At 37.2% G+C, this 118,800-nt stretch overlaps 2 protein-coding genes, 2 long non-coding RNA genes and 4 pseudogenes across 6 annotated transcripts; 1 reads left to right on the plus strand and 7 right to left on the minus strand.

Annotated features, from left to right (window-relative positions):
• Positions 1-22,278: 22,278 nt before the first annotated feature.
• On the minus strand, positions 22,279-29,934 carry LOC122148538 (annotated as a pseudogene).
• Positions 29,935-31,111: 1,177 nt separating this feature from the next.
• Positions 31,112-44,716, minus strand: LOC109109941 (RING finger and SPRY domain-containing protein 1-like). Its single transcript, XM_042774732.1, has 15 exons — positions 44,391-44,716; positions 42,691-43,193; positions 40,560-40,612; positions 37,883-37,995; positions 36,697-36,823; positions 36,125-36,183; positions 35,746-35,812; positions 35,528-35,659; positions 35,151-35,266; positions 34,565-34,708; positions 34,007-34,118; positions 33,772-33,874; positions 33,467-33,619; positions 33,203-33,307; positions 31,112-32,181 (listed from the first exon to the last, which is right to left on the minus strand). Exons 2-15 carry the CDS (start codon positions 43,041-43,043, stop codon positions 32,085-32,087), a joined length of 1,734 nt encoding a protein of 577 aa, XP_042630666.1. The 5' UTR covers positions 43,044-43,193; positions 44,391-44,716; the 3' UTR covers positions 31,112-32,084.
• A 1,026-nt stretch (positions 44,717-45,742) lies between these two features.
• On the plus strand, positions 45,743-54,965 carry psme3ip1 (proteasome activator subunit 3 interacting protein 1). 3 transcript variants are annotated; one of them, XM_042774734.1, is made up of 10 exons: positions 45,744-45,855; positions 48,785-48,850; positions 48,938-49,060; positions 49,182-49,280; positions 49,826-49,947; positions 52,574-52,710; positions 52,840-52,913; positions 54,126-54,278; positions 54,390-54,449; positions 54,610-54,965. In XM_042774734.1, exons 3-9 carry the CDS (start codon positions 48,946-48,948, stop codon positions 54,431-54,433), a joined length of 744 nt encoding a protein of 247 aa, XP_042630668.1. In that variant the 5' UTR covers positions 45,744-45,855; positions 48,785-48,850; positions 48,938-48,945; the 3' UTR covers positions 54,434-54,449; positions 54,610-54,965. The 3 variants fall into 3 exon arrangements, with proteins under 3 accessions (XP_042630667.1, XP_042630668.1, XP_042630669.1); XM_042774735.1 differs by lacking the exon at positions 54,390-54,449 and having other exon boundaries at positions 45,748-45,855; XM_042774733.1 differs by lacking the exons at positions 54,390-54,449; positions 54,610-54,965 and having other exon boundaries at positions 45,743-45,855; positions 54,126-54,382.
• A 666-nt stretch (positions 54,966-55,631) lies between these two features.
• Positions 55,632-77,659, minus strand: LOC109109944 (annotated as a pseudogene).
• A 647-nt stretch (positions 77,660-78,306) lies between these two features.
• On the minus strand, positions 78,307-96,102 carry LOC122148517 (annotated as a pseudogene).
• On the minus strand, positions 83,750-84,784 carry LOC122148539. The gene is made up of 3 exons (XR_006162435.1): positions 84,699-84,784; positions 84,472-84,555; positions 83,750-83,844 (listed from the first exon to the last, which is right to left on the minus strand). It is a non-coding gene; the product is annotated as an uncharacterized LOC122148539 (long non-coding RNA).
• A 3,805-nt stretch (positions 96,103-99,907) lies between the features above and the next one.
• Positions 99,908-105,763, minus strand: LOC109109946 (annotated as a pseudogene).
• Positions 105,764-107,217: 1,454 nt separating this feature from the next.
• Positions 107,218-108,122, minus strand: LOC122148656. The gene is made up of 3 exons (XR_006162530.1): positions 107,921-108,122; positions 107,760-107,827; positions 107,218-107,639 (listed from the first exon to the last, which is right to left on the minus strand). It is a non-coding gene; the product is annotated as an uncharacterized LOC122148656 (long non-coding RNA).
• Positions 108,123-118,800: the final 10,678 nt, after the last annotated feature.

Raw genomic sequence — 118,800 nt, forward strand, 5'->3', positions numbered from 1 at the left:
TGATGACAGACAAAACGAAATTCCGCACTGAGAGAGCCCAAATACATGTGTATAGCGTAATCTGACATATCTTTTGTCAGCAAAAGCTTGAAACAGAGAAAGAAAAAACATCATGGTCATTTTTTGATGTATAAAATACTGTTATGCCCGATGCATAGTTTAATGAACATACAAATGACTATATGGGGGTTAATAACCACTTTCACAAAGAAAAAATATCGTCGGTCTGTGAATATACTCTGACACAGGCAACATTAGCCTTAATGTATGGCCGGGTGAGGTAGGCTCATGACTTTTATGTTGCTTGGTCGCAAAGCAGTGAAGTCGAAGTCGAAATGACTGGGAGAAGGGCCAGTCCATAAACTTGAAAAAGGGCGTAACTATCTCTGAGTTGTCACAAAATTAAAACAGGAATATAATAAAATAATTATATAATAATATTCACACTTCAAAAACAAGCATGCCTACATACATCCATAACATAAATGCAAGGCCACATGACAAACGGCAGGAATGGCAAATGAGAGTGTTTTGGAAACTGTTTGAAACTAATAATTACATTTGCGATTCTGTTTGTTCATCACTAGTGTCCCAGAAGAATAAACACCGTATGGGATGCCCAGTTCATAAATTATAGCATTTTCCAGGCATGAAGACAAAAACGTTCACAAAACGATACAAAGTGCACACATGTAGACACATTCTTTGTCTCTCCACACTCCTCCCTCCTCGCCGCAACGGCAATTCTGGCCGCTCTTTTTTGTTCTTTCAGGGCTTAGTGTTTCTTCTTCACCTCTTTCTTTTTAGTTTTTTCTCTGGGTTTGCAGTGTCTTCTTCCTTCTTCTTCTGCATTCCTGCATCTTTTTTTTTTTCTCACACACACCAGGTGAAACGTGCGTCAGTGTCTTATCGTTTACCACAATTCTCCTTTCAAAACACAGTGCAGAACACTGAAGTTTATATATTTATCTGACACTCTTGACTCTAAACACCACTCACTCTAATAAAACAACTCAGAGCCACAAATATGATTAGCAACGCACCCAGGCAATTCTCTAACTCAAAGATTCAAGAAAAAGCGCAAACCACAACCGCATCCCCACACACACGTAAGACCCACAGCGGAGCTATGGTGTTTCACTAGACGAAAAATAGTCAAAGATAAAGGGTCCCGCGTCAGTCATAGATTGAAAGTTGTTTTTATCGTCTCGCTCTTGTCAAAGACCAAGAGGAAAAATGTTTACAATGATATACATGCGCAGAGGACAGAAAAGAGAAAGAAGGATCGAGGAAGGGATGAGAGGAAGCTGAGTCGAGTGATATTAAAGGGGGAGGGAGGAAGGAAAGGAACAAGACGAGAACTGGAGAGAGAGAGCCAGACATGATTTTAAATTACCGTGGTGTGTGGGTGGCTGTCAGCGACTGTGGGACACCAGGTTCAGATCGCTCCTTCACTAGGGAGGCATGCACCATAATCACGTTCTTCATGCCATTGATGCCATCAAACAGGGATGGGACGGGTGCGGTGGCTGGCTGTATGATGGTTGACGTGGCCATTGGCAAAGCGCCGAAACCACCACACATCGTAAATAGGGCATTATGAAACTCAAAAGTGACCGACAAGCAAACAATCATGGCAGAGGCACGATATACGTAGAATCCCCAGGGGTAGACGTGGATGTTCAAGATTCAAACACATTTGTACTAAACCATTAGAAAGGTCCAGCACTTGACTACATGTAAACAGGGTCATAAGGGAGTCAAATTTTCAGTTTTGACTTGGTTATTGCATTATTTTCATGCGTGTTTCATCAGACAGCAATTTGTGTCAATGCTGCAGCCCCATTGGCTGTTCAACTAGCAGACCTCGGGCCAAATAGCTACAGTCTATCATTTTTATATGGACCCTCCTATTGAGTAAGTAATGACAAAATTGATCTTGTGCACAAACAGCACATAAATTGGCCAGTTGTAGGCAAACAGTATTTGGGTATCGTCTAGTCCAATCAGATCCATTTATGCAAATAACTTCAGCTATGGGGGACTAATTACGGTTTAAAAAAAAAATAACAACAACAACAGTTGCAGTGCTTCATGTGCACAATAATATGTCGTCTTTTTTTCTTAAAAATAAATAAAAATTAAAAAAACTGAAAAAATTAAATCAAATCAACAGAGTCAGCTTTCTCATTGCCTGAACCACTAATTTAAATACAGTTTTTGTTTGGGTTGATTCTATCAAATATTTGGGCTTTAGCAGCTCTTAATTTTCCTCAGTTTCTTTTAAAGCTTATAAGCAGTTGACCTTAAACATCTCAAAATATCGCACAATAAACGCTAGAATAAACAACTTTTTTAAGGGTCTGTTTAGCATTCTTTTGCCCGCCAAAAAATAAAAAGTTGTTGAACCCCAAATATGAAAAATTCTGCTCTTTTACTAACCTCATATGCGTGAAACACAAAAGAAGACTTTTTGGAGGAGAGAGAACAACACCAGGACCCCATTGACTGTTTGGGACAACAAAAACCGAATTCAAAATTTTTCCTTTTATCAACAAGAAAGTAAGTCATACCGTTTTTGAAATGATGGGGAACAATTTATGTTTCTGGGGTAAATAAAGTGCAAATTATCAAAGCATGAAAAATTATTCACTGCATAGATCTTTGGCGCTTGCCTCAATTGCGAAAAAATTTGGCATTTTAAGAAAATCAGCTGTATCACCTTGGCTGGCATGGAACAAACCATGTCAAGTAGATTAGGATGTGTTCCCTCATAACACCTTCTGCAGATATCTCAGAAGGCATAGAGCCGCAATTAAATGGAACAGATATTTGCGAGGGGTCTTGTGATGCCATTTTTACTAAAAAAAAAAAAATGTGTTAGTTTTATGTTAAAGAAAGCCACGTTTTAACTTGACATGCTTTGCTGATTTAAAAAAACAAAAACAGCCATAACATTGTGCTAAACGTACATCCTTCAGAACACATTTGCTCATTTAGACCAACAATGCAAAGAACAGCGTTCGAGATCCCAAGCTACTCCATTCGAGTTATCTGTTAGAGTACTCTCAAGGAGACAAAAACCGACCAAAAATGCCCTGCTGTTACACCACTCTGGCTAGGTGGAGGGCACCCGTGCCGAACTGCCCCCGACCCTAGCGAGCGATGGACGCGCCTCTACTGGATCAGAACAGCGCCTTCGGGACCCTCCAGCAATAAGCCTTGGTCCCATTGCACCACACAACAATACACATCAAAACTGAAAGGAGGCAAGACAATTAGAAAGAGGAACAGGGCTGTTACACACAAAGACATAAGAGTACAGCCTGAACTGCTCAGGGAGACAGCGTTAAGACCCCACGAAGAAAGAGAGAAAGAGAGAGAGATATGAGAGAGTCTTAATTGCCTTATCCTGTAGTACAGGCTGGGGAGTGCTTTTTGACTTCGGCTTCCAATTTCACGCTACAGCATTTTTAGTTTGATTACAGACTTGCTGATTAGGCGAGTACAATGTGTCCCTCTCTGAAGGAGCTTTGCGGTCCGGCTCTGACATCACTAGAGGACAGATTAACTCTGCAAATCACGCGCTCTTTGACGACCCTGCCTACTGTTTGTTTAGCGCGCCACCATGAGGACCGTTGGCGCAAGCACATGTTTGTTTGTGTATGGGGATTTTGTGGGGAGGGGTTCTTATTAAATGAAAACTCTACCAACAATTACAGCGACCTTATTATAGGAGCTCATGACCACTAAGCGATATAGAAAGGAAAGTGCGCGGTTGGGGGGGTAACGCCTCAGTCCTTGACACGCAAGCGCGTCTTCCTTTACCATTATGAGAATTTGTAGAACAACTCAGTCTCTAAAAACATAGATAAATACACACAAGCGGTTGCTGGTGAAAGATACACTGTTTAAAAATAAAGTTACAGTTACATTACTTTTCTACAGGAGTTTGCTTTTATGATCACCAAATAAATAGATTAATTTGATTTGCATTCTAAAACATTATGATATAATAAAATCATTTATTTAAGATTATATAAATAGAAGTTATACATGTTAAACATATGTAATTAATACGCATTAATGAAGTAAGAGATGTAATCATACTTGTTTACCTACAAAAAGTTAGTTTTAGATTATTGATTATGCTACATAAGTTACTTTTAATAAAAATAACTGACCTACATTGAGGAAGGGAGAGGTTTTTTTTCCATTTAGTTAGTTAATAAACTAATTGTTAGTTATTTTTTTTTTCATGTGTTGAACACAAAAGACGATATTTTGAAAAATGTTGAAGGGTAACAACGAAACAGTTTGACACTATCAGCCAACCTGACTTCCATACAGCTATGTGTCGGTCAAAAAAAATTATAATATGGTCGAGTCGCCAACCCTTTTTTAACCCCTCTGTTACCCAGCTTAAATGTGCATTACGAAAGCAACGCACGCACGGTTTACTGTAATACATAGAAAGACAACGCCTCTAAATATAAACACTTAATAAGTTGCAACATACTTGGACTACAGTGTTCCAAACCAATTATGCGATGATTTAATCCACAGAACTAATGTTGTAAAGTATTGCGTTTTACATGGCTGCCAAGTGAGGGATAGTGTGGTTGCAAAACCTCTGATATTCAGATTTTATCAGACCAGGCTTAATGATCGGAGCTGCGAGGTCCCAATAGAAAAAAAAGAGAATTAGGAACAGCCTGGTCCCCGGTCCCTCACTACAGAAACTGGTCAAAACTTTACATTTTTTAACATCTGTCCATTCCACCCATGTCCATCTATTCTATCCATCCTCAACCACTAAGGCCCCACAGTACACAAACCTCCACACTCCGCAGATCTCCAATTTCTCTTCTTTAGCTCCCTCTCTGCCCTCTCCTGGAGCAAGTCAGGCCTGTTTGATGGTGACATGAAGCATTTATTAGGCAGAGAGCTTTTTTTTTTATTTTTTTTTCCAGAGACCAGAAGAGAGAATAGAGAAGAATTAGGGTGGGCGAGCTGAGCCTGCCTTCGTGCGAGGAGTTAAATAATTTTCTGCCCGTACTCATCTCCATGGCTCCATGCGATCAAATATTGTTTTTCTGTTTGCTTGCGGTAGGCCTGAAAGAGACTCTCTGTCTCCCCATCATGATTCAAACCATGCAAAACACACCCAGATACACAACCTATCAGAACAGCCCACAGCTAGTGCAGAGCTGCGCATGTGCGTGACAGCGGCCAGCAGAGTGGATGAGAGGATTAACATACACGCTGTGAGAGGCTCGTGTAGGCATGGAGGAGCTGTTTACCTGGGGAAGTAAGCCGACGAGATAAACATAAGGTAAGCTGAGGGTAGGTTGGGTGAATGATGGCCGAGCGTTTGACACAGTTTGGAGTGAATTCCTCTCTCTGGCAGTGACTTCTAACAGAAACATACACAAGCAGCCGCCACGAGATTGCAGAGTCCTGGTTTGGGTGTGTAGGGCTGGCCAGAGGTTTGGCTGTGAATTGCTTCTCCACTAGCGACAAATGCGGCGTTTCCGAGTCGCTTCTTCTTGACCATAACACTCCCAGATAAGCGGAAGAAAACAGCTCCATACTCTAATCAAACACATCTAAAACACCGATTTATGGCGGGGAGGAAATTTGACTACGTTTATAAGAAGAGCCTGTGACATGGCTGCAGTGGGTGATGCACATGCGGGACAACAAACCGCCAATTCGTTCACACAGGGACGCCAGGTCTAAGTCTAATTCATGCATTTTCTCCTGCTTTCATCTCAAGTCTTTTTGACATGATAGTGCCATTTAAATTTATACTGGTAAGTGCCGTGTACCATGAGCCCCAAGCCCCATTGTTATAAGTATTACTCCATATGCAAGGAGTAATAGGCCTAGTTTTAAGTGACGACTCGCTATCGATATATATCTCAGATGGTAATACAAGTGTTAGTTTAAAAAAGAACGAGCACAAACATTCAACTTTTCCCTGCATGGCCGCAAACCCACTGGACCATCTTCAATTTTGACGTAAATACTTGAGACTCACGAACACTAATGTTTGTAATACGCACCATGATTTTCCTACCGACTCTATTATCGATAAGAAGTGTCTTTTAAAATGATTCGCAGCAGGGAGATGTTTGGCGAAATATAACAGTGTTTATTCTAGATATGCCCATAAAATTATGTATATGCCAGCACCCCCCCCCTGTTTTTTTAAAGGGATTATTCTTTATATACAAATACCACATGCAATATCAGTTCATATTATCATCAATTTTCTAAGCTTGCGCTTGTGCCGTAGGTCCGAGAAGTGAGGTGAGTTGCCAGGTGAGAATTTGATAGATCGTCGGAGAGGACTGCGTTACATAATCACTCTTTCGCCTCAGGCTCAGTTCTATGGGAACTTCTTGACACAGGAGCAGCCACTCCAAAATAGGCCTACAGTTTAAGTGAAACTGCAACCAATGGAAAACCCCACTTATTAATCTGATATGCAATTCCCGTAGAACACATCGTAGGGAAGAAAAACTGTTTGTACTGACAGTATTCTGCTTTTTTTCTTGTCATGCGAAAGCAACCCAATGGACCATCATTTACTGCATGGAGAGATCCCTGCAGACATCTCCGTTTGGGTTAATACGTAGATTTTTAAGAGTAACACATGATAGATATCCTAACCATATATGCATAGATTCGTATAGGTGAACTTGCACATGGAATGTTTTGAACATAATATAACATGTTTTATGATAATAGTAACAGTGAAATGAATATACTCTATACTACTTCTTTTTTTTTAACGTTATATTTTAATAAAAATAACTAATGCAATATCAGTTATTTTAATATCAATTTTTTAATCGTGAGTGTGCAGGTAGGGCGAGAGTGCGTGATGGAGTAAGAGGCTGCCACGCCCACGCGGCGCCGTCCGGGCGCCTCCGAGCCCGAGCATGGCGGTAGGAATAATCACTTTTGCATCATTTCAGTTCAGATCTGGAATCAGACTTCACATGTGCTACAGGAGCACAGCCCTCCAAAAACTGCACACGATGCTAACTGTGAACTGCACACATATGGGAAAAACCTGACTATTAACGAACAATTTATGAACATCGTAGAAAGAACAAAGTTTTGTAAATGAACATGAGTCTGCTTTTTTTCTTGTCCTCCCTCCCCTTTATTCTCCCTTTGTGAGTGTATGTGTGCTAAACGCTCTCGAACGAAGAGCGACTTTATTGTTTAATTGTTTTATGTTTCTTCAGTATAGCCCCGCTGTTTTACACGGGTTATTATCCCCCCCGACTTTGCAGGAGGGGGGGGGCTTGCTGTTTGACGGGGAATTAAATGAAGAAAAATAAGGAAAAACACGTCTGACTCCAGGATCAAGGGCCTCGTCTTTGCTCTGGAGTCAGTTGCGGGAGCTAGCAGAACCAAGGGTCTTTTTTTACAAGTGAGAGGGGCTAATTCTGTCTAAGCCAAAAGGGCTTCTAGCTAGGCTCCAGACTAGCCTCAGGATAAAGCAAAGAAGGTTTCACGCCTTTAAACTCAATTTATCAAGGCATTACAACCCAACACAGAGAACTGTGGTTCACAAACATAATCTCTGTCCATGATGAAAAACAGCAGCAGTCTGGCAAGCCCCGCTTTTCTATCATTATTAAAATTTTGTGTCTGTATTTTAAAAACTAGTTGCTTTAATTGATAAGGTGAAGGGGTCCAGTTGGTCTTTTATCTTTCTGCCAAATCAATTACGCCTATTTATTCGCCAACATAATTGTCTAGAAGATCTGAAGCAAGGTACAGCCGAGACATTCTGCCTATGGATGAACTACTGCAAATACTCAAAAGTTTTTCATTCCTGCAGAGTCAAAACTCCATCTGTGTTTGAAAGGGCAAGGCTGCCTCCAACCTCTGTAAGCGTATGCTTTGTTTTAGGCGGTTTTGTTCTTTCCCTGCTAGAAAAACTTTTCTAGGCCTTGTGAAATCGATAGGTTCAGCTCTGGAGAGAGCCACAAGAGTTTCAAGAGATTTCTCAGTGCGTGGGGCACATTGCATGCACACACACACACACCATAGAAACATTTTCACCTCCAGCCTATTACCAGTCCTTTCACTGGTCTAGGACGGCCTCCCTAAGCGCTCTGCCATGGGAGGCAGATGATGTCGGGTGAGGGGTCAGAGGCGACTCTGGGGGGCACAGCAGGGGTCAAACCAGCACCAGCACTCCTCATGTTAATGACCTCTGCAGGCTCTTCAACTCTCCACCCCAAAAAAGCTTCAGACCTTTTTGGGGCCTGAAGCCCTGTCCAGCAGGGAGACAGGACAATAATATATGCATCAGCCAGGTGTAGAGAGTGGCCTAATTGCCCCCTTTTTTCCTTATGTTTAATGTACAGCCCAGCGAGACGGGCAGGGTCGTAGAGCAGCCACCCAGAGAGGAGTAGAGAAAAAGAGCGTTAATGCATCTTTGAATACTAGGAAAAGTCAATTACACACATACAACACTTCTAACTTTTAACGTAAACTACTGTTCATATGTATGGGGTCGGTTTTTTAAAGTATCTTTTGCTCAACCTAGCCACATTTCATAATCAAAAATACATGGAAAAAAAACAGAAATATTCTGAAATATTTTCACAAAAAAAAAAAAATATTTTAATATGTTTGAAAATGTAATTATTTCCTGTGATGGCAGAGCTGAATTTTCAGCAGCCATTATTCCAGTCTTCAGTGTCACTGATTTATAATTATAAATTCTAATATGCTGCTCAAGAAACATTCGTAGTATTATCAATGTTAAAAACAGTTGTGCTGCTCAATATTTCTGTGGAAAACATTTTTTTCAAGATTGTTGAATGATAGAAAGTATAAAAAGAAACAACATTTACTTAAAATAGAATCTTTTATAACATTACAAATGTCTTTTATTGCCAATGAATTGCGTCCCTTACTGAATAAAAGTATTAATTAATAAAAAATCTTACTGATCCAAAATTTTTGACCCGGTAGTAAACCCACTCCTACCTCATAACATCGACAGTTTGGACAGGATCTAAAATTTATAAAACGAGAGCCTTACAATATGAAACGTCACTCAAATCCTATTCTAGGTCACCAAACTTAATTTTCGTAAATGTAAAAGAATACTTTCAAGATGTACTGCGACGTGCTTTCTAGACAAAAGTCTCAGACGTTCTCTGCGGACTAGGTGAAATGGGCTGCCATGTTTAACTCTACATGGGTACGAGCAGCTTTGAGAGACTCTTTCTATGTGCGTTGTTCCAGCACGTTTTAATCTGCCCTCTGCAGCAGCCCAATCCGGGTTCCAGAGCGCCGGCATCTTAGAAACGGCCGCGATCCTCCGGGAAGGCCTGACAGGGGAGCCTTGGCTGGCAGGCTTGGTGGGGGAAAGAAGGAGGGGGGGGCAGGGAAAATTTCCATGCCAGACCACACAAACAGAATTAATAACAGCGGGCGTCAGAGCGACGCCTTCTCTTTAGAAGTGAAGCGTGGCATGGAACGGGTCCGCAGCGAGCACCGGTTCCTCGGCCACTGAGCCAGGCCTTCTGATAAAGCATGTGGCTAAGCCGGTACAATGGCAGAGCCTACGAATGAGCTCTTACATTAAGACAGATTCTTCCCCACAAAACTAGCAGGCAGGCTGCTGATAAGGAGTTGTCATTGGCAGACACACTGCCCACCAGGGAGAAACCCACATCCAAACCCACAAGCCTTTTCCTCCCATCACAAACCAGATGAATTACGCCATGATCTCCACTCCAATAGGGGTCACTGCTTTGAGATACGGCTAGGTATAACTATTTGACTTGAAAAAAAAAAAATGTTAAAGAGCAGAAGAAAGTGCCTCTTAATATCATGATACCAGTCGCATCAACACACCCAAAGAAAGCCAGTTATTAAAAAAAAAAGACCTCAGCTGCTGTCAAACTGTGCGCAATTACATTTTTTTTCCTGGTTCTGATGAAATACTTTTAGAGTTGTTTAACTAATGTTCATGCTTGTGAAGTCAATGAAAACAAAAAAAAAAGCAAGAGAGCATAAAAAATCAATTTTGTGGTTCATCTCCCATTACATCAAAATCACACCCTCGAACAGTCAACACACACACACACACACACACACACACACAAATACTACACTCTCTATCTTCACATAAACAGTCTAGAACTAAAACAAATGCTTTCTCAATTTCAGATTATTATTTTCATTTGTTCATAAAAAGCTAAAATAAAAAAAAAATTAAGAAAATATTTAACAAAAAAAATGTTTCAGGGATTACAACAGAAAAGTGAATGGAAATATTGACTAAAAATAAATGTAATCAATCATTCTCAACGAACCATCATTTGAAAATGTGCAACAGATGCAATAGAGTGATTAGGTGCACAAAAATATTGGAAACAGCACACCAATCAAAGCACTAAATGAAAAAACACAATGCGGATGCATAAGAACGCTGGGGATTCTCATTCCCTGATCTCTTCATTTGTGGCTCTGCAGCACTATGTATGTAACTCACTTCAACATTTTTTTTACAACAGCCCACTGACCAATGAAACTTCTGCGCTGTTGCCAAAAGTCGAGGTAGGTGACAATAAAAAAGCCATTAATTTTTTAAAACCAGATGGTGACAGAAATGAGAGCTGTACCGCTACATAACCACACACCAAAAAAAAAAAAACACAACAGCACATTACAAGCTTCATTGCTCTCTTTTCTTATCTCTACATGCAGTACAGCTCCACCAGAAAAAAAAAAGTGTAAGGATGAGTGTTTCAACTAATATCACTGAAATCACTCAATAGAAAATCTCTGCAGTGTTCTTTAAAGATGGGAAAATCCACAGCTTCTTATCTCACATAAGAACTACAAAATTACATTACAATATTTTTAAATGCTTATTTGCAATCTAAGAGACAGTCCTGCAAAAACAACTCGATGTTGTGTATCTGTGTAATGAAAATCCCTTCCTTCCCTCAGTCCCTCAGTGTGTTGAAATGCACTTCTGAAAATTTACATTCAAAACCAGCGAGTAATTACCCAATTCCCTATCGAAACCCTCACTAAAGGATACGTATTCTGCAGGAAGAGCCCTGAATGAATGCATTTCTGAAAGACATTTCACCATGTGAACCAGGAACAAAACTTTCATCCACATAACCACATACCCAAAAAGACTTTGGTGTCAGTGGGCAGAGGGGGAATAATGCCATTATATTTTCATTCTCAGTGAGCTTCAGACAAGCATTACTCAAATGTCTTCTTCCCTCCTAGAATAAAAGGTCCAATTTGATTTGACTGACTGTAAACAACAATAAAAAAAAAAAAAATGGAAATAAGTGCCCACTCACTGTCTCCCTTCCTGTCATGTGCATTCAATCCCCCCTCTTAATGTCCTGCAAATGAAGGGGATTTATTAATGTAATTAAGTAATAATCATCGCTACATAATGCATGAAACACTCAAATGGGAACGGTGGAGATATGAAACAGGAATGCCACAGCCAAGCACTCAGTGCATAGACACACATTAAAAAGGGATTTAATTGAGAGAAATAATATTTTGATAACGCAGCTCCCTCTCCCCCTCTGACGAACGCTCGCTGTCTTTTTCCTCTCAAAATTATCTCTCTCTCACTTTGCGGCTACGTGCGCGTGCGAGTAACATGGCAATCAGTTTCTAATGTAATGTGATGTGAGAGAGCATGACTTCCTTTACTCCCCCGTCTAACGTGGACATGGGCAATTTTTTTTTGTGAAGAACCACCCCCCCCCCCATGTGCCTGCATATGTTTTCTACAGCCATAACACCTGCAGATTTGAAGATATCAAAGCAGAAATTAATGACAAACACGCTTATCCTATGGAAGAGCGAGCCAATACACTAGACAACGGGACAGAAAAAAAAACATGAATGATTTTGTGCATACCACACTCAGACATATTGTTGGTGCCCTTTCTAATCTCCGAGCATAGCAATCAAAGCTAAAGGTGCTGGGCTGAGATAGGGACAGAGCTAGCCTTGGTTACATATTTAATTGGCCTCTGATTGACGTGCATCGCTGAGTCAATACAAATCACTGTTTTACCCCCCAAAACCTCTGTGCTGCAGTAGGCCAATGCAAATACAATACAATACAAATGAAAATACCTTGATGAAAACAGAATGATAAAAAACATTATTAGTTAATGATTGGGGGGGGGTGATGCATGTTTAAATATAATAATATTTCGCAATCAGTTTGTGCATACGAAAAATAAAAGCTGGTCAAAATAAAAAAATATTACAATATTGATTACAGGGTCGAAATATTGCGCTCTCTCTCTCTCTCTCTCTCTCTCCTAAACAACTCAACAACATTGTTTAAGATTGATCTGCACTCAGCAGGCTCGGTCATGTTAAATATCCCTGACAATAACTGATTCTTAACACATTGTATTTTTCAGTTTCAACCACCACCTTGAATATTATCCATTTACACTCTATGTAAACTTACAACAACTTTTTTCCACTCTTGACGAACCTCTGCGGATTGTGGCCGTTAATTAAAACAAAAAACTGGTTATTATTTGGGGGAGGGGGTACTAATATGGGCCACATGGCCACCCAAAAGCCCATCTGGTTTCTATTGGGGTGAGGGTGCCAAGTGATATCTCGACCGGCAGCACAATATCTGCCGCACATTGCTGATGGACAAGACAAAATAGCAGCAGGCCTTATTGCTCCTAAATTCACCTGCCTGAGAGTGTTGAGTCTTGTAGGAGGAGCGTGAATGAGAAGAGACTGTGTGTGACCGATTTCGCCATGTCAAAGTCACAACCAGGAATAAATTTGAGACAATAAAAAGCAAAGCGAAAAAACAAAAAAAAAAAAAAAACACTGAGATCTATAGAGAATCAAATTCCATTCACAATACTAACACAGACTGAGAGAGGGGTTTCTAAATTGAGTTTCAAAAACATTTAAGATTATTTAGGATTTCCACAAAGAGGAGAAAATAGGAATATACTTATTTAAAGTTCTATTGTATGACTAGTAAACAGTACTGTTAATAATAAATAAATAAATATATATATATATATATATAATGTTTACATTAAAAAAATTCAACATACTTGAATAATTTAATAAAATATTACAAAATGATTATTATGACTATAAAGTGATGCTTAATTATAAAAATAAATATAATTAAATAAAATCATGTTTTAAATTACCATTTAATATACTACTGATAATAATATTAATAAATAACTAAAATAAACTCGAGCACTATTTCTAATTGTTCAAGCACAGCACTTTGGAGAGAACTTGTACAGCTAACCACAAGACCTTGGGGCACCTGGCATCAAAATAAAAGCGTTTCATTTCTTAATTAACTTTTAATGTCAAAAATCTTCCTTAAAGTCTCTGCACATAATGTCACTATTGAGAGCAAACACATTAAATCGACGAATTTCACAATCCCCGCCAGTTAAAGCCACGAAATCTCATTGGTCATGTGAGTTGTTCCCTCTCGTATACCAACATAAAACGCTTACCTTTAACGGAGCGCGGTTTGGCCTGCTTGCGTCTAGACATCTCCGTGTCAACAACAATATTTTACTTTCTTTAACGGGTATCTTGTCCTCTCCGAGAAATATTGACAGGTCACGCGCTGATACTTGGAAGATTTCTTCACTTTGCCTGTTGCAATGCGGCAACTTGAGTCTCGCTAGTCCAGAAGCGTTCAAAGGAAGAGAGAGTAAGGCAATGGAAACTGATATTCCAATGATTTAACTTCTCCAACCTGTAGATTTAACGAATAACTTGCGCTTTTTCACGTGCTCGAGAAGCAAACGCTCTTTTGTTCCTCCGTAATAGCAGACGCTGACGGCGGAGCGGGCACGCGCGCTCAGAGTTTCAAGAAGCGGAGCGTGCCCAAATTACACCTGATCAGTAGCGAGAGGGTGCCAATACTTGCCGATAATGTGGTAAACCCACTTCGACGATGTTTCGGGATTGATTCCCAATGTTTTTTCCTCCTTTTTGCAGTTGTCGCAACTGTCTCTTTTCGTTGTGATCCCGCCGAACCGCCCTCCTTCGCTGTTATTTTTCCGAAGGTGCCACTCTCGATGGCATTTTACGCAGCATTTTCACCTTAGGGGATTTTTTTCTTCTTGTTGTTGTTTATCGTCCTAAAAAGCCGTAAATATTTCTAGTCGCTAGCCTCTCTCTCCCTTTTTCTTTGTCCTGACTCTGGTCTTCCCTCCGCCTCCCGATCCGACTGCTGGCGGGGCTGCAGCGGCAGACACACATAATAAAGCCAGGCTTGGCTGGAAATGTAGCCGTGTCCCAGCAGGAGGATGTGAGAGTAGGGTCCCGCGGGGGAGCGCTCTGATCCCGCAGGGAGCTCCGCACCGCCTGGGTTGAGCAGACAGAGAGAGAGCCAACAGCACCAAACCATGGTCAGCCATGGAAACTACAGCTTAACTTGGAGCACGGATCGGGGCCAAAACACGGAGCTACGAGGAAACTCTGCAGCGTGCAAGAAAAAAGACGGACTGCGCTAGCCTTTTTTGCGCTCCTTGTATTGGTGCCATCGTCTCGGGTTCACTCAAGCGTTTAAACTGTCGATTGGATAAGATGACATTTTGACTATTTGGGGGGGTTTGTTCTGAAAATTTTACATTTTCTGCGTCGTCTTTGCATTACGTTTATCTGCGTTTAAACGGATAATATTTAGGATTTAAAGGGATAGTTCAGCTCAGGCAAAAAATAAAAACAGTGTCATCATTTACTTGCCCTCACGTTGTTCCAAACCCGTTTGACTTTCTTTCTTCTGCCCAGCACAAAAGTGTTAGGCTGTATGTTAAAGTCTGACAGCCTCAGTACTCACTTTCGTTGCATTTTATTTTTTCCCATACAATGAAAATGAATGGTGACTGAGAAAAAGAAAGTCTTACATGTTTGAAACAACAACGGGGTGAGTAAACATCGTATTTGTATTTTCTTTTTGTCAGTTTAAAAAAAAAAGAGTTTATCCTTTGCAACATTAAATGCATGCATTATATTTTTGAGAAAGATCTGCATTGACAAATAATGTTTGATATTATCAGATGTGTTGTTTTATTTTCATTGGTATTATTGGGATATATTTTAATTAACCTTTAACCCCTTTTTCTAGGATTCATTGTTGTGTTCTTTTTGGCAGGATTAGGCCTTTTCGACAGTGTTTTCAGTCCCCATAGCGTCTGTCTGGCTGTCTGCTTGTGCTGCCGAAAAGCAGTTGCAGAAAGAGGATAATTTGTGCAAAAATCAGCCTAAGAAATGGTCAAAATCACACGCGGCGCTGCTCGGCCGTTGTCATGGATAACATGGTGGGCACCCTGTCTTGGTCAGCGGGATGTCCTGCAGATTGAGCGGGTACCCCCGCAGAGCCACGGAGCGGCCTTTAAAATTGACCCCCTGTGGAGGACCAGGGCCCCTCTTGTCTCGTCTGAGCGCACGCCTGGAGACCGCTTTTAAATGTGCTTTTGGTGTCCCAGAGAGAGAGGCCGCTGCCACGAAGGGGCGAATGCTCACCACAGTGGTCCCTTTTTCTCGGATAAATTCAAAGGAGGAAAATAGCCCACATATACAAGCTTCTTAAGGGTCAAGGACAGCAAGACATGAATGGTTTGAAAGAGTGGCATTGTGAAATCACATAGCACACGGTTACACCCCTCTGTCATGTTTTTTACGGATTTACATTTTTCTTGTGCCACAATGAACAGTTCAGAATAAGACTTACAAGACATGTGGATGAAATTAATTAAGACACTGGAGAAAAAGAGGTGTGAACTGCAAATGTGGTGGTCCTGTTTGGAATAGATGCCGATGCTATTTTAGGATGATTTTAATGAGTGGCAAATAATTTTTTGAGCTTGGATGACTGCATGCGATTTGAAAAATATTGAACGTTTAGAAGAGGAAGAAAATCTCTCATTGGATATTATAAGGATGATGGCATTTGCAACACTTCATTTCACTGCTAACTGAATTCAAATGGTCTCAGTATTGGCTAGTATTTTCCTTCATGCAGCAGGGACGGTGATAGATTGATGCCTTTACATTATTCATACAACGATTATTCAAAATTTAGCAATAACTCAACAGCGTTTTGTCCTTTCTCTCATCTGTCTCCTCTCGCGCTGTACCTAGGTATGCTGCTATTCTTATGCAACTATCATCCATTGGCCAGTGCGGCCCCAAAAAGCAACCTTAAACACTCCCCCATTGTACTGTCACAAGCCTGGAGAGTTCATGTTATATTTATGTTGCCTACAGCGTATTCTCTCTGTTCTGTTCTGTTCAGCTGAACTCACGCCAGCTCCTCCAGGTCCCCCCTCCACAGACAATGTTACATCTCATTGGCTTTGCCCTAGATAGGCTATTTTTGTATGAAATAATTAGACATAACTGATTTAAATACTGCAAAGCCAACACTCTTTTTGTCTCGTTAACAAAGTACAGGAGAGGCACATGCTTGCGATGTCATTTCTGTAAATCCATACAAGGAGGTTTAAAATACAAATGCATTTCAAGCTAATGGATCTGAAGCAGGGCCAAAAAAAATGAGCAATTTTATTAGCTTCCTTCGATTCGGGTTTTACTTTTGGGACTGAGCTACAGTGACCTGACCTGATAAAATCTATTATGAAAGCAAAAAAATGTCAGGAAAGCATTGCCGGAAGCTTTTAATTGTCTCAACGTGTACATCAGCAAAATATAGTATTGCTAAAATATGCCGCCGTACAGCACTAATCGTCCATATAAGGACAGCGCGGCGCTTAAAAACAGCACATTTTGTTTGTTACAGTGACCCCAGACCCAGACAGCCGTGCTGATGCCGAGTGCACACTAGGGAGAGGTGTAAGAGCAGGAACCCAGATTGGGGCACCTGACCGCTCGGCTGCACTTTAATGTACCCTCTACTTTCATCAGTCCTGATTAGCCACCATAAAAATCCAGATTGAACATTACATTTTTACTGCTGATTGTCTTCCAAACACTCTCAGGTGTTGGCGTGTTAAATGCCAGGGTGTGCATCTGTCCTCGCATCCCTTCAGCTTGCTGCAGTGAGACGTCTGACTTGAAAAATGGGGACCCTCTTCAGAAATGAAAGCAATGCAGAACAAATTTCAGGCTTTTAGGCTTACCGCGTCTTGTGCCCAAAACCTCAATAACAAGCCCCCCCTCCAGCCCCCGTTTCCCCCTGGCTCTTGCCCCAGACTTACACAAAGAAACACCCAGCTTTATGGACTTAGGGCATTAAGCATAAAAAACAGCGGACGGAGAACAGGTTTGGAACACATGGCGCCAAACGTGGGGCACGATCGCGTCAGATCACACAGGCTATACACTTTAACGCTCCAATTCTTAGGTACACGGCCGTGTTTATAAAAGGGCACATGAAAGGGCTTAGCGAGAGAGAGATGAGCAACACTGGCGAGGAGGCCGGCGCTCCAGCAAAAACGCTTTTCTGATAAGCTGCAACAATGCACTCACTCCCACGACATCAGCTCTCTGTTGGGAGTCTCCTCCTAATTTCCTCCATCCATAATAAAAAGAGCTACATTAAACAGTGCCATTAGTGCCAGCAATTTGTTTTATTCTCCACAGAAAGAGAAATGTTATCTGTGGCGGACAAACTTAACCCAATTAAAGCTCATTGTGTATGGGGGCCTTGCTGGTCTTCAGCTGATGCCTAAGAACGAGGGCAGAGGAAGCCAGCTTTGGGGAGGGAGAGGGGGAAAAAGAGAACGGCTGGAACACGTCTGGAGAATTAGGGAAAGTAGGAGAGAGACAAATGTGCTATCAGGAAAAAAATAACGGGAAGAGAAATTATGTTTTCATATTTTTCCCCCCACATCAATTCCCTCCCAAGATGTTTGATAGAGGAATACTGAGCAAAATTTACACTCAAAACAAAAACGCACAGCTAATTTGGCTCTTAAATAAATAGCCGAAGGATTAGAGTGAATGTAAAACCTTTCCATCAAATAAAAAAGGGGAGGAACTGCATACAAAGTCACACGTTCTGAGATACTCGCTCACATTTTTGCTGTTAATTGTTGTGATAACACCTCTCGATTACAGGGGTTTAATTATCAACATGTTTGGCTGTTAGACCGAGTACCTGGCACAGATCCTGGTGAAGGGCTCAAGGTTTTCTAATGAAGATCTCACTCACAGCAGCATACAGGAGCTCAGTGTGGTGCTGTCCTAACAAAGAAGCACATCGCGTTTAGAGACGACCTGGGTGTCTGTGAATTCTAACACAATAATGCCAAGAATATTCATAGTGATACATTTTGATTGATATCCAGTTGTGCGGGAATGGCAAGTGTGTGTCTCTGTGGGGGAAAAAAGTGATTCTGTGATTGCGGAATTGTAACAGTAACTGAATCGCATATCGTGGGACACAAATGAGGCATGTCTTCACTTCCGTAACGGCGAAAGCTGGTTTCACTCTGTTTGACCGGTAATCCTTCCGTCTCCTATTGCATTTATCAGCTTTAGTGGAGTCGTTTTTTGCTCACTTACCCAAAAAAGGCCCAATCAACACCTCCCAGCTGGGGAAATGAAGCAGAACCGGCCTCCATTACTTTGAGACTTGATGGATACTTCACAGCTGCGGTCGAGTGTCTGTGATCAGAGAGTGGGGAGACAAACAGCTGTAAAACATGCCCTACTAAAGACATACACATTTGCTGACAGTGTGTACCATTAGGATTAACATGCAGTGTATATACTGTATACACACGTGACTGTGCAGATTCATCCAGAACTACTTTTGTTCTCACACAAGGCCTAAGAGACATTTGCTAAATCTTATCAAGTATTTGAAGGAGACTTCTGAGGACAAGAATCAGTCCATATATTTTGTGAGAGTTGCTTTGAAAAGTGACGATAAAACGTGTGATATTAAAATAATTCATTCTTTTGAAATAAAAATATCTTTTGAATAGCATTTAACTGTTTCTTTATGTCTTTAAAAATCTAATCTTGTTTCTATATTTGGTTTGTAAGTTACGTTCATCTGTATTGGTCCTCAAACATTATGTGGTCTGAAAGCAATATTGTCTCGCTCAATTTGAAGGATGTGCGCAAACGAACGCTTCACAAATACAGATTCCTATTATTATGAAATTGCACACGGAGAAGTAGCTACGTTCTGCAAGCCTTCGATTTATCTCCCAATGGTTTATTTTGTATGAGAAAATTATATTTAGTATTATTGAGGGAAAATACATTCACCCTAGTAATGTGTTCCAGAGAACGAAAACAATTTGTTAGTATTGTGAAAACAATAAAAGCATTTTGTATTTGAATCGTATTAAATGCTGCATTTCAGTGTTTCTCTTTTTCAAATGAAATATTAATATAAAATATAACCAAATCTCATCTGAGAAGAAAATGTATGTAATAGAAAAAGCAATAGATTTTGTGAGGTTTGATTAACACAACGACCATAAATGAAACATTGAACTGTTACGTTAAGCGTATGTTCCGTAGGTCTACAGCGCCATCTAGTGTTAAAATGAGCTTACACTCAGAAAGCGTCGTTTCGTGGATTGTTACTGCTTTTTTGTTTTTTGTTTGTTTTTTGTTTTTTGCCTCTGTGGTGATTAAACAGTCATACATATTGCAAAAACACACAATGTTAAACATTATATTTAACTGTAATATTATCAAAAATCTCCCCTTATTTAAAAGGACAGCTCACCTAGAAATCTAACTCGTCGTCATTTACTCACGCTCATGTTTCAAGCCTGTCTGTCTTGCTTTCTTAGGCGAAAACAAGGAAAAGTAAAAAAAAAAATAAAAAATTTTTTTTTCCATTTAGTATGGTCAATGGTAACAGACTCTCTGACTAACATTAAAGTTCAATTTCTGTCGTTTCTGGAATTTACTTTTTCTTTAAGAAACTAGAGACTTGAAAGAGCAAATAAGAAATGTACAAAAATAAGATGATCTGCAATAACAAAGGAGCTTAGCAGTGCACTGCTTCCAAAAAACGTTATATTTTCAGAAAAAGAACGTATTTTTCCTCTGACGATTTATGTTGACTATGTAAGCCGATTTCCGCTACATTTAAAAATAAATAAAATAAACAATCATGCTTTATTAAATTAGAATAATGAGACTGAAAGTCGAAATTATAAGAACTTATTTGAGACATAAACAGTCGAGATTCCATGTCAAATTCTTCTTTTTTAATCTCATAATTATGATTTACCATTTAAAATATTTTCTAATGTGGCAGAAATAAACTTCCATAGTTTTACCTACATTTCTGGCCCTGTGTAGGTTTATAAAGTGGCCCTATATACATATTATTTCAAAACAAAATTGTTCCATTGTCATCTCATGGTCTCTCATTTACGCATAGTGGAAATAGCCAAAATTCACTGTGTGTGTCTGGGGGGATGCGTAATAATAATGTTATTATTAATGAGCCCTTGAGTTTAATAAAAAGGGAGAAACGCCATTAAAAAAAAAAAAAAGCAACTTCTGATCAATGACAAAAAATACTATGAGGTGATATCATAAAAAAAAAAAAAAGCAACTTCTGATCAATGACAAAAAATACTATGAGGTGATATTTGACTCAAAGTGATTTGCAGGGGCATCTTTGCAATGGATTTTTTTTTTCTATTAAATGTGTCATCTTTTCTTTATACATTTATATTTATAAAAAAAAAAAATATGAAAGCAATTAATTGAACAATGAATTAAGAGGCTCAAAAATGGCATGAATGCATTTAAACAGCAGTGTTAGAGATTAATGTTTTACATATAAAGTTTGAAAAAAAAATGAATCAGAATATAAGAAATATCAAATGATTTTTTATGAACTGAAGTTATGCTTTAAAATGTAAATAAAAGGCCCAGTAGGTGGCGGCAAGTCTTGTCACTGACTCATTCATTCAATCAATTCGTTCAAATGGCTGATTCGTTCAAGAACGACTTGTGAATGGGTGATTGAATCAAGACTTACAAAAATACAGATTCATTCATAAACGAAACACCGCTGTGATGCACAGCGGCTCAGATTTTACTGTTTGAAACAATTTTCATTGATGAAATCAGACATTGTAAGTTACTTAATATGAATTTCTTGTTTATTGAACTGCTGTATAAAATCAGCACCACATTTGCGAACTGTCTTTATAATCATTAAAAGCTCACTTATCTCAGGTCATGCAAGGTCTCTTCGGCTAGACATTATTTTTAGACGAAGTTTACATAAAAACCTGGATCATTTCAGGTACGTTATACACAACTTTACCTAAATCTATTTTTCGCATCTGTTAAAGATGTTCAGATTTTTCATCAAAAATCACGGTCCATCCTGATAATTTACCCGAGGCAGTCCGCTTTCACAAGGAAATTTTCAGGTTGTTTTAATGCTGTACTTAAATCACACCTGTTTCTGTGTCTGGTTTGTAATATCAAAGAAATAATTCACCCAGTGGCTATTACTTATTTCCTCTCACTTTCTTCAGTGGACACAAAAGGATTTTAATATATCTTGTCTATTCAAGCTCTGCAATCAAAATGCCTGTATGCCATGCAGGGGTACTAGCCAACCTCATCATCTAGGTAACCTCTTCCCTGATTTCAAGTATGGTGGTGGCAGCATCTTGCTCTGGTGTTTCTTTTCCCACGAAGAGAAAGAAAAAAGCTTGTTGCCATCAAGGGTAACACAGATGGAGCCAAAATCCAAGAGGGGTGCCAGTATCAGCCAGCCAAAGACTGTTCAGAGCAGCAACCCCTTTGTTCCAGTACAACAATGTTCCAAAGAATAAATGACTTCAATCCAATCAAAATTTTGTGGCATGAGCTGAAAATTGTAGTCAGATGGCACAATCCAATTTTAGAGTAAATCTGCATTAAGAAACACGGAATTGTACACAGAATTTCTTTTTCCAGTCAAAATGTACAAAAAAAATAAAAAAAATTCCATTGATGGAATTCCATTGATGGATAGGACTATCTGGGAAAGTTATAAATTACTGAGGGTAATTTATGCATGCATTCAGTGTAACAGGGATTTTAGAATATAATTAATTTTTTATAATTATCTGGCTCCTGGAGGTCAATAATCTTCTATAATCTGCCTAAATTCTGAATAGTCTCATGTTATTGCCTCAGACCAAAAATTGTATTTGCAATATATTCAATCATTGTACAGAGAACAGTGATATAGGTATCTCTTACACATTCATGTCACTGAAATTTTTCATATTTATTCAAAAAATTAGCTTACACCTGTGGAAATAAAGAGAACACCACTGTGGTTTTTTTTCCATATCAGTACATCTTTAAACATTTCATGGGATCCTGAAAGAAAATCACAGAAGGAAAATTCCTAAAAAATATAAAACATAAAACAGCCTGTTCAAAATGTAACAACTGTCCCATGTGGCAATATTGGCCTATGAATTAATCAGGTGTCCTGGGAGAATCAAGGGAGCAGGCGTCGTGGAGGCCGTGGACCTGAACATGGACAAAAAAAAAAAAAAAAAAGTTCAACAAGTGGAACCAAAAGAAAAATTAGTGACAGATCCTTCCATAGCAATAGTGCTTTAAATAGCAATTATAACAAGAACTTCATGAGAGGATGCTGACCTGTTAGCGGTCCCATATGAAGGCTCCTGAGTGAAGGTGGTGGTGCTCTAGGACCCCGGGGTCCATTCTGCAGAGGGGGTCCAAAAAGCAATGGTGAATGAGACCCTGGATGCTGCAATAGTCCTCTGGAGGACGGGAAACCAAGAGGCGTGTCAAGTAGAGGGGCACGGTCAAGAAGAGGGGCACGGGTGGACGTTGGCCCATGTGTAAGTGCTGGGCCAAGCAGAGGTTGGGGCTCGTCAAGATTATGAGGGGCTGCTGGCCCTCTAGATGGGGGTCTAAATGAAGATCCGTGTGAAACTAAAGAAGCCCGAGAGGGTAAAAGACTATGGGTGCCAGTTGATCTGTGGGAAGGTGGCTTAAGATTTTGCACTGAAAGCAAAGGAGGTGGTTTCGTCTTAGGATACGAGCCTGGAAACACAGGGAATACTGCATTTAATCAGCATCATTAACAGGTTAAACAAATTAATCTAGTGAATAATTTTACCTCAAAGTAAAAACGATAACAAGCTATGCAATATCGCATTCATAATCGAAGATTCATCTGTGATTATAAAAACAATATACTGCGTAGCTTCTCAGCGAACTACGGATCTGTGTATTAAATGCTGCTCTATCTGAAAGCACGTAATGTAGATTTACTACTGATCACAGAACCGGCTTTACTGACGAATATATATTTATTTATTTATTTTATTTTTTCTTCATGCTATACCCCAAAAACAAACCTTGCATTCCCATGTGATGTCCTGGGGGTTCACCTCCTGACCCTGATGGTGGGTTTGCCTGCTCTCTTGGTGGTGGTCCAGATCCAGCAGGCAGAAGTGGTGGGGGCTTTCCTAACCCTGGAGGCAGGCTGTTTATTACAGGAGCAACATCACTGCCCACCTCTGTGGAAGATACTGGAGAAGAAAAGAACAGAGTGGTAGTAAAGAGATAATGATTTAATGTTTATAAACATATTACAATTTCTGCATAATTTAAAATATAACATATTATAATATTTATAATATATTTTAAATGTTAAATTATATATATTATATATATTTTAAATTGAAATATTGTGCTAATGACAGGCCTATATATCAGCCTGTTTGGTAGCCCTTCTCACAATTCTGGGGATCTCACAAGCAAAAGTTGTCATAGTTAAGTAAACCTCTATGATGGTGAACGGGAGACTATATAAGCTCCCCATGTTAGCTTCAAAAATATACAGGGTAAATTTACTATTTACACAATATGAATGTAACTAGGCCAGGACATGGAAGCATGTTCACCTTGCAGATGGTCTTGGCGGTTTTGAAGATACTCCGCCAGTGTGTTGAGCTCCTCTGGGTACAGGTGCAAACCTTCGGCCAGGAGAAAGAGCAGGTGGCGGGTGGCAGAGGGAACAGTGTGGCGCTCCAGCTTGCTGCGCTCCAGGTAGTCCTCCGTCAGCTCAGCCGCCCGTGCCGCAGCCTCTGTGGGGTCCAGCACCCGCCGTGAACCGCTCAAGCGCCTGAACTCCACCAACACAAACTCCATGGCCTGTTCTTTGGGCATATTTCGATGAACTGTGGAGAGGCAGAGGAAGGGTCAGCCAGAGGAGGGAAGGGGGTTACATATGGTGCTCAGTGTGAGCCACTGCAGCCTAAGCAGTGTGCAGAAGAGTTCTACCTCATCAGCAACACACTGCAGTCTTGCAACCACTGCTTAAACCAATTTACCACATTAAAATTCAGTATGCACTCTCACATTCATGAGCACGCTTGAAAGTTGGGAGAAGGAACATTTAACAGAGTAGAAGTTTTATATAAGATTGCTTTTAAAGTTGTTTTTTACACATTTTAATATGAGGAAGGAATTGTGCATGAGATAATTGTTTTATACTTCCATATGCATTCACTTTAGACTATGACATTGCGCAATAGCAAATTCGTACATTCCGAAAACGTAACTCTTAATTTAACATGTTTTAAAAGGACTTATGTTTTTGCATAAGTTTGTTTTGTTTGTTTGTTTTTTAGACTTGAAAGTCTAGTAGTGTGTGATCCTCAGTGATTTAGTGTGTGTTCAGTTTTTTCTGTGTATCCATTAGGGCTGTGCGAGTAATCGAAAACGTCAAAATCACAATTTAAGCGTGCGTGATTTCTAAATCGCCTTATAGCACGATTTTCCACGGCCCTGACCTCTAAATGGAGCGTGAGAACAGAACAGACCGGACATAGGTCTACGTAACGCCAGGTTCACACACTCCGTCTGTGGTGCATATTTTTTCCAAGCCCATGGTTAACGGATCAAAGCGTTCACACTGCATGCTGTAAAAGATGCGGAAGACGTGAACAGAAAAGGTTATAAATAGAAAGGTGCAAAAAGAATTAATATCAAGCGCATGAGCATAGAGAGATTTGTGAGTGCACAGTACACAGTTTGAGCGACAGGAGAAACACGTTTTAAGTGCACGTACTCTCTCCGAGTGAGAGCAGTGTGTATCTGAACGCGCACATCTGGATTTGTGCGAAAGCGAAGGAAATTTGCCTGCGAGCGGAGAGCCTGTCACTCGCGCACTAAATTAATGTGCTTTCGCACTACAATAATGCGGAAATAATTTCCACACGGAGTCTTTTTCTGCTGTGCTGCAGTGCATACGCTGAATTAAAGTGACAGCGAATGTTTCACGTTAAGAATTAACATGGGTTGACACACAAATGTAGTAATTACACAATAAATGCATATATTTAATGTCTACTGTTTCAGTCAACACATGGCTTTTTGACTAGATTTAAAACAAGGAAAAGTGACATGTGAAACTGGTGACATGTGACGTGAAACTGGCGCAACAAATCTATTTCAACCGCTACAATGAGCTCTATGACCAATGCACGGCAAAAAAAAAATAATAATAATAAAATCCCTGGACATGGGATTTATTTATTTATTTATTTTGCCATATGTCTAGACATTGTCACACTATTATTTTATTTTGATTATTTTGATTTGATTTGGATTATTTTGACTTATGTCTGTTCTAGAGACATGTTACAATTTTTTTGATAAAGCTCTAATTGTTTTTTTTGGGAAATATGTTTCTAACTCGCACCGAATGCATTTATGACTGTAAAGCATGTGTGTGTCTGTGTCAAAATCGTGATTAAAATCGAAAATCGCAAAACTGATCAAAGAAATCGCGATAGGCTTTTTTTGTCCATATCGCACAGCCCTAGTATCAATTAACAAAATCAGAACGTGTATGATGCCTAGTGTTTTAAAAAGTGTATTCCAGCTTTAAGAGAACTTACCAGCAAGGTAAACCGCACCGCATATAGGAATAAAAGCTTTAGTAAATATATTAAACATCTGATCTATTTTAATATTTACGTTTTTTAAATTAAGTGGTGGGCATTCATTAAAATAATGGATTTTAAGAAAAAATATCTGTTGTTGAGGGCATTTCATCTATTTTAATGTGATGCTGAGGGTCAAATCCACCATCTTTTGGATGTTGTTTTGTGTGTGTGTGTGTGTGTGCGTGCGTGTGTGTGTGTGTGTGTGTGTGTTGCACTACATTGATTCATTTTTGCTTGGCTTTTATTTATTTATTTATTTTTTTTTGTAAATAAAGTATAGCTAATTTATTCCGAACACTCCAAACTGTTGATGTTTACGAAAAAAGTGTAAAACAATCAAACAAAAGGGTTGCAAAATGACAAGCTATTATACGGTTTAATTTGGAGGTATGTGAACTTTGATAATTGTGTCCACAACGCAGTAAAATAAATAAAAAAAAAAAAAAAAAAACTTAGAGAGTGAGAATTTTTTGTTTTCCTTTTTGTAAACATAAGTAAATAGATCCCAGAAACCATGTTTCTATGCAAAGATAAAGGTTACATGTTTGCAGCCCTACACTGAGATTACATTGATGTTTTTTGCAGTTAATATAAATGAATTCTCTTTTTAGACTGTTCTGCAATTTTTGCATGTTTTTTGAAGTATATTTTCAGAAAAGATAAATGCATGTGTTTTGGTGCAATCACAGAATACTAGTTAAGGTGTTGTTCATTATATGACAAAGAGTTTAAAAATGCCCACCACCAAGTTAAGGTTGTTTAAATTTATTTAACTATTGTTTAAATTAGTAAATTTACACTTTTTTTGGGAGATAAATTGTGGGAGTCGGGACTTACTTTTGAGGGACTCTGAAAATATGATTACTGTGCACGAGGACAGAGTTACATTAGTCTGCTCGACGAGAATACATAAGGGGGAACCGTCGGAGCGGACATCTTGGAGGGCCCGTGTCAGGCTAGATTCCACCTGCAGGTAAAGCATTTCCACCGAGAGGCCACGTTCCTGCAAACACTGGCCTATCGATTTGGGGTAATCCCTTTGAAAGAAGAAGAAGAGATCTGGTTATTGAGCACCATGTTTCAGGGCATGAGGTGAGGGTGCTGGGTGTGGCTTCGTTTGTGTATGCAGTACTGAAAGGGTTAAGTTTTAATACACCAAACAAATGAATAAACCAACACAAATAGCACTTTCAAAGTGTATTAAATATTAGAAAATGGTTGAAAATTAAGTTGTTTCATTTTTTAGCCAAATAAAAGCTTTAGCGTGAAGCATCAGTCTTCTCAAAGGACATAAAAAGTAATAAATATTAAGCTTAAATATATAAGCTGCAAATAAAAGTTACAGTTTAATATTAATAATATAACTTTACACAAATTTAATAGCGTTTTGATATTATAAAAAACATATATAAATGTTCTACCAAATACTTTGTAAATTAAAACATTGTAAAATGGATCTTAATCCAATCCAATCAACACATTTATGACAAGAACTTTTAATTGGATGACAAAAATGGGACTGTGTTTTGTTTGTGTCATATTCATTGTGTATTAATAAAAACAGAAGTGTACGTTTCCAGTCAATCTATATTAAAAACTTTCAATTTCTAAGTTGCATTCACTATTTTGATAATAGCATTTTTTGTGTTTTTCATATTTTATAGATTGTGTTTTTGTTTAATTTTGTTTTATTTTGAAATATGGCTTTGATTACTGAACATTTTGAATATCCGCGATTCTTAAAGAAGCTCTTGTAGTTGGCTAAATAAGCAAGGTATGTGATTACAATCTCAGTTTTTTTTTTTAATATTAAGATTTCTGGACATATTTATTCATTCAATTAAAGTTTTTGTAGGAGGATGAAAATATACAGAATACCAATAAATCAATCATGTGTGGGGGAAAAGAAAAACAAATTCAACTTGTAACTTAAAAAAAAACAACAACACTCTTTTATGCTTGAGACCTAACTAATTTTGAAAACGTGTATTCAACATTTCTGGAACCATTTGAAATGGCTTTTTATTATTTCTCTTTTTTAGATATGTGGAATAGAAACATTTGATTATAAAAATTTAATGAAAATGTTTACATTTAAACTTAAAAATCATTAGAGGCCTGTCCTAAAAAGCATACTCTTTACTATGCTTTTTAGAACAGGCCTCTAAGACCCCCATGTTGAATGTAACATATGACACAGTAATAAAATGATGCAATATTAGAATAAATATTTTTCTTTAAGCGAGGCCACAGGTCATAAACATCTGCGGTTGATTTTCTAGATAAATATAATTAACACAACATACATATTGACTTTTGCACTTTTTTTATTTTTATTAAATTAACTTATTTTTTGGAGACAACATCTACAGTCATCGATGGATGCATCATGTTCAGTGTTTTTGGATTAGCAGTGTGAAATAGCAATATCACTGAATTTTTATCATATAAGGTTATAAAGAGTCTGATTGCCAAATGTAAAGAATAAGAGTATTCCGGTGACTTTTGTTAAATAGTGGACACATTTTTGCAAATTATGAACATTTAGAACACTGGATATTTATTGTTGTTATTTTCCCTTGAAGACATATTTAATTCCTTTTAAAGTTTTTGGTTGATTTATAATAATAAAACATCCATCAGATTTTTTTTTTTTAACCATCAAGGATGATTTTGGATACATACAGATTCTGGATCTTAAACCTGATGAAACCCATCAGTCTAACTTTTAGCAATAATGAAGCACATTCACACAACAGAGAATTTTTAGAAATAAGCATCGCACAAAATGTAGGTAATCGAGTGCCATTTTTCACTACGTGCAAACTCAGGAAAAAAAGTCTGCTAACTGCATTTCTATTTAAAACAGAAAGCAAGTTTCACCTAAAAAAACATTTAATGCAACAGAATTCTACTGCCACCAGCAGTATATACTCACACATTCTGGTTGTTCACCGACAGGACGACACAGTCTGCAGGCTGTCTAGCACCATCTCCATGCAGCTGCTGGAAGAACCTCTCGTATATGGCATTGCGTTGAACTGATGCCTCATATTCTTCAGGTGAAACAGCTGTTACAAAAACACATTCACATGAAAAATGTGGCTCCAAAAAGATCTCATAATGGCCACAACAGCAGCAGTGAGAAACCTAGGTGTTTACTACACAAAAAAACTCTTACCAGTTGATTGATGTGGTGAATGCTCGTAGTCTGCAGGGCCAGAGTAGTCAATCCCTTCATCTAAGCATTCAAAGCTGAAAAATGAAGGAAGATTGGTGGGGGAAAGGGGTTTTGATTTCAGATTAATAATAATTAATTCACTACCAAAGAAGAAGAAGAGAATAACAGATATGTGAAAAACAGAGATTTAAAGCTAGAAAAAGATCTGTGGTATTGCACTTCGTTGACTATAAAAATGAACACTCTTCTCTTTTGTCATATTCGAGGTACCTCTCAGATTGTGGATGATCATCTTTTCTGACACCTCCCTCATAGGATATGGTGTTCTTCGAAAAGATCTGGGAGGATTTGAGACACTGCTTGGAGCAAATCAACATGATTATGATAGACATAACATCAGAAATGTAAAACGTAGGCTGCGTTAAACCCTAGCAAGACAGGATTGAAAGCGTCATATTAATACTTCAAATGTTCCACACATATTTAAGCAGCGACTATATACAGATGTGTCACATACCTTCCTGCACTATGTGTCGGTGGTGGTCGTCTGCCCCCAGCTTTCTTCGACCACGACGACATTTGATTTCTTCTAAATGAGCGGCATAACAAAACAGTATCTTAATATCGCAGGGTACAAGACAATTGAGTTTTGGTTGCCTAGCAAATCCTGCACGTACGTAACCATTATTTCAAAAACGAGTTAAAACAATGATTAATATCTGCGACATTTGTCAATTGTTATGAAAACACTAAACCTGATGTGAAGCCCATCATACCTGCGTAACTTAGATATTCAGTGGCTCTGTGAATCGCGATAAACTGATGAATTTGCTCATACGTTATTTCATCTCTGACGAGATCAGAACATAGTAAGATAAAAATGGATAACCGAGATTAATAAGAGTTTCTGCTTACGGAAAAAGACCTCCTACACACTCGACGACGATCTGACTTCCTCAATAAGAGTAACGTTATTTGAGGAAGCGTGTGGCGCCTCCTAACGGACGGGCAGACAAACGACAACACCAGTGACGTCACTACCCAGCCTCCTCAGCCTCCTCAGTCTCTCAGTCTGAGATCTTACAAGATTTTCAATGAATCCCAAATCTGCTATTTTTGGATTTTTTTTTTAAGCGGATCCCAATGGCTGTTTTGGAATAAACATATAACTATATTCACAAATGCACATTTTCGGATTGTACACCTATTTTTGTAGTATTTTTTACAAGAGATACAAAATATTTTACTTACAATTTTAGTTTAGCTGAAGAAGAAAGCACTCAGAAACTGTACAATTCGCACAGCCTACAAATTTGTATAATTTTATCATACTGTATAATGCCCTCTTCTTTCTCTTTACTTTATTATTATGTTTCTATTTTGAGCTATGGTATTGGTTGTTCATGTTTTCTCTTTATTGCTGTTCTAATTTCGTTGTACCATAGTGTAATCTGAATGTTCAAATAAAGCATAAAAAGGCTCCTGAGGAATATTTGAGTCACCAATATATATTGTTGTATATATTGTTCCCCATTCATATCTGTCTCAGAGTGGGAAAAAAAACCTTTATTCCTTTTGTGAAGCTGAAAGTCACAATTGTGAGATATTAAGCTTTCGATTACAAGATCTATACCACACAATTGTCATTTTATATTCTGTAACCGCAACTTTATAATCATAATTGTGGCTTTTAAATCTTAATTAGGATGTACAAAAAAAAAGTTGGCATTACCTTTTTATTTTTTGCACTCTTGAGATTATGTGAAGAGGTTAGTCTCAAGTCCTTATGTGAGCATGCTATGGACTATGAGGCATTTTTGTTTAGTCAAAAATGCAAATCTCAACAGATCACTATATCTTGGACTTTTAGAATTCATGCAAATCACTGTTGAAAGGAGTAAATAATGTCAGATAAAGTCTGTGCAACACATAAAACAGACATTTATTATTACAAACAACACAATTCAGAAAATGAAAGATTCTTAATTCAATCATACTCTCTTATCTTTGGGAGCGTTGGAGATTTCCGTCTCTGAAACTGCTTCAGAAAATTCACATTAAGCGACAGCAGCATTAGGACAGTGATATGTGCATTAACCATGGCGGGAAACACATGAAATTTTCCCCAAACCTCATTTAAAGGATGCCCTGCAGTCTGATTGAATCAATTCTCACTCAATTCTGTCATTTTACCTAATGTAATTTGGCTTCATTTATTTCTAAATGGACTTTGCATCATACATCAATATAAAATACTATTTAAAAATCACAGTGTCTTGATTCATCAAGACGTTTTGAAATCATATTCAGAATGTGGGGCAATCAACCCAGAACAGATTCAAGTACAGTCAAGTCTGAGGGAGCAGAATAATGGGTTTTCTGAGGCAGGCATAAACATTAAGAGGAAACAAAGTGGTTAAGACACTGCTGACATTTCCTGCAGATACTTTAACTTGGAATAAAAAGAAAAAAAGAAAAAAAAAAAAGGAGAAGTCACATATACATTTAACACATCTGAACAGAGACACAGCAGACAAGAGCTTGAGGGGAGAGACTCAAAGACAGAGCAGTATGTAATAGATGCATTTTTTTTTCAATTTTGATCTGTTCCTGGAAATGCAGATTAAAAATTCCCAGAAGCCTTTAAACCTCCTGGTTTCCTCAATAGCCCTCGGATTGGGGCCTCCTTGGAGTGCAACAGTGTAGTTTTCTTTCTCTCTCTTCTTCCCTCCAGTTTTAAGGAGGGTCTACTCCATACATCAAAGGTCCACGCTGCCGCGTCCAATCCTGAGACAGCATCATGATTTGATTGGTCAGGTTGATCTCTCAGACAGAGGGGACTGGACAGGATGGAAGCTTGAAGGGGACAGTCCACATCTAAGGTTGGTGGGCTGATGTCAGGAGACGTGGGAAATGAGTCTGACTCTTGTCTTGATGTCTTGGCGACACAGTGGGCACGTTTCCAGCTGTAAGGCACACTCCATACAAATCCCACTGAAGACAAGACAGAGACACAGAAGTTGACTTAATCGTTCAGCACCAAGAGGTAACCTAACTGTAAACAGCAATAGTTTAAATGCCCCATGAAATCACTTGATGAGCACAGTTTTCTCCCCTGTGATGATGTATTTTCATGTTTGGGACATTAATATTAATTATTTCATTGCACATTCTTATTTCTTTTATTTAGATCACATTTGCCATCATCTAATGCATCATCATTTAAGGCAATCGTTAAAAACACAATTTAATAACTGATTAATATAATCTTTAGCAAGGCTCAAAATGAATATGCATTTTTCATAATGTATGTTATAATGCTGTGATTCCTAAAATCACAATCACAGATTTTTAGTTTTTCGTGTTTTATTTTTTACTTTAGACAAAACGTATGTCAGCAGCACAAAAATATGATAGAATTTTAATATTGGAAACATTACAAACTGATCTCAAAAAAAAAAAAAAAAAAAAAAAAATTTTATTTTGATCAGACAAAAAGAAAAAGGTTCAAGACCATGTAAAGATGCTGGCTTCAAACTAAACCTTGTAGCTCACAGTAGGTCGGTCTTTAATGGTTTTTAAGTTATCATTAAGTTATCACTGTTGCACTCTAGGCTTCTTATGTCACAGTTAATGAACAATGATTGGCTACTTGCAAAAGTGAAAGCCAATATAACAATGAAAAAAATGAAAGTGAAAGTGACGTAACATACAGCCAAGTACGGTGACCCATACTCAGAATTCGTGCTCTGCATTTAACCCATCCAAAGTGCAGACACACAGCAGTGTACACACACATACACCATGAACACACCCGGAAGAGTGGGCAGCCATTTATGCTGCGGCGCCCGTGGAGAAATATTTTTCAAATGTCCTAATTCTCTTAGCAACCGTCGTTCTTATGTACTCCAATTCAGCCAAGCACAACAATCTTGCTTTCTTGAGCCTCCAATCACATCCTTTAACCCATAAACCCAGTGGTGTAAACACTGACTCTATATGTTGAACTTTGTACCTGTGCAAACAAGGTCTCAGTTCAGTGTCTGCCATCTGGTCACAGCAGAGGGTGCAGCAGTTATCTCTGATGCTAACTTGCTTGAGCAAAGCCAGGCGCCTGTGTCTGAAATAACAGACAGAGAAAGAACATTTTTATGTGCTCTCTTTCTGGCATGAATGGTATGAGTCACCTGCTTTGGGTGATAACTAATGCATTATTCACATCCACATATCAGTCATTAATACTTGGCCCTGTGTACAGAAATCTAATGAATGTGCAAACCTGGGCAAAATGATTTTCTCATCTGATGCGAGTGAAGCAAACTCATTAAATGTGTTGAATTTGATGGAGGGGGGATGGCGGAAGGGCTTGGCTCCGAAGTTGAACTCACACTGTTGGTAGGACATGAAACTGGCTGCGGCAAAGAAGCCAGATCTAAGAAAAGGTAAAGCAAGTTTTAAAAACCTCCATAAACACACACACACACATACATATTATATATACATATTATATATATATATATATATATATATATATATATATATATTTGCATTTGTTTTGTGGTAGAGGAAGTGAGCTTTGCTTACGTGGCAGAGGAGAACACCTGCTTCTCAGGAGGCAGCTGGATTCCATTTAGATAGAAAATCATCTGCTTCTTACTGAGGTCCAGCAGGAATCCTATGGCATCACCTAGAAAGCCCAGAGAACACTTAGTACAAAACTTTGCAAAAGTTTTTTTCCAAAATGATGAAATGCATTAAATGTAGGAAAGCATTACATAATTAAAGAACTTGAGTGTTGAACAGGATGCTCTGCACAAACCTTCTTTCCAGCAGGGGTGGGAGTGAGGTTTACTCCGAGCGTTGTACCAGATCAGCTGCCTGCAGCCATCATACGCACATGAGTACTCATCATCTCCAATCCCATAACCCTCCTGTACAAAGAAACATGTTCTCACTACTGAAATTCAAGTTGATTTTTTCATTTATGTGAGAGAACAATGTGTTTGTTTTAAAATATAACGAAAAAAAAATGTATAGCATATGACCCCAAATTTCTTAACGGTAATGCATATCTAATTAAATGTCATTACAATATCAGGATAATATATGTATATCGCTTGTAAAATAACATGGGTGTTCACATAAACACTGTACTCTTCATGTAAATATAGGAACATACTATAATAAGAAAAGAACAACTATATATATATATATATATATATATATATATATATATATATATATATATATATATATATATATATATATATATATATATATATATATATATATATATATATATATATATATATATATATATATATATATATATATATATAAAGAAAGCACAAATATCTAAACATAAGCAGAAACACACATGGTTAAGAAACTTGCTGTCCTTGGTTGCCCAGCCAATCTGCATGACACCAGAGGTGATGGCAGTGACTTCATAGTACCAAACTCCTGAATCCACACAGAATGTACAGCGGACACTCTCAAATGATGATGCATCACACCGTGCCTAATAAGAAAAATACAGATCACATTAGACATCAATTTTTTGCACTAATCACAATATTTAGTTTGTTTGTTATGGTTACAACTAGCTATTCTTCCACAAAAGGTAAAAAGGTTAAGGCATGCTTAGAACTTTATGAGTTGTATGTAACCCATTCCAAAAAGTATGTAAAGATGTTTTGTTTATAGAGTGGCCTAACTGGAAGTGAAACAGCAGAACTGCACAGAATTCTGAATCATCATCTTTCATATCTCGACAACATTGCTCATGCCTTGTGTGTACATTTATTTGGTTTTCACATTTCTTTATTCGCCTTTTGAAAGAACTTTAAATGTCTTCTATCTACCAATAAGAGTGTAGTTCAATTCTGTTGATCACATCTTACATTATCTAAATCCATTTTGCAGAATTTTACCCACAGTGATGATAATGGTTTGTCTCTCACCTCCAGTCCAGTAGGAGAGATCTTGAGATATTCGCTGACATCATTACTGTTCAGCATGGCGTTGATGTTGTTTAAGTTGACCTTCTCATAGGTGAACTGGCGCCCCTCTTTAATGACTACAGGCCAAAGGGTGACCAAAGATAAAATTATCAGTGGACACAATGTGGATATTTGTCGATTTAAGTCAAACATCTTAATATTTGACTTAAATTGACAGTCATCACAAATTACAAACAGTTCTTCCATATTCCACAGAAAGTGAAATCAATGAAAACCAAAAAAACGATTGAAAGGATTTCACATTCTATGGGAAAAATTTATTTCCTTGGTCATTCTTCATTTAAAAAGACTCAGTAACAGTAGTGGAAGATACTCACATAGGTTATCAAGGCTCCACTGGGCACAAAAGCCCACTTGACGCTTCAGGTAGTCTGGATGATCTGCCCAGCACTCCAGAACAGACAAACGCTTACTGATGCACGATTCCGACACTGTTAACTTGTTTTCACCTGAGATAAAGACAGACTGTCATTTAAAGTACCTTTCTGAGACTCTTCTGATTGAACATTTTGAGCTGAGACCAGTTAAGACTTACTGGTTTGAGAGAACTTCTCTAAAGCGATGAGAGCAAACAGCATGACAGTGGGATGGGCCTCAGAACTCTATAAGAACAACAAGACCACTTTAATGGCTATAACAACAACTTTAATGCAACTGATTGTGCAAAACCAAAGCATTAGTATAAAAAGAGTGAAAATGATAACCAAACTGGGATATTTCGCATCTTAGTTTGCATTAATATTCTAAGAATACTGGGGAGGAAGATTTGCATTGTGAATGTTAAGAGTATATCTATGCAGCAGTTTGAACTATCACTTCAAAAGACGAAGGAAAATCCTGTTTTCCATGACGTGACCCCTTTAAGAAATGCCCCGTTAGTCAGTATGTTTAATAACACCACTCAACATTCATACCAAACTCTCAAGTAAGTACTCCAGAGTTCCAGGGCTGAGGAGCGCAATGCTCGCTGGACCTGTAGACAGAAGAGTAAAAAGATGAAGTACTCCAATATTAACCAAATGATTTCTTTAGGCAATGTGTCTGACCTTAACAACAGAAGCACATATCTACAAACTGAAAGAACTGGACAGTGTGCGTGTTTATGTGCTGCAGCCTCAGCAGAGCTGTCAAATCACAGGCCTCTGAAGGAGCCTGCAGCATGCTCAGTCATGACAGGTCTTCACAGACTGCAAACTCAGCTCTTTAGCTTTAGAGGAACAGGCTTATGCAAATATGACGTAAAATGAGATGCATATATATATATATATATATATATATAATATATATATATATACACATATACACAATATATAGACACACAAATCCTAAAATTATATGTATTGCTTGTAAATAAATGGACATCATTATCACATCTGTGATAGCGTCAGAATGGGTGAAAGGCTTGCAGCATTGCTTCAGTCAATGCAGTGTGTGTGTGTGTGTGTGTGTGTGTGTGTGTGTGTGCGCGTGCATGCATGTCCCTTACCAGCCAGTTTCTCAGCCAGACAGCCCAGGACCGCTGTGGTGTTGCGGTGTTTGGCTGGGATGAGTGCATCCTGACGCGCCACAGCAGCACTCAGATTTAACATGTCTGACAACTTCTGCAGAGCATCTTACAAAACAAACTCTTCATCAATGACTGAATTTGTAATGTGTCAGAAAATAATGCACTGAACCCAGAAACTACTACACACAGAACAACTGCTCCTTCACCTTAATATTAACTGCACTTTCTTCCTCAAAACTTAAAGGTGCTGTATGTAAGATTTTGACTCTACTAAAGCATAAAAATATCATAATATGTTTGCAGGTATTAAAGAAACATGCTAAGTTAACATACATTATCTGAAAAACAATGCTACAGTCAGTTATTCTCCTTTGAAAATGTGTGTTTTGGGCCAGAATGTAGGTGTTTGTTTTGGTTTGTGAAACCCGCCCACTGCCAGGTTACCCAATTGTATTTCGGCAAAATACAAGTTGGGCGGAAAAACACAGCGTACTTCATTTCGTTCATCGTCAAGTGCGCTCGTTCCTGTTTGTGTCGTCAATCTGGCAACCTTCATGTGCGTCAAGTCTGAGAAGGAGGGGCCGGGTGAAAAAAACCCTCTCCAATATTTTGAATTTAGCCTGCAATACCTAGTTCAACCACTCGGTGTCAATCCTACATACAGCACCTTTAAACGAAGTAGATTATTTGAAGATAATAATATGTTTATACACAAAGATTCTTCATGTAATTTAAATTTTTGCTATATTTGGAATTTGATGGACCGAAACTAAGAAAGGACATAAATGAACAATAAATTTCACATCAGTACAAAAACATTTGCATAACATCATAATACCTTAATCTTGAATCTTAATGCTCACTTAAGCATGATTCTGTCCGCAATTTTAAACTATAACAGAATTTTATCTTGGTATCAACATAAAATAGACAAAAAAGAACCATTTCAGTGCAAAAAAAAAAGCATCTGTTGAAATCAATTAAATAAAGCAAGAGGGATATCACTCAAAAGCAGCATAAATTCAAGTACCAGGGAAATGTTGTGGGTCCTATTTTCAAAGTGCTAGCAAAAATAGAGCTGCATTACTGTCCATTAGCAAAAACAGAGGTGGAAAAATAATTTAGTAGTCAATGTTGTTGTGTGGTAATGTACATGTGAACTCACTTTGGTAGGCAAAGGGCATTCATCCAATAAGAGGGTTATTACTGCTGGTCCTAGTGGGTCATCTAGAGGAATTACCCTAATTAAAGACTGCACCACTTCCAACCAGCCATCATCTACAGCATGAAAAAGAGGGACAGAGACAAAAGAGGATGGGGGAAGAACAAACAGAAGTTCAGTCTATGGGACATGTCTGTTATAGGGCCATTATTATGACAATGCATTCAAGTCAATTCATCTTTATTTATATAGCGCTTTTAACAACACAGATTGTGTCAAAGCAACTTTACATGATTAAACAGGAAAATTCAGTAATGTTATCATTCAAACAACATTGAAAATTATTGGTTAAACAATATGGGTCTCTCGAGAGCAGATGATCTATAAAAGTCAATATTATATATATATGATGATGAGCAAATTAGATAACTAAACTGCTAAAATTACACATTTATTTTACAGAAAACATACTCAGAAATGCACATATATTGACACAAAAACAATGTACTAAACACATGCTCTTCAGGGGGTTTTGATGTCAATCTTGAAGCCCAGAGTCACGTTTCCAACCCATTTACTCCTGCATGAAGCTCTTAGAAGCCACCTGACGCCACAAAGTCTCAAACCACAACAATGGCTCAGCTCGGAGCAACAGATGCATGTATAAATAAAATCAACAGTCACAGAGGCTTTGGCAATGGCACAACAAGAGAGGCAGGCTGGCGACCTGCATATGACCTTGCTAAATTTTGACCCCTGATTAGAGTCTGGTCCATACACAGACCCAAATACCCCTCAACATTACAACGGTACACTTGGATTCACTGAAGGTAACATCCATAACTAATTAAAAAGATAAAAGGTAAATTTTTATGCAAAAAGGGCATGTAATCAAACAGCAGCAGTAGCTTATACACACTTTCAAACACGGAGTATGTTCCTGCAGTCTTGAGGCTCTGAGGGGACTTTAAAGCTGCAGTTAGTCTGCAACCCACTCATTTCAGTCACTGCAATAGAACTGAGTGACGGCATGACAATGGCAGCGCGCAGGGCACGGGCCAAACTTCAAAAGCAGCCACCACTAATACCCACAGAGCTTCCACTGTTCGATTAAAATCCTAATAACTTAATCAGTAACCAGGGGGTCACAACAAGCTGCACTTGAAAAACAAGCCTGAAACCAGATTCAATGTTCGGCTGGTTTGCTTTGGCTAATAACTACATTGTTTTCTGACATACAAAAAAGTATCTACTCATTCAGACTAAATGAAACTCAACAATGAATATTTTGAGCTTTATATTTGAGTAAATGAAGTAGACACCAATGAATGTCACAGCTCATGAACATGCCTGGAGCAAGGAGAAAGTATTAAAGCTGAAGAGCTTGTGACTGCACACATTCTTGTTGTGCCATCAGTGTTCTCATCCTCCTGTGGCTCCAGATCATTTGGGTCATATTTACAATTCAGGTGATCCATTCAAAACCAATCAGAGTTAATATGAAGCAAAAATGGCACCATCCAAGTCGGTAAGTTTCAAGCATCTGAGATTTCAAACATTGAGATGAACGGGAATGGGAACAGATAATTCTCTCCAGGCATTTTAGGGGGTTTTTAGACTTCATACACTGGATCATGAAAAGACCAAGCATAAAGATGCTTCTGAGATGAATAGCAATCCAATCACCTCAGTAGGTGGTAGAGCTGTATGATTTGAGAGAAAAAAAAAATTATCTAACTGCCATTTTTATGATTAAAAAAAGTATGATTGCAATTTAAAATGTAATTTAAAAAAGAAAGGAAACAAAAAAAAAACCTTCAGATTTGCTGTTCTTATTTGTAGGGATGGACAACTTTGCCAAAAATGTTGAGATTACATCTCAGTATCACTATAAAAATTAAAAAATCTTATTATCATTATTATTATTATTATTATTATATTATCACTAAATACAAATACTAAACTAAGAAAACTGTTGTAATATTTCACTTAAAAAAATAATGAGAAATTTAAGGAAAAAAAAACAATAATAATTTAATTTTAAAGTACAGCTGTAAAATTGTAATATTAATATTTATTGCTGTCTTCATGGCTGACTATGGCTGTCTAAGTTCTTAATTTTCAAAATTGAAAACCCATCAAGCTTTTATTTTAGCAGAAAACCACAGGGAGCACTTAAGCTTCTCTTTTTGTTGACAACAGCCGGTTTTTTAAGTGCTTCTCATAACAGGTTTGGGGAAGATGGTTGTTACATATTGCATTCTCAAATTCATGATGCATACGAGTTTGAGTGGTGCAGAATTTACAGCAAACCAAGCTGCAACTTACATGTAAAAGAACACAATGGCACATTTCACTCTGAAACACGCAGTGCAAAAATGTATTAAATAAAATTAGAGCCTTTGGGTTTTGGTAATCCCATTATCCATATTGATAATCGCATTTAAGCCATACAAGACGTGACATGGGTAAGTGTTTTGCATCTGCTTTGTGCATAAACTTTACTCCTCCCAATCAGAATGCCAGCATTTGAAAGTTTGTAAATCCCACCATCCACATGTGAACAATCTTGGATGAGACACATGGATGACAAGAGCATTAGAACTTGCCATATAGCGCAATAGCAGATTTGAACCCTTTTATGGAAAATGCTGCAGCATTTTGCGAGTCGTTCACTCACCCGTCTCTGCCATCTCATGCAGTGTGATCATGGAGTATGGTGGCTCTTGGTCACTGAAACACAAAAAGAACAAATACAATAATTAATGTCAAAAAAGTAGAGCAACCTAATAGAGAAAATGTTTGCCTGTGTGCCTCATACCCAGGGTGTAAGCATCTTATTTAGTCCTTGGCTGCTCTAGACATTAGTTATGAAAGCCTAATAGTATAATAGGTGTTTGTGTGACACATGACTGATTGCTATTGGAGGGCAGACTCCCGCTGCCGCTGAGGCTGTTTTGGCTTTAGGGTGTATGCATCCATTTTGCAAGCTAGGTCTGCAACAGTAAATCTAAGCAATGATAGCAAAATCCCTTGAGGTGCTCCTAGAGGGAGCCGGGCCCCGATCAAAAACACCACCAGAGACACTTAAGCAGGGAAAATAAATGTCCTCTATTCTGCAGTGTGACACCGTTGTGGTTCATTTGTCAGTCATAAATCAGTGGTTGGTGGGTACTAGGGGTGATGTTTTCAAGCAGCAGATGAGGCCAAGGAAAAGATGGTTATGAGGTTGGTCGAAAAAGAGAAAGAGCGAGTGTGTAAGAAAGGTCTAATGCCCCCAGCCATGGGTGTCTGACTGCTGTGTGATTGTTGTGTAATGGTCACACAGGGATATGTTCTAGTTAGTAACACTGATTTTCTGCTTTGTACAGAACAGAGTCAGACCCCCCAATTCAAGGTTCTCAACCTTTTTGACTCAAAAACTGGCTAAAATATTTGCTCTAGGACGGTAATTATGACAATACACTCTTAAAAATAAAGGTGCTTCAAAAGATTCTTCAAGCGATGCCATAGAAGAACCATTTTTGGTTCCACAAAGAACCATTCAGTTAAAGGTTCTTTAAAGAACCATCTCTTTCTTACCTTTTTTAAATCTGAAGAACCTTCTTTTGCCACAAATAAACCTTTTGTGAAACAGAAAGGTTCTTCAGATGTTAAAGGTTCTTTATGGAAACATTTTTACAAAAAGGTTCTTCTATGGCATCGTGAAGCACCTTTATTTTTAAGAGTGTATTGCTCGTCTTTAAACTTTATTAACGGAAACTGAGTGTTAGTAAATTATAGACTATTCATGTTGGGATTCTATGAGATTGAATCTTTCAATAAAATGAGTTATGGATATATATGCTCATTACAGACATATTTAAAAAATGTTTCCTCTGGTTGACAAAGTATATATATATACACACACGCAAATGTCATGCAAATTTTGATTTTTTTTCTTAACTAGGGTTTCAGGTTTAAGAATAAAAGTGGCTGTCAAAGGATGTGGTTGATCCACCATAATATATTCCAGCTGTAAGAAAAGAAAAGAAAAGAAAAGAAAAGAAAAGAAAAGAAAAGAAAAGAAAAGAAAAGAAAAGAGGACACTCCCCCTTGCACCCTTTAGGTATTTTCCTTTGGAATCAAAACAAAAACATTTCCTTTTCTTGTGAAGCTGCTGCTGCCTATTTTTTTCTTTAATCTGTGATTCTCTTCAAAATGTGACCATAAACTATTAAAATATCCATGCAATACTGCAGGCCTTGCCACCAAATCTGATATACACATAGAACAACTTCTCGTCTAAAGTGAACATCCATCATTAGACAGCAGTAGGCCGGCTGTGTGGGAAGGTGTAAGAACATGTGACAAAGAGGAAGAGTGACTGGGGACTCTGATATCCAGCCAAAATGTTAAAAGAAACATGAAACGCTCTCCGTTACCTCAAGCTGCTGTCTTGGGCAATACATTAAGATTAGCCTGAATGTGGTGCTGTGCGAAGGAATGAATAAATAAATAATGGCACGCTCATTACAGAGCTGTGCCGGGCTTCTCCATAAGTTCTGCACATTTAAAGCTGCTTTATTTTAAAAGTGAAAGCTCTTGCAGACTGCGTGGCCTCGCTGTGGTAGACAATAATACTGGAAAACAACCCACAATGCAAATAGATGTTCAACAGCAAGCAATGCTTTTAGCCAAAGATGGAGAGATGTTACTGCTGACGCGCAAGTAAACAGGGAAATGAAATTGATATGATGTGCATGATTCATTCCTACACAGATTTAATGACAAATCTCTGCACATCCTCTTGTCATTAAATGTTCACTCACTTGTCAACAAGAGTCCTGATGACAGCCAGTGTGTCCAGTACCAAACTGTCCACGTTTTGTTTTTTCCGACGTGGCTCGTGCGGTCCTCGACCTCGCCGGGGTGGGCGAACCGGGTCCCTGGGCCGGCTGCCTCTGGCCTCTGGGGGATCAGACACAGAGTTATCCACTCGCCTGAGCTGCCTGCGAGGGGCTGATCCCTCCTCCACGTCACTGTCCTCTCTGCACACGCAGCTGTTCCCCATGGCTCTGCCGGACGAAAGGCTGGGCCAAAACTGCAGCTGTTCTACGGTGAGTCGCAGAACCCGCACGAGGCTCCTGCTGGCACAGAATGCAATCCAGGTGACTACTATCATATCATTGGAAGGACTTTAAAAGGTGTTTCAGTACGGGTCGAGGAGACGTGTCGGTCATTGTGCTACTGCAGACCATCAGGAGCCAGATGCAGACCCACAATGCTAATAGTGCAGTCAACACACATCCTACAGCCCGAGAGGTTTTCACTCCTGAAAAACAATACGCATCAAATTATTATCAGTGTGGACAGAAAACATGACAATGCGAACATGCAAATCGTAAATAAAATGCTCAAAGGACCCACTAATATATTCTTTCATGTAGCTTGTTCAAGTAAAACACTTAAACAGTGATATTATTCACTGATCTCGTTTAACAACATATGTAATATTAATGTTATTTATTAATATGATATTATATTTTATTAATTTAAATGTTTATTGATGATATTATTAGTTACAATAATATCCAGTGCTTGTCTCCAAACAATGTTTTGCTTTAAGGCATAAAGTTTGTAAGTAGCCAGTATAGTACAATTAGTTAATATAAAAAAAACTAACCTGACTAATTTGATATTAACTTAAATATAAATTCAGTTAATGATGATGTACAATAAATACATAAAACAACAGGTAGTTCGTATTTAAGTACATAAACTAAACAAATATTCTTGCTATGATATGCTATTACAGCCGTTGTCAGTGTTAGCAGTGGCTAACTAACAACTTAGCATACCAAACAACTTTACAAAAAGCCCATTTAAAACACAACAAGCCACTCACACATGAATGAACAATGGCCAGTGTACGCTTAACACAATCACTGACATTTACAAAGCCGCTGAAAGTTGTTTCAGTAAATTAGCCTCAATAGACTTGAGTCTCTGTGGCTGCGTCTCAAATCATAGTGAGCTGCCTACGAAGGCAGCATTTAAAGGGCTAGTTCATCTGCAACTGAAAAGATTTAAAACTTTATAACTATTTTTTTCCCATGAAACACAAAAAGGAGATGCTATGTAGATGGTTAGAGACTGACAACGTCAGCCACCATATACTTTCAATTCGTGAATGCTCATAATGAAAGTGAATAGTGACTCGGGCTGTCATTTTGTCTGTCTCCTTATCCAATTTTTTGATACTTACAAACGCCGAACGAGCCTATGCCCACAAATGCTGTTGACGTGAATATAATTCCGCTAATGTTGTCTAGATAGGTAGCTTACTAGGTCTTTTAACACAGCCTTTTTTATAACGTCAGAAATTAACGTTAGCAACCATATAACTAGCCACACCTCCAAAGAGATTAACAAAACGTTAGTTTAAAGCCTTCCTTTAAATTGGCACATACACTAGCAGGTCTTTTATCGTTAAATAATGTGGATATACAAGAGACAAGTATTTACTCACCCGGTAAAGCGGAGGATTTTCGGTAAATGCAACAGCACTGATCCGTAGGCCGAACACAAAAGACTAACGTTACACGGGAAGTGTGTGTGCTTTACTTCTCAGTGATATGATTCGTACTCTCACACACAATAACCACTTCAACAATCAACATTTTGCCGATCCACACAGAAAGGCTGATCCAGCCGGTGTTTGACAACGAAAGTAAACGGTTGACTGAGAAGTGAAACCATAAAAAATGCCTGGAATCGGCGTGAGATAGCTGAAGCTCAATGAGAGCTATGTGTGCTGTTAGTGATGGGAAGTCCGAATCCTTTCCGAGAAACGGTTCTTTTGAACAACTCGTTTCAAAGAACCGATTCAACAAATGATTCAGGTGTTCCTTTACGTCAGAACGTAATTCCGTCATCACGCGGTCCGTCTCGTTAGTACAGTACATACGCTGAAATTTAAAAACGTTCAAAGAAAGCCAGTTGTATGCACATATTGCTGTTTAGCACGATTAATAACTGTGTAGGCGAATTTGTTGCCTCCAAGTACAGATTATTTTTAGTTTTTAGAAACTAAATATAAACTGTAAAAAAATAAACAATACTATAATTCATTCGCATCACTTCCCTGAAAGTGTTTTTCCAATTTTTGATAAAATGCTACGTATTAATATCATGTTGGTATGTTGATAAACAATTATGCTATTAAATTAGCTTACTAATTTATCGCTTTTCGGTTCTCTCGGCTCGCTCGTGCCCGAAACATCCGACTCAGTCCTATTCATGATCAATCATTCAATCTGTTTTGTGAACCGGTTCAGTCGGTTCATTAAAAAAAGATGTGATTCAAAAGAACGATTCGTTGTCGCATATTTCTGTCTAGCACATGATGCTGGACCCAACCCCTCCCAGCAACCAGTAAAACAAACCAAATTCTGCTGAAGACAGGGCTGTGTAAACAAATTACAAACATGCAAGTGATAAAAACTATATTTGTCAGACTTTTTGCTTTTGTATGCGTGTGTGTGCGTTGTCTGAGTAGCCCGCGTTTATTTTAGAGATAAAAATCAAAGCTTGAGGAATTTCAGATATGTTGCAACTCTAATAACTTGTTCATACAAGCGGGTTCAACACAAAGAAATGCATAGAAAAATCTACAAGCACAAATCCCTTTGCTTTTCGTAAATATTACTTAATTTTAAAGACAAAACAAGATTAAATAACTAACTGGTTTATGTAACTGACAGAACATTGAAATGACATAAAATTAACAGCTAATTTGAACGTGCATTTGATTATTATTGTCCGCTCATTGAAAAGTTTACCCGTAAAGAAACGAATTGCACATTTGAAGAAGAAAAAAAAACTTGCCCAAGAAAACTACATTTCCCATGAGTCAGTGGTTCGTGCGTAGGAACTACGTCTTTAGCAGCTTGTTGCTGAGGGGATCCTTTTACAGGGACACAAACCCGGATTAGGTAAATATCTGAGCGCATTTCCTTCTTGAAATACTTGTTTATTCCTTGTCTCTTTTTTCCACTTCGGTCATTATTTGTCTGACATATAAGACAAAACGACTTTAAGATTATATAATGTGTATTAAAGCAGTTGTTGTGTTAATACCGCTGGTTTCTGATCCAGTGAGTGCGGTCAGAGCCTTGCACGCTCTGCTTGAGATCAATATCAGGCACTGAAGCTGTCTGTTGCAGAGTAGGATCGCAGGGTTTCTTGCATATATTCAAAATAAAATAACCGTATCGAGTCTCTAGCCTTTCTCATCCTTATTGCATTATATGTGTCTTTATTTTATTTTTTTCACCACAATACTATTTGATGATATATGTTTTTTTTTTTTATCATCCACATTCACAGTGATAATGCTGATAAACTATGGTTTGAGCTAGATTGTCCTTTTTATTAATATATTTTGCCATCTAGGTGTTCCTAGCACCATTTATATGGAGTAGATGCTTTATGTTTGCTAAACACTTGTGTGTTTGCTTTCAGTAAGTCTGCAGTTTAACACTTGTGCGCTCCTCATTTAAGAGTCACACTAATGGTCTTCATGGTAAAAAGTGACCGGACACCTGAAATTATTATTTTTTTTTTTTTATCTTCAGTAAAATCAATCTAATATATTTTTGTTCAATAATATTTTTTTTTTTTGTATTTTGAGAGAATTTCATGGTACTAATTAATATTTATGCAATAATTATGATAAATTTTTTCCCATTGAAAATAGTACAAAAAATTTTTTTTCTTTAATTATTTTAAATTATTTTTCATTTAATGCAGTATTTCAGATTAAAATAGAGACTAGGCCTTTAAAATACAAATTTTGAAGGCAGAATAGCACATCCTGGTGAGAGAAAAACAAGAAAAACCTGTAATTTGTTACATTTTTGTAGAATTTTGGTGGGAAGTCGTGGCCTAGTGTTAAGAGTGTTTGACTCCTAACCCTAAGGTTGTGGGTTTGAGTCTCGGGCCAGCAATACCACGACTGAGGTGCCCTTGAGCAAGGCACCAAACCCCCAACTGCTCCCCGGGCGCCACAGCATAAATGGCTGCCCACTGCTCCGGGTGTGTGTTCATGGTGTGTGTGTGTTCACTGCTGTGTGTGTGCACTATGGATGGGTTAAATGCAGAGCACAAATTCTGAGTATGGGTCACTATACTTGGCTGTATGTCACGTCACCTCACCCTTTTTTTTTTTTTTCTCGCTTGTTTTTTATTTCATGGTGTAACCAGATTCCTGTATAGGACTCTATAGAGAGGCTTGTGAATTCAATATATGACTTTTATACATAAATAATTGTTTACTTTTATTAGGTTGTGGATTTAAATGTATATTAGGGCATTCTCAAAGACTAATTTTTGTCAAGGTTTATATTTTTTGTAAATGTTGATTTGAAGTGTAGTTTTTTTGCATTATTAAACCTGAACACAAAGCACTTTGTTACACAAAACATTAAAATTCTATAAAAATTTAACAAAAATTAATAGGATAGCTTAATCCTTCTGTGTCTGATCTGATTTTAATCTCTTATTTCAGTCTGACTCGTTTCGGCTACCAATTCATTTGAGTGTGTATAATTGTGTGTGTAAGTGAGTGTATGTCTGATTTGCACTCCTGATGTTTTAGAGTGTAACACCTTCCTTGCTGTCCACTTTTTTTTTTACTGCATTTTAGTTGAATAATTGATTTTATTTTACATAGTTGCAGTGTTACAGTCACACCAGTTCATAGGTGTGTATGAGTTTGTACAAGGGTGTGTCCACGCTTGTGTGAGTGGGTGTGTTGAATTTGCACTCTAGATGTTTGAGAGTTTCACCCCTTCATTGCTGTGCAATTTTTTTTTCTGCATTGTGTGGGATTTGTAGATTGTACACATAAAAATGTTCTGTATTTTCGATTTTTTTCCCATTCATTTACTATGGTCGGTCATTTTTGACTGAAGACCATGAGTGTGACTATTTTTTTTACGACCACTTAGCTTTTTCGAATCATGCCCTCAATTTTTTTTGTGTGTTCACATACGTACCATTCTGGTGAAACTACGATTTTTAAAAATTCTAAATGTTAAATAGCTATAAGCAAGGAAATAAGTGAGTTTGTATCCGGGATCTATTGCGCTCACCGTTTAAATCCAGCACGAGGGGGCAGTGTTTACCTTGTCTTACCAAATCTGTCAACATTGCTTAGACAAAAATGACCTATCTGCTGGGTCTATTATATATCTCTGGACTTGGATTTTAAACTATATTGTGCTTCACGTTCAAAATGAATAGTTAGATGCTTGTGTATTTCTCTTTGAAAAAGCATTGTTCACTATTTGATCTTAAAGTTCTTTATGGGCCTGTTTACACCTGGTCATTTCATGGATTTTCGCTGATCGGATATCTATCTGATTTGTGAAAACGTTTCCATTTTCACTTGGCCACATAAATGTGTCGTCGCAAAACTGATATAAATCCGATCTTCAATTCCCGCGCTATATTTAAATTCAACTGGAGTTCACGTCAACGAAATCAAAAGATAAACGCTGCTTTTTATTAATTTATCAGCTCATTTCAAGATCAAAGACCGCAGTAGGAGTGCGCGCGGCATCAGCACTGGATAAGTTCGTCTTACTATTTATTTTATTGAAGATGATTGTGTGTTGGCCGTCTGCGTCTTACTTTCAGTTTCACTCGCGGCTTGCTGAAGAGATGCTCAGCTGCTCGTCCGCAGCAGTGCGTGTTGCATAAGCATGCATGGAGCGGTTTACACCTGGTACACCAAGGGGCTATTATTAGCCCCGTAGTCTAGTGTACCAGTCAGCGTTCATATAATGTAATTAGTTCTGCACAAATGCTAGTTGAAATGTTTTTTAATTATCACGTCTTTTATTCTCGATCTCTGAACAGAATCTACTGCAGATGACTTCATGAACTACCTAAAGTGTTTATCCTGATTAAATAAACAGCATCTAAGTAAGTTTTGATGGGTTAAATATATTATATATATATATGTGGTGATCACCACTTAATAATATGAAAAAATATGCATGTGTTGTGTAGGTTCTGCCATGGCAGATGGTGTGGACCTCAGCCGAAAGTTTGTGTCAGAGTCTGAATTAGACGAGAGAAGGAAAAAAAGGCAGGAGGAATGGGAGAAGGTCCGCAATCCAGAAGACCCGGAGGGTGAGACTTTCACTTTGTCTGCACCAATCACACAAATTAACAGTAGGCTTAATGACAGACATTAGTTCTCCCCCGATGCATTTGCCAAATTTTGGTTGTGTTCATTCTCACTCAATCACAGAGGCCCCCGAGGAGGAGTACGACCCCCGATCCCTGTATGAGAGGCTACAAGAGCAGAAAGACAAGAAACAGGAAGAATATGAGGAGCAGTTCAAATTCAGTAAGCCCTCATGCTGCTTTCCTACCATATTCATTCCTTTATTTTTATCAAAAACAGATCTTTCAGATGACACACATCACACGGTCTCACGGGGCTTGCCTCTCCCATCAGTGTGACCTCATTTTGGGGTTTATCTGTCACCGTTTGCGCAAAAACATGCGTGTGTTTGAGCTTGTCGGTGGGTGTCTATGAGTGTGAACAGATGGGAGTGGTGGAGATCAAGAGCAGGTCTGTTCTTGCGGCTGCTGATGGGAGACTGGCATGATCTTAGCATCTCGGCTTCGTCTCTGTATCCCTGGTGACAAACCCACTCTCGGTCTCCCTAGCGACCATTGCTGCTCCTGTTGCCGTTGATTCCTAGGGCCACATCTCTTGATCCGCAAGCATGGTGGTCATATTCAGACATTAGTGGTTGAAGAACCAGTTCTGATTGAGAAGGAAAATATTATTTTTCATGATGCATGGTTCTGTTAGCGGTTCTTGATTGTCCTCAAGAAGAACCACTAATGGAGACTTTATAATGCTGTTGTTGTGTTCCTTCACAGAGAACATGGTTAAAGGCCTGGATGAAGATGAGACCAGCTTTCTTGACGAGGTTTCACGGAAGCAGTCTCTAATAGAGAAACACAGACGGGACGAGGAAGCTCAGGAGTTAAAAGAATATAGGATATCCTTTTGCACCTTAAAAAAAAAAGAGCACGCAAAATATTACTGTCATGGCTTTTAAAAATTGAAAGAGTTTTGCTTTCCGCCTGAGTTTGTCTCCACTTTCACCTTCGTTAAGCTGGTGGTGGAAGCTTCAGCTGTCAAGCGCAGTGATAGCTGGTGAAAAGTAAAGTAGAGTTCTTATACCTTGTTAGTGTACATGTTCTCAAACAAGACAGCTCTGAGAAGAACCCGACACACTGACGTTCCAGCGCTGCTTCGACAGAGACTCATGCAGCCTTGGCAAATGGCTTAGAGCAGGGGTGTCAAACTCAGAGAGCCCTGCAGAGTTTTGTTCTAACAAACATACCATGTAGTTTTCAAATAAGCATGAAGGAATTGATTAGTTGGATCAGGTGTGTTTAATTAGGGTTCAATCTAAACTCTGCAGTGCTCCGGCCCTCCAGGAATTGAGTTTGACACCCCTGGCATAGAGGTTTAGAAAACAGTCAGTATGAATGCGTAGAGTTTTCAAGCAGTTTACTTTATTTTACAGCTGAACACTTTTGGACTCTAATGATACCTTGTCAAGCAAAACCTTTCACTTAAAGAGATACTCCATCGCAAAATGAAAATTTTGTCATTAATCACTTACCCCCATGTCGTTCCAAACCCCTAAAAGCTTTGTTCGTCTTCGGAACACAATTTAAGATATTTTGGATGAAAAACAGGGAGGCTTGACTGCCAAGTAAATAACAGTGTCAAGGTCCAGGAAAGTATGAAAAGCCATCGTCTGAATACTCCCATAGGATACTCCATCTGCCATCAGTGATTGAACCGTAACGTTATGAAGCGACGAGAATACTTTTTGTACACGAAGAAAAAAAAAATAACCACTTTATTCATCAATTCCTCTCCTCTGTGTCTCTCCAAATCAGCATAGCGCCATTTTGACAAATCTGAGCAGTACGCAGAAAACAAAAAGTCTAATTTTTGTTTTCTTCGTGTACAAAAAGTATTCTCGTCGCTTCATAACGTTACGGTTGAATCACTGATGGCAGATGGACTATTCTGACGATGCTTTCATTCGTTCCTGGACCTTGACACTTATTTATTTGGCAGTCTATGGGACAGTCTCAAGCCTACCGATTTTCATCCAAAATATCTTAAATTGTGTTCCGAAGAGGAACGAAGCTTTTACAGGGTTGGAACGACATGGGGGTAAGCGATTAATGACAACATTTTCATTTTGCGGTGGAGTAACCCTTCAAATTAGTTTTATACAGTAGAAATGCTGTTCACAATGAATAAGGAATGTATTTATTTTTATGTATTTATAAAAAAAGGCAAGGTTGAACTTGTAATTCTTTAATTTGACATGGCGTATTAAAAAAGTTGAAAAAGTAGCGGAATGCGGCGTTCACACCAGGAACTATAATAGACTCCATACCAACACACGAAAAAGTTCTTTAGCTCTGTTTTATATTATAAACGTGTGCTGTAGTAATGTCGTTCTAAAAATCGTTCTTCTTCCCAAGAAGGACTCACCTTCAGAACGCGTTGTTTCTCGTTTTTCCACGTTCAGCAGTGGAATGCGGCAGCGAATCTCCAGCGCCACAGCAAAAGATAAACTTTCTGTACCTGAGCTGTGATTGTGAGTTTGCAGGCTTTGTTGAATGTGATGCGATGTAGCCCAAAATTACGTTGTTATCGCGTGATGCACGCAGACATACAGCACTACGTAAAACGATTCCCGAACAAACGACTCTTTTGAGCTCTTTCTCTGAATGAATCAAAAGAATTAAAAAGATTGATTGAATTAGTCTTATGAATCCTTCAATGAATTGATTCATGTTTTGTATTAGTATCATTGTGTGTCTTGTGTATGCACACACATACATATATATATATATACATATATAAATTGTGTGTACAGCATATCCAATGAACTATGAAGTCAGCAGGTTGTACCACATTAGCATGATTTGTTGCATTAAACTATCAAAGTCAAACGCTGTGCTTTTATCTTTATCATAAAATGTATTTTTCATCATGGAACAGCTGACATAATCAGCAGTGGTCTTTCTCTTCTGCTAATCAGGTATGACTGTAGATAGAAGGTTGGAGGATGCGTTGTCGTGGCAACTGAAACCTTTCTCAGGGCTTGATAACTGCATCTAAAAGCACTGCTGAGAGCCATGATCTGCAGCATAATACAGTAATGTGCCCTAATTGTATTGAATTGTGCTGAAACAGGTAAGACAATTTGGTCTTACCTGTTTCAGTACAATTAGGACACATTAAGTGAGTAAGTGTGTCACCTTTTTAGGCCATCTGTGAGGGCAAGGAAGTAGGTTTGATTTCTTTGGTGGCTTCTGTGGTGACTTTGACTTTTAGGAGCGGTTGCCCTCTTTATCTGAGCTTCCTCATCTGTCTGTGGGTTTAGTTCTGTTTGCATGCTGTTTAAGTTTGAGGTCATATACGTCCTCCCAGAAGTGATTTTAGGTTTCTGTGAAAGAACCCGTATAAAAGGAAAAACTGAATTTGTCTTGTTGCTTACCCCAACAGCATAGGCTGTCGTGTTGCTGAGAAATTTTCTCATGGTTTAATTGTAGGTCAGTGATTTCTCCTTAACCGATGAAACTCACAGTGCTCTGCAGAAGCTGGAAACCAATGAGAGCCAGAAGAAGGAGGCAGAGAAAAAGGCAGGACCCAAACCCTCAGAGAACAGGACCAGTCACCTGTCTCAGGCCCACCTGCTGGCTGGGGCAGTCAAACGACGCAGGTACGAAGCGGACAAACTCACCTCAATGTGTTCATTAAAAATGATTATACTGTATTTAAACCTGCGGAAATCTGAGGCTTCATAATCTTAATGTATAATTATTTGTGATTCATTTTTGTCTTTGTACAGCTCGTCTCAGTCCTCAGAGGGGAGTAAAAAGCAGAAAGGAGAGGAGTGTGTAGCCGGCAATGGCAGTCAGACAGGTGAGCAATGTAGTATAATGCTGGCTTTACATAATGTAATTATGTAAAGTGATTTTCAGATCATTATTAGATCTGTAATTATTTGCCATACTCAGGGTTCCTATGGGTCCTTAAAATACTTGAAAGTTTGTGACTCAGAAAAAAAAAATTCAAGGCCCTGGAAAAAAATAAAAAAAAAAAAAAACAGGTCCTTGAAAGTGCTTGAATTAAAAAAAAAATGCAAAAGATTTTTTTGCATAGTCACATGAAAACTGTAACAATATATCTTACAAGTCAAAAAAATAAACACAATGTAACCTTGCTCTCACTTGAAATGTGTCCTCACATTAAGTCCTTGAATATGAGGGTACTGGACCTGGAAAGTCCTTGAATTTAAAGTTAACCAAAGTGTGGGAACCCTGCATACTGTTTTAGTTGCTTTTAAAATTTGTCAGATTATAGTTGGGAAAGTGTTCATAAGAATCCCAGCGTGAAACTAATTTTTAAAAAATGTTTTAATGAGTCTGTAAAAAAAACATGTTATATGTACACTACACTAGTTTGGGGTCAGTCATTTTAAAGAAATTAATACTTTTATTCAGCAAGGATGAATTAAATTGATCAAAAGTGACAGTAAAGTCTTTTACATTGTAACAAATTATTTTTTTTTACAATATTCTTTTAAATTTCAATCTATCCTGGAGATAATGTATGATAGTTTTCACAAAAATATAAAGCAGCATAACCGCTTTCAAAAATGATAATAAGAAGAAATGTGTAAATCAGTATATTATCATGTGACACTGAAGACTGGAGTAATGACTGCTGCAAATTTAGCTTTGCCATCACAAGAACAAATTAATCAAATAAATAGATTAAAATAGAAAAGTTATTTTAAATTGTAATAATATTTCACAATATTACTGTTTTGACTGTATGTTGGATTAAATTATTGAGCATAAGAGACTGCTTTCATAAACGCTAAAAACAATCTTCTATATCTGACCCCACACTTTTGAACAGCAATATACGATTCATTGTAAGTGCACTCTTTTTTTTTTCTTTTTTTATTTAAATGGCAGATTCCTATACCTAACAAGATGAAATGTAAAAGTAGTGTAATATTCACCATTAGAAATGGCTTCACCTTTCCATATTAACCTGGCGTGTTAGATGTGAAATGCATCAGAGACTGCGTGTGCTCTATGTGCATGTATTGTTTTGTGTTTTCAGATCAGGAGGCGGTCGAGCCCAAATCCCCTGGCGCGGGCGTGACTCGCTCAGGCATCCTCCACCTGCCCTCCGCCGCTGTATGCGTGGGCATCCTGCCATGGCTCGGCGCTTACTCGGGCAGCAGCGACTCTGAGTCCAGCAGCGACAGCGAAGGTAGCGTGGACGAGATTGGCTCTCCCATAAAGCGCCACAGGCTCTTCAGATAGACACACTGACAGATCACACTCACTCACTATCACTCTCTCCCTCACCTGTGCTGCCCAGGCTTGGGTGCCGCCCCCTCGCCTTCTCAGCGGTGCACTACCTAAAACGATTTAACACTAGGTATCCGTTATTTCAGTGTTCCACTTTTGGATAAATCTGTTTGTTTACTTGCTTGATGTTTATTAAAGGCTGGAATGTTAACTTCTATTGTGGTTGTTGATGTCTTGTGCTCTCAAAACATGACACTTCCCCCATCCTCCTCATATTACGTTCCATACAGTTTAAACCCCTGGCAGCTTAACCTGGTGACGCACCTTCCCATCTACCCACCCTTGCGGTTTCTGCAGAGCTCTAGTGGCCAAGGGGACACTGACTGACAGCTGTGGATCAAGAAGACATGAATCATTTAGTCCAGATCTCAGACACCATCACAGGACAAAGCAGATATTATGGGCTTCTTTCAAGTTTAAATGCCTTGATTGAGTTATACATTTGTTTGTTTGACTTTATTTTTTTTCAAGACGAAATGCTGCAGTGCTGCTGAATGCTGGAATTTTCATGTCATGTAAGGATAGTCATGTTCACTGGAAAATAACCAGTGATGACAGAATGGAAAATAAAGGTGTTTCTCATGAATTTGTGCTGCTTCTTTCTTTTATCATTTCCTATCAATGTAAAAAAGCATTTGCAACCCATTATAGTTCTGTAATGCAAGGTTCTGAGTGAAATTGAATATTCAGTAAGGAAAAAAATTAATATCTGTATATTAATATTTTTTTCTTTTTTCAGAATATTCAATTGAAAAATTTCCATATTGAGAATGGAGCCAGACTTGAATCATTTTGTAGTTAATTGTGAAAAAATTACACCCCTCTTGAAACGCTGGCAAGCTTTGTGAAGCTAAAGGTTAATTTTGACCCTCAAAAGCACCTCTGTGCGTTTCAGTCATAATTATTTTTAAATTCAGCATTGTTTTTTTTGTTTTTTTTGTGAATGTATACAAATTTTTTTTATAATTATGTTAATTAATAGTGTATAAATAAAGTATTAATAAAGCATTAATAGTGTTTAATTTTCTGTTGTGTTAACTAAGATATGCAAATGGCTGCAGTAACCTAAAACAATGCCTAAATTAGTATTTGGCTACTGGTTAATAGGAAACCCCAAAATAAAATTTCTATCAGTTTATTCCTCCTCATGTAATTCTAAAACCACAAGACTTTCAATAATCTTCAAAACAAATTATTTTTTTAAAATTCTCTCATCCACTGAAAGCCCAACTATGCAAAATTATAGTCCACATGAATAAAGTTGTTTTATTCCAAAAACACCACCTTGACCATGGTACCATACAATTATCACTGAATACAAATCACTACATAAAGTACTCTTTAGCTTTCACTTCTTTTAAAACACAGAAAATAGTAGTATAAAGTTACATTCAGCCGAATACTGTTACATATTTTGTTGACAGACACACATATGGCTGTTGCCTTTAGATTGATAAGTCATATCATATATACGGTCTATATATAAACCAATAAATAAAAACATCTACTAAAAACACTTCTGTACAAAAAAAAAAAAACATGCACTTTGTCCATTGAATTGGTCAAGGGTGATCTGTAAACAGCAGGTTTTGGCAACATGCAGTGTGAACTCCAGGCCTCCAGCGCTTATTCCGGCATTGTGTTGCTAGGCGACAGATTCTTCTGTTTGAAATACTGTGTGACCTGTTGCGGCAGCTCTGCCAACACAGATTTGGCTAAAGTTTCCTTCTTGAGCCTGCGAGAACAACAAACACATGCAACGGCATCATTGTGGATGCATATTTGTGTACACGTTGGCAGTGGCCACTTGTTAGATTGTTAAATCCACTTCCATGTAATGAAAATGAAGAAATGGCAGACAGGTTCGCTTGTGTTGTGTCGGTGAAAGTTGGCACCGTTCCTTCCATATTCTCTCTAAGCTAAATGAATTTTAATTTCCTCTGAATGGAGCCCAAATGAGGAGTGCTGCCCGTTCCCTCCTGCTGTTGAGGAAATCACATGGCCCACGGACCACCCACTCACACTCCTACTGAAGACCTCTGTTTACATACGTGATCCAGGATTGGATTCACTTCAGAACAATAAGAAACTATCCAGAGGTCTGTGGCAACAGAAATAATTGATTTTATGCGTAAGATGATTAAGCCTCTGGGTCAATTCAGCTGCATAATATTGAGAATTTAATGCTGCTCGGGAAAGTCTTTTTGACCTGGCACTGAAATTACCCTTTTTAAAAGCATTACATCATGACAACACCCTTATATAACTGAAGCAGTGTAGAATCAAGAGAGGGAAATCAGGATGAGAAAACACTCACGTTACGAAAGTCCCTGAAATGGGACAAATTGCACGATGTCTCGGACCGCCTCCTCTCCTGTGTAGGATCTGAGTGCGCTGCTGTCTCCGTCCAGAAACTCCATGGCGGTGACGTCGGCGTTGCCCACCCCGATGATAATGATGGACATGGGCAGTTTGGCGGCTTGAACTACAGCATGACGCGTCTCATCCATGTCGCTGATCACACCGTCACAAATGATGAGTAGCGTGAAGTATTGCTGCAAAAAAGGAAAAACAAACCAAAAAAGGAATACACTAAAGGTTAAACTGTTCAAACATGGCATACACTCAATTTGGTGCACTTCCTGAAAACATCTTGTTAAATCAAACAAATTAACAAAGCAGAGCTAAGAATCCAAAAATTTAAATTTGAGAAAACTGAGTTTGTCCATGTAAAACCCACCAACGCAATGCTAGGGTGCTCTGGGTGGTTGCTAGAGCATTGCTAAGGTTGTAAGGGCGCTGTTATACAATTGAGGTAGTTGCTAGGGCATCGCTAAGGTATTCTTGGTGGTTGCTAGGGCATTGCTATGCAGTTGCTAGGATGTGTCTTGGGTTTACATTCTTAAGTCAGAAGTGCCATTTCTATGATTTTCTAGGCCTTAGACATAGGGTCAACAATGTTAGGGTACTCTGGCTGGTTGCTAAGGTATTGCTATGGTACTAAAGCATTTGGGGTAGTTGCTTTTCTATTGCTGGGGTGTTCCAGATGGTTGCTAGGGCATTGCTAAAGTGTGCTGGCAGTAGCTAGGACATAGCTAAGATTTTATAAAATGTTGCGAGGGTGTTGCTATGCAGTTGCAAAGATGTCTTGAGGGTTTATTCACCCAAGTCCCAAGCTTCAGGAACATGCAGTTGCTAGGGCGTTTCTTGGGTCCAAAATCAGAAAAGCCATTTCTTTGATTTTCCAAGCCATAGATCACAATGCTAAGGTGCTCTGTGCTCTAAGGTGGTTGCTGGGGCACTGCTAAAGTATTTGGTTGTTAGCGCCGGTGTTCTGGGAGGTTTCTAGTGTGTTGTTACATGGTTGCTAAGGTGTTTGGGGGGGTTACTTACCCAAGTCCCAGGTAATAATCGTAATTTCTACTATAAACTAAGCATAAAAAACTAAATCAACAATGCTATATTATAGTCCATTGTTGAGGTGTTTTTGTTTATCTCTATGTTTTTGCAACTATGTTGCTAACAAAGCTTTTGAAAATACATTTGTGAAAGTTGCTATGCTTGGTAGGGTGTTTTGGGAGGTTGCTAGGGCATTTCTAAGGTGTTTGTGGTAGTTGCTGCTAGTGTGCTGCTATGCGGATGCTAAAGGCATTTGGGGTAGTTGCTAGGGTGTTCTTAATGGTTGCTAGTGGGTTGCTAAGGCATTGCTATGTGGTTGCTGTAGTGTTTGGGGGGGTTTACTTATCCAAGCCCTAAGTTCAAGGCCCAGTTTGTGCTTAATAGAAAGTTTGAAGGGTTTTTTCCCCCTTTTTTATCATCCGCCTGGTGAAAATCGTACATATAATCAGAAGCTCCACGATTTGATGTTTTGAAAAACCTCTAACACTTAATTATGAACAACAGTATTTAAGAAGAGCTGCTAATGACAGATATTTCATCTAGCCCCAAATCCAGTGGTTTACCCAAGATACAAAGACATAGTGAAGGAAAATAAGACATGTTGATGTGCTGAATTTCTTGTTAAAGCAGCCACCCCCCCCCCCACCCCATCACAACAGGCCGACAGACGGGGTGCTGGAGTAAATGTGTGGAGGGATTTACGCTGTCACTTTCCCTTCCTCCTCCTCTCTGTGGCAGCTCCTCTCTGACAGCAACACTTAGCATGGCCTGTCTCTCCAGCCCTAATTCATGGACAACATACTTCAATACTTCCTCCAGGAGTCCAGCCCTACTGCACAAATAGAAAGATGCTGGATCTGCCACAGCAGAAATTAGACATAAGAACTGGGGCTTTAGAGGCTGGTACAAAAGCTAATTGGCATTAAATTTAGCTGGAGATGTGACCTAAATAGGCAAACAGCACAAGAAACTGTTCTTAATTTTTTTCCACTGTGGTGAGATGAAATAGAAATCAAGTATTTATCACAGTATACACTCTTGTGGACAGCTACTCTTTGAGTTAAGTGCCTCCAAACAGCATTGCATAATGAAACATTATTCTAAAGTGTTCTCTCGCTTGCTCTAAAAAAAATATTCAATCACTTATGCAGACTATAGCTCATTAGTGGTGCATACTTAGGCAAGCACTTTAGTACTTTTCTAAGGGGTCAGAATTACAATTTTCACACAGGTGGATGATAAAACAGGAAAAAAAAAAAACACAGACTTTTAGGAAGGACTTGATTCAAATCTAGGCATTATAATATTAAAGTCTTGTAGTGTTGGCTTTTTTAACATTTCACTTAGAAACAAATTGGAACACCATAACAACCACCTTTTTTAGAACAATTGGACGTACAATGTTTTACCTGGTGGGCAATAAAAATGGCAAATCTTACACCAACACCACCGAAAAAAATTAAAAGCAACAAAATACTTAAATATTATAACCATTAAAAAAATCTATAATTCAAACAAATACTTCAAAATATAATTATAAAAATACAGTAAAATCAGTAATATTTTGAAAATGTTTTTTACAACCTTAAAATAATAAATGTTTTCTATTTCAATATATTATAAAAATGGAATTTTTATAAAAATGAATTTTTAACAGCAATTACTCCAGTCTTCAGTGTCACATGATCCTTCAAAAAAAAAAAAAAAAATTTAAAAATTTAAATGTTAATATCCTGATTTGGTGCTCAAACATTTCTTCTTATTAACAATTTTAAAAACATTTGTGCTGCTTAATATTTTCGTACAAACTAATCACAGTACAAACTGAATTTGAATAGAAAGTTCAAAAGAACAGCATTTATCTGAAATAGATTTTTCACTTTCACTGTCACTTTTGATCAATTTAATGTGTCCTTGAATAAAAGTATTAATTTCTTTCCAAAAATAAAAAATAAATGAAGCATACTGAACTAATCTTTTGAATGGTAGTGTAAAATAAGGGGGTACCCAAGTCATATCTAGAGATCAGAATATCAGGATTTTAATTTTGACTTAGGCCAGTAAACACCCAGAACACCCTAGCAACTGCATATCAATGCCCTAGCAACCACCCAGAACACCTTAGCAACCATATAGCAATGACCCAAAGCACACTAACATCACGGTGGAAATTTCTGAAAATTGTTATCAAGAAGGAAACATTAACAGTGGACATTTATCTGGAAAAAGAAATAGAAGCAATCCAAGGCCGTGCCCTCTTCCCTTAGGTGTATTTATGTCCAAATGAACAGTACAGTCATGCATAATGGAACAAGGAACAAGGATGTGCCCCCTGTCCTAACCGCCATACTGTATTGCTGAGACACTGTGGGCAACACTTTCTTGTAGCCACAGTGTTAACTTTCCTAAATATACACACTCAGCACATAACGAAGTCACACAAGCTGTCTTATCACTTCCCATCCAAGTAACCAACATATAACAAACCGAAAACCCACAAGATACAGCAGAAAGGATGTTGACGAACAACCCTAATTTATCTGGATTCCCTAACCTTTAAACAGACACTGTTTGGACAGGCTTAAATGCAGTTAGTATCTGCTAGCTGCTGGGTTTCTTACGGTACCTGCCCAGCGTCACTAACAGTGGACTGTGTTTGACAGCGACCTCTTCTTCCCTGCTGTGGCCTCTGATGTCTGGGCTTTTGATGCGCAGGCTCATTAGCGTCTCATTATCCAGAGCAGAGACACATACGCCGCTAAACTAAATATTTACAGACACATAAAACTGATCTATTACCTTGTTAAGTGTTCTACAAAATTTACATACCCATAAAGCAGCTCTTATAAAATGACATTTTTTCATCTGAAAACCTTTCTCTGGGTTTCTGAGTTTCTTCTTCAGCTTCAAATGATCTGTATAAATACGTATACAATATCCCCCGTGACCTCTCGGCCATTCAGTCACTACAAGCTCGCAGCACTATATTCCTCCTCCTACGGCATTAAGGCTCTATTCTTCTCTATCTCTCTTCACTACCCATTTTTATCTTTAAGAGGTGACAGGGTGCAATTAGGGATAGAAAGCGCTCTAGGCTCTCCTGAAGGAGGTTAAATAATAACTAACTATTAAGTTTTTCTTCCAGGCCAGGCTTGTTATGAAGTGTGAGTTCAGCACTGCGCTCAGCTCATAATCCGCCACCAGAGGAACTGCTTGCACTCATCCAGGTTATAGTTGTGGTTGACATGATGTTTTTAATGAGTACCAGGAGAGAATTAGCTATGTAAATTATGTATTCATTTTCTTTCATTGTTTTATTTTCAGTTATTTTAACCATTTAAGTAGCGGAGTTGTGCCAGATGCACAGTCAAATGTAATTCATTATGAAAAACATGTCCAGGTATTAATTCACCCCCAAGCTCAAATGAGAAAAATAATAACAGTGCATGAAGTTGAATTTTTTTTTATCTGTGAGCAGAAAAGTGCCCATCGTCATTCGCCTTTTTTTTTCATTGTCTAATCGAATGAATGGCGAGGCGGGCCGTCTGTTGTGGTGACGGAAGTTTACAGTTGCTTGGAACGTCTGGAGACTGCAATGATGGAGGAGACTGTCGCGGTTTACCCTATAGCTGTATTTAAAGTTTCTGCTAATATGACAGTTTACTTAACAGCAAACCAAAGATTTATGAGCGCTCCTGCTATAATCCTTGATTAGACTGACAGGACAGCTGATTCGGTGGTTGCCTAGCAACATAAAAACTGCACTGCTCTTTTCTTAATTAAAAAAAAGTCAACCAAAAAAAGGCAGTGTGGTGCCTGTATAAAAACATAGACGTGGTGTCCGTGAAGTCACCCGTAGATTTCTGAAGAGCATCTTTGAAGCCCAAAGTGGGCGGAGCTGGCCATCTTGCCATCTTGGCAGCGCGTCATTCCTGGATAATCAAAAACGGCAAAGAAGCGGGACGTGGGTGGAGCTGGTTGCTGAAATCACCGCACGCCTAGCTCGACGGTGGTGACAGCAGCAGCAATCCACCTGTCACTCAAGTGGCCACGCCCTTAATTATATAGAACTTTAAGGCTTAATATAATTTAAACGGATGAGTTATAAAAAAAAATTCAACCCCTCACAGCTGTCATAAAGGGCAAAATTAGCTATATAGACCAAAACCACTTTTTGTACCAGGCTGTAAACATATTTTTTTCTGCTGTAAACTTGGGCATTTCAACATGGGTGTCTATGGGATTGACTCCCTGTTGCAGCCAGTCTCTAGCGACCAGTTGATGAATTACAGTTTAAGTCACTTCCGTGTTGATTTCTAGAGAGAGATGGTTTGGGTTTGGGTGCGCCTTGCGTTTTTAAACCTGAAAAACGTGTTTTCTCACACTGTACAACAATAATTATTATTTTTGCATTATTGTAAGGGGCAGGTTTAGGGAAGTATACAAATAGGTAGAAAAATTTATTTATTTTGTTGCTAGCTTCCGGTTTTTGCTGCATCCCTTCTAGCCACAACCCCAATCCTACTATAACCCTTAAACCAACAAACCCAATGTACATATTTTGCAACAGCAATTTAAAAAGTTACTATCATGAAAGCTTTATTCAATATAAACTAATATAATTTAATATTAATTATGTAAAATAATTTTTCTTCAGAACCATCTGAAAATGTTTAATGCCTGTAGGAATAAAATGTAATGACCTTTAATGGGCCTTAATTTTCGCAAAATCCATTTAATTACTTTTAATGCTTTTTTATTTTATCAATATAAACATATCAAAATATTTAAATACATAAAAAAAAAAAAAAAAAAAAAAACTAATCAAACCGCATCCATCCAGTCATCGGTTTGATGACTGCACTGGCATTCTATGTAGCCTTGTTCCCTCGCAACAACAAAAAAGCGTCACTCCGTTATCCTTTTCCTCTGAAGATGGCCATGCTGCTGTCCTGTACACAGAACAGACCCAAGGGCGAAGCCTCATTAGTCATTAAAACCCAAGAACAACTGGGGGAAAAGAGACAACATTTGTTCGCTGAATCAACTTCTATAAATAGCTATAATTGAAAAGGGATTTTAATGGTTGTTTTCCACTGGACTGATAATAAGAGCAGGAGAAATTGTGCACACTGTGCTGTTCAAAGCCCCTCAGCAGACTTTGAACTAACAGCCAGAGGCACATTTTGTGAGTGGCTTATGGAGCAATTAGGCTCTGCTGAGCCAGGGTCAGTCCTGTTGTCTGTTACAAAAGCAAACAACCACACAGGCACACCCATCCTACTCACACAACACCAGCAAGACTGATAACTGACTTCTCTTCCATCTGCATATATACCGCTCTGTGCATACAAATGCAAAAAAATATGTCATCTAAAGATGGCACCATGATCCAACTCCCTATTGGAAACTATTCATGCGGAAACCAATAGTTCTAGTTCACTCAAAATTTAATTTTATCTGTCATTATTTTCTCAATTATTTTCTTTTATACAACCTGGGCACTTTTTTTTTTACACTGTTCAAAAGTTTGGGGCTGATTTTTATTTATTTTTCATTTTTTGGAAGAAGTCTCTTATGTTCACCAAGGCTGCATTTATTTTGGTCAAAATACCCATAAATCCAGTAACATTGTGAAAATATTATTACAGTTTAAAATAACTGTTTTCTTATTTAATGCATCATAAAATCCAATTTATTCCTGTGATGGCAGTTGAATTTTTCAGCATCATTACTCCAGTCTTCAGTGTCACATGATCCTTCTGAAATCATTCTTATATGCTGACTTCGTGCTCAAGAAGCATTTCTTATTATTATCTATGCTATGTTATTATAGTTGTCTGTGCTACAAATAAAGTGAGAGAAAGTATGTTCATTTAAATCATTTCACAAAGAAGAACTCAAAGAAAGAAATCAGTCAACAGTTAATTAGGTTTGCAATTAATTCAAAATTGCTAGCTTAGAATCAGCTACAGCCAAGAGGCACTTACAGAGGCACAGCTGAGAGTGAGAGTTTTTTTTTTAAAGTAAATTTTGCACATGCTCACAGGAAGTTGAGCTAAACTTCACAAGTGGAAAGCTGTAGGAACACCCTGCCTGATGAAACACAGACACATTGTGCTATCATGGAAGAGAGTGAGTTCTGGTCTGTGCCTCGCTTAAATGTTGCACTTATCTAGGAAACCAAGCAGCTTTTACAGTTTCCACTTAACGTCTTTGGGGAACATAGAGTAATACTGTTCCTCTCTCAGCGGAGAGATTTGTATAAATTGGGTGTGGATCCACTCCAGTCTTTCCTCATTGCTGTCCAGTATTGTGCTGAGACACACACACATCAGTCTGTAACTTGAGGACGAGCATTTCCATCCATTTAATGACTGGCCACTAACTGTTAAAAACTGCTAAATAGTGACAGGAGGCAAAATGCATGAGACAGTCATGTGCCTTTGCTTTTAAAACATTTAGCAGATGCTCTCATCCAGAGGGACTTCCAAAGTGCTTTAGCTTCACATGAGACTGCCATGGCCAACAGATGACAAGTGTTTCAGAGAGTTATCTGCTAAATCCATCAGTTTATCAGTGTACAAGCTATCATACAATCCGAACAAGCTTAATGTATTTCCGAAACAGGTTTGGCTTAATATCCCAAGCATTAGATTGTTCCTAGCATAAGACTACATTAACCAACTAGACTTCCTTCCTAATTTTCCTCAAGAAAAACCCCTGATTCTCTTGAATGCTCTGGCACTTACTGCAGCAGTGTCCTGTTGGAGGGCCTGGGTAGCGAAGCGGGCCACGTGGTTGATAATGGGGGCAAAGTTGGTTGGTCCATAGAAGCGGATGTGAGGCAGGCAGTTGGAATAAGCTTGAACGATCCCTTCCACACCTGCATGCACATAAAACACCATCATAGATACTAACTTAACTTTATCTGTGGGTGCTACAGAAAATGTTTGTGAGCCTCACCTGAACAGAAAGGGTTAGTGGGGTTAAAGTTGATTGCAAACTCATGGGATACCTGGAATATAAAGAGTTAAAAAGAACAATAACACATCAGTAGCTAAAAAACAAACAAAAACAGGGCTAATGCATATTTAATGTCACAATCACCAGCTGGAGATCGTGACATTTAGTATATTTATGACATATGCTACTGTTCAAAAGTTTGGGGTCTGGTTTGGTGCCCAAGAAATATTTCTTATCATCAATGTTGAAAACAGCTGTGCTGTTTCATTTTTTATAGAAACTGTGATACATTTTTTCCAGGTTTCTTTGATTTATAGGTTTATTTAAAAAAGAAATCCTTTGTGACATCATAAATGTTTTTATGGTCACTTTTGCTCCATTTAATGCATCCTTGCTAAATAAAATCATTAACTTCTTTAAAAATAATCATCCTGGCCCCAAACTATTGACTTCCTTGTATTCACTCCAGTGCCATGGCAACGCAGATGGGATGACAGTTGTATAATCATTGGGATATATGAGTATTATTAATTTTCTTTATCTGCCTCTTCTCTCTCTTGCACTTAAATTCTCGTTTCCATTTCACACTTCCGAAAGCTTTAGCAGCCTTTCGCATACAATTCCATTTGATTATTTCAAAGGACAACTAGTATGAGATGCACAAAAATAAACATACAAAAATAAATTTTACGTAGACACAAATGCACAAACAGTTATCGACACTTTTTCTCACCTTCCAGTCAGGTGGGAGTTGAGCCCCAAATCCAAGTGCAGGAAAATTTTTGTCCCTGTGGACATGAAGTGTGAATAAGGAGGAGTGTGATTTTACCAGACACTGCTTTTGTGCCCATATGTAGACCTTTAAATTGTGTGTTTTAAAAAAAAAAAAAAAAACACTGTTACATACGTGTCATAGTCTTGGATGATCTGGCCTACAGCCCAGATGGCGGACAGATATTCGTTGCTGCCCATTGGGTTGATATAATGCAGAGACGACGGCTCCCTGGGGTTGCCATTGGACGCTGTAAAATCGATGCCAACCTAGAGAAACACACATTCACAATGTAATACGCTAATGCATGCCAATTTGACTGCTGTAAAAAAATAAAATAAAAAAACAAGCAGCTGTTAGTACAATGCATTTCATAAGCTTTTTCCTCAGTTAGTTAGTCATTAAAGCTCATAGCTAAAGGCGATGTTGTTAACACCAGGGAGGCTGAACCGTCAAATCTGCTCAAGCTGAGATCTGATAGTTCTGTCCTATGGCAGTCAAGATCCAGGAGAAATGTTCTCCAACTACATGCTTACAACAAAACATGTTTACCAATAAAAGGGGGACCCTGTGTCTAACCTTCACTCTCGCTAGAGCACACCTAAACACTGGATGTTCACTCCCCCCGAGGCTGAAAACAGCTTATTGGTGGGGAAGAAAAGGGAAGAGGGTGGAAATGATAGTACGAGGGGAATAGGAGGTGACAGAATGACCTTTACCTTAATCATACACACACACACATTCCTTACCACGTGACTGAGCTGTGAAGTTTAGCACATGAGTATGAACCGAAGTGATGTCTACTATATTTTCTCTGGTGTGGTTGTTACAACGGTTTCTTTACAAGACTATCTGTCTTGCAGTAGATAAATATGCAGTCATGGAACACACAATACACCCTTCACACTGTATTAAAGAAAGAGTTCAGCTATAAATTAAAATTCTGTCATCGTTTACTCAGCCTCCTTTCAAACTCATATAACTTTAAATTTTCTGTTGAACAAAAAAGGAGATATTTTGCTTTCTCCTCCACCATGGCACCATAAATATTCATTTTTAGGGGAACTGTTTCTTTAAGAAGTACAGCTTAAAATGAGATAACACAACTGAAGATTAAAATTTTGGTTTCTACCTCAAAATGAAATAAAATCCAACCAACAGACCTCGCCAATTCTCCTCTTCAGAATTAAGCAATGTCCTTTGCTACGGTGAGTAAAATCCTAAAAGCCCTTTCTCCATCTTCAATATAAAGAGAAAACATCTCTTCTGAATGCTGCATTCATGAGTCTGTTTGCCTACTGTTGAACTCTGAGCTTGACTGGCTTTATAAAGATGCTTTGAGCACTTGGTAAACAGCTGCACTGAAGCTGCACAAAAACTGAGAACTGAGATCACAGTTGCAGCACTGAAGAATATACTAGAAGAAGAAGAACTACCAGCACACTGGATCTTCTAAGAATGATGGAGTGAAAGCAAGAAAGTGAAAGTAAATGACCTAAACCATGAATCTATGTTGGAACCACATGCTGAAGAAATTGGAGACAGATGTTTCCAGTGTCTTCACAAATACTTTCAACAACTGTCAAGCTTAAAGGGACAGTTCACCCCAAAATGAAATTTCTAACATCATTTATCCACTCTCACCCTGTCTTCTTGGAGTATCGACAATAGAAGTAGTAACGTCAGATTAATGAACGAATCATTGTTTTGAGTCAGTTAAAAAAAAACTAAATGATTCTGAATGATTCATTCCTGAATCAAATTGATCCGGTTCTTAAGTTCAACTCAATGACTTGAATGAATTATCCAGTCAAAGCAGTTAACAACTCACTAAGAAAACTCTTATGGCTTCAGAAGAGAGTTGTGGTCATATGGACCACTTTTAGGATACTTTTATGATTCATTAGCTTCGTTTTTGAAGCTTAAAATGACCGGTCCCTGTTTATTATAACAGAATGGAAAAAAGCATGGACAATGGTCTTCAAAATTTCTCCTTTTGTGTTTTTTGCAAAGGATAGAATATCAAACAGGTTTAGAACAAAATCAGAGTGAATGAAATGATCTTTTTAGATAAACTAATCCCTTAACAGATAGGAAACTATTAAAAAATAATAATAATGTACACAGAAAAACTGCATTGGTGAAATCTGTATGTGAGGGCAACTAACAAGCGTGCATAATGCAAACAAGATCAAAATCACTTTCTTTTGTTCAGAGGCACACACTGCTTCTCTCGCTTTCTCTCCCTCTCTCTTTTTTACATCCCTGTGTCTCTCTCTGTCTTTAGTTTCAAATGAGAGACATGGACCTCTACACTGCAGCACACTGTAGCTATAGCAACCTGTGAATTTCACTCACTTTCTGTACTTCATTTCTTACCAATCACACTGGTGAAGGCAATTGAGTCACATAAAAGAACCATATATAGAGCCTGCTCAACTGGACAGTGTACGGAAAGAAAGCCTTTAGAGTACTGGATTCAACAGATTTGACTTTAACAATCATTTGTGCAAAATTCAGTAATGTAAAACATCAAACGAATCCACCATTCAAATCTGACACTTTACAACCGTCTTTATTGCATTCTGCCATTGTGGTTTCCAGCTAAAATTGTTCTCAGTAGCAGAGTATATTTTAAATATCATCTGCATACAAATGATGTTTTTGCATGAACCCCACTCCCCTCAAATCACTGACAAACAAAACATAACAGACATTCAATTCAAGAAGTGACGTTATCATACTCACAGTAAACATGAGCTGACAGCCACCCAGAATGTAGTCCAGGAAGGAGTAGTCTCTCGTAATCTAACAAAGAAACGACACAGCAAAACGTTTTATATTCACATATACAGATCCTATCACCACCCTATCACATTCCCTCCAGCTAAAGGTTGTAAACTGGTTGGTAATGTGAGTTTAAAAGGAGATTTAGGGAGAATAACTGAGTCATGTTCTGTTTTGATGCCTGAATCCATCAGTAGAGGTGATTAAATAGTGACGGTGCAAGAGTGACAGGTGTTTTGTGCCGATATTAATACATGTTATTTAAAGGGGATTTAGCACTATTAAACTAATCTGTCCTTACAGCGAAGCCACAATGAAATGCCTTAAATTCGGAATATAATTTTAATTAAATAAGCCGGAACATGGAAAGTGCTTTATTGTGCAAGCAGAATGCATTTTTGCTGCCTGTGAACAGCAAATGTCACCATTTTCTTTCCTTTTTTTTCTTTCCTTACCTTGCATGTCTTCACTATTATGACCCCAGAGTTTTTGTAGCTCTTTTTCTTCTGTTTTTTGGGATTAATGCATTCAAACTCAACCTGTGAACAGAGAGCACTGTGTTATTGTCCACTTTAATTAATAATATTTTTATAATAATAATTCTATTTAAATTTTAAGTAAAATACTGTAATATATTAGTATTTATAATTAATAATAAAAGTAATAATGATAATTAATTTTATTTCAGCAATCTTGAGTAGCTGCAATTCTGCTAATATAATAAATCTGCTAACTAATCAGCTTTCTTTATTTGAACCAATGATAACATTATTTTAAGGTCTCTCTTAAGCAATTTCAAGGTCGAGAGATATTTTTGTATAAAAGTTACCATACTGCCACATTGTCTATTCTGAAAAGATAATACAAGTATCAGCATCATCTGTGAATTTTAGTGTGAGCATTCGAGTGAAATGTGAACACAGAGGGGTGACAATCACTGCGGGAGCTTGATTCATTCACAACATGGCACAAAATATATCATATCTCCTAGCTAAGGATGTGCAAAAGAATGTTAACACCTGAAAGGAGTGAAAGGGCGTTTATTAGTACACTAACTCTTTCTCCAGGAGAACATTAACACATGTTCTGCCTAAGTGTGACTGGCGACACACAATGCTTGTTCTGGTAAACAAGGCAGCGGTAAAATAAGAGCGATTTGCATCTCAAAAGAGCCAGTTATTCTCTCTGTTTCTCCCTCCCACCTCTTTTCTCCTTTTCTCTCTGTCTCTCCCTCTCTCACTCACTAATTCTCAGCTTCATTATGCCAGATAATGAAGCATAGCTAGTACTCACATAGTATTCTGGCGCAAAAGTGGCAGGCATTAGTTTGAGCCAAGCTTTACTTCACACATTTAGTTCCTACATTCTGGAAATTATGAATCTCTACAGTTTTAATCGAAGGCAAGCCCACCTCGACTCCATCCTGTTCTTCGCTCATCTTGTTAATGGTGGTCTGAAACTCGCCGATGAAGTCATGGCCTCCGTCATTGTCGTAATCGTAGCACAGTACCTGTGACATCACAAATTTACTGTGAGTTGTGACACGTATGAACATGTTAAAGGAAATTGATGCTGATAAAATTAGTAGAATTTATTCTTGGTCATCAGGACGACACATAATGGCTTATTGGTTAAAAAAAATGCAAATATATAGTTAAAAAAATGCTTTCTTGTTCAGCAAAGTATTCATATCTTTATTAAAAACCTTACTTTGAATGGTAGTGAAAATGCATGATTTGTGCCAAAGACAAAAAGTAAATAATAATCTAATTTATAAAACTGCAAATAATTAGTTTGAAGTTTTATTTAAACTCAGTGGGAATATGTTTTCATGTTCATATTAAATGTTACATTAAATGACCCAGACAAAATTCTACTGGGAATCTTCCCACACATAGACTATAAGACTAAATAAAGACATACGATATAAATGCACACCTTGATGTTTCTGTCCACATCTCCATTACAAAGTGAGATTAGAGGCACTGTGAAAGGCTTCCATACAGGATCCAAAGTGTTCTTAATGACCTGAAGTCACACACACAAATGGTTATTATTCTCTTCCTTGCCTTCATTAAATAGATGAATACAGCCTGAAACACGAGCTTAACAAATGATAAAACTATAAGAACAATAGTGTTTATAAACGAGAATATCAGCAACCTCTGTTCTGTGAACCATCATCCATTTCCCATCATCCCCTTGTTTGTGGAATTCTAAATAGGGATCTGATTTACCAAAAAAGTCCTGAAAAACAGCCACAAACAAAAACATCATCATCTATCACTGAGCGCTTTTTAAAGTGCTTGAATGGTTTTCACAACCTCTTAACTCACCTTTTTATCCAGCTTCCTCCCACACATGGTTAGGGTGATTATTCTGTTGTCTGATAACTCCTGGGCTGTTATCTAGACCAAACGGAGCATTTCATGATGCTCTAGTACAAACTCCATCAATGCATATGTCTGTTATAGTGTATTATGCGCCGTCTTACTGTGATAGCCCCCTTCCCTGCTGGCTTGCCATTAGGCAGAATCAGTGGTCGATGTAGCTTCTTATTTGACACAATCTAAAACAGAACAGATGGCCCGATAAAATGCACAAGCAGAGGCAATACAGAGAGCTAATTTATCCTAACTTAGATCATAAAAGCTTACGTTAAATACTTTAATTAGATTATCTAATTACAAGGATGTGAAACAGCATATAGCAGATTGATCTGGAAGCAGGTAAAATATGAAAGTGGTAGCGTACCACTCCCAGTGTGCAGGTGAACTCGCCCAGAAAGTCATGTTCGTAAAGCTGGGTGCTGCATTTGTCCTCATCAAACATGGCAAACTTGAGCTTCTGGACCTCCTCAAAGTGGTAATCTACTTGGAATTTCACACCGAATACTGGATTCAGGTTGTTCACAGCAGTCTCTGTTCGAGCCAGCTGAAATGAGATAAAAGCAGAGGACATGTGATTATCAAGATTTACACCACTTATGGTGCAACTATATGAACTTGCATTACACTACTCTTTCAGTAGTGTAAAACCAAGACGTGGATTATCGCCTAATTTAAGTTTTGTAAATAAACTGTAAGGTAAGATCTCATCCTAAAATCGAAAAGTAAATAAATCTTAAAATATTTTTTGCATAAAAATAAAGTATATTTTTAGGAATAAAATTATTTGTTTCGCATTGTAACACTATTTTCAAAATATGTAAGAAAAATAATAATGTTGCATTTTTTAGGAATATAATGTTGTTGTTTTTTGCCATTGTAATACTATTTAATGAAAAAAAGTTCTACTTGAATCTTTTGGTAATTATTTTTGTAATAATTTTTTTTAATGGTTTTGTAATTTTGTTTGTTGGTTTGTTTTTTTTGTAAAATGTAATTCTCTTTACTGACCCTCAATATATTCTTATTACTGTATAAAGTAATAAAATATTAGTGTGTAATAAAATATTTTAAAAATTGCATAACCACAAGGTATCATACATTAAAGGCAGCACAACAGTATGTTGTAGTATATTGTAGTAACGGTATAATCTTTATATACAAAACAAATTGATTTAATATATTATTCATTATTACAGTAATGACAATGAGACTATTTTTACACACAATCACTACACGTCATTAATGGTGTATAGATCATGAGAACATGAAAGAGAGCTTAAGGCAGAATCTTTGTTTATTATATATCTATTCATTTAAAGTGCCCCTATTATGCCATTTTTAAGGTTGCTAATATTGTTTTATGAGTCTCCTAAAACAGGTTTACATGCATGCAAGGTCAAAAAAACATGTTAGTTTTCTCAGAAAATAGATTTAATTTTACATCATATCTAAATGATTCATAAACGACTCATGCAAAGCAGTTCAAAGAATCAGTCTCTCTAAACCCCTCCTTTCCGTGAGCCCTCACTGCTGTGATTGGTCAGATGGCGCAGTCCTTTGTGATTGGTCCAGAGCCGTAGAGAGATCTCTCTACGGCTCTGGATTGGTCTACCGTGTACAGCGCGTGTCGGAAACAAAACGCCAATTGCCTTGACAGAATGACTTGTCAATACATAGAAGATATTGTATGGATTGTATCTTACCAACTTGAGCTGGATTCTGATGATGAAACGGTTGAAGTGGTTGATTGACATGAGACTGATTCACAAGCACGACTGGAGCAGGACATTTCTCAGTGGTAAGTGTCAAGTGTTGACAAGTTTGTGGTAATTATGAGATGTGATCAAACAAATTTTCTCTCACAGCGTAGGAAACAGCGTCTCCTCGAAATGATGCGTCTTCTCAAAATGTTTGTGGGCAGGGAAGTTGGCGACCTAAAACGTGGGCGGACATTATGCAAATGTATTACTTCATGACGTAGAGCCGTAACAGAATAAGATTCAAAATCCTGACGACTTGTTTCGGCAATTGCGAGTCGACTCTTTTTTCTTGACAGATAATAACTTTATCTATCGTGCACTGTCGGCATCACAACTTTGCAGATAGTTTATGTTCACATACAGCTACATGACAAAATAAACTAAAAAAAATAATTAAAAAGCAATAAATCAAACACTTTAATGATAGCTTAATTCCTAAACGCATCATGTTCTGAGATACATTTTTATACTACAAACACATTCCTATGTTTGTCCCATGGTGTTTCCATGGTTACAGTGTGCTGTGGAAGAGTGATTTCATGTTCTGGCTTGCCCTACTGACCAGCAGCACTGGCCTGTGAAGACTGGACCGCGGAGGGCACAGTCCCATAGAGACTCTACAGACACACGTGCGCTCGCACTGCAACCTATTTTGATCCTCGGTTCATTTTTTATTCAGCGTACTAAGAGATTAAAACCTGTTTTCCTCAGATTTTGCTTCCTACATGCCAGCTATTTCAGCTTTCTAAGCTTCCAGTTTTGTTTTTGTCCCCAAAGAGATCTCTGCCCAATTCCATCTTCTTTTCTTTCATATTTACATCTCAGTCTGCTTTCTCCATTCTATCTCTAACTAGCATCAGATTTTATTAAAAGTGAACCTATCCACAATAACTCCAATCTGTGAAGGTCAAGTGGAAAGTGAACACTTTCATCACTTCTTACCTCCACCCAGTTGCCATCCACATCATGGAAAAGAACACAGAAGGGGTCAGACTTGGATGCCACGTCGCGGTCCAGCAGGTTGGAGCCACATACAGAGAGCTCTACCTTTGTGATGCAGTGCTGGGGCCCAATGGCAGGACCCGCGTCGGGACCTGAGGCCAGAGTACAGGCCATGGAGATGGGAGTACCTCCTCTCCCACACCCTGGGGGCAACAAAACTCTTCTCAGTATAACTTCTTATATACTCATTTGCAAAGTAATATTCATTCAGTAAAAACAGAATCTAATTTGTAACAAACATAACATAACATTTTAAACATTTTAAAACAAAGTCATACTATGACATAAAAATGATGAAGTACTTTTCTTAAGTTAAATATGATTACTTTAATTATATTATACTGAGATTCTGCACTATTTCTAAGACACTCAAATAAGAACATTTATGAACATGTAAATAGCTTTTTTATATAAAAGTTCTGGTCTTTTTTGCAAGGTTAAACAATTTTCAAATTAAATTTTCACTCAAACTGTTATTATGCTACTAGAATTTGAATGCAAAATTTAAATATTTTCACCAGACTTTTGGACCCCACTGTATCTTAATGTATAATTCTTTTAGACAGCAATATCCCAGCAATATTAACCCTATAAAACCTACTGTATCATATTTGATACGCACATTTCTAAGGCCTCTAAATTACCAACATATAACAACATTGTAAAGAAATGAACTACAATAAATGTTTGACCTTTTCTCACAAAAATAACTTGTCTGGGACTGTGATGCTTGGGTTCATGGTCCCCTGGTAAACAACTCCTCAAAATCACTAAACATGAAAACACCTTATGATTTCCACACGTGCCCGCAGACACGAGCGTCACGCCAGGACATGAGGAATACAGCGAGGACTCTTGTTGCTTAGATACTGATACTGTACCACTGTCTCTTTCTGTGTTAATGTCACAAACCACAATTAGACTGTGACCACCACCATAGACAAAGCATGATAGAAAATGACTCCACAATCACGTTACATAGAATCACAGTGCATCAATGTTAGCAATACAACTTATCATGTTAACTAGAGGAAGTCCATCTGAATCAATCAATTTAAGAACTGTGCATAACTTCCAGTGGTACTGATGTCAACTTGTCAACATAGAAAAAAACAATCTGGGTTGCAGTGAGTTACTTACTGTATAATGGAAATAAATGGGTCAAATTCATAAACACTAAAATACTGTTCCACACATGTAGGCACAATAACTAACAATATGTATAAATATGATTTTAGTGTAAAAATTGCTTACTAACCTTTTCTCTGTGAAGTTATACTCATTTTTACTTTGTCACCATGACATCACAAAGCCATAAAACTCTAAAAGTACTGTCAAAAATTGTGATTTAAACTTAAATAATACACAAATTTTGAAAGAAGAATTAATGAATGTTTTTTTTTTTTTTATTTAGACTCATATCTCAGCTTTTAAACCCTACAAAACTGTACCCCATCCATTTACATTGCAAATGCCTCACTGTAAACTTGTTACACTAAATTATAAACAACAGGAACATTTCCTGATCAGTTAGGAAATAAGACAAAAACTGACCTGAGTTTGCAATCCAAAACGGCATCTTTGTAACCTCAAGGGTTGCTCTGTATTTAAATTAGTGTTATATAGTGCAGGGGTGTCTATAACCATTCCCAGAATAATAACACATTCCAAATGACTGTGTGATGTCATGGAAAACAGGATATACGGTCTCAACAGACTGTTATCTCAACCAGATAACACACGTGCAATTCATGCAATGTCAAAATTATACTCCACAAATAAGAAATCCTCCACCTAACCTTGCTTCCTAGTTTAATCATTGCTGTCTGGGAATAATGTCCATAAAATCATTCAGTGTCTTATCCTGCCCATTTGAGGTCAAAATGGCAAGATGTATCCGAGATGACTTAACCTAAGTGATCATCAACTCAACCCTTGACTTCATTACTTATCTCCAAGGTTCAGTGCCAGATAGCACACAGCTAGACATCAAAGAGTGGAAAACAAGTGCAGGGCTGTAATCAAATATGGAGTATACTGTTATGATTTTATGAACAATTTAAATTAAAGCTTTGCTAAAGCAAAATTTTAAAAAACAATGCAGATTGTAGTCGTAAAAATCTCCATCCATATTTCATTGTTGTATCACTAAAAAACTGCACAAACATTCTGTTATATTATATTATATTATATTATATTATATTATAGTAAGTAAGGTAAGTAAATGTAATAAGTTTCACACAAAATGCACAAAAAAATGGACAATTATTTACAAAGAACTCTTTACATGGAAAAATATAGTTCATCACATGGACACAAGTTTATTTTTGCATGTAACAGTAGGCCCAATGTTAAAAAGGATGACTTTACTGCTCAAATTAAAAAAAAATAATAATAATCTATGGAATAACTCATATAAAAATTTTAACCCAAAAAATATGAGCTTCACTTCTGCTTTGCCACATAGACTTCATTGTAAGTGAATTCATGTTACAATAGTGTGCAAACTAGCAGTAAAGAGGAAGATCTGAGGTATCTGATGTCAATTCACATTAATTTGTTCACTAAAACTCTGGGTTAGCTACACTTCAAGAAAGTCAAGAAAATAATTTTTTGAAAATGTCAACATTGTGTGCTCAAAGACAATTATTCAAGCATCTGTGACTTGGTGTTGCAGTTTAAGCATCACCTTTTTGCTCAAGTGACAAACCACATCTTCACTTAAATATTACAAAGCGCCAACATCCTGTTGACTGTACGATAAGGTGTTGAAAAATATAGTGTTGCCTTGAGTTATTCAAAATTACATTCAAAATGAAATCATACATAGAAAAGCTTACACGCATCTATTCTATGATGAGCATTTTTTAAATTTCTGGTTTAAAAGTCACATTGATTTTTATTTTATTTTTATGGAGCATTAAGTCAAAAATGTCTATGCTGGGTAATTTTCAAGATATTTAAAAAAGAAAATATCAATAAAAAGCTTAAAAAACTAATTTAAAAAAATGCTAGAATAGGTCTTATTATTTCTTTAAAACAAAGAGCCCAGTAAGTTTGTTTTAAAATATGATTAGCATTTTAAAAATACAAATACATCATGTCTTCAAGGTGCAAGTAAAGTTACACCACTTGACAGTTTTTGATATATATTTTGTAGATAAATGTATAAATGTTTCCAAAATTAACATGAATATTCAGGTAAACTGGACGGCTTGTTGAAATTGGGATGGTCCTTTTTACCTGAATTCATCCTTCAAGGATGACATTTCTAGGAACTTAGCTCGTATGGCAACTGCATTGATAAAAGATTTCTCATTTTTTGTCATCTTAGACACGATTATATGACGCAATTATCTTAAGACGCTCAGATGAGATGCTTTGGTTAACGCAGAATTGTTATACGCTTTTTTGGCTTGTCAGTTTGTTGTTTTCCAAATCGTACACACCGGAACTCTTTATGTGCATGTTACTTCCTTTCAGACGTTAACATGTAACAAACCCTTGATGTTTGTGAATGGGAATGATTACTTCATGAAGTCACTGTATAACTCAATAATAACTCACCTCTCGAAGCTCTCGTGCGATACGCAGCCTACTTTTCTTCAGCGTCTTCTGTCGTTATTTCTAGTGCTGGTGGCAGCACTCTGCGTTTCAAGAAAGATTATGGGTTGTTTGCATTATCCAGCAAAAAATGTTCAAATGTATGATATACCAGAAGGTAAACGCCTTCTTAGAAGAAAGCGCTTCGCTCTGGCAGTTAGTTTTCACAGCTCTGAACTCCGCCCGAGTCCACATCTGTCATTACCATGAGCACATCTCTTCTGAGCTATATGCACCATCGGAAAGAGCGTAAAAAGAAAGCGATGAGGAAAAGGGATGAAAGTAACACACTAGTGTTTTATTTATTTGTGTCTGTCGTATCTTGGTGTATTTTGAACGCGCGCGCATTGTTCTGAAAGAACTTGTGAGGGAAATATTTTAAAGATAATTAAATCAAACTTATGCATTATCTACTGTTTCATTCCATCCAATTTTACCAAGTTTGATTTAAAAAGAGTCACAGACCATTTGTAGGGGATCTTTGACAGTCTTTGAATTGATGTGCTCTTCATTGTCATCAAGGCTTTAAACTGGGCGTATGGACGCAAAATGTTTTTTTCCCTCTTCTTCTTCTTGATTATGTTGTACATCGTATTATGTTGTACATCGTCAGGAATGTGTGATTTAATCCAGGTGAACAGTATTTCCTGATGAAACATTGAAGAGAACAGCGGTCCACATCCTTGTCAGGTTTATCGTGTTACTTTACTGCCATCTAGCAGAAATAGCCTACTGCAGCGTGCAAAGGAGCTGTTTGAAAACAGGGCCCATTTTTTATATATATATATATATATATATATATATATATATATATATATATATATATATATATATATATATACACATATATATATATATACACACATATATATATATATATAATATATATTATATATATATATATATACTATATATATATATATATATATATACATATACATATATATACATATATATATATATTATACACATATATATATATATATACATATATATATATACATATACATATACATATACATATACATATATATATATATATAAATAATATATAAAAACTAAATAAGAAATATTGCTATTGTATCAACCAAAAACAAAATGCAAAAAATAAATAAATTTTAATTGAATAATAATAATAATTAGTAGTTGCAGTAGTAGTATAAGACACTATAATTCACTATGTCATTGTCTCTATCTATATTCTATTTTGAGATGTGATTAAATAGCGGAATAACTATTGTCCAAAAATTTTTTATGAAGAATTACCTTTATTTACATTTAAAGTGCACATTAAAAACTCAGTAGATGAATAGAATGCAAATTTATCAGTGCAGCTATCAGAGAGGATGTTTGTGCATTTAACAGTGACACAAGCACTGCATGGGCAATTTTGCCTTACAGATAACACAGAGTAAAGCACATAAAAAATTAAATAAAATAAAATAACTTATAGCTAACAGTTTGAATAGATCCAAGTAAAATACAGAAATAAATACGTAATTTAAAAAAGAACACAACATGTGGGTGTCCAGGGTTGATCAGTGCATAAATGCCCCTAATGGAGGTCTGGGCTCTTATGTCAGTGCATAAGCAAAGAGCATGAGTGTGCTGAACTGTACAAGACAGTTGCCTGTGCTAATTAGTCACATTTTCATTGTTTCTAATTCTTCCAATTTAGAAAATCCACAGAAAATGTAAATCTCTTGTTAAGGTAATCCAACTGATCTTTTTTATTTTTTATGCTATAGCATGTGTGACCTGCTCTTTCTCTTTATCGACCAGAGCCTACTGTTACCATTAGATGGACATTAAACGATTCAAGCCCCTGAACAACTGGAAACTGTGCTGTTTGGTGTAATGAATTGCTCTAATGAGGTAATATGTTCCCCGATTAAATAACTCAATATTGCAATCCAGTAACAGTACTACAACAATATTATTTACAAAGGAAAAAAAAAAATGAAAACATAAATGATTAAAATTATTAAAATGATGAAAAATTCAGTCTCTGATCTTTCAGATTCTCATCTTCTTTGGCAATCTGGTTCCTCCAGAGTCTGTGTAAAATAAAGAGAAGCTCAACTTTTTATGTGCATGTCAAGCAGTTCTACTATTCTTATTAATCACTAATTTTCTGATCAAGAGTGTATGTGCTAGTCATACCTTATTACTTCAATGGAGGGGCATGATGGGAGGCATTTGGCTATCACTGTGGCTCCTGCTGTAGTTATATTATTGGCTTCCAGGCTGCAATCATTAGTTTTAATGACATCAGCATTTTGTAATCGCACTAATAGCTAAACCTACACAGCAAGCACTCAAGTACTTACTCAAGTCTTTTCAGCTTCGTACATAGGGGTAAAATCTCAGCCAGTGTCTGTGCCAGGCTGTCACCACATCCATTCCATGACAAGCTGATGAAGACATAATATCATAAACTAATGGCAGCTTTGCAAACACACACAAACACAGGGACCGGGACAATGCATTCATCAGTCCAACTGCAGCATTAAAAGAAGTCTGAAATGTCTTATCCCACCTGATGTCCTCTATGGATGGACAGTGTTTGAGGGAGGAGGCCACACCAACCAGATCTGAACTCCCAATCGAAGTCAAACTGAGAGACAAATAGTAACATTGGTTTACGGTATGTTTTCTAAATAAGCCTCTTATGCTCACTAAGGCTGCATTTATTTAAACAAAAATACAATAAAGCATTAATATTGTGAAATACCATTACAATTTAAAATAGCTGTTTTCTATTTTAATATATTTTAAAATGCAGTTTATTCTGTGATGGCAAAAATGATTTTTCAGCATCATTACTCCAGTCTTCAGTGTCACATTATCCTTCAGAAATCATTCTAATATGCTGATTTGGTGTTTAAGAAACATTTCTTATTATTATCGATGCTGAAAACAGTTCTGCTGCTTAATTTTTGTTTTGGAAACCTTAATATATAATTTTCAAGATTATTTGATGAATAGAAATTTCACAATAACATATGAATGTTTTTACTGCCATTTTTATGCTATCAAGTTTATGCATCCTTGCTGAGTTGAAGTATGAATATCTTTAAAAAAACAAACAAACAAAAAAAACATACTGACCCCAAACTTTTGAACAGTAGTGCATGTGATGCAACAAATCCATACATTTCACTTCATATATATGTTTCTGTAATGTATTTATTGTCTTACTGTAGTATTTTTAGTGCCTTCATGCTCATCAGACCTTCACAAAGAGCCAAGGATCCATGTGGGCCAAACTGATTCTCTGACAAACTATGTAAAAAAAAAAAAAACATTATATTCCCTGTAAGTGACATCTTTTCAAAGCAATAGTTTAATCTAAAATTCATTCTGTAATTATTCACTGTGAAGACCACAGTACACAGGACTTACTTGAGTTCTGTAAGTTGGGGCAGTAACGGAAGGACTTGAGCTAGTTTAGCAGCACATGCCTGACCAAGCCGGTTTTTGGACAGCCTGTGACAACAAAATGATGAAGAATGGTCAGCTACTGATTTTGAAAGTAATATCACACATTAATAAAATAAAATAAATGATTTACTGTAGTTTCTGAAGAACTCTGCAGTGGGATAGTGCGGCCAGTAGCTTCTCTCCAGCCTGGTCAGTCACATTGTTGTCTGACAGACTGCAAAAAGTTAATCAAGGAAAATGAATAATGATGCAATGCTTCAGATGATGTTACTGCAGTAACAAATCTAGACAATAACACTACCATGCAAAAGTATGGGGTCAGTATGTCTTCCTAATGTTTTTAAAAGAACTCTCTTACACACACCAAGGCTGCATTCGCTTGATCAAAAATTCAGTAAACCGTGATATTGTAAAATATTATTACAATTGAAAATAACTGTCCTCTATGGAAATATATTTACGTAGGCATATATATCAACGTGTAATTTATTTTTTTGTGATGACAACTTCCACATTTCTTACAAAATACATAAATAAATAAGTAAATAAAATCTTACAAACTATTTTGTATATATTAAATAAACATTGACAACTTTGCATAATATATTTCCCCCATGTCTCCACTAGAGGGCGCTATATCATAAGCCTCATAAGTTGTGCTCAAGCACTATTCAGGTAAGGTATAGTTTTATTCTAATGCTCAATGCAGTTGCCATACCTTAGTTTTACCAGTTCAGTCCACAAAGGAATGTAATTCACAAGCTCATAAGTACCACCATCTCCCATTCGCCAACTTTCCAACCTGTAAACAGCATAAAAATGTTCACATATTTCCAAACCCTTAGCATTTGTGTGCATGTGCTTTTTAATGACCATAATACTTACTCAATCTCTTCCATTTGTCTAAAATCCTTAAAAGAGGTCAGAAGACAAAGTATGCCAGTGCCATTCACAAACGTCTCTGATGTCACCACTCTAATGTTGTTCAAGCTGAGGAGAATAACCAATCAAAGTAGAAATAAAATACAGGACAGGCTCTCAGGTGAGTACACTAGCTTATTGAGTGTTTGCTAAATCTACAATGAACATTTCAGGGTGTAAAACCTTACCTGAGCCTTCTAAGTGAGGCCAAATGGCTGAAGCCTTGAGCTAGGATGGTTATACCCTCCTCATCAAGTACCACAGAGTCCAGTCTATCATTGAGAATATAGTATTGAATATAGCATATTCTGTCAATGACTGTGAATGCATTATAAACTAGCCACATTTCTTAAATTCAAGAGTACAGTGTTTGAAAAGCTGAGACTACAACACGTGTTACCGTATCTCTGCCAGCAAGACGCACTGCACCAGACCTCTGACCAGGTCACGCCCTCGAGCTGCTGTCCAACCAGAGCACTGGTACAGACTGGACAAAAAGATCTCGGCCAATCAGCAATGTTGCACTCTGCTGCACTGAGAAATAATGAAGAAAATCAGACACTTACTTGATCGACTTTAGATTTGGCACACTTTGAAGTGCTCTCCCAAGTACTGCAGCTCCACGGTCACCTAAAACAAACTGGGACAAACTGGAAAACCGAAGGCAAAGGGAAATGTTGAAATGCATGGGAAGGAAAAGGTAAATAAACTGACAGATGGAAATTACACATAATTATATTCGCTGTAAGGACCACTTTTTCAGTGCAAAGTTCAACTTTACTTGGACAGAAGGATAATGAGAAAGATAACACACCTCAAACTCTCAAATGCTGGTGTGTTTTGGTAAAGCTTCAGCAAGTTTTTCCCAACACATCCTCATCTGCACCTTTCAAATCAAGACTAAAAAATACAGATATTCCATGTAAAAAAAAATTGTTTTCTCAAAAGTTAGTGTACTTGCTTACTAGTGTCAGTGAAGAGCATGAAGGAAAAAAATATGAAACACATAATGATGAAGAAAATAAAGGTAAATCAATATCACTTGTGAGCAGACTTTTTAATCATACTTAATTTCCTATTAAGCTTTATTTTTGTCAAATTATGCAAATAGTATGAAAAAAGAAGAAGATCTAACTGTGTGTATTTGAGATCCAAAGATGCTATGGAATCAGCCCAAGCAACAAAAACAGCTGGACATTTTATCACAAAAATGTTAACATTTAATTCCCACCACTGCTATTTCTATCACAGAATATATTATTTGAGATGAGGAAATGACACTGTGGTAGCAAAATAACAAATGCCCCATGATGCATGTATGTTCACTGTTAGACATTATGTAAAAAGCATGTTTAAAAGAAACACCTACACATATAAATAAAGATGACTATCTGTTCTTAATTTGAAAAAACTTACGTAAGGTTCCTGAGATTCTGTAAAAATGGTATGACCGCAGAAAAAAAATCTGCACTATTTCTGTCCACTCTGAGCTGAGAGAATCTGGAGATAAAATGACGTAAGCAGAATTCAAACAGAAAAAAACCCCATCTAATATACCAAAATAAGCATAAAGTCTCATTGACTCACCTTAAATCCTGCAAGGCATGGCATTTCTGAAAGGGAAGTGTCAGAGGAGCAAGATGCTGTCCATCTATGTCACAGTCATCAAAGCTAAAGAATGTGACAAAAGTGGTGTTGTACATCAAATACAGAGAATAGCACATAAAAATAAGAGTCAATAAAAGCACAAAACAAACAACAAGCTTACAATCAAACAAAATACCAACACACCTGATGGACTTCAGAGCAGGTGAGAACTTTTCAGGATGATCTCTGTCAGAAAGAAAAAGGTCCAAATTAGCTTTGCATATGTAATATTGTAAATCATATTTATTCACAATATTTATAGCACTCCATATTCTATGAGCATAAAAAATATATTAACTTACACAAAAGTGGAGCTGAGACTTGAATTGCCCTCTGTTATGATGTTTATGGATGCATGGCTGACCCTGCAAATATTGGGTAAAAGATGTTTTTTCATCTCTAGAGCAATATTTTGCTCTAAAAGTTTTACATAATCACTTTTTACTTACATGTGTCTGTTTTCAATCTTTTGTGGTGGTTGCCACTGACTTCCATAGTAGGAAAAAAATAATATGGAAGTCAATGGCAACCACCAACTTTTTGATTACCAGCAATCTTCAAAATATCTTGTTTTATGTTCAACATAAGAAAGCAACTCATACAGGTTTGGAACGACATGAGGGTGAGTAAATGATGACAGAATTTTCATTTTTGGGTGATGTGTCTTATTGCCTAAGAGCCGCACACTGATTTCTTTGATGTGTGGCTGCAGATTGAGGCATTTGGCAATGAGACTGACAACAGCATTTCCTGTCAGCCACGGCTCTCTCAATCCTAATAAAGACATTCCAAACACATTATTATCCTCATATTGTATCTGCTATATAAAAGCAGCAACTAATCACAGAAAAAAACACCATGATTACATCTGTCTTTTGTTGTTTTTTTCAACTTAAGGCACTTAGGAGCTGAAGATTTATATTATATATATATATATATATAAATAAAAACAATTACATTCAATTACACTTTTTACCATATTTACCAGACCTTGATTTTTGCTTTATATTCTATATGTCTGATATATCACTGTTGTCTCAGACATGAGACATGTTTCTTTTGGTAAACAAGTGCAGTAACTATTGAAAAAATAGTCGTGATGCAAATGATGCATGAGGGATGGTCATAATTTGTGAAAAACTGATGTAAATCAATTCACATAAAAAATACTGAAATGTTTATTACACACTTTGTTTAGGTTATCATTTTATTAGTTATATTATTTTTGAAAATATTTATCATAATTTTATAGTGGAATCTTTCTATTCTTAAACTGATAGTCTGGGTCTGAGACAAGGGTAAAAAACTCAAATCTATAACGAAATACATATTTTAAAAGGTTAAAATGCCAGAAGTTGAAGAAACCCTCTTAAATAAACAGATGTTTTGTTCATTTCTTACCTGAAGTCTCTGTGTTGGTGACAGCTACTGAACTGTTTAATAAAATACTCAATCTGCTCAGAACTCAGACCATTATTTCTTAATCTGAGAGGAATAGGAAACTGCATTAAAATTGTGCCAAATATGCCATTTTAAAAAATATTCAAGAAATGCATGAGAATTTTTGAAATAGATACTAAGTCTGTGAGAACAGTCTTTAAAAATAAACAATCTTTTTAAAATCTTACTTCACAGTTTGGATTGTGGACAGCTCAACCAGGCTGTCCAGTAAAGAGAAAAAGGCCCTTGCCTGTGTAGTGAATTAGAAGACAATCTAAAGAAAAGAGCAACAATAAAAAAAATAAAAAAAATAAAAAGTCATGTAAAATAGTCTTTTTTTTTTTTACATAGTCATGATGTTAACATATGTACAGTTTGCAAGTCCCTGAAAACAATGACAGTACTCATTATCTCTATTTATAAGGAGATTAGTCTAGAAAATAATAATATTGAGTTTCAATAGTTAAGAAATGTGAAAAATACACAAAAAGCACTATGCTCAAATACTCACTCTAATGTAAGTAGTCTAGGGGCATCTGTTCAATATTTCCCACAAGCTTCTTCAAGTGTATCACCTCAAAACTGCACTCCCTTAGCCTGTAGTCAAGACCAACTATAAGAGGAAGCTAACCACCAAACTACTTTCACTTTTGAGTTGAGTGAATGAATCATATTATATGCGTGACTCTCTGATTGTTTGTTTACCTCACATGTATTCTGGGAAGAGTTTTGCCATTGACATGTTCCTGCACAAACTTAATCAGAGACTGATCTTCCACTCCAAGACTAAAGATAAGCAGAAAGCATATACCTTCAGACTTAAACAGACAATCAAGTAAACACACATGTAATATGAAAGCCAATCATTGTTCATGTCAATGAAAAGCAAGGAATGAATGGAAGTCATAATGAATTAGCTTTACCTGACTTCAACAGCAATAACTTTCTCACAAGTATTCATTGAGTCAACCAGATGCAGTGCCCCCACTTGAGTCATTCGGTTGCCATTGAGGCTGCGAAGGAGCACAACAGGTAAACTTTACAAGGTAAATGAATCCATAATTGAAATTACAAGCAAACTCTACATCTGTCGCTAAACTCTTACCTCACTGAACTAGAAATCTTTAGTTTAGGCAAATAATCAACAAAACATTTCACCCCTTCATCACGGAGAAGGTTATGAGACAAACTACAGTGGAGAAAGAAAATAAAAATGAAACTGTTTGTGATAACAGTACAGTAAAATGTACTGAGTTCTATTAAAATAAGAAAATGGAGGTAAAAGAACAGAGGAACACTTACTCCAGTTCAGATAGGTGAGGACAGTTCTCCAGTATCCTTGAGAGCTTCTCAACGTTGCTTTTTGCAGAGTTTATACTCTGTGAGCCTGTTAACATCACAGAAAAAAGTCAAAACCTCCAATTTTCTAAAAAGCGCTAGGGCGAAAAAAATGTTTTTTTTAAAGGTATGTTTTTTTGTGTTTTGGCCTTTATTTTCGATAGGGACAGTATAGTGACAGGAAGTGAAGTGGGGGGGGGGGGGGGGATAGGGAAAGGTCCGTGAGCTGGGACTCAAACTCGGGACACCTGAAGCGCACTGCCCACAAGGCTATTGGTGCTGACAAGGGTGAAAAAATTAATCAAGAAATAATCTATTACAGTGATTCAGCATTACAGAATTCAATTTAAGACATACTGCACCAAAGACAGTGTTATTTTAGCATTAATTGCTATATATCCTGTTAGAGTATTTATTAAGATTTAGAATTTTTATTTTCATATTTTATTTTAATTTTATGTTAAGTCATTTTGTTACGTGTTTTTTTCATTTTTATTAGTTTTTGGATTTTTTATGTCTATTTAGCTTTAATTTATTTTTATTTCAGTTTTAGTTTTAATAAGTTTAGTATTTCTACATTTCTAATTTTAATTTAGGTTAAGTTTTTCATCTAATATTTGTATTTTATTTTATTTCAGCTTTATTTCAGTTACTGAAAAGAATTTATAATAGTTTAAGTTAACAACAACAACACCTTTGACCAGCGTTGACCATTACAAACATGTATGTTGCATGCATATTTGATTAGTTCAATAAGAGGAAGGAGAAATCCATCTAATACCACTCAAATGCAGAGTTTTGTTAGCACGAGTTCACTGACTAAGTTCTGCACTCTCACGAATGCTCTCATTAAAGCCAGCAAGGTGTAGAACCAATATATTAGAGAGATTTTGTTGTACAGTGTAAACCGCTTCAAAGAATCTTCACAAGAATGCAGAGCAGTCAGTGGGCATGCACTGAAGTAATTATAAAATTATAAAAATAAATAAAACAGAGCATGATGCTGCTAAGAGAAAATGGACAATTTCATAACTATCTTGATATAAATCTAAATAACTAAGAAGTATTATTTTTGCCATAATCGTGCAGCCACAATATAGATGGTGAGCTAACATTACTTACTTGCAAATTGCTGCCTCTGCTTTTTCAGGAACAAACTTGATGAATGCTTCTGCCTGGTGCCTGAGAATCATGTTAAAATCAATATTTGTGATTTACCCTATTTTAATATCTGACATGAACTAAAGTAAGATACCTTAGTTCTACAGCTGTGACACGCTGACAGTCAGCAAGAGATCTGATCAATAACAAAGCCCCATTTGTAGACAGGTCGACATGACTTAGGCTGTAAAACAAGGTCACCATGGATGAATAGTCATATCATAGTCATATAGTCATAGGTAATTTATGATAGAGATACATCCACAGCTGTGCTGCACGAACCAGACGGTTATGACCACTTACTTCAGTAGTTGAAGAGAAGACATTTCAGGAAGGATCAACATCAACTTCTCAACAGACTCATTTGATAATTTTAGATGGGAAAAACCTGTATTACAAATAAACATTGAGGACGAGCTGAATACAGATGATACATCTTTCATCTACCCTAGAGAATTGCAGAAGAGCTACATACTCAATGTCCAGTAGGTTTTCACATTTTACCAGTTGCTTACACAGCTTGGTCATGTAGAAAGGTTTGATATCACTATTGGATAAACTGGAAAGACAAAAATTATTCTTAACTGTAATGTAGAAACATTTATTTTCTATGAAACTGCTTTGTAAAGATGTCTATCTTGAAATGTGCTATACAAATAAACTCGATTAACAAATGATTGAATGATCACTGCTAAATCAATGTACTGAATACAACTGAGAGATGTACCCGAGTTTTTTATGCACATGTATCCCAGTTTCATTAGCCGTCAGCTGTCTTGAATTATGTCTGCATTCATAAAGCACATTTGTTATTCAAAACCAACATTTACATATTCACTATTTTATATATTAAGCAGAAATGTCTGCAACTGTTTCAGTACCGTCTGCTGGTGTTAAACAAAATAACCAACTTTTTCTTTCCGTTTTCACTGGTGAGAAAAAGCACAGCATTTTCAGACAGGCAGTAAAATGGTTAATAACTCCATGCTGATTTTGACAAGGTAGTTACCTTGCATCCACTCTCCTCAGGTTCTTTCTCTGGTTACAGAGGGCAGAAGCAAGCATCACCACCCCATCCATATCAACACCATTTTCACTGACACTGTGTGAGTGTTCAGAAAAAACATATAGCATATACACTCTTTTGAAAACAGAAATGCACTTCAAGTATATGGGGAAGTTATTTTGCACAAGCAACACTGGTTAACACTGACTAACTCTCAAGAACAAATGAAGTTGCAGAGGAAACACTGTCCTACTTGATCTGCTGAATCATTCCTAGCTTAGGCAGAAGGTCCAGAATCTTCTTTAGCCCCTTGTTACCCAGTGAGTTGTTGGACAAACTGAGAGATGAAAAAAAAAAATGTTGCATTTGCGGCCTACTTACATGAAGAACTGTGGGAGTATCAACTCAATCTGCTGTGAGGTTATTGACTTTTGAAGTGTAGAAGGTGAGATTTATGATGCATTTTGATACTTACTCTAGAAGGGTAATGTAGGAAAAAACCCTGAGTTTATTACACAGGCTGACGACATTGGTAACATTGATGTTACAATGCTTTAACCTATAAAGAAACAATTAAACATGTAATTTCTGTCAGTTCAGAATGTGTAGTTTGGAAAATATTACCCACTGAAACAATGGTAATGACATTATTTTTAAATATAAAATAAAAGCTATATGCTTTATTCAACTGCTGCCAATTATGGTATTTTTACATACTGACAGAATGTCTGAGAATGGCCTTTCACATTTTATCCCTGATTAAAATAACTTTTTGATAAATAAATATTCAAGATAGCTATTTTTGTGTGTTTTGCATTACATTTGTCTTTTTTTTTGTGCCGTCTTGAATATAAGCAATGATTTCCCAGCAACTGCATAACTTTTGCCAAGCCTACTACTCTTTTCCACCAAATCTCTGACTCTGTCCTTTAAATCTCCTGAAATGTTGCCCAGTGGTGAACACTTGGACACAATACATCACCTTATCGAACAAAACAAAATGAAAGCACGGCTCATTCAATAATTTATAATGAATTCATAAAGTCTAAAGTTCAGTGTTTTAACTTTATGGCTTTTTTTACTAAATATTAATTTGTTTTCCTTTATCTAAAAAAATAAATAATAACATGTTAAAGGATTCAGAACTTACGTTACAGTCTTTGGTTCTCCTGTGTTATTCAAGTCTGTGTTGTCACTAAGGAATAGAAAGTGAGAAAAAATGTTTTGTTGTTTCATTATATTCAAATGTTTTGTTGTATTTTATTTATTGCTTTGAATGACCACCAAACTGTCCAGTCACTGTAGAGTGTAGACTGGACTCAATCAGGGTGAAAGCTATAGACTTACCACCAAATAAAAAAAGTCCATACACATTATCTATCATCTAACATCTATCATACTTGATCACTTTGAAGGCATAGAGCATTGCACAGCAATACCTGACCAACTGCACATTGCAGAGACAAAGTAACCACAATAGAAATATAAAATACATTATTTGGAGTTATGGGGTATTACCCACCCTTTGAAAATAACCCTTCTAATAGCATTCTAACAAATCAGCACTCACCAGACTGTGTCAGAGCTTTGTGAGAAGGAAAGGCTGATCTCTTTATTGCCCCTGTATAGAATCAAACAACTGTGAACATCCCATGGAAATGGAGCTAAATGGGCAGGTCATGTGACATGTCCTCATCCCTTAAAAAAACATGAACAAAACTACACAAGCTAAAAGAAAATACAACTCAGACTACAATAAATACAAGTAAAAAACATGGAGAAGTTAATATTCTTTTACTTAATAGTATATAAACATTACAATTTTAAGGTCATATTTATGTGTCAAAAATCTCTTTGACAAATCAACAAGTCAACATACTCAACATGGACTTCCTGAACAGAGGTGCAAGCAGCCATTCTCGTCGATGAGTGTGAGGATTCCATCTGTGGAGATGCTGTTCTTCCCCATCCTGAGTAAAATTGTAAGAATGCACCAGACTTAATATATACTAATATTGAGTTTTTTAAGACAAGCAAATATCTAAATAAATGAAAGAAAGCTGATCGCCACAGGTTTTTTGAAATGTAAAACACACTACTTACAAAAACAGAGGAAATGTTAGGCAGTCTAGATAGTGTTTCTGCAATCTCTCTTATACCTTCATCTTTCAAAGAGTTATCACTGACACTGTCAGATAAACAGAAACACACTGATTGACACAGACAGACACGCATGACAGATCATCAGACCACCTACTGTAACCTTTTGGAAACAAACAGTATGTCCATTCATTTACCAGAAAATGTATCTGAATACTTTAAAACAATTATGTTAGGCCAAAATCACTAGAATGCTTGAAATTTCTATGAATCTATGAAGTGCACTCCCATAACAAATCATATTACTTTAGGTGAGTGATATGTGGGACAGTCCTTCAAAGCCCTGGCAAAGTTTAGCAGCTCCAACATCAGCGAGACCACCACTGATAAAACTGTTAATCAGAGACAAACATAAACCAGTGCAAAACACATTGCAAGGGAATATTTGTGACAAAATGCTTAAAGGACACAACAGACTTTGTTGGATCAAAGACTTACTCTAAATGGCCGCAAAGCCTGAAGTTGAGACAGGATACCACACAAAGCCTCTGCAAACTTGTCATCATATTTCCGGCTACGGAAACTTGAATGAAATATATATTTTAAGTTGAATACATCAACAAGTCCAGATTAAAGACTACAACGTAACTACAACCTAAACATTTACATTTAATCATTTAGCAGACGCCATGAACAAAAAACTAAACAAGGTAAAAGAAAATACAACTCAGACTACAATTAATACATGTCAAAACGTGGAGAAATTTCACCAAAATCATGTATTACAGTTAAAATTCTGGAAGAAATATCCACAAATTGATAATTATTTATGTTTTGTGGCTGATGTTCGAAAAAATGACTGTCATTAAAAATCTATACTATTTTGTCTAAATTAATTTAAAATAAAACACTATCGCTTTAAAATGAAAGTTTAGGCAGCGGTATGGAAAATGGATATTCATTTCGAGATTCGCTAAACATTACATTTAACAGTGTTTTTAAAATATTTATAATATATGAGTTTTTAAAAATTAACTTAGGTGAGAATTAGAGGACAGCAAAGGTCATCTAAATGTAAAAATAGGATAAATGAGCACACACACAATTAAAAATATATATAACACCCAATACAGATTAATTAGCATTTAGTTATAGCATGCATGAGTAATTGAAGCTGCCATAGGCTGAAATTTTCTACACATATCATGACATACATAAAGTATTCGTTCATAAAAGAGGAAATTTATGGAAACTCACATGAGATGATGCACATTCTTGAAAACTAGGAAGGATTTCCAAACAATCCAGGTCAAGGTCAATGAACAGCCACCAATGTCTAGACATACATTCTGATCAGCAGCCGCTGTCACAAATGCTAAGGAATCCATGTCAACAGCATTGAGTCTGATATTTCGCAGTTCAAAACTTGCGGTCTCGAACCAATAGCTCTTGCCAACTTAGCATCTTGTGTCTCATGAGCACATCGACACAGCTCCACAATTTTGGGGCCTGTTTGACTGGTACTTCCTGCTAAACCCAGCAAAAAATTACGGACGGCAGCTTGGCGTTTTTGTACCCAAGCCGTGGCGCCCTCTGTCCCTTTAAACTGGACCAAATTGGATGTGCAGGCCTCCGCTGCAAGTCCACATACATAAAGATGGAGAGAGTCTGTAAAGATGGATTTTGGATCAATCTTGGTGGTCCAGCGGCAAGTTTTTCAAGTTAAGCTTCTTCTTAAGTTGACTCTCAGTGATGTTCTGACTGGTCATGAGGTGGAGAGCAGCGAGAAAATCCCTGCATTTTAAGGTGCATGAAGGTGAAAACCATATCCTGAAGATCCATCCTCATGAGTCCGTTTCAAAATAGTCAGTATTCCGCTTTTGACCGCCAAAATCCTGGAGTTCTGGAGACACATCTGTGTCCATGAAGACTATAGTGCTTTCCTCCAGTCCTTTGAGAGCCAACAGGCTAATCTCAACAATTTTAGTTCTGTATCTCTGCAGTGGAGATGTACCAGACACCACACCTCCATCAATGCGTTTGAGGAATGCCAAGAGGATCTGCATGTAGATTTGGGTTAAGGAAGTTGGTAGCTGTAGATCAGATCCATCACTGGAGAACAGATGATCTATACATACACAGCAAATATGACAGAGTCCGGGTACGTGAGACATTGACAAGAGGTGTCGGTTGTCCATCAACAAGTTTACAGCCTTCTTTTTGAGTTCTTCTCCTTTTTATGAAAGTACTGTTCAGCGTATTCCTTCACACCCAATCGGTCAAACCCCTGAAGCTCACAGGTAATGAAACCAGGGCTTCCAAAACATGTCAGTCACATCTCGTGGTCTACAGGTGACCAACACAGTGCAATCTGGAAGGAATTTACGACTACACAGTACTGAGAGGAGATCTATCATTGGAAGAGGTTTGTTTGGGTCCATGATGCTCTCCAGCTTTTCAGGATGCGTAAGTTTGCCACGAAACTCATCATACCCATCAAATATGAAGCAGACCTTCTCAGGGTTGGAGAGGATGAATGCAAACACTGCGTCACTTTGTTCCTCAATATCACCAGAAGCAGGATAGAAGAGAAAGGAGCAGTTCTTTCAAGGAGAGATTACGTGAGATAAGATTAAGCTGCCGGAACTCCAGCAGGAACAGCAGGTGCATAGACGGGAAGGAGCCTTCAGCCCAGTCACGGCCGAGGCAGTGTGAACCAGCAGGTGTCTTACCAGAGCCAGCCTGGCCCAGCAGCATGACAACCCTGCTGGTGGTTTTCAAAAGAGACTCAACAGACACTTTATGCTCTGACTCTTCTCCCTCATGGTTGTCTAGAGTGGCTTGAGGCTGGATGGTCCTGTCTTTCCCTCGTGGAGGGTTCTTGTGTCTTAAATACACCCATGTGTCCTCCAGATGGATGTTTTTTACTACAGCTTGTGCCACTGACTCGTGTTTTTGCATTATCATGGATTTAAGAGCATCTGTGTAGCTCTGTAAATGATCTAGGTAAGAAAATCAAAGCATTGTTGAGTTTTATCATGAAATTAAATTACAGTTCATACAAAAGCCTCAAATAAGGTCACTTTTAAAAAACTATGTATTTTAATATTTTAAAAATAAAATAATTAACCATGTGCCATCTGGAAATAAATGATGCTAGACCTTCTCTAAGAACTAATTTTCATTTTCAGATTTTGCCTTTCTTAATCAGAAACTGATTTTTTGGGGGTTTATGCTATATTTCTTGTGACACTTGGTTTGATGTTTTGTTATATACTATAAAATACGGGAAATATGTTAATTATTTTGTTTGGATTAAAATAAGAAATTGTAGAAATGCAGCTTTTCTTGTTGAATAGCAAATTGGTTGCTGTCATCCAAGCTGAAACAAATTTAACAGCTGGGTTGCTCAGAGCGATTGCTTTCACAATGAATCCAAATTCAAAATGGGTGTGTCCCTTTAAGAATAAAACATACCTAGCCGTGGACGTTTCGCATGTTGTGATGGTGAAGAATCAGTCTCACATGTATGATTGAAGTTTGTTCCTTAAAAGCATAGAAAACAAAAAATGCCTGAATAATTATAACCCAGAATTCAATAACATTCATGTTTTAAATAACTTATTTTTTTCAACATCTACAGGATACTTTCACTTCAACACTTTTTACAAATTATTTGTTGAAATGTAGAACTATCATAGTAAAAACTGTAGATTGATGTTGTTAAATTAAATTATAATTAATATTAAAAATTATGCTTTAACATTAATTACAGTATTTAAAGCAGTTGCATGAAGAGGGGAAAAGCTGCTGTATAACAAAAAAAAAGTGCAGAACATGACTTACCAGAAGTGTATCCTGCTATGGACACCAGTGTAGTTTCAAGAAGAAAGGGAATGTTGTCACAGTACTGACATACAGTGGAAAGAAACCATATACATAATTTCTGGTCTGAGTTCTTGAAGTAATCTACAATGGCTGAGACACGGGTCTCTGTTGTTGGTCAATGACCGTATCTGATCCAGTGTTTTAGGTTCCACTAAGGCAATGATCCGATCCAGAACGCCACTGTTTTGTTTGCAGAGCAAGTCCACCAGTGCACTGGCCTCCTGGGCCACAAGTGCCAGGATGTCCCCTGACCAGTCCAACATGTCCATTCTCATCCATTAGCTGGGGGAAAAATCAGAATCAATAAACAAAGACTCCTTAATTTTGCTTTGTAGAACTTTTTACATCACACAATACTTACTACATCTGTTTCACTTTAAATACTTTTCAGCTACTATAACTTAAGTCTTTGGGAAAAACAGTTATTATACATCTGAAACGGATGCAGACACAACATAACTAATGTCTATATTGTCAAATATGTACAGCAGTCAAAGGGATTTGAAATCAATGGATTTATTAAATACAAAATAGAAAACATTCAATTCAAGTTAATACAGCTACATAAAACAAAAAAACAAAAAAAACCAAAAGTACACACACACACACACACACACACACACAAACAAACAATGTAAGAAGATTGTTGAATTTCGTCATGTTAAAGTTGATGGGTGTGAAAGTCTTATCTGTAGTGCATCAATTTCTAAACACTGTCCGTAGATGAAGTTGGCTGATTGCAAATTAATAATCCAACATCTTGTAATGAAAACAAGCCACAGCTCTTAAACACCAGACTCTTCCTAACCAGGAGCAATCAAAAATACTCCAGACTATGGTCTCACGTCAAAAATAACTTTTAATCCAAATTCAAACTGGACCATGATGTGGTGTCCTCACCAATAAAGAGTCCTTCTAAAATGCATACAAATACACTGTCTTAAACTCCTAGCATCAATTCAAACATAGGCCATACATACATACGGTGAGCGTGATTTCACCAAGTACAACATGTTCCTGGATCAACATCCTTGTTGATCCTGGAACAACATCGCAAGCAACCAATCAGAATTGAGACTTTTCAGGATATATCTATTTTAGGCTTACAATCAGGGTTAGGTGTTTCTACACACTTGTTAATCAGCTATTATTTCACACTGATTTTAGGAATAAATTATGGGCAGGGTTAGGTTTAGGGGTAGCGATTGGGTAAGTCTATATTTTTACAAAAAAATTTATACACAATAACAAAAAAATATTTATACACAAGAACATCTCACACTTCAAAAAAACACAGAAAAAAAAACACACATGCCATCTCTGAAAAAAAAAAACATCAGCAATGTTCACTTTAAAAAAAAAAAAAAAAAAAAAACAACCTCCTTTAGACTGGGCTTGAAATGACACATTTCCCACCCAGGAAACAGCACAATGTGTGCTGCTGCTGCTGCTGTGCTTGCTATTGCTAACTCTCTCTACCACATGGCTTTACTTTAGGAAACCTAAACACCCCTAACATCACTAGTGGTAAGGAAGAAAAAACTGCCCTCAAAATTCTTATTAACAAGCTCATGTCTAATGTGGGCATTTCCATAGTGTGGGCTGCTTCACAGAGAGGCTGCGGTGAGCACAAAGCTGTGGGCCTCGCCTGGACAAGCCCCCAGTGGGCATGTTTAGATTTTGGTGTGGTGTGGCCCTAGCCCACTGTGCCCGCAAAAAGCCAGCATGGGCCCAACAAGGACATGCTTGCAGGGTCCTTTCAGGATGGCACTTATGTTTATCAATGATATTCAAAGTTATGTTCTCCATATAAAGAATATGTAACTCATGCAAAAGTTTTGCTCAAAAGGTTTCTGTCTATGCCCTTAATTACAAAAAACTATAATAGAATAATTAGCTGTTTTAGTAAATACGTAGCAGCTCGTGCCCATTTAGTGACCTGCAGGTAAACGACATTGCCACTGTAGACATGGAGACTGTGTGAACGCTGAGCTCAAGAACAACGTGCTTTGCTCATAATATGACCTCAGGAGAAGCATTTAAAATGTTCTATATGTTTATAACATAAATTCATATGATGTACTCACCGCTGGAGGCATACCGCATCGGTCCAGGTCAACGGAAGAAAAATGAAACTTACGGATCCCACTTTGGTTTCGATTTCCTTTATACGCGTATTAAATACACATCCTGCAGTGAGCCAGGGCGCGAGACTATCAAACCAAACCCGCTAAAATGCGCTAGTACGTAATTTAATTTTTTTTTTATTTAATGCAAAATATCATTTTAAATCTATCGACGACTGCACAGTCGATTTCAAAGTGTCCGTGACGCTTCAAAAACACGCATTTCATGTCGTGAGAGAGGGCACTTGAGGACACTGACTGGCTTGCGGTGTGCACACCGACGCCACAGAGTGGTGATATAAACCATTGCACCCCTTATAAGGACATCAAGGGAAAATTGCTTTGTGTACATTATATATATATATATATATATATATATATATATATATATATATATATTATATATACTGATCATATGAGATATAGGAGATATGAGATATGAGTTTATATGAGATCACTGAACAGATAAAACATCAAACTTAACAAAAAAAAAACCAAAATTCCATAAATACAATACACTGACAGATATAAACATTCGCAAAGTTCTTGGTACAAGTCATATGGCAGAAAGGCAGTTACAATATAGTCATTCGCAGTTTTGGTTTGTGGAAAACCAAAATCCAGCTGGACTATCACTACCCCTGCACATGCACAATTATAGAAATAAAACAAAAATGTAACCATTCAAAGTGTAAAATGATACTCTTTTTGATACCCTACTATAGCATACAGTTTGATGTTTGTGATGATATGGCTTGGTGGATTCCAACAGCCTCCTGAAGATAACTTCTCAAGCTCTCCTCCATCTTTGAGGAGATAATATAACATTTATGAATAAAAATAAATGTATACAGAATAGAACAGAATAGACATTTTATTCTCACCTCAATGGGTCCTTCTGATATGAAATTTTTTGTTATATAAAAACTATGATGGTCACAAAACGGGGAAAAAAATTAAATCAGGCTCTGAAATTTGAAATCAGAAAACTTAAATTATGTAATTTTGTAGAATTCATTTTTAAATAACCTTTATAACGTACTGCTTTGCAGAGAGCTTCAGAATTAGTTTATTCTCTGCATATGAGGCATTTACAACAACTGCCACATCCTACAAGCACAATACTAAATGTATTATTTGTGGAAATGGTTCCTAAATAAAGAGCTGACTTGTCTTGACTGTCTAGTAAGAGCTCAACTCCAGCCACAGCTCTGAAAGATGTGCCCTCTGTGGTGGTCCACAAGTGTCTAACTGACACACTCCTCGCCTTTAACATCGGACCCTCAGAGGACAGCCACTGAAGAGAAAGTAAACAGTCATCACACTCCCACAAACACACAGGTGCTGTCCTATAGTTTGAAATGACAGTTGGTGTGCTTCAACTGGAAAACTTTTATTTGCATGTTCCTATGGCAGCATAAAATGTTACAGACATTTCCTCCCCTTTGTGCAGTTTGAATATTGTAATGAGTGTTTCAGTACCTTGTTCAACAAATCAAGCCTGGCTAAGGACAGCTCTGTCTGAAACAGACCCTGCAACACACAAACACAAGCAAGAGAATATGCCTCAAAACACTTCTTAGCTTTATATGAGGCTTATTATAGTTAGAAAAACATGTTCATTACTTAAAATAAAAAACGACTAACTGTAATAAATAAAATAATAAATATATATATAATATATATATATATATATATATATATATATATATATATATATATTATTTTGGCTAGTTGCCAAAGCAACATCTCATTTTCATTTAGTTTAAGTTGATGTATTAAAATGACAGATCCTAAACAGATTTATTGAAAAACTACAAAAAGACAACTAAATTAATAAAACAAACTAAAATGAAACTAATTTTTTTTCTTGATATGGGGAGGTTTTATTATTTATTTATTTGTTTGCTTTTTTCTTCACTGTTAAAGTCACAATATCTGTGAATATTCTTCTCAGCAAGCCAGGCCTGCACACAATCAAAGTGAAAGTCATTTAAATGTTCTTGCAAATGAGGATGTACAGATGGAAATTATGACAACTGATCTCCAGGAAGTGTTATTAACTCATAGGAAATGACAATTGACTTTGAACTAGATATAAATCAAAAATTGATGACCCTGTAAAAATCCACTGACTAAAGTAAAATCCACTGACTGGTTTCAGGTCGAGTCTGTATAAGAAAGAACATGGAAATGTTAATTTGAAGCAAGCTGACATTGGTTTTACTATTGTGGAAAAAAAGTGGTTCAACCCTGTTACCCAAACAGATCAAATAGATATTTAAACAGATCAAATAAATATTTTTTAGCGAGAGAAAGCCAAGCACCTTCTTTCAAAGACATTAAAAATGGTCACCATGTTGACTTATTTTGAAAAATAACTTCATTGTGATGCTGTAACTGAAATATAAGTGTGTGATTTCTTTACAGGCTGACCGGAAGAAACCTGAAGTTCATACTACATAAACAAAAGATGAAACATAAAACATATGTAGAGCATGGGGTTAAACCACAGCTGCGCTATTGCAGAAACCTGATGGTAATAAATAGAAACTCACAGCCAGCTGCCATATCTATAATTGATGGTCCCTTTGAATAAAACAGACACGTTTGAAATAGAGATGCCTATATTCCTTCATACTCTTTCAGCTCAAACTCACTCTTTCCAGTGGAAAGGTTATGGATCTCTAAGCGGTGGTTGAGGTGGGAAATAGAGTGTCATAAGATACAAGACATAACACAGATGTGGACCACATAACATGTAAACAAATTCAGGAGTCCCCTAAATCTATATTTCATCATCCCAATGCCTATTGATCACTGTCCCTCTATGCTGGGATATCTGGCATGCTGAAAAGGGAATAATTTAGGTGTTAAATTTAAATTTGTCTCCATTTCATTTATTGTTTTTCATGAATTGACATTTTAGCTTGTGTGCAGTTATTTTTATGCACTTGAATATTTTTTGCTACTTCCTTACTAATGACTTAATGTCATTTGCAACCTTTTTTTATATTTTACAATCTTTATGTATTACATAAATATGCTATGCTTTATATGAGATCATAAAAACTGACTAAATTGTAACTATTTTTATGGAAATAAAGTCAGGGGTTTTATCAGGTTAGTTTTGTCTGGTCTCTTAGCCTCCTTTTTCTGTAAGGCCTAGTGCAAACAGTTCCTACACTGTTTTTTGTTTTGTTTTTTCCTCAATTTCTTAATGTCTTTTTGAGTTTAAATTAGACTAATGGACTTCTGCTTTTGCTCAAACTTATCATTTTCATGAGAAAAGTAGCAATGTATGATTTGTAAAGTCCATAAACAGTTGTGAAACCTGAACGCTCCTGTTTCTATTCATTTTATTACCACAGAAAAAAAAGTGACCAGGACAATTTTTTAAAACACCTTGTTTTTGTGTTCCAGAGATTAAAGAAAGACTTACATATTTGACACAATATAAGGCTGAGTGATGTCAGATTTGGCTGCAATTGCATTATGTAGGTTTGTGACATCACAGAAATCGCACTGGTATGATTTCAGTTCAATTAAGGTATGTAAATGACATTTGAAAATCTTAAAATTTTAAAAAGTGCCTTTAAATGAACTGGCAGCTTAAAGCTCAAGATTTAAAAAACTGACAAATGAATAAGAAAAAACTTAAATGTAGTTAAAATGGGTGAGAAAAAAGTTACCCTAAGAGAATTCAACTCACATTTATATTAGACTTTTCAAATAATTTTAAAGTGAAATTGGAACAAAAGAAAGTGTTTATTTTTGTTTTCACTTCCATTTCCAAGTACAAAGAGGCTTATCTTAATAATGTTAATAATAAAGCTATGTAATCCATAAAATGAAATGATGGCAATGCTACAGTGTCGATAAATATCAGACTAAAAGCATATTTAAGTCTCTCAGAACTAATCCTCTGTTAATTTCTGTTCATTTCAATTGCAAGTACCAAAGTGCAGTTCCTTCATGTAAAGAATTCAAAGTGAGGTTCACTCGCCTTCTTTTCATCCAGAGGTCAACAACAAACTCTTTGGTGCTCATTGAATTGCAAATTCTGCTCACAACACGTGAACTCATACCAAACCTCCTTGATAAATATTAACATTTCTCAGGTGGAACAACAATTAGAAAAGAACATGTAAGCATGTTATACTTGTATAAACACCATTAGCTTCAAAGTGCCACAAATGCATTCTCCCAAGCACCCCTCCATCTATTCATGCACTTAGAACAAAATCAATATATTGCCTTTGTTGTCAACCATTCTAGAACCTTAATAAGATAATCCCATGAATTTAATCCTTGGATCACTCATAGTAGAGCACTTGAAGAAAATGAAGCCCTGTTGACAGGAGCCTATATATAAGAGGATCAGGCCAGGAGACCAATAGCACTGATTTCAGCCGTTGCGGTTATCTAAAGTGCTGTGTAAAAAAAGTCCAGCAAAAATTTACAACTCCGTGTACCAAGAGCTTGTCTATACAGAATGTGCAACCGTTGGTCACATAGTCAAAGGACTGGAAAGTGCTACCATTTCCAGGACTTGTAGCCTTCGTTGATAATGTCCAGTCTAAATGGTCAATGACTCTGGAGTCCAATTTTTGTCTGATTTTTTTCTGCATCAGTTTGCAACACCCTGTGGGGCCTCAGGTATCAGGGAAGCAAAAAAGGCTTTGAACAACACCCAGGCTGTCCATAGGATGGGTGTTCTAACTGGGGGAACAGGCACTGCCGTCATGGCGGGTTCAACAACACCGGCTCCCTCCACTTCAGCATTGGGCGGCACTTCAAAACAAAATGAGAATAAATAAGCACATATATGCCTACACACTCCACTTATTCAAGTAAAACTAATTCTTTTCCTCATTTGCTTTCTTAAAAATAAACTATGTCTCACAGGTCCTGGATGTCTATCCTCATTTTGGTTTTGTTGGTTCTGAATGACCTCTGGTGCTGGCTGATTGTGAGGCCTGGCTTGGGGTCTCCGTCTAAAATGAAACCAGCCTGCTGTGTGTCTGAAAGAAAGAATAAAAAAAAAAAACATTAGAATAGCAACAAAAAGGCATTCAGGCCCCCATGAACTCCATTTCCATTAAAATGACAACATGCCACAAAATATACTCTGCTCATTTATACATTACTAACTAACGAGAGGGTGGCTCAGACTGTTTTTATGGCAGGTTGGGTCAGGTTTGTAACATGGAGGATGTCACACAATGATTGCTGGAGCGCCACGCACTGGTCTACAGAGCAGTCTAACTGCCACGTTTGCAGAGATAAAGTTGCAGAAGTTAATTTTTACCAGTCTGAAAACCAGTTATAACAGCTGGAGATTAAAAAAATAATCCCAGAATACCCCAACCGATCTGCAGTGATATACAAGCAGATGTTTTCTTTCTGATCAGAGAGAACCCTTTGTCCTTCTGCTCATTTCCCACTTGCATAAACTACTCATTCCTTTCACATTGCTCAGGAATGCATGTGAGTTTGTACGCTGCCAAATGGCTCAGAGTGTGAAGCTACATAACTGGAGGTGTAACTGTTTACAGACTCCATCAAGAACCCATTTACAGATCCCACATACAGCGAAACCAAATAGTCTGATTTCTGAATTAATTACTTCTAAGAGATGCTAATTTTTGTGAGTCAAAAACATACAGCAGAACCAGTGTAGTGCATTTCTTAAACAAATGACTCTTATTCACTGGCTAATTTTGTGAATTACAAACCTACCAAATCCCCCAAAAAAGACTCACAATCCATAACCACAAGTTTGTTTACAAAAAAACATTTGGTGTTTTAGTTAAACTTACAGATACATAATAACCAGGCTGCTCATGACCAGGATGAAGCGGCTCACGCTGGAATAGAAGTACACAATGCTCAGGAAGACAGCCAATCGGGATGCGGTGTACACCCAATCTAGCCAATCGCGGTTCATGTCCTCCTCGTCTTCCATCACAGGACCACCCTGTGCATTCATTCGCAGATTCTGATTGGCTCCTTCGGGGTTGATGAATGCAGGAGCTGGGGCATTCTGATTAACTGGCAGGTCGTTGATGGGGCCTTGATTGGGTAGAGCTGCAGGTACAGCAGCTTGATGAGGACCAACAGGGAGTGAGGAAGCAGGGGCGGCCCATTGGAGTGGAGGTGGCAGCTGCCATGGCAGCGTGACTGAAAGACACATCACAGCATTAAACACAGTCAGACGGTTCATTCGCATAATGAACACCAGTGTAATAGTCTAGTAGACCTGTACAATTAATCATAAACCAAATCATGATATTGGTTTTTAATTTAAATAGCTAAGTTAAAAAAACTGGAAAGCTAAAATATATAAGTATTTTTGATTTTACAGTTAATATATACAATCAAGTTATTTTATTATATAATTTTTCTTAAATACTCTTTATTTTACAGGGAAATATTAGAATAGTAATATATTTCTTTTTCTGTTTATTTTTTGTTTAGTAATATATAATACAGTTAAAACTTGTGAAGCCCTACAATCAAGCATTTTAAAATCACAATTTTAATAAGAAAAATCATTCAATTTTCCCCCCAAATTCTGCAGCCCTATACTGTAGTATGTCCACGTAGGGTGTACTTACTATTGCATGTAGTACTGGCGGACATACATCTGCTGCAACCACAGGAGCTGTTGTGGACTGTAAAGGGAGTATGTGGGAAAAGCTGGGTGGGCCATGGCTGCTGTTAAAGGCCTGCAAACGAAGGTAAACGTTGATTAACTAGTACAAAACACTACACACAATTTACACATTAACATGCATACACTTTCTATACTCATTGCACTGAATTTGAATTTGAAGGGAAAAGACAGGAACTCACATAGACGTATTAACACTAGATCCAGGCCAGGCGGCATGAGCTCGCTGTCTAAGGCCGTCCGTGGAGGGTACAGATGCCACGGATGGTCCTGAAGACTCTGAGCTTTGGCTAGCAGTTAGTGGGGAGGGCTGGGAACTCTGCTGCTGTGTTGATGTCACCTACACCCAAGATTTGAGAAGGAAGCATATTTGATTTTTGAGTAAGAAGACCAGAACAGGTGCAAGAGACTATGAAACTTCATTTGAAAACTGCTGCAGTGTTTGGTTTATGCAAACACGGATGCAGAAAGGAACAGGAAGTAAGCAGCTGCGTGGTGATATCTCCACCAAACTGAAACGAACACAAACTTCCCTTGAGAGACATTAGGCCTACAGATCTCAATTTCACTGAACATACAGTAAGCTGATCAAACATCCTGCCTTGAAGCTAAATTCAGGACATTACAACTAATAAGCAGAATGTCTGTTTTACATGTACCACTTAATAAGTCTTGCCACTTGGTAAAAGCCTAAAATAAATAGTAGATGGGAATAACACACCTTGGGTCTCGCTCCAAGTTGGGCAGCAGGCTGGGGTTTCACAGCACACACCAGGTGAAGAGTGGGCTTAGTCTCTGAAGGAGCCTGTTAAAAATAAAAAAAACGTTGAGTTTTTTTAGTACTTTTGGCAGAAGCATGTGGTAATGTGCTTTTTGATGTGGCAACGACATACATCAAGGGAAACATTATTTTGTGAAAGAGAAAGCTTTGACAGATTGGTAAACCACGTGACTGTCATTTTGTTTTGATCTCTGTGCAAACCTGCATCACACTTTTATGGCATATAAGTCTATCAGGTGACAGGCTTTGAACATGTAACAATAAATGTCCTATTTTCAAATTACCATCTCACATGCGAGGCAGCTGAGTGTCTCTAAACAGCTTTGAAATCGAACAGACTACAGCAGGTCATGGTAAGAGGATCAGGCTGAGGATACAGAACAGGAGGTGTTTTGTGGATCCACCCATTTTACTTTTTTTTTTTTTTTTTGCTTTGACAAACAATGAAAAAAAAAACAGCAGTGTTCTGCCAACACCCCTGCCTTTCAGTACAACTGATACATACACTGAATCTTTTTTTCTAACCCTGAATTATGTTCCGGGTCACAAAAAATATGGTCATGCTTTATTGCTACTCTAAATGTAGCCAAAAGTGATAATCAATCCCCAAAAAAAAAGGGTTAATTGTTTTCTGGTAGTTATTTCTGGATGCTGCTACTGGTTATAAAGACTATTGTAATTTAATTCATTTATTTTTTTTTAATAACCTAAAATCCATATGTATAATTAATGAGTTAGTTAAAATATAATTTTTTCAAATAAAATTAGAAACAATACATACAATAAATTATATACAAGACGTATATAATTATATATATATATATATATATATATATATATATATATATATATATAATATATATATATATATATATTATATAAATATATTTATATAAAAATATTTCTATTTTAAATCATTTAAAAATTATATTTCTAATAAAATAAAAATTATACGTTTCAAGATCATTACAGATCCAGTTTGTTTTTGCAAAATCAAATTTATATATACACACGCAAACATATATATATAAACACACACACACACACACACATACACATATATAAAGTATATAACATATACATTATATATATATATATATATATATATATATATATATATATATATATATATATATGTATATGTATGTATGTATAAGTAAACTAATAGCTGGAATTTGAATGGTTTTTAATGTCATTGTTGCAAGCAGGTAAAGATAAAATTCTGAAGCAAACAAACAAGTGTAAGATAATTAAAAACTTTGTATACAGGTCTGTTGTTGGAGTCATTTGTCAACCCTGAAATAAACAGAAAGCATCCCCACAGATGTTAAAAAGACCCTCACCTTTGAGAAAACATCTCTCAGAAGTAGGTTGTCCTGAAGCAGCTTGCCTGAGTAAATGAGTCTTTGGTCTTTCTCAGCCTGTGAAAACGAGTACAAATGTCAAACATGGCCTAGAAACTCCATTTACACCATGGTATTTATCTTATGTTTGGGAGAAGTAAAACATTTTTTAGAGGAAATGCATTCAGTGTATCTCTTCACAATCAAAGTTTGCACACGTACCTACTCAATTTGTGTCCATGTAACGCAGTTACACAGCATAGGAATAATGTGCTAAATTATTAATTACCTAACAATATGAAAGCAGTCTAGAGACTTATGGAGTGCAAATTCATCTTGTTTATAGAGGGCAAATGAATGTTATTTCCAGTAGCGTTCAGCCATACTGGCTTTGTGTTGTCTGTTGAGGAATGCTAACAGTTCTCTAAGTGTAAAACGATATCTATAGGAGAAGAAACCAATCCAGACCTACCGGGTTGGTGGGATAAACCTTGGAAAGGTGACATTTGAGGTCTTTCACTGTCCAGTCCACGCGCACTCCCTCGATCAACTGATCGCCGTGAAACTGATTAGGCGTCTTAATGACCAGCGAGATCGTCGCCTTATCCGACACCTCAGAATTTTCCATTTCCTTTTTTATTCAAACCAGCTAGAACTATATTAAGAAACGCATACAATTTCGAAGACTTCGCGACTCGATCAGTCAATAGGACAAAAGACGACAGTGAAAAGTAGAGAGGTTCCTGATTCAAGAAGTTTCGGGTTGGGCATAAGCCATGAAGTATTTGCGTGTGTTGTTTCCAAACACACTGTGGCCGCCTGTGATTGGCTGAAACGAGCTCGCGTTCAGACGTGGAACCAGTCCTGAAGGCACACGCACTGCGCATGCGCACTGAGAAAAGGCCGTCGTATTTTTTTTACGTTGTATGCTGAAAAAGTTGTGATTGCATCAGATGGCTCATGTCCTATGCTCTTAATACGTACAGTTTTACTGAAATATGAGTGTATTTTGATGGTTTTAATGTGTGCTGTAAGCAGTGGGTATAGTGGTGCGATAATCTTAATTTATGCCCCCATTTTTTTTAAGTAGCTCAGAAAAGGATGAACGCCCTGGGTTATAAACATCGACAATGTTAAGCATGTAGTCTTGCATATTTCGTTCTCCCCAAAAACGGGCCAGTAGTATTTGCACACTATCACTTAACATCTGCTGCTTGACTTCACGGAGTAGGATCATAAAGAAATTAATATTAGCCAAGGTGTAGATTTTGCAATAAATAATTCAAATAAAATAAATAAGTAGACTGCAGCAATTAACATTTTGTCAGAGCCTATAGTAAATTACATGCTATTTTGTTTAGTTGTCTGTTCAGAAGTGTGAGAGAATCATGATCTCTGGTTGAAAAAAAAAAAAAAAAAATTGTGATTCTCAATTTATCCAGACTGTTTCTCCCATGAGTGGCAAACAGTGATGGGCAAATTTAATAATACACAGTGACGTTGCCAACATTTCAGATGTGAAGGGGACAGAAATGTCAAATTTAATAATACTTTATTTTTTCGTCTAATTTTCACAGGTTTTATTATTATTATTATTATTATCATTATCATACATCTTACTTTTAATTGGCTAAGAAATTAAATACACTGCTGGACAATAACCAATAATTCGTAGGCCTATATTCTATAATATCTTTCCTATATTTTCCTGATTGAAAGGTTATGATTTGTTCATATACTACAAACACTTGGTACGTCAGTATTACTCCTACGAGTCCGTTTTAGACTTTCTTCCTCTGGCTTCCAATATAAATGAAACATAGGCTGCACTGAGTGTGTTTACGTCTTGGTCCTGAGTGTTTTAAGGGAATATTTGCATTTGTTCACATGCGATTGGTTTAGCTACTCATGTGCTGGACTGTCATGATTTTGCTAATGCAGGACACTACTGACTGATGCGCATCAGAGGGGATATAGAAGTGTGTAGGCTATACACCGTATACCCTGCACCACACCACTGCAGATTGTAAGGCACATTCCACAAATTCAATACTCTTTGTTGTCCCAAAGCACTTTAGAGGCTCAAATCCCATGTCTTTTTTTATTCGAGACCTATTAAATAAACTGTTTTTAAACCTAAAATTAATTACCATTAAAAGTAGCTAGTTGAAACACATAAAACGTCTGCTTTAAAAAAAGAAGTATATACATGCATATTGTTTAATCACTGATTTAAGATAATCAGAATAAACAAAGATTCTTGTAAATTAAGTAGAAACTTTGTGGTTTTAAGATGAAGTTGTTTAAATACAGTCATTATTACAGTAATTATTACTTCAGGAGAAAGTACATAAGATCTAAATTAGTAAAAACTCATATTTTTGAGTATATACTGAAAAAAAAAGGTAAAAAAAAAATTAAGACAAACACCTTATTTACATTAAAACAAGTATGAAACACAATTTGAAAGTATGTAAATTTGTCATGATTTTAACGTCATTAATAAGTTGAGTTTCTTTTCATCTGATGTACGTGTGTGAACAGTTTTGTCAGGAAAATGTGGTGTTCACTGGCAGTACATCGTCAGCACATTCTCCTGATTGCCTCGGACAAGAAGAACTGGAGGTCGAAGGTCACGTGACACAATCTCTAGCCAAGCCATGTAAAGGACAATAATAGGACACACCCCTCTTCCCCCATGGGCATCATTCTGCCAAACAAAAAAAAAAAATTAGAGAAAAACTTATAGTTATACCCGGTGATCACTGTTTTTGGTTTTATGAAATCTAAATGACAGCATGGCGCCACATACTGTATGAATAACACTTACACAATAATCAGTGCAGCATCTCTTGAGTAATCTTGAATAACTTCATTTAAGCGTATTTGTCAGAGGGACTGCACAAACACAGGACAAAAATGTTTAAAAAAGATGATGCATGGCTTATAAAGAAAGTAGGCTACGTATCTGAACACCATCATTTGAAATACCTTGAGCGTTTCAATTTCCTCATTAGACACATCCTGGAGAATTCCTGTGTTCTCTCATCGGCTTCTTGACCATCCTTTTGGACTGAACTTACTCTATACAGAGCTATGCTATCTTCAAATCTTTTAATGCTGTTTCAGTAATTTGGGGGCAGAAATACAACATTTGTTTTCATAAGAATATACTTTTCATTAGTTCAAAAGGTCCAACGAAATTTAAGTTTTTAGGTATATATTAATAAGTTATATATAATATAATTAATACATTGCATGTACTGTGATTAAATATTAGTATAGAATTTGTAATATATCATTAAAATAAAACATACATATACACACTGCTGTTAAAAAGTTATAAATAAATGATGCATTAATTTTGCATTACATATATCAAAAGTGAGAGTAAAGATAAAATAAATAAATAAAATTAAAATAAATGCTGCTCTTTTGAACTTTCAGTTCATCAGAGAATCCTACAACAATGCATCATAGTTTCAACAAATATATTAAGCAGCACAACTGTTTTCAATATCGATAATAATAAGAAATGTTTCTCGAGCACCAATTCAGCATATTAGAATTATTTCTGAAAGGATCATGTGACACTGAAGGACTGGAGTAATGACTGAAAATTCAGCTTCGTAAGAGTCATCACAAGGAATAAATTATATATTTTTTATATTTATAAAGAATTAAAATAAGTTGTTATACTATTGCACAATATCACTGTTTTTACTTTATTTTTGATTGAAATGCAGCCTTGGTGACATAAGAGACTTCTTTCCAAAAACATTAAAAAAAATCTTACAAACCCAAACATTTGAACTCTTGGTACCATATATGTATATGTAATATCTTTAACACGGTCGTGGTATTATAAAGTGTTGTGTTACCACTAAGATAGTATCACAGTAAAGGTTATACATTACTCTTCGTTTCTGCTTCATCAGACCTGGTGAGCTTCACCCTCCAACAAACACTCGACCTTTTGCAATCTGCCCCAGCATTCTTACGGGTCAGGAGGTAACGGCACGAATAGTGTCAGACCTGATGACACAATGAACTTGTTGGTTTTCCCCCGACAAATATCTTCGATCAAAATCTGTAACAACACATCTATTTGTATATCCAATGTTGAACACACCCACCATCATCAGCGAGCCAATACACATCAATGTTCTTCTTTTCCTTTTTCTAGTCTGAAGACTGCAGTGGATGGCGGCTGGTACATGGCCATCTTGTGTCTCAGGGGTCCACTGCAATGACAGGACATACAAATGTTTTGGCAAAAAGATCAATAACCATTATTAGATTGAGTATTTTAAGAGTTTGGAAACACACTTGATGTATCACGTGTGGGTGGTATGCTGTCATAGTACACGTGAGCTCCTTGTTTTCAAATGCTTTGTTCAGTAAACTTGGTCTCAAACTCTAAAAAAAATTCACTACACGTGAAATTAATTTTTCAGAAATTAATTCCGCACAATAAAGTCAGTAGATAAAATTGTTCAGAAAATTGTAGTTTCTGAAATTCTCCATTCATGTGCTTGCATTGTGTTTTTGACTCCCTATTTTAAGACCCTCCTTCACCGAAGAACACATATAGTACTCATATTGCATAATGCTTCGCTAAAAACATTGTACATACTGGTCACACACACTTTTCTTATCAGAATTCAACCACAGCTGAGGTAACTGTATGATATACATACAGCAAAAATTCGCAACATATTTTAAATGTGGCTTGGTTGAAATTTACCCCAGTTCTTCCTTAAATCCCATCACTAGGACATTAGGCTTTCATCCGACCCAAACCCGTACTCTGGAATAGAAGCATCACAAACACAACGTTACCAGAACTCATTTTGGTGGGACACCTTCACGCCATGCAAGCTGAATATGAAAAAACGATGTTTGTTTTAGGTTTTTATATGAAGCGTAGTGTATTAGTGGGACATGGGTGACCTGCAGTAACATCTGTACGCCGGCGTGAAGGTCATCATCCACTGCAGTGTGATAGAAGGACTTCATGGTCTGGCGCTTGTTTAACCACTAGTGCCAGGTGCAGGTGTCGCCCTCTCGATAACACACAGTCAGAATGTTGTGTTCGGGAGAACAGATTAAAAGTTGTCACCGATGGTGAAAGGACTGAGAAATAGTTGGATATAGTGATTAGAAGAATAATACTTTAAAAGCAGATGTCATGAAGATTGTTATTGTTACATAATTCAAAGATTCAGGTGAGAGATAACAGCAGATTTGGAAGGGTCCTTTGGCATGTCCAAGAAACAATCAAATACAAAAATATATTTCCAAATGTGTTCCGGCAATTATTTGGGACCAATAATATTTTCTGCAGGGTTCCACAAAAAAAAAAAAAAAATCCATTATATATATATATATATATATATATATAATATATATATTAGATATATATCGATTATTATTAGATATCAAATATATCTTATTTTATAAAAAATATTCCATATAATCATAAAACCCTATATTCTATAGTTGTTTTTTTTATTACTAGGTATTTCTACCCAATAAATATTATACCAATTTTTAAAGTTATTAACTTGTTTTGTCAAACTTTTTAATCTGACTGTATATTAAATTATATTTCATTTAGGTTTTCGATGACCGAGGACGCAAACACGTGGCTTGAGAAAAAGAACAGATGGAAAAAGTAGGACACAGGAAGAAATGACGAAAATGAACAAGCGAGAATAGAGAAAAAGAAAAGAAGATAAACACAAATGGAACATTTCAAGGGAGCTAAATGGTAAAAAAAATCCTAGTATATGATTGGTGGTCAGTTTTATATGGTCTTCCACTTGGTTAAGTGACGAAATGACGTGACATACAGCCAATTATGGTGACCCATACTCAAATTTGTCTCTGCATTTAACCCATCCAAGTGCACACAACCCAGTATGAACAATACACCTGGAGCAGTGGGCAGCCATTTATCTGCGGCACCTCGGGGAGCAGTTGTGTGTTCGGTGCCCTTGCGAAACTTTTAAATCTGCTTTTATATTAACTATATTTTAATTTAGGTTTTCTAGACTGTTAGAATCCACAATCACAAATCTATTTTTTGGAAAATGACATTGGAAAAGGGTGAAAGAAATATTTGTTCCTTAACGTTACTTAATACTTCAAACCACCATTTTGGTGTGTAGGGTAGGGCGGGCCATCAGCCTCTTACTTTTTCATAACCCTGTTTAAATGTTTTCTATTCGTGACTCACTGTGATGACGTCTGTTTCGGCCCATATCATCAAGGCATCTGGTTCTTGGTGAATGGTGCTGATGAATCCATCCAGTGGAAGGAGGCATAGAGGAAAACGGCCCACGGCGAGACAAAACACTGTGAGTCTTAAGAGAAAAAGAACAGATGGAAAAAGTAGGACCACAGGAGAGATGACGAAAATGAAAATGGAACAAAGCGAGAATAGAGGAAAAAGAAAGACATATACACAACACAAGGACATTTCAAGGTATCTCTTCAATGGGAGCTAACTGGAAAAAAATCCAGTATAATGATTGGTGGATAATGGTTTAAATAGTGGGCTGTTTTCCACTTGGTTAAAAGTGACGAAAAGTGACGTGACTACAGCCAAGTATGCGTGACCGCCTACGCCGAATTTGTCCTCTGGCATTTAACCCATCCACAGTGCACACGAGATGACCAGTAGTGAACACAAAACACCTGGAGCAGTAGCAAGCCATTTAGGCTGTGCGTTACACCCGGAGGAGCAGTTGTGTGTGTTCGTTGGCCGGTTGCTTCTCAACAGGGCACCTCAGCAGTCGTGGTATTACTGGCCTGAGACTCGAACCAACAACCTTATGGTTTAGGATGCAACTGCTGCTCTGACCAACAGATGCCGACCGACTGATAAGACCTACCACTGATACTGCCAGTTTACAATGAGCGGTTTGCACTGTGAAACCCCAGTTGACAATCTAGAAATTACAAAAAACACGAAACAATATTTTGGCACTCAGAGAAAAGGGCGCATTATTAAAGCTTGTCATATTATTTTGGTCACGCTGAAATGCTCAGTGAAGATAATCTGAGCTAGGTATGAGCACCAATTATGTCGTGACAAGATAAAGCTCTAAAGAGGTAGGGGAGAGTGATGAGGAAATGCGTCTTAACATGAGGTTTTTTTATACAGCTTTTAGCCCCGCATGGAAATAATTATCTGATTCATGCCGATGCTATAATGTCAGGGAGAGACAGCAACCCACCAGGTTATGAGAAACATGATGTTCAGACACTACGGAACTACTTACTACTAACTGTCGAGCAAAGATATGCGGTTGCTATATACATCGAAAAGTTGGAGACCGCCGCCTGCTCACACACACAGGACCGGATAGAAAGCCATACACTCAGAGAACATCAAGTGATGCATCAGTGATATAAATATGGCTAGCGTTTGGAAACCTATAGATTTCCAGTAGCATGTACATTTAAAGACAGAGAAGAACAGGGAAGTAACAATAAGGCCAAAAAGACAGTGTTGCAAATTTTTTCAACATTTGACAATTTTAACAAGACTATGTATAAAAGACCCCATTCGGTGAAAGGGGGGTTAAATGTATAAAGAATAATAAAATACAAATCAGGACGACAAAGTACTCATATGGAAAACAGGTTGTATGCAATTCTAAAACATCACCAATATAGCCTGAGATAAAGAGATATGAAAGAGTGTTCCAAAAAATGGTCACCATTGTGTACCAAGCACATCAAAAGGTATATGCAATACTATGTATCCTGTGGTAGGCTGTGTGTGTGAAAAAAACAAAACAATATACAGAAAAACAGCTTTTATAGAGGCTTTGAGTTCCCCAATAACAAGTGACTAAAAAGTCTTTTACATATTGAAAGAAAGAAGAAACATCACATAAGACCGGGGAGCTCAACTTTGCCTTCAAGATCTCCAGAGATATTAGCCCCCGCAAGGAAATGCCTGTAGCTGAGGGGAAGAAGATGGAACCATGCCATAAGAAACTGCCCCTGACCGGTCCATGCCAGCCGGGCCACAAAGTTTGTTGCAAAAACATATAGTCTATTGGGCACAAATTGAAACACTTATGGGATGAGGAAACATATGTGTAGTGTAATCTGACTAGCGAATGAGAAAAATGAGGATGAAGTGTTATTATTAGCACGGATTTGTGGAACATATTGACTGCACTGCTCTCTGACACGGTCGGTAGGATTTAGCTGAAAAAAAAAAAACCTTTTGGCTTGTTTCTCTGGAGTGGTCTGGTCATGGATGGTTCCACACAAATGTAACTGGCCAAATGGAGATCATGATGACCAGGCGAACAAGACGCTGGGTCTGGAAAGAAGAACAAAACCAGTGCAAAACTATTAGGAGCTGAACCAGACAAAATTTGTTTAAAATCGCTACCGTTTAGAGGAACGTACCTTGGACTCCCATTCCATTCCAGCCATTGAGATGGCCGTTTTAGAATCGATTTTAAAGTGCTGCTACTGATCTTTAAGTGTTTGAATGGTCTAGCACCATGGGTATTTGGCTGATTTACTCTCCATTTACAATTCCAGCCTAGGTCTCTGAGGTCATCCAATCAAAAAGACAACCAGTAAGCATGTTTGTGGGCGAGGAGCTAGGTTGAAAACTTAAGAGGTGATCGGTTAGCTTTTCCATTGCTGGCAATCGAAACTTTGGAACAGTTTACCTGTGTACATTAGAACTTCTACACAACTTACGAGTACATGATTTCAAGGGGAAAGCTCAAAACATCTTTACTTTTACCTCTCTTTATCAATGGGTATTTGGTGATTTTTTAAATGGTGTATCATCGTGTATGTTATACTTATTTTTCTTGATGGCCTTGCGATATGTTTTTGTCTTAGGTAGGTGCAGGGGGCGTGCGCTTGGCAACAAGTTGTTTTTTTGTAATGGTGCTATATAAATAGTTGACCGTTGTCCAATTAGCCCGTCTTCATTTAAAACCTTTCCATTATTGAAGTCAACAAAAGGCCCTATGGCTGTGCAAGCGCAGTGATGGGCCCCGTTATAGCGCAGGCAGACCAAGAGTATAATACCTGTCGGAGACTTTGAGATCGGGGTAATCTAATATTAACATTTATTTTTAAACATGGAGGGGAATGGCTGGGGTTAAAAAGGGTGGGGGGGAAAAGGTAAATAGGGGGGTGGCTTTGCCAAGCACACCAACTGTGTACATTACAGGATTTTGATTTAATAGTTTTATAAAATCAAATGGGAATTTAGCAGTAAACACACACACACACACAAAATAATAAATAAATAAATGATTTGGATTTTCACAGGCAGGGTCACATATTTGTACCCATTTGCAAAAAAAGGACATTATTGAAACACTTCCAAAAAAATTATATGATATGATATGTGTAATATGAAATAATATAAGGGCATTTCACTAGCAAGGACCATGACCAATACAAACAAGCTAAGCTGAAACTGTTAGTTGACATATTGAGTTGGGGACGAGTAGAAAGAGGATAAAGGGGGTAGAGGTCACATGGGATGACGGTCAGGTTGTTATCCAGGGGACATCTAGAATTGATGGCTCTAACAAAATCAGGGGTCGTGGTGTAAGCCAACAGAGGTAAAGTCCCTCTAGTCACACACATATAGGGTCTTTTATTTAGGACGCGGCAGCACAGACCACTTAGATAGGACCCCCCCGGGAAATAGGTGGCGAGGGGGGGGGTCGCCTGAAATAAAGAGAATGTAGAGGAATAAAATTGGCTGAAATGGCCATGAGAAATGGAGGTAAAGGTGGGTTTCGGTGAAAGAAACAAACACATGGTGGTATATGAGGTGAACCCAATATTAGTGGAGTTTTCCGTGAAGTCAGGTATCGTTTGGGGGTTGAGGGCGATGGCCCCTGCTCCTTAGCATCCTGTTAACCAATCTTAACGATCCGTAATCGTTACATATCTTGTATGTATACATATATAAGAATCCACAGTATCACACAAAGTAAAACAAAACAAAAAACAACAAGAACCATTCCACGCTAAATTTTTGCAAGAACGGGAAATTGTTATGGTTTTAATGTTAAACAACAAAAGAATATTGTTCGACCTTAACACATATTTTGTGTACTTGTTGAGTGTCAAATTAAGTAGTATCGATAGCATGAACTTGATGAGTCTTGAGGAGACATATCCAGAAAAGCTAGTCCTAAGAAAAAGGTTTTTGTGCTTTTGAAAAGTATTTGTTTGCAGAGTCACAGTAATATATATTTTGTCATTTTATGTCAATACTCATCACTAGATTGGGTCCAGGCGCGACCACAGGAGTCGGTACCTCCGCAGCTGTGTAAATATTTGGCACTATACGCAGATAAAACAAAATAGCAAAAAAACACCGATAATTTTGAATGGTGGATTTTGCATTTTTGTTGTAGCAGCCACGTTCATTTTCTTATGTAGTCCCGTTTTCCACAAATCCAACTGGCTTATGCACAAGCTCCTTACATATGGATTGTCAGAGATGTAGAGGATCTTCCCAGGCGCAAATGAGTGACGAGCCTGGTTTAGACATAAGGCTAATCGTGCACGCTGCATGACATGCTCCACCCTAATCGATGGTGTACAGTGAGTAAGATGGATCATCATCTAGAGGGCACCTGTACATGACTCGGATCTAGTTAACACTGGTTCTCAAGGTGCATGATGTGAGGTGTTGCCAGAGTAAGGATTGATGAAATTAGATCTGCCAATGTGAGCATGGAAATCCCAGCCACTGCGGCGGAGAGGGGTGGAGCTGGGCCCATCATCATGTGCACTGGCACAAAATGAATATACAGAAGCCCTCCTTCATATGCGACTAATAACATGCAGGCAGAACAAGAAGTCAGGATTAGACGCGGTGATGTACAAGGGAGTGAAGTTACACAGAAAAATACATATAAGGCAGGTTTGAATGGAGGCAGGGTCTTCGGATCGGCACTCAGGACATAATAACAAAATTGGCAAAACTTTGGCCACAACGTCCTGAACAGCTCACTTCGAGGATTTGAGTTCAAAATATGCAGTCTAAGGCATAGAGAGCAGAACAAGAAATGGCGGCATATCGAGGAGCTGCAAGGCGGGTGATAAGACCAGCAATTTTTATGTATTCCACGTGAAATTAGAGTATGACTAGGTATAAGTAAGGAAAGTGGTATTAGAAAAAGGAAAGTAGATCCCGGACAACATGCATGGCCAGTAGGACACTCGGCCAAATCTGTGCATTCATTCGGTTTAGGCCTACATCTGCTAGCAGCGGGCAAGGGAAAACCGAACTAAGAGGTGGACCTGGTGGGTTGTCAACTCTAGCTCATATGCTGGCATCTTGCGCACTCTTAATAAAGACCACTTTCTTGACGGTTAAGTCTTAAATGGTTGGGGGGGGGGGGGGTTCAAGATCTCTTCAGTGGTCAACCTAACATCTTTAAGACCAGAACGGAAGCAATCTATTGCTAAACCCTTTATGACAATAGAACAGTCCAGGAGTGAATGCCAATAAATGATGGGGCCCAGCAGTACACAGGCCTGATTAAGTTGAGAGATCATGGTCATATGTTACTACCTCATTGAGCTACAGGCCCTGATGTCTGCACATGCTTGTGACCCAGTGAGCAGCAACATGGGGTTAAGTAATTATTTTCATCTTCTGAACATCATGGTCTGGAGGCCCACAATCAGGTGGAGCCTTTTTAGAGTGTAATTACGTGCGAGATTAAATATAAACCTATTACCCCAGGTGCTATCCTTTAAAGCACAAGGTTGATTTTTGATACGATTTCTTTGCCCAGTATTGGGACGCACACAGAGATTACCTGCAGAAAACCCAGACGGCACTAAAGTATGGTCATTTTTAGTTATGAAGGATACCCAGCGATGATTGCCTGACGTAGCAAAACATTCCTGAGCAATAAAAAAATTTGAAACCTTCATCTAAGGTATAATGTTTTAGGGGCAGATTTCAAATACAACTTCTGTAGGTTTTAGAGTGAGATAATCGCATGTACCTGTAGCATATGCAGCATAATATGTAAAGAAGAGCATCGAGAAGGATGGTGATGATCTTTAAGGAGTGAGCTCCTTTGTTGGAAGCGGTGTGGTGCCCACCCTGGTGTTTTGAAATAGCCGGGTTAAATCCGCGGAACAGTGTGACATCGGCCTGATTCACAACACCAGCTGCAGCAACACAGACCTCTCACAGCAACCAGTCCACTGAGGTGTCAAGATGAATCTTTTTTCCTCCAGGTCTTCTCCAGGTCTCCAAACAAAACAGAGTTTCCATTTGACACGTCGATTGTACTGATGCTGGAAGAGATATTTTTCAAAGATTTTGTCTTTTGCAGGACAGGTTTTGTTCAAAGGGTGAAATAAAGTTTGAAACAGCCCTGAATCGTTGTGCATCCAGTACCTTGAATTTAGGACAGTGCACTCTAATTTTAATGCAGCGCAGCTCCAGATGCAAAACGGTTAAAAATGCAAAGCAGAGCTTAGGCTTCAAGGGAGCCATTGGGCAGCCAGACACTGCAGCCAGGCCGTGACCAAGCCAACACGTCCATCCATCTTGTGTGCGTACGCTACGGGCATTTTCCCGTGCTCCTCCATAACCCACCATCTGCTGAAGAGAATCAATGTCCACACAGGACACATGCCTACTCTCAGAACTCTCTGAAAGGTCTTTAAAAACAATCCCTGTCCAGCCACTTGTATGTACAGTAGGTTTGTACACAACATATATTGTAATGAATGAAAGTTTGACACCCCCAACCAAACCATATACAGGGCTCCCACAGATTTTGAGCAATTCATTTCCATGACCTTCGTCATCTAAAAATACTTTTGATTCAGCAACCAATTTGGCGATGAATTCATCTTATAATTTGTAAATGTCTATCGATCAATTATATTTTAAAAAAAAAAAATAGTTTGAATCGATTAAAACAATATAACAAAGACTTTTAAATACATTTAGTTAACATGGACTACCAATGAAAAAATATTCCATAAGCATTTATTAATTTCAACAGTTACAATATACAATTAATAATATCAGAAGTTGTATCTGTTAATATTATTTAATGGACCCTGAGCTAATAACAAAAAGTTGTATTTTTTATCAACTAACAATAACAAAGATGAATAAATACTGTAATAAAAATGTATTGCTCAGTGTCAGTGCATTAACTAATGGGAACTATATTGTAAAGTGTTTCTCTTAAAAGAAATATATATGCTAACAAATCATTACAGATTGTGAGTTTTACACTACACAAGCTCTATTAAGAAACAATGTGCAGGTCAATAAAATAACTTCAGAAGAATAGTAAATAATTAGTAAACGGGGGGTATAGTCACTATAGGAATCTCTGAATTTTATTCAATTACCCAATGCCTTTTCCAGCCCCGGAAGGTTTTCTTTGAGAACACCTGTATATATAGTACACAGATTGTTGGTTGCCGCCAAATTCAGTGACTAATCTTACTGTTAATAATATAATAAAGAATACAAATTGTCAGGAGATTGTGCAACATTGATTGTTTGCACTGGATTTCTTATTGAATTGATCTTGGACTTCAAGAGGGATAAACTGTAATAGTGTATTTGATTAGTTTTTTCATATAGCCTTTATATGAGACTATAGCTTTTAAAATGAAATGATATGCAACTCAAATGAAAACTAAATGAAAATGAAAAACTGAAAACTGAAATGCAGTACAAAACAACAATGTCACATATAAAATAAAAAAACTGGGGAAAAAAAAGAGGTTTATGGATAAAAAATAAATGAAAATGAAACAAAACTGAATTTCATTTTTATTTTATTTCAAATAATGGAAAAAAA

Source organism: Cyprinus carpio, chromosome A18, assembly GCF_018340385.1.
Source record: "Cyprinus carpio isolate SPL01 chromosome A18, ASM1834038v1, whole genome shotgun sequence".
Classification (NCBI taxonomy): domain Eukaryota; kingdom Metazoa; phylum Chordata; class Actinopteri; order Cypriniformes; family Cyprinidae; genus Cyprinus; species Cyprinus carpio.

Bases quoted from the DNA above. Each gene is read 5' to 3' on its own strand.
- LOC109109941 (XM_042774732.1), bottom strand. From the start codon at position 43,043: ATGATAGTAGTCACCTGGATTGCATTCTGTGCCAGCAGGAGCCTCGTG. The intron at 40,613-42,690 runs GTGAGTGAACAT...TTTGTGTTTCAG, and splicing joins ATCAGGACTCTTGTTGACAA to TGACCAAGAGCCACCATACT. The intron at 35,660-35,745 runs GTAAGTCTTAAC...TCTTTATCTCAG, and splicing joins AGAGAAGTTCTCTCAAACCA to GTGAAAACAAGTTAACAGTG.
- psme3ip1 (XM_042774733.1), top strand. From the start codon at position 48,946: ATGGCAGATGGTGTGGACCTCAGCCGAAAGTTTGTGTCAGAGTCTGAA. The intron at 49,061-49,181 runs GTGAGACTTTCA...ACTCAATCACAG, and splicing joins CAATCCAGAAGACCCGGAGG to AGGCCCCCGAGGAGGAGTAC. The intron at 49,281-49,825 runs GTAAGCCCTCAT...GTTCCTTCACAG, and splicing joins TGAGGAGCAGTTCAAATTCA to AGAACATGGTTAAAGGCCTG.